We start from the raw sequence: 144179 nt of genomic DNA on the forward strand, positions 1-144179 counted from the left end.
TTTTCTCAGTGTAATAAAAAAATATTTAATCTTCTGATGCTGCTATCATCCAATACAAAACCCAATTAATTAATGTATCAAAAACAATGTTTATTCATACAATAGGCTTGTCGACAACAATCACGAACATTGTCACATTAAGCATCCCAAATAATTCCATTATACTCGTATCTGAATTTGGGGCTACGATATATTGGATTATCTGTGTAATGCACTTAGTCCTCCATGCCTTTATTTTTGACACATTTAATTCTTTACATAAAAGGGTATTAAGATCGTAGTTCATGAAAACAAATTGATAATTAATGCTTTAGTCAGTGTTGGTGTTTTTTTTTTTTTGTGGTGGATATTTATATGACACTAGCTGGCACGGGCCCGATCCGCTGCACCTTCTTTTACTTTATATGCAACAAAAGTTTCCTTGGAATATTTATTTTCGAAAATTAAAGAGCTTTTAGTGAAATACCATGCTACGAAAATAGTACATCGCTTGACTAAAAGTTTAACAATATAAGTGCTTTTATCTGAATCCCATATGATCTTTATTGGTCTACGAATTTAAGTTTGGATGTAAAGTGTACTTCATTCATAAAATACTTAATTTCAGCCGGATATTGTCATGATATCTGATTTAGGAGTGTTTTCGGGAGAGATACTTGTCCATGAGAAAATATCAGCATTGTGCTCTTCTCTCAAATACCATTTATTTAACCCCATATTGCCATTGGTTTAGAGGGGAGTTTACAGTATGAGGCGTCCCCCAAACACATGGCCCCAAAATAGGTTATCAAATTCGTTTTCTAATCTCTAATACCTTTCATTTGAGCCACATATTGGCATGGTCGAAACATTTTTTTCCTTTGGGGGGTATTTTGGGAAAGAGGTGATGCCCTAAATACATGGTCCTAAATTTGGATATGAAATTCGTATTCTACTCCCAAATACCTTTATTTGAGCTCCATATTGCGATAGTCACTGTTTGGGGGGTATTGTGGGAAAGGGGTAGACCACCAGAAAATTGGGCCCGAAAATGGGTATCAATTCTTGCTCTACCTCCCAATACCTTTCATTTAACCTGCATATATATCTGTATATCATTTATTTCAACCCCATATTGCCATTGCCCTCAAAATTGGATATCAAATTTGTTTTCTAATCCCATTTTAACTCCTTATTGCAAAAGTCAGCAAAATATGTCCGGTTTGGGGTATTGATCCTAAAAACTATGAATATTTATTTCCACTCTCTTTAAGACTCAAATTGTCTTGGTGAGCAAATACGTCCTATTTGGGGGTTGTTATGGTGGTGGGACGTCTGCTAGACAGTTGGCCCCTAATGTTGATATCAGATACAATTTCTACACCCACATACCTTTAATTTTGGCCCCATATTTCCATAGTCGTCAAACATGACCGGCTTGGGAGATGGGCGGCCACTCAGTGAGTTGGCCTTGCAAATATATATCGGATTCGTGTTCCAATTTAAAATGCCTCTTATTTGAGCCTCATTTTGCAATAGTCAGAAAATACCTAGTATTTGGGTGGTATTGTGAGGATGGGGTGGCCCCATAGACACTTTTCCCGAATATTGATATCAACTTCGTGCTTTACTCCTAAAGACATTTCATTTGAGCCCCATATTGCTATGGTCGTAAATTTGTCCCCTTTGGGTGATGTTTTTGGTGAGAGACGGCTCCCAAACACTTGGTCCCATATTTTCATATCAGATTCGTATTCTACATTCAAGTGCCTTTTATTTAAGCCGCATATTCCCATGGTCAGTAAATAAGTCCTGTTTGGGGGGTTTTTTGGGAAAAGGGTGGATCCCCAGAAACGTGGTCCCACATTTGAGTCCCATATTGCCATGGTCGGTAAATATGTCCGATTCAGGGGTGTTTTGGGGGTTGGGGTGGTCCCCCTAATACTTGGTCCGACAATTGGATCTCAGAGAAGTTTTCTAATCTTAATTACCTTTCATTTGAGTCCCATATTGTCGTGATTGTTATAAATATATGTTTGGTGGGTTTTAGGGTGGGGCAGCCCCCCTAGGTACCCCATCCGAAATTTGGATACCAAATTTTTATTTTTAGGATACTATATGATAGCACACAAAATTTCGCTTTAATCGCACCACCCATCTCCGAGACTGGCTTTTCTGAAAATTAGGGTAAGGGGGAGGGTCCGCCCCCCTTCAGAAATTAAAAAATGTAGTACCCTATTTTCATCACGGGGTCCAAGACGATCGTATATTCCCGTCTATCCGTCCATCCTTCTGTTGAAATCACGCAAAAAATTAATATATGTCCATGAACATTTGATATGGGTTCATTTGGTATGGGCGGATTTTTGCGAAAAGTGGTTAATATATAAATCCTAATAAAAAACGAATGGAGATATCTTAGTAATTCTTTTTAAATAGTGCAAATAAAAGTGTCTTTAAAAAAACTAAAAATGAATTCTGCCCGATTTTTTTTTTTTTTTTAAACCCCAAAATACCCTTTTCAAGCAAAGGTGGTTTCAAAATCGGCATTTGATAGTCAATTTGCTGTGGAGGCTAAAAATATTGTTAGGTGGAAAAAATCTTTTGCATGGGTTAAGGGTACATAAGGAGTAGAAAAAACATGTGGCTAATTGGTGGATCTGGGCTTTTGAAATTTTAAACTCGAGGCATTTTTCTAATTATACCCTACACCACTACTGTGGTACAGGGTATTACAACCTAGTGCACTTGTTTGTAACTCCCAAGGAAGAGAGATCTACCCATTGATCAACTCTGAATCACTTCTTTGATTCGATTTAGCTATGTCCGTCTGTCCATGTTAATTTGTGTGCAAACTACAGGTCGCAGTTTTCATCCGGTCTTAAAATTTTGTGCAGGCATGTTTTTCGACCTAAAGACAAATCCTATTGAAATCGGAAAAATACGTTCAGATTTGGATATAGCTCTCATATATATGTTCGTCCAATCGGGAGATCGGTATATGTGGCAGCTATATCCAAATCTAAACCGATATGGCCCATTCGCAGTCCAACGACCTCCATCAACAGAAAGTATGTGTGCAAAATTTAAAGCGGCTAGCTTTGCGTGATCGACCGCTATCGTAATTTCGACAAACGGACGGGCGGATATGGCTATAACGACTCAGAACGTCGAGACGACCAACAATACACATTCTTACACTCTGGCATATAGACCGATCGCTCGAGTTAAGGTCTTGGACCCATAAAAGGCGCATTTGTTGTCCAATGTCGCCGAAATTTGGAACAGTGAGTTGTGCCTAGGGCCTTCGACATCCTTCTTTTTAGAAAAAAAGTGTAAAAAAGTATATTTGATTAAAGTTCATTCTAAGTTTAATTAAAAATGCATTTACTTTCTTTTAAAAAAATCCGCAATTACTTTTTGGGCAACCCAATAGCTATCAAAAAGACCAATATTTTGTTCTACAAATTTAAAGAATGACTTGCACTTATTAGACCTTTCAATGTCCGTGCCGAATTCAGTCAATATCGGACCATGTTTCGATATAGCAGCTATAGGGACATAAATTATGAATTCTTAACCGGATTATGACAAAAGATAGTTTACATATATACGCGATGTGCTGGGTATCCAAAGTTCCAAAGGCCCGGCCGAACTTATCGCCTTTTTACTTGTTTAAATGAAATTCATTTAAACACTTATTGCTTTGCAGTAATACTTATTAAGTTATTTCATTATAAGGAATATTATGTCGGTAGACTAGAGGATGCGTGCAAGACTACCAAACATGAAATCATTAGTTTAAAGCACGGCGGCAGCAAAATTGTTTCTAGGTTATTAGAAGAGTGACAGAAAATTGCCGAGAGCAATTAGTTATCGTACGAAGCTCGAGCCGAACAAAGAAAATAAATTATTATTAGAAAAGATTATAAGAAGAAAATAAATTATTTTCTATTGTTTCAAATTTAAGCAATTTTTAGCTTCAACGACTAAAACCGCATACCCAATGTGGTGTAGGGTATCTAAAGGTCGGCTTCGCCTTACTTTTTATACCCTCCACCATAAGATGGGGGGTATACTAATTTCGTCATTCTGATTGTAACTACTCGAAATATTCGTCTGAGACCCCAAAAAGTATATATATTCTTGATCGTCGTGAAATTTTATGTCGATATAGCCATGTCCGTCCATCTATCCGTCCGTCCGTCCGTCCGTCTGTCTGTCGAAAGCATGCTATCTTCCGAAGGAGTAAAGCTAGCCGCTTGAAATTTTGCACAAATACTTTTTATTAGTGTAGGTCGGTTGGTATTGTAAATGGGCCATATCGGTCCATGTTTTGATATAGCTGCCATATAAACCGATCTTGGGTCTTGACTTCTTGAGCCTCTAGAGTGCGCAGTTCTTATCCGATTGGGTTGAAATTTTGCACGACGGTTTTGTTATGACATACAACAACTGTGCCAAGTATGGTTCAAATCGGTCCATAACCTGATATAGCTGCCATATAAACCGATTTTGGGTCTTGACTTCTTGAGCCTCTAGAGTGCGCAATTCTTATCCGATTGAAATGAAATTTTGCACGACGTGTTTTGTTACGATATCCAACAACTGTGCAAAGTATGGTTCAAATCGGTTTATAACCTTATATAGCTGTCATATAAACCGATCTTGGGTCTTGACTTCTTGAGCCTCTAGAGGACGCAATTCTTATCCAATTTGAATGAATTTTGGTACGTAGTACTTTGTTATGATATCCAACAACTGTGTCAAATATGGTTCAAATCGGTTCATTACCTGATATAGCTGCCATATAAACCGATCTTGATCTTGACTTCTTGAGCCTCTAGAGGTCGCAATTATTATCCGATTTGCCTGAAATTTTGTACGACGGACTCTCTCATGACCATTAACATACGTGTTTATTATGGTCTGAATCGGTATATAGCCCGATACAGCTCCCATATAAATCGATCTCTCTATTTTACTTCTTGAGCCCACAAAGGGCCCAATTCTTATTCGAATTGACTGACATTTTACACAGGTCTCCAACATATAATTTAATTGTGGTCCAAACCGGACCATATCTTGATATCGCTCTAATAGCAGAGCAAATCTTTTCTTATATCCTTTTTTTTTGCCTAAGAAGAGATGCCGGGAAAAGAACTCGACAAATGCGATCCATGGTGGAGGGTATATAAGATTCGGCCCGGCCGAACTTAGCGCGCTTTTACTTGTTATATATGTTATTCTTCATTTATATCTGAAAAAGGTTCTGTTGCTTCCATTGGTAACACTGCTAATACTTGCTAAACTACTTCAATAATTATGTGTGGTGGCTCTTACCCAACTCCCAACTGCTATTAGTTAATTTAACTTACACTTGACTTAATGTCAATTTCCTAGACATTTAAACACTCTCGGAAACGCATATCGTAAATCTTTTTGTTCTTCCGCCGTAACTTAGTTACTTAGCCATCCAAGGCTTTATTTGAATGGTATTCAACAAAGAGAAGAATAGTGAACACAATACGACTGAACGGAGAATAACCGAGAATCTCTTATATCATAAAACCACACATTTTTATATGGGTTGTAGGCAGATCACAAGCCAAAAGCGGCTAAGTCAGTTTAAACAAAAGCTGTTCACCAATCTCAACCCATCACACGAACCTATCAACAGCGAATTTTGACAAACATTTTATGAAAATAACCCTTCTAGAAAATATTTTTGTGAAAAACCAATCAGACATTGTCTATCAATTGCCTACTATTTAATAACGTACATCTACGCTATAAGTGGAAATAGTGCAGTACCACAATATAAATGCCAAAACACAATTTTTAGCAGGTTTTGATGGATTTGGCAGAGATTTTTAGACGGGTAACGAAAAAATTCATGCGAAATTTCGAGCAGAACTACGCAAAACTGTAGTAACTACTGCTCTATAAGTTCAAATCTATCATGGCATATACAATATGTACGAAAAAAAACAGTGGCTAGACAGACAAATAAAGAATTCAAAATCTCGAAAATAAGCGCTAGATCGATACGTTATGGCAATTTATTATTGCCATAACGTATCGGGACGCATGGGATGTATGTGCTGACCATTATAATATGGGGCTCAAACAAAAGATATTTTAGAGTAGAACACGAATCTGATATATATTTTCAAGTCACTGGGTGGAATAGATACCCACTTTCGGGAACAGGTTTCCGGGAGTCTACACTACCATCTAAATCCACCAACTATCACCCTGGAGGCCTTCCCACTCCCAAAATTTCCATGAGAATATCAGGCTCAAATAAAGTCTTTTAAGAATGGAGTATATCTTACATCCAACTTAAATAACCCTAAACCCTCCGAGCAAATTTATAGATCGATTAAGATCTTACGGTATTTAAATAAATGTATTTATATTGCTATACTGTTAGTCAAGGGACACATATACCATTTTTGTGGCTTGGTATTTCACTAAAATCTCCGATTTTCTTGAAATTTTCACAGATGGCGCATAATGATCCCGTGGTGAAAATATGGTACACGCGGCGGATCCTCCCCCTTAACCTAACCTTTCAGAAACGCCAGATCTCGGAGACGGGGGGTGGGCATGGGGGTCCGCCCCATCCCCAAAACCAACCAAATATATTTATAGACCAATCGCAACAATATGGGACTCAAATGAAAGGTATTTAAGATCAGAAAACGTATCTGATATCCAATTGTCGGACCAAGTGTTTGGGGGACCACCCCAACCCCCAAAACACCCCTAAATAGGACATATTTACCGATCATGTCAATATGGGACTCAAATGAAAGGTATTTGCGAATAAAATAGGAATCTGATATTCAAATATGGGAAAAAATTTCTAGGGGTCCACCCCTTCCCCAAAACGCGCCCCAAAAGGACTTATTTACTGGTCATGGCAATATGGGGCTTAAATAAAAGGTATATGAGTGTAGAATATGAATCTGATATCCAGATGTGGGACCAAGTGTTTGGGGGGCCGTCCATCCCCGAGAACATACCCCAAAGAAGACAAATAGCAATATGGGACTCAAATGAAAGGCATTTGGAAGTAAAGCACGAATCTGATATCAATGTTCGGGAAAAGTGTTTATGAGGCCAGCCCACCCCCATAACACCATCCAAATAGAAAGTATTAGCTGACCATTGCAATATTGGGCTCAAAGAGGAGGTGTTTTAGAGTAGAACACGAATCTGATATATATTTTCAAAGCCAAGTCACTGAGTGGCCGCCCCATCCCCCAAAACACCCCCCAAACCGGTTATATTTGCCGACTATAGAAAAATGGAGCTTAAATGAAAAGTATTTGGGATTAGACCATTAAGCTGACATCAGCATTCGGGACTAACTGTCTAGGGGACGTCCCACCACCTTAACAACTCCCAAATAGGACGCATTTGCTCACCAAGACAATTTTGGTCTTAAAGACAGGGTAGCTCGATATTAATAGTTTTTAGGGCCTCTACCCCAAACCGGACATATTTGCTGGCATTTTCAATAAGGGGTTAAAGTAAATGGTATTTGAGATTAGAAAACGAATTTGATATCCAATTTTGAGGGCATTGGCAATATGGGTTTCAAATATATTAGAATAGAGCACGTTGCTGATATATTTTCAGGGCTTAGTGTTTGGGGGACCACCCCACTCCCCAAAACACCCTTAAATCGGTCATATTCACCCCTAAATACGGGACCAATTTCTGGGGGTCTACTCCTTTCCCAAAATACCCCACAAAAAGCAATTTTTTAGTGACCATTGCAATATGGGGCTCAAATAAAGGCATTTGAGAGTAGAATACGAATTTCATATCCAAATGTAGGACCATGTATTTTAGGCATCACCCCTTCCCTAAAACACTCCCCAAAGGGTAAAAATTTTTCGACCATGCCAATATGTGGCTCAAATGAAAGGTATTTGAGATTAGAAAACGAATTTGGTAACCAAACTTAGAGCCATGTGTTTGGGGGACGCCTCATCCTGTAAACTCCCCTAAACCAATAGCAATATGGGGTTTAAAGAAATGTCATTTGAGAGAAGAGCACGATGCTGATATTTTTCAAGGCCAAGTGTCTGGGAGACCACCCCCGAAAACACCCCTAAATCAGACATCATGAGAATATCGAATCTATGGTGGTGAGTATTTGTTATTTTTCCCCTAAAACATACCTACGATTGCATTGGTGCCTACGTTGCTCTGTTTTGCAGGCCACACGTCCTCATAGGAATAGTTTTGCTTTCATTTATGTAAGTCTGCTACATTTAACTAATTCTGCAATAATTCGGTGATTTGTGAACCAATAATCCTCACGAAGTTTGGCAAGAAGATTTCTCTTGGAAATCTTCGGATTACTGGTGAATTTCATATTAATCGGTTCAGATGTACAGAGCTCCATAATAGTTCCCATATATATGTATCTCCCGATTTTTCACTTTTAGTGTGTTTGCAAGTGCATTTATCAATCGAATTTCTAAAAATTTTACCTAGAGATTTCGTCTATGGCCCCCACATGTACGGATGTTGGTAGAAACTATTCATTCTACATTTTAATTTCGATGACTTAGCCTGCATACCCGTGTAGTGTAGGGTATCAAAAGGTAGGCTTTGCCCGACTTTATCCCGTCCTAACTTGTTCTAAATAAAACTCCAATCTTGACAAAAATATTAACGAAACTACAGTGTTCTCTACACTGGACTAACTAATTGTGGGCATATAAAGTACGTCGTTAATGACGGTCGTGGCGGACTAGAAATCGCTACCCATAATGGTCTACATTAAGAATCGAGAACATGCAATTTGAACCGCAATTTTCATCCGATTTGGCTGAAATTTTGTATATGGTGTACTGTACATCGTGTACTCCCAACAACTGCTCCAAGTATGGTCCAATTCGGTTTATAGCTAGATATAGCTCCAATATTTTAGCAGAAGCCATGGTGGTGGGTTCTCAAGATTCGGCCCGGTCGCTTTAACTTGTGATTGACTAAGGTCATTTAAGCTCTCAATATTTCATTTGTGCTTTCACCACACAATGTGGAGCTTCGCTAGTAGGGGACTTGTGTACTGGTATTTCTTTGCCTGCCTGTCGCTATTGTTGAAAACAACATTAAAGTGTGATACTTCAAGTTGTTGTTAATTCTTTTGTTTCTACTATGTGTTAAAACATTGTTTAAACCTATCCCAGACTTAGCAGCTATCAAAGCTGTCTACTATACCGTAAGCATAGGAAGGCTACCGGTGTCATGGTTTTCATACTATAGTACAGGCCCCTTATGATAGTGGGTAAACTAAAGAACTAGTTTAACAATACACTGGTACAAATGACATCTATGTAATCAAAACTACATTTAGTTATCTAGACATACAGTTATGTGCAAAAAAATAGGGACAGCGGATGGACAGACAAATAAAAGATTCTAAAATGCGTAAAATGAAAGCTAAATTTATTGGTTGTAGCAATTTTTTATTGCATATATACTGCAAAAATAATTGTCGTTACTGTCTTTTGCGAAATATCAGAATATGTTCGACTTTTTGAACATATTCTGATATTTCGCAAAAGAGTAAAATTTTAAGTTGTGCGAAATAAAAGGGACAGTAAGACAATTCGTTTTGAACATGTGGAGAATTCATAAAAAACTGTACTTAAAGTGTATAAAAAGCAGCTTTTTGTTTGTATAAATGTTAAAACAAGAGTTTAGGTCAAACATTTCATTTCGAATGAAGTTTTTCTACTTTAAACCCAGGCCAATACAGGCAGAATGTGGTAGACGTTTGACCACTATTATGTCGAAGATCGTTATCTGCAACCAGTGGAGACTTACTTCAATTGGTGTCGTGAATGTTTGCGGGGTGGTGACGTTCTACTTCAGTTATCTTTAAAACTCTTATACAAATTTTTTCTTCTCCCATTTCTTTTGAAATGTATCTAAATGAATACATTCCCAAATGTAGGTGTTTGGCGATGAAACTCTATCAAAGCTGTCGTTTAAGTCAAGCTTAAAATGGATCAGTGGTAGTTGCGGCAGACTACCAACCGGGGGGGCCCAGGTTTTCCACCAATTTTTTCTGTTTTTTTTTATACCCTCCACCATAGAATGGGGATATACTAATTTCCTCATTCTGTTTGTAACACCTCGAAATATGCGTCTGAGACCCCACAAAGTTTATATATTCTTGATCGCCATGTCCGTCCATCCGTTTGTCTATCGAAAGCACGCTAACTTTCGAAGGAGTAAAACTAGCCGCTTGAAATTTTGCACAAATACATTTTATTAGTGTAGGTCGGTTGGTATTGTAAATGGGCCAAATCGGTCCATGGGGTTTTGCGCCACAACCCATCATGGGGGGCAACTCACTCCATCTGCCACTTGAGCAAAAATTTTAATGACGCACTCTTCTCAAAACTATCTATCATTTGATCCCCCAATGTTTTAATTGGTCATATAATTTTTGGAGGCGATTTTGGGGGGGTGGGTCGACCCGCAAATACTTAGACGTAATTTTTTATGTCATATTCCTAATCTTCTCGCGAATACCTTTCATTTGAGCCCCATATTGGTATATATGTCCAAATTTGAAAGAAATCGGTTCATCCGTTTTTAAGTCTATACGGAACAAACATATTTACAAACCCACAAACAAACACAAATTCATTTTTATACCCTCCACCATAGGATGGGGGGTATACTAATTTCGTCATTCTGTTTGTAACTACTCGAAATATTCGTCTGAGACCCCATAAAGTATATATATTCTTGATCGTCGTGACATTTTATGTCGATCTAGCCATGTCCGTCCGCCCGTCCGTCTGCCTGTCGAAAGCACGCAAACTTTCGAAGGAGTAAAGCTAGCCGCTTGAAATTTTGCACAAAAACTTCTTATTACTGTAGGTCGGCTGGGATTGTAAATGGGATATATCGGTTCACGTTTTGATATAGCTGCCATATAAACCGATCTGGGGTCTTGACTTCTTCAACGGGAAATCCGAACATATTGTAGAACCGGCCTTAACAGTTTAACTCAAACTTAAATATTCGCACTCTACTTAATAAATTTTTATCTATGGCAAAGGTAGCTACTTAAACTACCTGATACACCTATTGTTAAGGCCCGTCTTAGGGTGGGAAATTCAAAAAATAATACAGCAAACAACCGCAGCGAAATGCCTGTACATCATTTTTCGTTATTTTACGGACCGATGCTGCGTGAGAAATTTTAACCACTTTGCCCTCTCTCTGTTCGTGGTTGCGTCACCATTCAGTTGATCCATTTGCAAACAGAATAAATGGCGCTTATTTAAATGTTAGTGCTGCCATCGAAAAGGTTTAGACTTTAATACCCAAAATGTTAATAAAATAACTTAAAAGTTCTCCGTTCATTGTCGCCGAATTGACATTTCTCCCATCTGTAAGAGCTTTTTTGAACATATTGTTATGAGTCTATAGATTTCCTTTGTCTATGCTGTTACTCGCTTGGAGCGCCTTAGCTCCTATTACATTGGCCATCATGTGTTAGTTGTCTATAACTGACTATATGGCTACCTGTTGAATAGTCATAACTTAGTGTTTTTTTAAATCAAATCAAATTGCCATATTAAACGATTCTCATTGGTAAAGAACTAATTTGCCAGTCTTTATATTAGGTGCGGTGGCGACAGTTCTAAGTAATTAAACCGTGTACAACTTTTGAACATAAAAGTGTTGCCCAGCAGCACGTTGTTTTTGAACTGTCTGGGAAAAGAAGGCTCCTTTTCGATGAGCTAAAAATGGCTTTAACGTCAAGGTGGCTTTTCACACTGAATGTCAAAACTTTGGGGGTATGACGGCAGTGTCCTGTTAGGTGATATTGATCAACTGTTTTGGGATGAGGTGGTCCGCTAGATATATGAGCAAAATAAAGATATCATATTCGCAGTCCACAAGCTTATATTTACTTTGAATTTAACCCCATATTGTCATAATTGGTGTATACAGGCGTTTGCTGGGGGGCGACTCACTCCACCTGCCACTTGAGCACAAATTTGAATGACGCGCTCTAAAATAATTATCACTTGATTTGATGCTTCAAAAAAACTATTGGAGGCGACTTTAGGAGGTAAAGCACCACCTAGATTCTTGGGCACAAAGCTTAATGTCATATTCGTAATCTGCTACCAAATACCTTTAATTTGAGGCTCATCTAACTAGGATCGAATTATATTCCCATTTAAGGTTGGGGAAACCCCCAATTATTTTCATAGTCTAGTCCCGAATGCCTTTCATTTGAGTGCGATATTTAAATTTACGTCCAATATGTTTGTTTGGGGTAATTTTTGGAGTTGAACGACCTCTCGTTAAATGTCGAAAATGGAGCAAAAGTCGAAAATGAACCAATTTTAATATTGGTTGATATTGATATCAACAAACTAAGAAGCCTTTTCCTCCTTGCTGACCATATTCGTAATATACTCCCGAAAACCTTTCATTCGAGCCCCATATTGTCTTTCTCGTCCAATAATCCAATTTTAAGGTGTTTTGGGGTCATGGCGGCTCCCCAGTTACTTGGATCCAATTTTTAATATGAAATTCGTAGTCTACTCCAGAATAACTTTGATTTGAATCCCATATTGTCCCGATCGGTTCACTTTTATTTTGGGGTCGTATTTTAGGGTCAGGGGGAGGGTCCGCCCCTACCGATGTCAATAAATTTTATAGCCTATTGCTCCTTCCGGACCATTCCCCACAATCTGTGAAAACTTGAAGGAAATCGGTTCAGCCGTTTTTGAGTCTTTACGGAACAAACAAATTTACAAACCCACAAACAAACAAACACATTCATTTTGATATATTGGGTTGCCCAAAAAGTAATTGCGGATTTTTTAAAAGCAAGTAAATGCATTTTTAATAAAACTTAGAATGAACTTTAATCAAATATACTTTTTTTACACTTTTTTTCTAAAGCAAGCTAAAAGTAACAGCTGATAACTGACAGAAGAAAGAAGGCAATTACAGAGTCACAAGCTGTGAAAAAATTTGTCAACGCCGACTGTATGAAAAATCTGCAATTACTTTTTGGGCAACCCAATATATAGGTATAGATTATCTTAAGCGATTAATACGGTAGCCTGTCCAATGACTTTCTAGCACACCATATTTTGCCTTTATTTTTGAAAAGGGGGTTTTTATTAACCTCTCCATTCTTCGTTAGGTTGAAAAGAGGTTGCGGATATTTTCGCCCCATGCCACTATGAACATACACCCTAGCCAGTAATCAGTTTGTTGTGCACTCTTAATACTAACAAGTAAAAGCGTGCTAAGTTCGGCCGGGCCGAATCTTATATACCCTCCACCATGGATCCCATTTGTTGACTTCTTTTCCGGTGTCTCGTTTTAGGCTAACAAATGAAAGGAAAGGATAAAAAAAGAATTGCTATGCTATTGGCGGTATTTCAAGTTATGGTCCAATTCGGACCATAATGGAATCAATGTTGCACACTACAGTAGAAGTCATTTTGTAAAATTTCAGCAAAATCGAATGAGGATTTCAGCCAAATCGAATAGGGAGATCGTTTTATATTAGAGCTGTATTACGTTATAGACCGATTCAGACCGTTTTTGACACGTATGTTGAAGGTCATGGGAGAAGCCGTTGTACAAAATTTCACCCAAATCAGATAATAATTGCTCCCTATAGTGGCTCAAAAAGTCAAGATACCAGATCGGTTTATATGCCAGCTATATCACGTTATGGACCGATTTGTTGTTGAAAGTCATAACGAAACACTTCGTGCAAAATTTTAGCAAAATCGAATAGGTTTTGCACCCTCTAAAGGCTCAAGAAGTCAAGACACAAGATCGATTTATTTGACAGCTATATCTGGTTATGCATCGATTTCACTCGTACTTGGCACAGTTGTCGGAAGTTATGACGAAACACCTCGTGAAAAATTTCAGCCAAGTCGGATAGGAATTGCTCCCTATAGTGGCTCAAGAAATCAAGATCCAAGATCGGTTGATATGGCAGCTATATCAAAACATGAACCGATATGGTCCATTTACAATCCCAACCGACCTATATCTATAAGAAGTATTTGTGCAAAATTTCAAGCGGCTAGCTTTACTCCTCCGAATGTTAGCGTGCCTTCGACAGACAGACAGACGGACCCACGGACATGGCTAGATCGATATAAAATGTCATGACCATCATGAATATGTATACTTTATGGGGTATGAGACGAATATTTTAAGGAGTTACAAACAGAATGACAAAATTAGTATACCCCCATCCTATGGTGGAGGGTATAAAAAGTAACCTCGAAGTAGAAAATCTAAGTTAGGAATTCCGTGCTACTTACAAAATCCTTAATTGTTTTCCATACCACGTCCTTAAGGTGGTTCATGTCTGGTATTGTGTCCCCACCTAACTACCGGTGTCTGTTGTCCGCGAAAGCCGAGCAATGATATAGGAAATGCTCCAACGTCTCATCATCTTCTCCACATGCCCTACATATGCTATCAAAATAGGAGCAAAATCAATGTCTAAAGGTTTCAGGTGGGCTAAGAAATCGAACAACAAAATGAAACAACAAACTTTTTAAAAAACAGCTTTTATTTTGCTCTCTATTCTAAATAGAACCAAAATCAAAGTCCATTGGTTTTAGCTGGACAAATTAAGACAAAATATCATTAAAGTCTGTTTTAAAGACAAAATTTTAATTAATTTTTTTTTTAAACATTTTTAAAATTATTTTAAGACATTTAAAAAAAATTTTTTCTCAACATAAAATGTTAATAAAATTTCTTCTAAAGTCCAAAATTTTATCATTTTGCTCTAAAAACTAAATTTCTGTGACGAATTCTCTAACGAAAAAAATTTGTTCTGTTTTGGGCCTACCTCGAAATTATTTCTTAGTATACCCCTTAGTATTAATCCTTTATAGGTGGTCAATGCATTTTGCGACACTACACACTTTTACTGTTATGATATCGAAAGCTATACTGACCTCCTTCTTACTTCCTTTCAGTAAGAGCCTCGTCTTCTTACGATCTGGATCTCCCCATAGGATTTTCGCCGCCCTACTTAGTCGTCAGGCTTAGTCGTCGCCCACGCTCTTAACTCGGACGCGTCGACCCGAAAGGCTTCGGGTTAACCAAGTTTATTGACGGCAGTTCTTTCGCCTTCACTGTCAAATCGTCTGCTTTCTCATTCCCAGTTTCTGCGCTATGTCCCGGCACCCTAACGATGCGGACCGTGTCATCCTCAGAGAAGGCGTTAATCTTCTTCTTACATTCCAAGACTGTTCGTGATCTTACCACATTATCTCACGCCTTCCGTGATCGCCATGATCGTGAGGATCAGCTGACGAATCACCAAAATAAAATCCATAAAAGAAGACATTGAGCAACATTTAAAAAAAAATCCTCTACAGCTATGCCAGGAGTCATAAGGGAGTCGTTTGTGGCAAATTTCGTGAGAATGGGTTAATAAAAGCGCTTGCATAGGCTCTTAAAGTGGCAATCGGGCGAAACCTATAAATGGTAGCTGAATCTAAATTTGAATCGAAAAAAATTTTATTCACGCACGACATATTTTTGACGACTCACGTTATGGCACGATCACGAGACGAAAATTTTACCCACTCACGGCTCACGAAACAATCACGACTCATGAAAAACTCACGAGTCACAGTTAAACAAATATTTTTCTATGAAACGAATAATAATTTTTTTTTTTCATTCGTCTCAAGTCAAAGAGCATTCGAACGTAGGAAAATTAATGAATCAGCCCTGCATCTTTTCATTTGTCGACATCTGTAAACAGATTCGTGAGCTAAAATTTCGTATGACTGAGACCACGCAAAAAATTTAGTTTTTCGTTAGTGAGTGTCGCGTGAGTCGTCAGTGTCTCATGAATGTCTAGTGAGTCATGAGTAGTGTCATGAGCATGATTTCATTTACTCACGCACGAAGAATTTCAATTCAATCTCGGTCTTGCACAATCACACGATTGGATTTGGATCTCAATCACGTGACTCACAATTAATTCACGCGTGACACGAGAACTAACGACTCACGTGCATACCTCTAGCCAAAAGACTTAAGCAAAATTTCGGACAAAGGCCAATCGAATTAGATTTAATTCAAAGTCGATCGGTATTGTTATAAATGGGTTTAACCTCCTTCCTTCTGGGTATTAGTGGTGAAGGGTGTAATATATAAATAAAAGCGTACTAAGTTCGGCCGGGTAGAATCTTGGGAACCCACCACTATGGATGCTGCTACAAATTTATTCAAAACCAGTAAGGAAAGGCAAAAGTCGACTGTATAATACCATACACCTACCCAGTAATTGCAATTTGAACCAATTTTGATGGACCTCGCCGAATGTTTTCAGATGGGTTATTAAACAATCCGTATCACATTTTGAGCAAATATGTTCAAACTGTATTAACTACGGTCGACAAATGGCAACATTATTGCAAATTGCCCAAAATCTAACGAACATATATATGGGAGCTATATCTATATCTGAACCGATTTTGAGCAATCTTCTCAGATGTTTAGTGGAAAAGCACCGAGGAAAGCGTTGTGGAAAATTTTGGCAAGATTGGTCACAAAATGCGCTGCCGATTTCTATGAAATTTACCAGTAATATCAAAAGTCATAAAAATATCTCTCCTGCTAAATTTTGAGAGAATCGGTAGATAAATGAGCATTTTATAGCAATACTAGCTGACCCGGACCCGCTCCGCTGCGCCTTCTTTTACTTTATATGGAACAAAAGTTTCCTTGGAATATTTATTTTCGAAGACCTTTAATTAATGAAATACCATGCTAACTTGACTAAGAGTTTAACAATATAAGTGCCTTTATCTGAATCCCATATGATCTTTATTGGTATACGAATTCAATTTTGGATGTAAGTTGTACTCCATTCTTAAAATACTTAATTTCAGCCCAATATTCTCATGATGTCTGATTTAGTGGTGTTTTCGGGGGGGAGGTGGTTCCCCAGATACTTGGCCCTAAACAAATATTAACACCGTGCTCATCTCTCAAATACAATTTATTTAAACCCCATATTACCATTAGCTTAAGATGAGTTTACAGGATTAGGCGTCTCCCAAACACATGGCCCCAATATAGGTTATCAAATTCGTTCTCTAATCTCAAACACATTTCATTTGAGCCACATATTGGCATGGTCGAAAAATTGTTACCCTTTGGAGGGTGTTTTGGGAAAGGGGGTGATACCCCAGATACATGGTCCTACATTTGGATCAAATTTGTATTCATATCCGAAATACCTTTATTTGACATGGTCGGTAAATATGCCCGATTAAGATTAACACTAAGCCCGAAAAATATATCAGCAACGTGCTCTATTCTCATGTATCTATATATCACTTATTTGAACCTCATATTGCCATTGGCCTCAAAATTGGATATAAAATTCGTTTCCTAATCTCATTGAAACTCCTTATTGCAACAGTCAGCAAATATGTCCGGTTTGGGGTATTGGCCCTAAAAACTATGAATATTTAGTTCCACTCTCTTTAAGACCCAAATTGTCTTGGTGAGCAAATAAGTCCTATTTGGGGGTTGTTATGGTGGTGGGACGTCCACTAGATATTTGGCCCCTAATGTTGATATCAGATACGTGGTCTACTCCCACATACCTTTAATTTGAGCCCCATATTTCCATAGTCGGCAAACATGACCGGCTTGGGGGTGTTTTGGGGGATCGGCGGCCGCTCAGTGAGTTGGCCTTGAAAATATATATCGGATTCGTGTTCCACTTTAAAAACCCTCTTATTTGAGCCTCATATTGCAATAGTCAGAAAATACATATAATTTGGGTGGTGTTGTGGGAGTGGCGTGGCCTCATAGACACTTTTCCTGAATATTGATATCAAAGTCGTGCCTTACTCCTAAAGACCTTCCATTTGAGCCCCATATTGCTATGGTCTTAAATTTGTCCCTTGGGGAGATGTTTTTGGCGAGAGGTGGCCCCCCCAAACACTTGGCCCCATATTTGGATATCCGATTCGTATTCTACTCGCAAATACCTTACATTTGAGTCCCATATTGCCACGGTCGGTAAATATGTCCGATTTAAGGGTGTTTTGGGGCTGGGGTGGTCCCCCTAACACTTGGTCCGACAATTGGATATCAGATACGTTTTCTGATCCTAAGTACCTTGCATTTGAGTCCCATATTGTCGTGATTGGTCTAAATATATGTTTGGTAGGTTTTAGGGTGGGGCAGCACCCCTAGGTACCCCATCCGAAATTTGGATACCAAATTTTTATTTTAGGGTACTAGAAACAAAGAGAAACAAACAAACAAATAAACATAAATTGATTTTTACATATAAGATTACTCTAAATCGGACATATATATACGCCCAAACTTCTTAGATTTTGTGTAAGTCGTCAAAGAAAGCTTTGTTCACAATTTTGGCAAGATTGGTCAATAAATGAGCTTGCAGTGGCTCTAGGAGTGAAAAACTGGCGATATGTATACATGGGAGCTATATTTAAATATGAACCGATTTGTATAAAATTCACCAGTAATGTCGAAAGCCAAGAGAAACCCCTTCTTGCCAAAACTCGACTGAATGGAAGCAATATCCGACCGACCTTAAATTAAATTTAGTTAAATGGCATCATTTTATTCCCCATACCAAACATTAAACCAGCAAAAATTATAGCTTCTAAGAACCGAACAAGGATAATCGAGAGACCGGTTTATATGGGAGCTACATCAGGTTATATTGTAGAACGATCTGGACCGTATTTGGCACCGTTGTTGGAAGTCATAAAAGATCATATCGAACAAATATTGCGACTTGTAAAGGCTCAAGAAGTTAAATCGGAAGATCGGTTTATATGGGAGCTATATCAAGTTGTAGACCGATTTAGACCACATTTGGCATAGTTGTTTGAAGTCATAACAATAAGATATGCAAAGTTTTAGCCAAATCGGATATAAATTGGGGCTTCTAGGTGCTTAAGAAGTCAAATCGAAAGATCGGTTATATATCCAAATCTGAACCAATATGGCGCATTTGCAATCTCCAACGACTTATATCGATGGTAGGTATTTGTGCAAAATTTCAATCAGCTAGCTTTACGCATTCGACCGCTATCGTGAATTCGACAGACGGACGGACATGGCTAGATCGACTTAGAATGTTGAGACGATCAAGAATATATATATATTTTTTATAGGGTCTTAGATCAATATTTCGAGGTGTTACAAACGGAATGATTAGATTAGTATAGACCCATCCTATGGATTTTTCATTTGGAAACATTAAAAATCAATTTTTATACCCACCACCACAGGATGGGGTATACCAATATAGTCATTCCGTTTGTTACATCTCGAAATATTGATCTGCGACCTCATAAAGTATACATATTCTGGATCGGCACGATCTAGCCATGTCCGTCCGTTCGTCTGTCCGTCTGTTCAAATCACGATAGCTGTCGAACGAGTTAAACTAGCCCCCAGAAACTTTTCACAGATACTTCTTATTGATGTAGGTCGCTGGGGCATATCCTAAATGGGCAATAAAGGTTCAGATTTGGATAAAGCTCCCACACAGTCCCGATTTGACTTCTTGAGGCACTGGAAGCTGGAACTTTCGGCCGATTTGGCTGAAATTTTGCAGATATGGTTCTATTTTGACTTACAACAACTGTGTCAAGTACCGTCTAAATCGATCTGTAACCTATAGCACCCAAATAAACCGATCACCCGATTTGACTTCTTGAACCGATACAAGCCGCAATTTTTGTCGGATTTGGCTGAAATTTTGCATGCGAAGTTGTTCGGTCCAAATCACCCTTTGACCTTATATAGCTCTTATTTAAACCAAACAAACTACAGACATACAAACTAAATTTATGTGAAGCGTGTAATTTTATTCCACATACCAAAATTCTGTCAAACTATCAAAAATTAAAGCTTCTAGGAACCGAACAAGGATAATCGGGAGACCTTGTTCGGTTCCTAGAAGCTTTAATTTTTGATAGTTTGACAGAAGTTTGGTATGTGGAATAAAATTACACGCTTTAAATAAATTTAGTTTGTAAAATTTTTTACCAGAGTCCATGTTGGTGGATTCCCAAGATTCGGCCCGGCTGAACTTAGAACTTGTTTCTCTTAATCAACTCGACTCCCCTTAAGAACAGATAACATTAAAGCAGTAGAATGAGCGAAAAACACTAATCAGAGCAACATGCCTACACTGTTAATTGCCTTTTTTCACCGTACATTGTTCATTTTTTTATGCATATATTATTTAAGATATGTGAGTGTAATAGCGAATACTTACATATTATTTTAATGCGATAATTGAATGTGATATTTATAAAAAAAATTTACAATTTATTTAACGCTTTAAATTGATATTTAAATAACTTGTTTATGAGAAAGTTCGAATATATTCTATTTTTAAATTAATTTTAAGTGTATTTTTGTATGCTTCCATATAATCAGACTAGAGAAAATTAAAGCAGTAGTTATATTGATAACTAGGTAATTTATTGGTCATTGATTTCCTTTATTTAACTTTCCTATAATAAATAATAATTAATTATGCGATAACACATAACATTGAGGATATCTATATATATAAACAAAGGGCTTAATTTTAATATACATGTTGCGGTTTGTGAAATAAGGAAATTACTTTAGTTTCAGTATGTGAATGACAAAAATCACTTTTACATAAGAAATAATTAAGTTTGTACAATGTACATTCGTATGACTATTAATTTATTTACTAAGTGTTTTATTTAATCATCTGTTTCATTTCTTTTGCCTTTCATTTACAAAATTTCCGCCAAATCGGATGGGAATTGCGCCCTCTAGCGGCTCAAGAAGTCAAGATACAAGATCGGTTTATATGGCTGCTATACCAGGTTATGAACAGATTTGAACCATACTTGGCACAGTTGTTGGCAGTGATAGCAAAACACTACGTGCAAAATTACAGCCAACTCAGATAAGAATTGCGCCCTCTAAAAGCTGAAGAAATCAAGACACAAGATCGGTTTATTGACAGCTTTATTAGGTTATGGACCGATTTAAACCATACTTCGCATAGTTGTTGGAAGTGATACCAAAACACCATTTGCGAAATATGAGTCAAATCGGAATAGAATTGCGCACTCCAGAGGCTAAAGAAGTCTAGACCCAAAATCGGTTTATATGGCAGCTATATCAAAACGTACACCGATTTCACCCACTTACAATCCCAACCGACCTACACGAATAAAAAGTATTTGTGCAAAATTCCAAAAGAATAGTTTTACTCCTTCGAAAGTTAGCGTGCTTTCGACAAACAGGCGGACGGACATGGCTAGATCGACTTCAAATGTCATGACGATCAAGAATATATATACTTTATGGGGTCTTAGATGCATATTTCGAGGTGTTACAAACAGTAAGGCGAAATTAGTATGCCCCCATCCTATGGTGGAGGGCATAAAAATAATCTATAATAAGAACAAAAAATAAAATCACCGAAATCGGACATAACTTGTGGCTTCCGGGGGCTCAAGAAGTCAAATCAGGAGATCGGTTTATATGGGAGCTACATCAGGTTATGCACTGATTTAGACCGTATTTAGCACAGTTTTTGGAAGCCATAATAGAACACTACATGCAAAATTTCAGCCAAATCGCTTGAAAGGGCTCAAGTAGTCAAATCGTGAGATCGGTTTATATGGGAGCTACCAGCCGAACCGGGCCCGCTCCGCTGCGCCTTCTATAAGTATCTAATATCTTTTCAGGGTGGGGACACTTCGCCCTGAATGCGGATACCGAATGCGGCGAGAACATCGGACAAAGCGGTGTTTATCCTTTCTTAATGTTGGAGACATTTGCGAGGAACAATGCCACGCATGGTCATTTCCCCTAAAATTTTTCCCAAAGAGGTGTCGCACTGCGGGACGCCGTTCGGACTTGGCTATAAAAAAGGTCCTTTATCATTGTGTTTAAACTTGAATCGGAAAGCACTCATTGGTGTGTGAGAATTTGCCCCTTCTCGGTTCCTGGTGGTAATGTTCTTCCTAGGGTAATGTTCTCATAAGGGGATGGATGGCACCTCAGATACTTCGACTCAAATATGGATATCAAATTCGAATTTAAACGGTCAGTGCATAGCCAAATCAAAGGAATTTGGAAGTGCCCGTTAAATTGAGCCCCATTTTGCCATGGCCGGTAAATATGAACCGTTTTGAGGGTGATTTGGGTCTGAAAATAGAAATCAAATTCCTTCTTTATTCCCAACGGAAATTAAGCTCAGTTTTGTGGAGTGCTTAGGGCGTACCCTAAAACATTGGCTCCAAAATTGGGTATAAAATTCGTTTTCTACTCTAAAATACCTTTCATTTGAGTCCCATATTGTCATAATGGGTCAAATAAACCATTTGACGTATATTTAGGAGGAAAACCGCCACCTAGACTGAACGCAAATTTTAATGTCATATTTGTAATCTTCTCCACTTTTTTTTTTTTTTTTGGTTAGTACTTTTTGGGTAAGGGGGAGGGTCCGCCCCCAACCGATATCAAAAAATTATATAGCCTATGCTTCCTTCCAGACCAACCTACACAATATGTGAAAATTTCAAGGTAATCGGTTCAGCCGTTTTTGAGTCTATACGGAACAAGCTAACAAACCGACAGACAAACAAACAAAAAACAACCACAAATTGAATTTTTTATATATTAACTAGCTGACCCGGGCCCGCTCCGCTGCGCCTTCTTTTACTTTATATGGAACAAAAGTTTCCTTGGAATTTTCGACAATTAAAGATCTTTTAGTGAAATACCATGCAAACTTGACTAACAGTTTAACAATATAAGTGCCTTTATCTGAATCCCATATGATCTTTATTGGTCTACGAATTTAAGTTCGGATTCTTAAAATACTTCATTTTAGCCCGATATTCTCATGACGTCTGATTTTGTGGTGTTTTCGGGGGAGAGGTGGTCCCTCCCTGAAAAATATCAGCCCTGAAAAAATATCAGCATCGTGCTCTTCTCTCAAATACCATTTATTTAAACCCCACATTGCCATTGGCTTAAGAGGAGTTTATAGGATGTGGGGTCCTTTGGGGGTGTTTTGGGAAAGGGGTAGTGACCTAAATATATGGTCCTAAATTTGGATGCCAAATATGTATTCTACTCCCAAATACCTTTATTTGAGCCCCATATTGCGATGGTCACTAAAAACTTGCTTTTTGTGGGGTATTTTGGGAAAGGGGTGTACCCCCAGAAACGTGGTCCCACATTTGGATATCAGATTCGTATTTTACTCGCAAATACCTTTCATTTGAGTCCCATATTGCCATGGTCGGTAAATATGTCCGATTTAGGGGTGTTTTGGGGCTTGGGGTGGTCTCCCTATCACTTTGTTGTACTTCCGAAAATTGGATACCAAATTTTTATTTTTAGGGTACTATATGAAAGCACACAAAATTTCGCTTAAATCGCACCACCCATCTCAGAGATCTGGCGTTTCTGAAAATAAGGAAAAGGGGGAGGGTCCGCTCCCCCCCCCCCCCCCCCCCCCTTTCAGATATCAAAAAATTGTGTACCCTATTTTCACCACGGGGTCATTATGGACTATCTGCGAAAATTTCTAATTTCGTCATTCTGATTGTAACTACTCGAAATATTCGTCTGAGACCCCATAAAGTATATATATTCTTGATCGTCGTGAAATTTTATGTCGATCTAGCCATGTCCGTCCGTCTGTCCGTCCGTCCGTCTGTCTGTCGAAAGCACGCTAACTTCCGAAGGAGTAAAGCTAGCCGCTTGCACAAATACTTCTTATTAGTGTAGGTCGGTTGGTATTGTAAATGGGCCATATCGGTCCATGTTTTGTTATAGCTGCCATATAAACCGATCTTGGGTCTTGACTTCTTGAGCCTCTAGAGTGCGCAATTCTTATCCGATTGAAATGAAATTTTGCACGACGTGTTTTGTTATAACATCCAACAAATGTGCCACGTATGGTTTAAATCGGTCCATAACCTGATATAGCTGCCATATAAATTGATCTTGGGTCTTGACTTCTTGAGCCTCTAGAGGGCGCAATTCTTATCCGAATGGAATGGAATTTCGCACGACGTGATTCGTTATTGTATCCAACAACTGTGCCCAGTATGGTTTAAATCGGTTCATAACCTGATATAGCTGCCATATAAACCGATCTGGGGTCTTGACTTCTTGAGCCTCTAGAGTGCGCAATTCTTATCCGATTGGAATGAAATTTTGCACAACGTGTTTTGTTACGATATCCAACAACTGTGCAAAGTATGGTTCAAATCGGTCCATAACCTTATATAGCTGTCATATAAACCGATCTTGGGTCTTGACTTCTTGAGCCTCTAGAGTGCGCAATTCTTATCCAATTTGAATGAATTTTGCCACGTAGGATTTTGTTATGATATCCAACAACTGTGCCAAGTATGGTTCAAATCGGTATATAACCTGATATAGCTGCCATATAAACCGATCTGGGATCTTGACTTCTTGAGCCTCTAGAGGTCGCAATTATTATCCGATTTGCCTGAAATTTTGTACGACGAATTCTTTCATGACCATCAACATACGTGTTTATTATGGTCTGAATCGGTCCATAGCCCGATACAGCTCCCATATAAATCGATCTCTCTATTTTACTTTTTGAGCTCACAAAGAGCGCAATTCTTATTCGAATTGGCTGACATTTTACACAGGTCTCCAGGTCTCGCTCTAATAGCAGAGCAAATCTTTTCTTATATCCTTTTTTTTGCATAAGAAGAGATGCCGGGAAAAGAACTCGACAAATGCGATCCATGGTGGAGGGTATATAAGATTCGGCCCTTCCGAACTTAGCACGCTTTTACTTGTTATATATAAGAAGATGACTGACTACCCTGGATAGAAAGATGTTACGAGCTGTTGTTGAAACATTTCAAAATTATTTGCTTTTAGACAGTAAAAAATAGTGCCCTGTATTGAATATATTGACGCTTTGATAAAGATAATAAATGGAAAACTTCTAGCAGTGGTAGTTCGAAATGTTAGCGAAAATGTAGTCATAAATTACAATTGAAGCTAAATATATTACTAGCTAAGGATAGATAAATCATTATTCTTTTTATTTTACTATTTTCCTAGCTATCAGTAGTTGGTTATAAATGTTAAAATTCTTAACTTGCAAATTATTTTAAAACTGCTATAATTTTATTTTAAAATCTTTTAATGCTGTATTTTTGCTCTTTTTATATTCTTATATCTGCTTATAACCTACAAACTAGTCTAATGTAAAGAAATCCGAAAATACAGACTCTTTTGTATCAATATTCGTTTTGCAGCATACTTTGGTTCTGGCCACCATTTTTATTACCATATTTACTGCTTCAATTCCGTTACATACAACAGGGATGCTATTCTTCCCAACTCTTTTTCTAGAGTATATCTCAAGGCGTTTTGCAAATTGGTTTGTCTACACATTGGTTTGAGTTTGTGTTTTTTCCATCTCGTTCCCAGGCTGATGATTTACGGCCAAAGTGATTTTTTCACCCTCCTTTGTTGCGGCGGTACACACAATATCACCATTGACTTCCCTTTTCGATTTATTGTTGCTATTGGACGATTTGTCAGTGGCTGTGGTGGCGGTTGAGGCCGAGGTTCCCGATGATGAACCCCCTCCACTATTATGGACAATGGTTGGAGCTAGAAAGCAATTGTTTTGCGGTGTTGGCCCAGCCCTGGGTATGGACATTCGTCGCGAGCCCTTTCGCTTATTCAATGCACTTCCACTACGTTTGTGGGTGACAACACTATTTTCGTTGATCAACTGGGCCTCTACCTCATGGCTGGTAACACAGCTGAATGCCTTGGTAAATGATTTGCGGAAATTGTCACTCAGAAAAGCATAAAGTATGGGATTCATGGCCGAGTTGGAATAGGCTAAACAACCGAACAGCAATATTAGCAGAATTTCCAGACGAGTCAATTCCTTGTGACCCACAAAGGAGTTGATCAACGACACTTGTGACACCCAATGTGGCAACCAGCAGAGTATGTACACCGTGATGACCGTCAGCACCAAACGTGTCACTTTGCGGTGCGAACGTTTCTTCTCCTTGGACTTGTGCTTCTGCTGGACACTGTGCAGCTTGCGTATCACCAAATAGTAGAACACCAGAATGAAGCACAAAGGGGTGGCAAAGCCCAGCAGGAATGTGTAGAGTATAAAGGTGGTACCTGAGTGCTTCTTGTACACCTCCGGCCAGTCAATGTTACAGGAGTAGTTGATGCCATCTTCTTGGCGCACTGTGCTGGCAAAGAGAATCACCGGCATCATAAGCACGGCCGAGGTGACCCAGGCTATCACGGAGACCAACTTTGCAATGCGTATCGTTCGATACCGTGGCGATTCGATGGGATGACACACCGCCAGATATCTATCGGCGGCCATTATCAGCAGGAATATGGATGAAGTAAACTGAGTTATGGAGGTGCTTACCATGTAGGCCTTGCACACAAATTCACCAAATTTCCAACTGCATATACGCATGGTGTACAGCAGAAAGGGGATACCTATGAGGAAGCACTCATCAGCTATGGCCAAATTTAAGATATAAATATTTGTGACAGTTTGCATTTTGGAGAAACGAAAAACCACCCATATCACCAAGGTGTTGCCAAATAGACCCACCACACATACCACTGAATAGAGAGCCACTGTAAAGACATGAGCCAATGAGTTGCTACTTTGAAGACACTCCTCATGGAAAGTTATCTCCTCATAGTTCTCTGTATGATTAAAATCCCAAGCCATGGCAGTGGATTCACTGCCTACATGGCTAATTGCCGTTGCGGCTATGATAGTGGAGGCGAAGCTCTTTGTTGGGCCAGTGGTTGATGTTGCATAATCTCTATCCACCGTAGGGAGGTCATGTCCTGTTTCTGTGTGAGCTACAGCAACAACACCAGCACCCGTCCTGCTGGCTAAGCCATCCACTGCATTACGTGATGAGTTTAAGGCAACTTTAAATGCTTTGGTCTTTCCACTCTGCACAATACCATGGGTTTGGTTTATAGTTTCATTACTTCCGAAAATATATACACCCTGGAAATCTTTGGTAAGATCACCCACAAAGTTGCTGGTAACAGCTATAGCGGCTTTTGTTTTCTCATCTCCGGTTGTTGGGTTACCATTGACAGCTGCAAATAAACCATCTCGGTGTGGTGTCCTAGCCACACTTGGTGCCATATCTGAGTTGAGTGTTGTTGGTTTCTCGAAAGCTCCCGGAGTAGACCACGTGACTGCTGTACCTAAGGTTCTGGGTTGGATGGCATGTGTCCAGGAGCAACAAAATAATAAGTTGGTGCAAATGACAAGATACCAATAGCACCACCATGGAAGCGGTAATTGTTGAATGTAAACATGTTTCCTGTCTTGCACATTGCGTCCCATTGTGTGACTGTCTTTGGCAGGGGATGCGACTTCGATGTTTGTCTTTCTTGCATTGATGGTGCGACTAATGCACATGTCCTCCATTGCCATGCATATCCGCTTCCGACTTAGCTGTCTCACAGTGTTAGTGGAACGTGCCTCCGTTTTTGAAGTGTTTGCAAGAGTTGACATGGTGTGGGCCGCATTATCTGTAAATTAAGTAAGATTGACATTTTAATTAGTTTTTCCCATAAATGCAAGAATATATGCTAAACATTTTTGCTTGGAGTGAGAACCGCTTTTAACGATACATAAAAAAAGTTCAAGAGCCAGTTGTGTTAAATAATTGCGCTTGTGGTTTCTTTAATTACTTTATTTGATAAGGAAAATAAAACAAAACCACAATCCATCGAACATAACACAAACAATAGTAAAAAAACTATTCGTAATTATCAACTGAAAAACTGCAGAAAGGGAAAATGCACTTGTGAACAGTTTTTTGGGAAGTTTTTCTGGGATTCTGCAATTTTAGACAGTAATAATAATTATCTTTTAAAAATATTTGAGACACATTTATCATGGAATAAAAGTCGGGGACATGTTTAAAAAAAAAAAAGTTTATTGTTGGAGACACATTTTCTATAGAAAAAATGTCGGAGACACATTTTCTATAGAAAAAATGTCGGAGACACATTTTCTATAGAAAAAATGTCGGAGACACATTTTCTATAGAAAAAATGTCGGGGACACATTTTCTATAGAAAAAATGTCGGAGACACATTTTCTATAGAAAAAATGTCGGAGACACATTTTCTATAGAAAAAATGTCGGAGACACATTTTCTATAGAAAAAATGTCGGAGACACATTTTCTATAGAAAAAATGTCGGAGACACATTTTCTATAGAAAAAATGTCGGAGACACATTTTCTATAGAAAAAATGTCGGAGACACATTTTCTATAGAAAAAATGTCGGAGACACATTTTCTATAGAAAAAATGTCGGAGACACATTTTCTATAGAAAAAATGTCGGAGACACATTTTCTATAGAAAAAATGTCGGAGACACATTTTCTATAGAAAAAATGTCGGAGACACATTTTCTATAGAAAAAATGTCGGAGACACATTTTCTATAGAAAAAATGTCGGAGACACATTTTCTATAGAAAAAATGTCGGAGACACATTTTCTATAGAAAAAATGTCGGAGACACATTTTCTATAGAAAAAATGTCGGAGACACATTTTCTATAGAAAAAATGTCGGAGACACATTTTCTATAGAAAAAATGTCGGAGACACATTTTCTATAGAAAAAATGTTCGAGAAACATTTTCTATAGAAAAAATGTCGGAGACACATTTTCTATAGAAAAAATGTCGGAGACACATTTTCTATAGAAAAAATGTCGGAGACACATTTTCTATAGAAAAAATGTCGGAGACACATTTTCTATAGAAAAAATGTCGGAGACACATTTTCTATAGAAAAAATGTCGGAGACACATTTTCTATAGAAAAAATGTCGGAGACACATTTTCTATAGAAAAAATGTCGGAGACACATTTTCTATAGAAAAAATGTCGGAGACACATTTTCTATAGAAAAAATGTCGGAGACACATTTTCTATAGAAAAAATGTCGGAGACACATTTTCTATAGAAAAAATGTCGGAGACACATTTTCTATAGAAAAAATGTCGGAGACACATTTTCTATAGAAAAAATGTCGGAGACACATTTTCTATAGAAAAAATGTCGGAGACATATTTTCTATAGAAAAAATGTCGGAGACACATTTTCTATAGAAAAAATGTCGGAGACACATTTTCTATAGAAAAAATGTCGGAGACACATTTTCTATAGAAAAAATGTCGGAGACACATTTTCTATAGAAAAAATGTCGGAGACACATTTTCTATAGAAAAAATGTCGGAGACACATTTTCTATAGAAAAAATGTCGGAGACACATTTTCTATAGAAAAAATGTCGGAGACACATTTTCTATAGAAAAAATGTCGGAGACACATTTTCTATAGAAAAAATGTCGGAGACACATTTTCTATAGAAAAAATGTTCGAGAAACATTTTCTATAGAAAAAATGTCGGAGACACATTTTCTATAGAAAAAATGTCGGAGACACATTTTCTATAGAAAAAATGTCGGAGACACATTTTCTATAGAAAAAATGTCGGAGACACATTTTCTATAGAAAAAATGTTCGAGAAACATTTTCTATAGAAAAAATGTCGGAGACACATTTTCTATAGAAAAAATGTCGGAGACACATTTTCTATAGAAAAAATGTCGGAGACACATTTTCTATAGAAAAAATGTCGGAGACACATTTTCTATAGAAAAAATGTCGGAGACACATTTTCTATAGAAAAAATGTCGGAGACACATTTTCTATAGAAAAAATGTCGGAGACATATTTTCTATAGAAAAAATGTCGGAGACACATTTTCTATAGAAAAAATGTCGGAGACATATTTTCTATAGAAAAAATGTCGGAGACACATTTTCTATAGAAAAAATGTCGGAGACACATTTTCTATAGAAAAAATGTCGGAGACACATTTTCTATAGAAAAAATGTCGGAGACACATTTTCTATAGAAAAAATGTCGGAGACACATTTTCTATAGAAAAAATGTCGGAGACACATTTTCTATAGAAAAAATGTCGGAGACACATTTTCTATAGAAAAAATGTCGGAGACACATTTTCTATAGAAAAAATGTCGGAGACACATTTTCTATAGAAAAAATGTCGGAGACACATTTTCTATAGAAAAAATGTCGGAGACACATTTTCTATAGAAAAAATGTCGGAGACACATTTTCTATAGAAAAAATGTCGGAGACACATTTTCTATAGAAAAAATGTCGGAGACACATTTTCTATAGAAAAAATGTCGGAGACACATTTTCTATAGAAAAAATGTCGGAGACACATTTTCTATAGAAAAAATGTCGGAGACACATTTTCTATAGAAAAAATGTCGGAGACACATTTTCTATAGAAAAAATGTCGGAGACACATTTTCTATAGAAAAAAATGTCGGAGACACATTTTCTATAGAAAAAATGTCGGAGACACATTTTCTATAGAAAAAATGTCGGAGACACATTTTCTATAGAAAAAATGTCGGAGACACATTTTCTATAGAAAAAATGTCGGAGACACATTTTCTATAGAAAAAATGTCGGAGACACATTTTCTATAGAAAAAATGTCGGAGACACATTTTCTATAGAAAAAATGTCGGAGACACATTTTCTATAGAAAAAATGTCGGAGACACATTTTCTATAGAAAAAATGTCGGAGACACATTTTCTATAGAAAAAATGTCGGAGACACATTTTCTATAGAAAAAATGTCGGAGACACATTTTCTATAGAAAAAAATGTCGGAGACACATTTTCTATAGAAGAAATGTCGGAGACACATTTTCTATAGAAGAAATGTCAGAGACACATTTTCTAAAGAAAAAATGTCGGAGACACATTTTCTATAGGAAACTCTTCAACGAATGGTTATGCCTCATTAGACATTATCCGTACATACTCTGACTTCTTAATATACCCCACCGTAATAGGTTTCGAGTGCAGATTTTTCCTTAGTCTAGAGGCCTCAGATGTATCCTCCACGGAGCTGCAAAATTCCACCCAGGATTTGTTCGGAGGTTTTCTCAGCTCGCCAATATATTTTTTTTAGCTCAGCCTTACAGACGTCCCAATCGTGTGGTGCTCTTGTGGCTTTCACCCTGTGGAAGAGTTTTCTACAGTCCTTCCTTACACCTACCAGCTCTGGGATCCACCATGGCGGTCGCTGTTTGGCCCTTCGCTTAGCACTAGTACATGCACTTGGCTTGGCACTAAGACAAGCGAGTCATTCAGGGCCTTCGTGATCCGCTGGACCATTATGTCTGTATCCTCCGCAGTTTCCACTTCCACTTTTCTGGTCTAGAAATGATAGTCGTGCAGAATGTGTTCTGTCCCACAACCCACCTTTCCTCTGTTTAGCCAAGAGACCAATTTCGCAGTATTTTCGACAAGGCTGAAACTAATATAATGATGATCAGAGAAGCTGAGGTCATCCAACACAAAGGTCACATCTAGTACCTCCTGCCTGTTCCTGGTAATAAAGGTCGGTTTATTCCCTTTATTAGAAATCGGCAGATTGCAACTTATAATATATTCGATGAGCTATTCAGCCCCTTCGTTGATATCTGAACTTTCCCATATCTGGTGATGTGCATTAGCATCACTTCCTACAATGATGCTCTTCTAGCTTGCAGAAGCGGCTGCATACAACAACTTAAGGTTTGGAGGCGGCATCTCTGAATCCCGTGCCATATATAGGGAAGCCAGCTAGAAATGAGAGTTATTTATTTGAAGGTTGGCTACTTCAGAATCTTCAGTGCTTAGCGACGGAAGAAGAAAAACATTTGGACTACTCTTTGAAGAATACAGGCTCTGTGGCACCCATTCCCCGTACCCTTGAGTAGTTTAAATCCCGGAATTCCCCTGTCGTCAGAAAGACCTTTAGTACCACCGAAGCGGCCTTACAATGGTGAGGATTTATCTGCAGAAACCGGACCATAGTCAGCTTTCACAACTTCCACCACTGTTGCGTTAGCCTCGTCTTTTGATTCCACCAGGAGTTCATCCTCACAAGATACGTTAGATCTTGTCATGATGAGCTTCCGTACGCATCCAGGGGTAGGTAAGAAAGCATTGGAACCACTCTTCCTCAAGATACTGGACACTTGCGGTTCTTAGATGCTTCACTAGCTGCTGTTGTCGAAGAACTTTTTAAGTTCCGTGAGTTCCCGCTGGCGCTCACCTTGAGCCCAGTCCATTTGGATGACTCATTCAGAAAAGGCTTGCCGGGTCCCGTTTCGATACCCTCCCCTACTGTCTCGATCATGGCAGGGGAATTTTCCGTCTCATGCAATCCGCCAGACTCTAGCGATATGGTCGATAGTTCCTCAGGCAAGTGTTCATCAACAACTGCTGAGTCGTTTTTGATTCCCCAACCCCATTGCTTCTATAGACCTTCAGTCTGAATCCGTAGGATACAACTCCTTCAGACTTGTTGAGGTCTGCGACACAGCCGAATACTGCTGTCCCCGAAGACAATTAGTCTGTATCAGCCCCGATACCAGCCTGCAAACTAGAGGAGACCCAGGAAATTCCGCAAAAACATCGGAGTATACTGATGACAGTTCATTGACTATCCCACTCCAATTATTCCAAGGAGCCAGAACTACTCTGCTTTGCCAAGTGACGTCAATTTCTTCAAGTGCAATGGGAGGTGGTTGTTCTACAAGGACTACATTCACCCGACAGCTATTTACCGCATCTGATACCGTCTTTGTATGAATGTTGTCTAGACCCACTTGATATGCCGCTTGATCTAGAGATTCTCTCTTATAGCGCTGAACCTCACGCTCTAGATCATGTAGATCTACTTTAAGACTTCTGGGCGTTGGATATCTATCCACAAGATGTAGATTTAGATGGTCTCTGCGATAACAGTCCAAAAGGTTTTGTTTAGACAGCATGTAGTTACGTCGTCGCACTGGTAGGATCTTTGTCTCCTGATAGAGATGGTCCACATGAGAACTGAGGAGACAGTCCGTCGCAGTTCGGAGGGCGGCATTCAGACAGATCTGAATATCATTCCACTGCGTGTCACAGAGTTGACGGGACCACACTGGCGCTAATTAGTGAGTGGTGTAATGTAATGTTTTTGGGGCAAAGCAGACTGATGATGGAGCTTGGTTAACTTCGAAATCGCGATCGCTGTAGCCCAATGCATTAATCGCAACCATATATTGTGTAAATTTTTTTTAAAAAAGAGTATTTATTTTGCTTTCTATTCTAAATAGAAACAAAGCCAAACTCTGTATTGGTTTCAGCAAACAAAGCCAACATCTGTATTGGCTTCAGCAGTACAAATCCAACAACAAAATGAAAAAACCAAAATAAAGTAGCGCAAAAAGAGATTAAAATTAATTGAATTAAAATTAATTTTAACTTTTATTTTTTATAGATTTTTTCCCAGACAGTTTTTAGTTATTTTATGTTAATTTCTTAAATCATTAAAAATTCATACATACATCATATCGCTTTGTAAAATCTCTTTGTACGCTAGATATTCTGTCGTACACTGGTAATTCCACATCTTTCTTTTTAAAATCTCTTAAATCCCATAGTCATGAGTTTTATCCTATTAAGAAAACAGAAAACTATTCATTGATTTGAATCCCAAGCTCTAATTAATCTCATAGCGAAATCTTTTCCTAACTCATACATTTATCATATTTTCCAACTAGCACCAACATAAGACATTCTTTAAGCTTACAAAATCAATCTTATCGATAGTTTTTCAATTGAAATAAAGTTTTAATCAAAACATAACAAAGTTGTGTTTCGCATTGGATTTCAAATTCAATTGGTGTTCTAATTTTCCCATTGCATTCTGGTTCGCAAATCATCAAGATTCATATTCAATATGATCCAGCTTGAAAGTATTTTAAAAGTTTCATATTGGACCAGTTTGAGAACAAGGAGGAAGGATAACAAATTAAAGTTTTGCCCATGGACCAAAAAATTTAAATGGTTCTATGTTTCGCTTTATGAATACAGATATGAAGCTCTAGAAGTATATTTAAAGAATTCATCTGCCACTCTCCCTTTCGCCTTACATTGCATATTGCCATATATAGTGCTCTGTGTAATTTCCCTGAAATCCCATTAAGAAATATTTATTCATAAGTGGTTTATAATTCTCTTGGTAATGTTTGGCAATTACATACTTTTTAATTTGTGCTGTTGGGGGCATTTAAACACATAATTTACCCATTTCAATGGTAATTCCATAAATGAAGTCAATTAAAGGATTATCGCTAGAAATTTAAGACACACCCATGATTGAGGAGTGAAGAGTTGAAGAGACAGGCGGAATCAATTGCATAATAACAAAATGGTTTTTTTTTATACCCTCACCATAGGATGGGGGGTATACTAATTTCGTCATTCTGTTTGTAACTACTCAAAATATTCGTCTGAGACCCCATAAAGTATATATACTCTTGATCGTCGCGACATTTTATGTCGATCTAGCCATGTCAGTCCGTCTATGCGTCCATTCGTCCGATCATATATTTCTTAGTTTTACCTGTATGCCAAATTTCAGACCTCTAGCTCCATCTATGAAGAATGTACCAAATGGTACCAATTTTGGTACTAACGTGCGAATAGTGAATAGACCATATAGCCACCCATCATATATTTCATAGTTATACTTTTGTGCCAACGAAAAGTACCAAATGGTACCAAAATATACGAATTTTTAATAGAAAATTTGGTCACCCATCATACATTTTAAATTCATCATTTAGTCATCCATAATTTATTTCTTAGTTGTACCTGCATGCAAAATTTGTGACTCAAGCTTCATTTGTAAAGAAAGTGCCAAATCATACCAATTTTTTTTTTACCAAATTGTACGAATTTTGAATAGATCATTTAATCACCCACCATATATTTCCTAGTTGTACCTACATGCCAAATTTCTGACCTCTAGCTCAATTTGTAAAGAAAGTACCATATGGTACAATTGCGGTCATAAATGTACGTTTTCTCATGCTACCAGTACTTTTATTCTATTTTTTCTTTTCACCCTCAACCTCTCGCACCAAATGTGTTTTAAGTCAAAATTCAAAATTCTACCTCTATTCATCCAACCTGCACAAAGTTCAACCATTTCGTAATTTTTGGCACTTTTTTAGTACCTTAATGTAAAAATTTTTAAAAATTCTTAATGTCACCCAATTATGTTTGCCATTGTGTAATTAAGTTCAAAAACTTAGAGCTATAGATCAATTTACAAAGAAAGTACCAAGTACCAATTGTGGTACTAAATGTACAATATCTCCCAAACCTTAATTTTTACGAGACTCTTTTTAATTTGAGCCCAAGAAAATAATTTTAGCCATTTCCTTTCGCGCTGGGCAAGTATGCACCATTTCGTACTTTTTGGTACCTTTTAGTACCTAAACCTACGAATAACACCAAATCCGGCCTTATCTCGTACCGGTGACACAAGATAAAATTCGTGCAAAATTTCATGATTCTAGCTTTAGCTTTCTGTCTGTCGATATATCGGTTCACATTTAGATATAGCTAACATATTGGGTTGCCCAAAAAGTAATTTCGGTAATATAGTAGTAATATAGTCGGCGTTGACAAATTTTTTCAACGGCTTGTGACTCTGTAATTGCATTCTTTCTTCTGTCAGTTATCAGCTGTTACTTTTAGCTTGCTTTAGAAAAAAAGTGCGCGAAATTTTGTTTACATTTGTTTGTTTGGCGTCTGCCGGTTTGACTTCTTAAGCCCCTGGATGCCGTTATGTTTGTACGATTTGGCCGACATTTTGCGCATAGTTTTCTAATTGCGGCCTAATTTAGTCTATAACCTGATATCGCTCCCATATAAACCGATCTCCTGATTTGACTTCTTGAGCCCCTAGAAGCCGCAATTTTTGTCTGCTTTGGCTGAAATTTTGCATAAAGTAATTTGTAATTATCCAACAACTGTGCCCAGTATGGTCTAAATCGGTATATTACCCGATATAACTCCCATATACACCGATCTCAAGATTTGACTTATTGAGCCCTTACAAGCCGCAATTTTGGTCCCATTTGTCTGAAATTTTACATGTGGTGTTGTGTTATGACTTTCAACAACTGTGCTAAATTCAGTCCTCATATAGCTCCCATATAAACCGAACTTGATTTCTTGAGCCCTTACTAGCCGCAATTTTTGTCCGATTGGGCTGAAATTTTGTATGTGGTATTCCTTAATGGCTTCTAACAACTGAGTCAAGTACGGTCCAAATCAGTCTTTAACCTAATATTGCTTCCGCGTTAACCGGTCTCTCGATCATCCTTGTTCATTTCCTAGTAGCTTTAGTTTTTGCAGGTTTGACAGAGGTTTGGTACGTAGAATAAAATTATACCCTTTATTTTATTTTGAATAACTTTGCACAGATTTTTTTTTTTGTCCATAGGCAGGTTAAGTTTGAAAATGGGCTATATCGGACTATATCTTGATGATGTCTCCATATAAACCGATCTGCCGATTTTTGGCCTTATGCCCATTAAAGCTTCATTTATTATCCGATTTCGCAAAAATATGAAACAGTGAGTTGTGTTAAACCTTTCGACGTCTTTATTTAATACGACCCTGATCGGTCCAGATTTGGATATAGCTGCCATATAAACCAATCTCTCGATATAAGGTCTTGGGCCAATTAAAGCAGCATTTACTATCCGATTTCACAGAATTTTGCTCTAGCGAGTTGTTCAATACGGCCCAAATCGGTACAGATTTGGATATAGCTGCCTTATATACCGAGATCCAGATTTAAAGTTCAAGACCCCAATTAGGCACAATGAGTTGCATTGGGCCCCTTGATATTCGTACCGAATGTTGTTAAGATCGGTCTATATATCCATATAATTGCTGATCTCTCAATTTGTGGACTTGGGCGTATTTATTGTCCGATTTGGAATAGCGAATTGTGTTAGACTCCCCGATATCCATGTTCAACAGGTCTCAGATAGGTTTAGATTTGGATGTAGCTGTCATATAATACCAACCTTAAGTAAGAAAATGTATTAAACAAATAAAAGCGTGCTAAGTTCGGACGGGCCGAATCTTACATACCCTCCACCATGGATCGCATTTGTCGAGTTCTTTTCCCGGCATCTCTTTTTAGGCAAAAAAGGATAACAGAAAGGATTTGCTCTGGTATTAGAACGATATAAAGATATGGTCCGGTTAGGACCACAATTAAACTATATGTTGGAGACCTGTGTAAAATATCAGCCAATTCGAATAAGAATTGCGCCCTTTGGGGGCTTAAGACGTAAAAAAGAGAGATCGATTTATATGGGAGCTGTATCAAGCTATAGACCGATTCAGACCATAATAAACACGTATGTTGATGGTCATGAAAGAATCCGTCGTACAAATTTCAGGCAAATCGGATAATAATTGCGACCTCTAGAGGCTCAAGAAATCAAGATCCCAGATCGGTTTATATGGCAGCTATATCAGGTTATGAACCGATTTATACCTTATTGGGCGCAGTTGTTGGATATCACGTCGGGCCAAAATTCATTCAAATCGGATAAGAATTGCGCCCTCTAGAGGCTCAAGAAGTCAAGACCAAAGATCGGTTTATATGATAGCTATATCAGGTTATAGACCGATTTGAACCATACTTGGCACAGTTGTTGGAATCATAACAAAATACTTCGTGCAAATATTCATTCAAATCGGATAAGAATTGCGCACTCTAGAGGCTCAAGAAGTCAAGACCCAAGATCGGTTTATATGGCAGCTATATCAGGTTATGAACCGATTTGAACCATACTTGGCACAGTTGTTGGATATCGTAACAAAATACTTCGTGCAAAAATTCATTCAAATCGAATAAGAATTGCGCTCTCTAGAGGCTCAAATAGTCAAGACCCAAGATCGGTTTATATGGCAGCTATATCAGGTTATGGACCGATTTGAACCATACATGCCACAGTTGTTGGATATCATAACAAAATATTTCGTGCAAAAATTCATTTAAATCGGATAAGAATTGCGCCCTCTAGAGGCTCAAGATATCAAGACCCAAGATCGGTTTATATGGCAGCTATATCAGGTTATGAACCGATTTAAACCATACTTGGCACAGTTGTTGGATATCGTAACAAAATACTTCGTGCAAAAATTCATTCCAATCGGATAAGAATTGCGTACTCTAGAGGCTCAAGAAGTCAAAACCCAAGATCGGTTTATATGACAGCTATATCAAAACATGGACCGATATGACCCATTTACAATATCAACCGACCTACACTAATAAAAAGTATTTGTGCAAAATTTCAAGCAGCTAGCTTTACTCCTTCGGAAGTTAGCGTACTTTCCACAGACAGACGGACGGACAGACGGACGGACATGGCTAGATGGACATAAAATGTCGCGACGATCAGGAATATATATACTTTATGGGGTCTCAGATGAATTTTTCGAGTAGTTACAAACAGAATGACGAAATTAGTATACCCCCCATCCTATGGTGGATGGTATAACAAGTAAAAACGTGCTAAGTTTGGCCGGCCCGAATCTTATATACCCTCCACCATATATCGCATTTGTCGAGTTCTTTTCCCAATATCTCTTTTTAGGCAAACAAAGGATAAAAGAAAATAATTGCTATAGTATTGGAACTATATCAAGTTGTTGTCCTATTCGGGCCATAATTGATGTGATTGTTGGAAACCATAGTAGAAGTCATTGCGCCCTTAAAGGGCTCAAAAAGCAAAATAGAAAGACCGGTTTATATGGGACCTGTATCGGGTTATAGACCGGTTCGGACAATATTTAACACGTTTGGTCATGGGAGAAGCCGTTGCACAAAATTTCAGCCAAATCGGATAATAATTGCGTCCTCTAGCGGCTCAAGAAGTCAAGACCCACAGATAGATTTATATGACAGCTATATCAGGTTATGGACTGATTTGAACTATCCTTACCACAGTTTTTGGAAGTCATACCAAAACACGTCGTGAAAAATTTCAGCCAAATAGGATAGAAATCGCTCCCTCTAGATGCTCAAGAAGTCAAGATCCCCAGATAGGTTTATATGACAGCCATATTCGGTTATGGAACGATTTCAAACATAATCAGCACAGTTTTTGGAAGTCATAGTAAAATACCTCATGCAAAATTTCAGCCAAATAGGATAAGAATTGTGCCCTCTAGCGGCTCAAGAAGTCAAGATCCAAGATCGCTTTATATGACAGCTATATCAAAACATGGACCGATATAACCCATTTACAATCCCAACCGACCTATACTAATAAGAAGTATTTGTGCAAAATTTCAAGCGGCTAGCTTTACTCCTTCGAAAGTTTGCGTGCTTTCGACAGACAGACGGACGGACATGGCTAGATCGACTTAAAATGACATGACGATGAAGAATATATATACTTTATGGGGGTTTAAGACGAATATTTCAAGGAGTTACAAAAAGATTGACGAAATTAGTATACTCCCATTCTATGGTGGAGGGTATAAAAAGAGTTTAATCCCTAAACATTTGGTTCATTGCGAACCGGATAAAATCGTGTGTTTTTTTAAAAAATTAAAAAACAAAATCCCAAAAATGAGTGGTTAATTTTTTGTCAAAAAAATATGTTAATTACATTTCGAAAAGACCCAGTGACTGAACATTCAGTGATTTCCAACAACAATTGTGCAGTGATCCACCAGTTTAAAGCAAAAGAAATATGAGAAAAGTGTAAAGAAAAGAATTGGCCACATACAACCGTACATACATACACAGACGGATGGCCAACATACAAAAGAAATATGAGAAAAGTGTAAAGAAAAGGATCCCTCCAAACATTTGGAAGTGACTTTCTCACTCCCTCCCAGAATAGTCACTTTTTAGATCCTTTTGTATGATAGTTTGTAGAGATTTCAAGATTTACAACAACAAAATACATTACTGTTGGAATTCTATCATTTATGTTTCGCTAATTAGTTTCTCATAATCAACTGTTATTGCTACAAATTTAAAAATAGATTTTTTGTTGTTGTTTTAGACGCTAACTCAAAAAACCCCAAACAAGAGAATGTATGTTAACTTAGCCTTCTGTAATGAAGAAAGGCCGGTAGCACAGAGCGATAGCATAAGCCTCACAATCGTAAGGTTGGCTGTTCAAATCCCAGTCAGGGAAAATCATTGCAAATAAAATCTTCGATTATTAATCCTGATTTGGAAAAGAAATAAATTAGAAAGAGAAATAAAAATAAGCCTCACTCTAGAAGGTAAAAAAAAAACATTAGCAAATAAAAATTTATTTTTATTAATGACGTTGATAATCGAATTTTGCACTTTTTTTAGTCCCTATTTAGTCACTCATGGGTATATATCGCCAAGTGGAACGTTTTCTCCCGTACCGAGACACTTATTAGAGTAAAAAATGATATCGCCTGAGATTGTTTTCAACTTCCGTGAGTGCAGATTTAGTGACTCGCACGATAGAAAATGTTTGGAGGGATTGGCCACATACAACCGTACATACACAGACGGACGGCCAACATAAAAATATCCAAAATTTATTAAAAACCAAGAATACACAATAAATATACTTTATAAAGTCGGAAATGGATATTTCGATGTGTTGCAAACGGAATGACAAAAAGAATATACCCCTATCCTTCGGTTATCGTTATAATTAATTGGTGTGGATCTTAACGAGACCCGTCGCCCTGAATATCTTGATCGTCACGTTCAAAATGCTGGACATTATGGGTCCGACGGGGTACACCCCCTAAACTCCCTTCAAATCGGTCACGTTTGCCTACTATTTCAATAAGGGGCTCAAATAATAGGTATTTGATAGTAGAAAACGAATTTGATATCCAATTTTGAGGCCAATTGTTTGGGGTATTCGCACCATATAAACTCCCCCTAAACCTATTGCAATTGCGGTTCAAATAAAAGGTAAAGCACGATGCTGATATTTTTCAGGGCTAAGTTCTTGGTTGGCTGCCTAACATTATATAACCCTCAAACTGGACATATTTGTGGATTATGGCAAAAAGGGGCTTAATTCTGATATCTGTTTTACGTCCAAGTGTTTCACATATATACCGACTATAGCAATATGTAGCTCAAAAGTGATGTTTGGGAGTACAGTATGAATCTGATATCCACTTTCGAGCCAAATGCTTCGACTACTCCAATCCATCACCAAAACCAAGAGAATTTATTAGATTTAACATCCAAACTTTAATAGGTGGATCCCCTTACCCTTTTTTTCAAAAACGCCAGATTTCGGAGATGGGTGGGGCAATTTACGCGAAGTTTAGTTTGTTTATAATAACTCAAAAACAGAAATTTGGTATTATTATTTAAGGTGGGATGTCTAGGGTTGCCGCCCCACCTCCAAACGGAGATTTAAAGCAATAATGACAATGTTAGGCTCAAATGAAAGGTATTTGAAACTAGAGCACGAACCTGATATATAGTTGTCCACCCCACCCCTAAAAACACCCCCATTCCGGAAGTATTTACCCATCATGGCAGTATAAGGCTCAAATGGAAGGAATTTGGGAGTAGAGCACCTATATGATATCCACATTGGGACGAAATATCTGAAAGGGCGTATCAGCACCCACAAACAGTGCTTAGTTCCTGGACGTATTAGTAGAGAGCTCAGATAAAATAAGAGAGTGAGAGGAGGCGCAGCGGAGTGAGCTCTGTCCAGCTAGTCTATTTATAGAAAATTAAATAGTTGCGTTTTGTTTGTTTATTTGTTAGTTTGTTTGGCTGTTCTGTATAGACTCAAAAAAGGCTAAACCGATGTCCACAGATGGTAAAGCTTAACCCTCCGGTGAAAATGAGGTACTAAATTTTTAGATATTCGAAGGGGGGCGGACCCTCCTCTTTACCCCAATTTTCAGAAACGCCCGATCTCGGAGATTTGTGCACCGATTTAAGGGAAATTTTGCATATCATCTTATGGTACCCAAGAACACAAAATTGGTATAACATCTCAAAACCCAACCGAACAGACATGTTTACCGACTGGGACAATTTGGATATCAAATGAAAGATATTTAAGAGTAGAGTACGAATTTGGTATAAAAATTACACCTTAAGTGTCGGGGGATTCCCTACCACCCTACGGCACACTTACTGCTTTGGGCAATATGGGTATAACATGAAAGGTATTTAAGAGTAAAGTACGTACTTGGCATAAAATTGTCCCCCTAAGTGTCGGTGGGATCACCCACCGCCACCCAAACACCACCCAACTGGACACTTTAAACACTTTGGGCAATATGGGGATCAAATGGCAGGTATTCAGAAGATGAGTAAAAATCTGACATTCCTGACAATTCCTTGATGTCTGAGGGCCCTTCCTACTCCCAAAACCCAATAGCAGGACATATTTACCGATTGGGATAATATGGATATCAAATGAAAGGTATTCAAAACTTGAGTAAAAAGTTGACATACAAATTTATCCCGGTTCGAATCCAATGTTCATATAGGGATTCAAGTATCTGGATCACGTGCTACCATCGTGCCGTTCAGCAGTACATATTTGATCCTAGCGTCGGGGAGACCGGCCCTCACCTCCCAAAAAAGGAACACCAAACTCTCATGTAGGACGACCGAGAATATATTGTTCTGAAAAAAAGGACGTCTCAGAGGGCAATTCCCATTCCCTCATCCTACCAAAAAGAGGAATTAAAAATAATATATGAAGCCCGATCACCATAGAATAGGACAGCAATAGAAGGTATTTGGTAGTAGAGTACACTTTTAACCTTGAAATTGGGATAGACACAGGAGGACCTGGGGATCTTTAAAAATGTGCTATTCCAAGTGGTAGCTACATAATATGATTTTTGAATATAGATAACCAATAAAAAAAATAGTGTGGATCAGAACGAGACCCGTAGCCCTGAATATCTTCATCACCACCTTCAAAATGATTGACATAAAATCGTGCTCTAGCACGATGCCGATATTATTTTAGGGTCCGCGCCCCAAACTCCTCCATTCAAACCGGCCATGTTTGCCTAATATGGCAACAAATAATAGGTATTTGATAGTGGATATCAGATTATGAATCTGATATCCACTTTCGGAGCAAACCAAAACCAAGAAAATGAAATAGATCTAACATACAAACTTTAGCGGGTGAACCCTCCCCTTAGACTATTTTCAAAAACGCCAGAACTTGGAGATGGGTGGAGCTATTTAAGCGAAATGTAGTTTGTTTTTATAACTCAAAAACAGAAATTTGGTATCCTTATTTAAGTTGGGATATCTAGGGGGGCCGCCCCACCTCCAAAGCAGGCCAAATGGCAATATAAACCAATAATGACAATATGATGCTTAAATTAAAGGTATTTCAGACTACCACGAATATGATATATCGGGGTCCACCTCACCCCCAAAAATATCCCCATGCTGGACATATTTACCGACCATAGCAATATTACGCTCTAATAAAATGTATTTGGGAGGAGAAGAGCACCAATATGATATCCACATTGGGGCGAAATATCAGAAAGGCCGTACCAGCACCCCTAAATAGGACCTGAACATGCAAGTAAAGAGCTCAGATAAAATAAGAGAGTGAAAGAGGCGCAGCGGAGCAGGCCCTGTCCATTTTATTTCGAGTAAAAATGTCTCAAATGTTTTATTTTTTTGCATCATATATCATTCATCCAATGCTTTTCTTACTCAAATTGTTTGTAGATATAATGTCAAAGGAAACATCATGACACCACCTGACCTGTTATATTAAGGATTCGTCTGCAACTTTAAGCTTTACCCAGTCAAAACTCTAGTATTAACTTGTTTAATTGTCATAAATTTTGCTACTCGCTTTACTACATATTACAATAAGTATAGAAATAGTATTAAACTCATATTGTTATTTTTGTTTGTTTTTTTTTCTGTCAGCCAACACGCAGGGGATGTCCCCTATGAATGTAGGGCATTGCGTTTGCGAGAGGAAATTAGGAATTGGAGGGGGCGAAAAGGATGTAGTGCTTATTGACATTTGTCTTAAATCTTTGGATGTCAAAGTGGGTGGGAAAAACATTAGCCGGAAAACGATTTCACATACGAACGGTTCGGAATCTCTCGAAGACTCGGCCTATGGTCGAATGAGTATGAATGACATAGATTATTGTCATCCGCATTATTATTAGCGATACCAAATTGCTAGCCAATTTTTGCTCTCAACTCTGTATTCAAAAATTCTCTGCTGATTATGGCATATTTACGAGTAAATAATGTTATCAGTCAATAATTATTTGAATTTTTGCATAATGCTGCATCGTTCATGGTCATTCAATGGCGTTGTAACATAACGTAAGTCAAGATACACATACTTACATGCAAACTAAAGGGTGATATTTTAGCTATTATCATTTTGGCAGCACTCGTTTAAAGAGCTCACGCACGTTTCATGTTTTGTTTCACTGTCGAGCATCTTCAGTTTGGTCTATAACTTAGCAATGAATTGTCTTATAAACGAAAAACGCTTGCAAATTATTGCATTTTATTATCAAAAAAATTTATGTTCTGTTACGAAAGTTCATCGCGCGCTTCTTCCATTCAGCGATGAAACTCATTTTTGGCTCAATGGGTACGTAAATAAGCAGCATTGTCGATTTTGGAGTGAATATCAGCCAGAAGCATTGCAAGAGCTACCGATACACCCAGAAAAAGTCACAGTTTGGTACGGTTAATGGGCTGGTGGCATCATTGGACCGTACTTCTTCAAAGATGATGCGAATCGTATCGTAACTGTGAATGGTGCGCGCTACCATTAGATGATGGCCAAGTGTTTTTGGTCCAAAATGCAAGAGCTTGCCTTGCATGACATGTGGTTTCAACAAGACGAATTTTATGTCTTTTTTTTAACTTTCATATAACTCTTAAAAAATCACCCTTTATTATCGAAGTCCTAGTTTGTGAGCCCATCGAGCCATCGCCACTATCTATCTCACTCACTCACTCCCACAAAGAACAAAAAAATTCAAGTGGTGAATAATGTACGTGGCTAGAAACAGACCATAGTGTGACGTTTGTGATTACTAATGCTTGCTGTGGCCACATAATTGTGGTATGCTAGTTTATGGCAGACACAAAACAATTGTTATTATCAACCAAAGAGCCAGTCAGCCAACAACTAAATGTAAGACCAAGCGAATCATCGTCGAAACACCACCACATGTGGTGGCCGACGAAACGTCATATTAGCACATAAACTAGCTCTCACTGGAATCTGTATACACACAGCCGAGTGTTGAGAACAACGACCACAATGGCACTTACTGCAAAGGCTTATGACCCCAAAATAAACAAACCAAACGTAAAACAGAAACCAATACACAAATGCCACTATTCACAGCAAAACATTGACAAACAGACTGGCAAGCAAATACAATAACAGAGCATACGCACTAACTGGCAAAGACACATGCAGCCACATACGCAAAAATTGCTAATAAATTAGATTAAGGACTTTTAGATAAACAATGCAATGCAATAAGCAAACACTCAACCAAAGAGAGTGTCGTGAAGTAGTATAGGAGAGAGAGAGAGAGAGAGCGAGGGGAAAAGTAAGTTCCAAAACCAAATTAACATAGTACAAGTGACTGAGAACCAAGTAAACTATTTAATATGTAAATGTAAACCCTACATACTATTGTATATTCCACAAAATGTTCCATATTTACTTCGCCGCTAAAAGTTTTCCAATTAATTAATGACTTTATTGCCATAGAGAAAGGGTAATTGGTTCAAAGAGCATTGAATGTTGTCATCGATAATACAAACATGGCTCATCGTTGGCAAGTCGCGCAAATTGAAATGGTAGTCATTTTCCACCAATGTGTTCTTTAAAAGTCCTATTTGTTACCTATTTATATAGCTGCTATATAGCGAGTTTCTGATGTGTTTTCTTGAACTCATAGTTTACATAAATTTTACCCGATTAGTTCGTTTAAATTCTTTGGCAAATTTTTCCACACTGAAAAAATGTTTCTCCTTTCTTTAAAGATATGAGCCGAATATAACGAACTCTATTAATGAATTTGTAACTTAAATGGTAGCTTAATTCTAAACTTTGCGCCTCACTAGTAATGACTAAATGTTGGATTTTTCAAAAATGAAGTGAAGTCATGTAATATGAGAATCAGCGATCGCAATTATAGTCGGAAGGTTGTGTCTCTAAGTACAGTTAAACCTCGATTATCCGGGCATCTATTAACTGGTTACCCCTGTTAACAGGCATACTGTGCTTTTGATTTTTAACCTTTATTAACCGTGCCTTACCTGTATTATCCGTGCGTCAATTGTGCTCCCTCTCTTATCCTTTCACCACACACATGATTGTTTGATGTAAAAATCTACGGTTTTTTATTATGGGGGGTATACTAATTTCGTCATTCTGTTTGTAACTACTCGAAATATTCGTCTGAGACTCCATAAAGTATATATATTCTTGATCGTCGCGACATTTTATGTCGATCTAGCCATGTCCGTCCGTCTGTCCGTCCGTCCCTCTGTCTGTCGAAAGCACGCTAACTAGCTAGAAATTTTGCACAAATACTTTTTATTAGTGTAGGTCGGTTGGTATTGTAAATGGGCCATATCGGTTCATGTTTTGATATAGCTGCCATATAAACCGATCTTGGGTCTTGATTTCTTGAGCCTCTAGAGTGCGCAATTCTTATCCGATTGGAATGAAATTTTGCATGACGTGTTTTGTTATGATATCCAATAACTGTGCCAAGTATGGTTCAAATCGGTTCATAACCTGATATAGCTGTCATATAAACTGATCTTGAGTCTTGACTTCTTGAGCCTCTAGAGTGCGCAATTCTTACCCGATTTGAATGCATTTTTGCACGAAGTGTTTTGTTATGATATCCAACAACTGTGCCAAGTGTGGTTCAAATCGGTTCATAACCTGATATAGCTGTCATATAAACAGATCTGGGGACTTGACTTCTTGAGCTTCTACAGGGCGCAATTCCTATCCGATTTGGTTGAAAATTTTCATGAAGTATTTTATTCTTACTTTCAACAACTGTGTCAAAGAAGGTTCAAATCGGTTCATAACCTGATATAGCTGCCATATAAACCGATCTGGGATCTTGAATTCTTGAGCCTCTAGAGGTCGCAATTATTATCCGATTTGCCTGAAATTTTGTACTACGGATCCTCTCATAACCATCAACAAACGTGTTTATTATGATCTGAATCGGTTTATAGCCCGATACAGCTCCTATATACATCGATCTCTCTATTTTACTTCTTGAGACCCCAAAGGGCGCAATTCTTATTCCAATTGGCTGACATTTTACACAGGACTCCAACATATAATTTAATTGTGGTGCTAACCGCACCATATCTTGATATCGCTCTAACAGCAGAGCAAATCTTTTTTTATATCCTTTTTTTGCCTAAAAAGAGATGCCGAGAAAAGAACTTGACAAATGCGATCCATGGTGGAGGGTATATAAGATCCGGCCCGGCCGCTTTTACTTGTTTATTATACCCCACACCACTACTGTGGTACAGGGTATAATAACTTTGTGCATTTGTTTGCAACGCTTAGAAGGAGAAGAGATAGATCCATTGGTAAATATTCCGTTCGGCTTAGAATCACTTCCTGTCTGTCTGTCGTTCCATGTATTCTTGTGATCAAGTTACCGGTCGCATTTATTGTACAATTATCATGATATTTTGCAGTCCCTTTTTTGGCCCAAGGACGAACGCTATTGAGTTTGAACAAAATCACTTCAGATATAGATATAGCTCCTATATATATTTCATCCGATATGGTCATTTAAGGCTGTAGAAGCCACAATTTTGGTCACATTTCTACAACATAGGGCGTGAAATGTTCTATTTGACGTCCCAGTGTGTGTCATCAATATTGGCACACGTTTAGATATAATTCTTTTATCCGAAATGGCCTTTTAAGGATGTGGAAATCCAAATTTGTAGTCCTATCGTAGGAAATCTTACAAGGTTCTATTTGATATTTCAATAGGTATCCAAATTAAAGTCGGGCTAGATTTCGAGATAAGTCGGCTCCGCCCGACTTTTGCCTTTCCTTACTGGTTTTTAGTTTGAGGTGAATATTAAATTACATTCAGTCTCTAATTGAAAATTGACCGGTCAACAACAAAGAAGAAAAAGAGCATGAAAAGTTCTTTCAATTCAGGAAAAATTAAAGCTGATTTGGATCACGGTAAAAACTGGTCCATTGGCTTCTTATCAAAAATATATGGTGTTGGCAAACAAACTGCTCGCGATTTAATAAAAAAGAAGAAACAAATTTTAAAATGTTCCTTAAGAAGTGAATCTATAGATGGTTTGAAAAAAAAGACACCAACTAAAAAAATTTAAAACCACAAAAATTGATTTTGGAACATTCAAAGGGTTTCGTCAAGAAAGATTCAAGGGAACCCCAATTTCACGTGAGTTGACTCAAATTTAACAATTTTATGGCCTGACATAAAATTTTATTGCGAATTTTAGGCGAAATAATAACTGGAAAGGCCAAAAATATTCATGAAGAACTAAATATAAATTCGGAATGCAAGTACTCAAAAGGTTGACTAGAAAAATTCAAAAAACGACAAGAATTCGCAGGCTTTAAGCGATAAGGAAAAAAGAACGTGCTGATTATGAATCAGCCACTCTGTTTGTTGAAGACTTTCGCGAATATATTCAAAGTGAAAATCTGTCAACTGAACAAATTTATAACGCCTACGAAACAAGCCTAAGTATTTGCCTGGGACTATGCTGGTCACTGGTAAATAATTATCCATTGATGACTACAAAACATCCAAAGAGAGAATAACAGCCTTGCTTTGTGGTAATGCAGCTGGGACATATGAAAATTGATGGTAATAGGAAAAGGTACCAATCCAAGAGCATTAAAAAGTTTTTGATGCTTATAGGTGTCAATCCAAGAGCATTAAAAAATGTTTGTGGTTCAACAACAATTTTGTGCCAGAATTAAGATAAAATCTACAGTCACTTCGATAAGAAGTGCAAAGTGCTTTTGCTTCTAGTAAATTGTCCAGCACACCCGGATGTCAATGTTCTGATATCTGAAAGCGTTGCAGTAACATCTCTTCCACCGAATTCCATATGCTTAATTCAGCCTATGGATCAATGGGTAATTCGAAACACTCACAAAAACAAACAACACTGTATAAGTACTTTAAATAATTGCATATAATATACATATTTATTTATTTTAAAACGCTATCAATATCCCAATGTAGGCACATAAAATCATAGAATCTGTATGGTATTGAAAGAAATCAATAAATATGCGTAATTAATGATATATTACTAAAACCTCTATTTACCTACCGTGTTTTCGATTTTCCGTGCTTGCTCGAAAATCGAGGTTCAACTGTATAAAGCGACTTGCATTAGAAGAATGCACTACTATTAAAGAGATTCGGTTCTTTGGTTCTCAATCATAACCAAAATCCTTCGATCAGGAAAAAAATCTCTACTCTTATTTAGTGGATAAATTAGGGTGATCACACTAACGCATTTCCTAAAAATTGCAAAATTTTATTTAATTTAAATCTATATTTTAAAGTTTTGCTTCTTTGGCTCGTTTTCATTGCTAAAATCGTACGAATAAATACAAATCTAAAATTTTCGTCCATTTTTTTTTTTCAGTGTGCCAATATTCGCCTTTTTCTTACCAATGGTTCATTTCCAACCATTTATTGTCGTTGTAGCAGTGTGTTGTGATTCATCTTTCGTCTGCTTGGTTCTGTTGACTATCCAGATGCAGGAACTCTGCGACTAAAATGGGGTGCGTCAAGAGGGATCTGGGTATGAGTCGAGTGAGTCTAGCTGGGCAGCTCATGTGGTTCCAGGACACAATCGGGACACACATCCTGCACGTTGGCATCAATCATTGCCCTGTAGCAGTTGAGGCGGTTGCATCTACCATATCTCAATTGAGCTAGAACTACTCTGGTTTGCCTGGTGTGGTTAATTTCTTCAGGTGCGATGGGTGGCAGTCGCTCTTCAAGGACAACATTCACCCGTTAGCTATTCAGCGCATCTGGTACCGTGTCTGCATGAATGTTGTCCAGAACTGCTTGATCTAGAGCAGGCATGGGCACTGCTTTTTGGCTATGTGTGCTGTCATATAAACCTATCTGGGGTCTTGAATCCGTGTGCCTTTAGAGGGCGCAATTTCTATCCGATTTGCCTAAAATTTTGCGCGACGTATTTTGTTATGACTTCCAACAACTGTGCTAAGTATGGTTTAAAGCGGTTTATAACTTGATATAGCTGCATTATAATCCGATCTTGAATCTTGACTTATTGAGCCACTACATAGCGCTATTCTTATCAGATTCGACAAAAAGTTTGGATGACGTGTTTTGTTATGACTTCCAAGAACTGTGCTAAATATGATTCAAATCGGTTCATAACTTGATATAGCTGCCATATAAACTGATGTTGGATTTTGACTTCCTCTAGAGGGCGCAATTATTATCCGATATGGCTACAATTTTAACAACCTTCAATATACGAGTCAAGTATGAAACAGTCTGCAGCCTGATACATCTCCCATATAAACCGATCTCCATATTTTACTTCTTGAGACCCTAAAGGGCGCAATTCTTATTCGAATTGGCTGAAATTTTTCAAAATTGCTTCTACTATGGTCTCCAACATTCAATACAATTATGGTCGAATCGGACCATAACTGGATTAAGCTCTAGTAGCATTTCAATTATTTCCTGTTTGTCCTTTGTTTGCCTAAAAAAAGAGATACCGGGAAAGAACTAGACAAATGCGATCCATGGCGGAGGGAATATATGATTCGGCCCTGCTGAAATAAACACAATTTTACATTTTCTTTAAATGCTTATCTACATTCAAAATTATATTTCAAAGCTACGACTTGGAATACCACAGTTTTAAAGATCCACAAATCCTGCTGTGTCTATTCAAATTTGAGGGTAAAAAGTGTACTCTATTATCAAAGACCTTTTATTGCAGTGCTATTCTGTTCTGATCGGCCTTCATATATTTATTTTAATTCCTTTTTCTTTGGGAAGGAAAGGGGGAGGGTTTATTGCCCTCTGACAAATCCTTTCATTTGAGTACATTATATTCTCCGTTGTCCTACATGACAGTTTGGTGTTGTTTTTATTGGGAGGGGTCGGTTCCCCCGACGACAAGATCCAAAAGACAATTTACTTGAGTCCTTTATTGTCGCGATCTACATGTCCAGCTTAACGGAAGACCGTGACCCATATACTTAAATGCTTATATCATCATTAGATCCGAACTCTATTGTCACAGACCTTTCTTTTATTGCTCATATTATCCCGATAGATCTACAGGTCCTATTGAAGGGTTTTTAGTGGAATGGCTTTTTACAGACTCTGTACCGCCAAAACGGGCATGAATGTCCAACGTGACGTTGACCCATTTTGTGAAGTTGGACATTCATGCCCGTTTAGGGGGGTTTGTGGGGTTGGGGAGTCCCCATAGACACCATGGAGCGTATTCTTATAACAGATGTGTAGTCAGCTTTCAAATACCTTTCAGAAAGGAGAAAATTTGTATGTCAGATTTGTACTATACTTTTAAATTACTTTCATGTGATACCTATATTGCGGGGAAAGTGTCCTGTTGGGAGGTTTTTTGGGGGTGGGGTACCGTCATGATACTAAGCGTGAAGTTTGTATGCCAAGTTCGTGATCTACTCTTAAATACCTTTCATTTGATACCCAAGCGGTAGATATGTCCGTTCGGGTAAGCTTTGGGATGGGGCGTCCCCCCAGGTTATTTTATCTCCAATTTCGAGTTTTTATGGTACCATACGGTGTCACACAAAATTTCGCTTAAATCGGTGGACCCACCTCCGAGATCTGGCGTTTTTTAAAATTATGGTAAGCTAAATTTAAGCGAGATCGGATAAGAATTGAGCCCTCTAGTGGCTCAAGAAGTCAAGATCCATGATCGGTTTATATGGCAGCTATATCAAAACATGCACCGCTTTATCAAGAGCTATATCAGGTTATAGACTGATTTGGACCGTATTAGGCTAAGTTGTTGGAAGTAGTAACAGAACACCGCATGCAAAATTTCAGCCAAATCGGACAAAATTTCGACTTATGAGGACTCAAAAAGTCTAATCGGGAGGTCGGTTTATATGAGAGGATTGCGGATTGTAAGGGCTCAAAATGTAAATTCGGGAGATCGGTTTATATAGAAGATATATCAGGTTGTAGACTGATTTGGATCGTACATGCCACAGTTCTTGGAAGTCATAACGGAACACAGCATGCAAAATTTCAGCCAAATCGGACAAAAATTGCGGCTTGTAAGGACTCAAGAAATCAAATCTCGAGATCGGTTTATATGGGAGCTATATCTAACTCTGAACCGATGTATCCCATTTGGAATCCTCAACGACCTACATCAATATAAAGAATCTGGGTAAAATTTCAACCTGCTAGATTTAAGCGTTCGACCGCTATTGTGATTTCGACAGATTTCGAATCAAATGTAGAGACAATCCAGCATATATATACTTTATGGGTGGTGGTTATAAAAAATTCAGGATTCGACACGAGCTCAATGATCGGATATTGCAAATGGAAAAGAAAACCAGAGATAGCAGCACACACCAACTACTATAGGACACATTTCGTTTTTGGTTAGAAAACTTTTCAACCATATTAGATGTGATGGCCTCAAGGGCCGGATGTTGGTATGTTGTATTTGAATTGTATTAATAGCGAAAACGCCTCTATGATAAAATTACCACATTAACCACGCTCGATAATCCTGTCTATTAGCTGTACTTCTTCCCAATTCATGTGTTTTTGTTTAATGACAGCCTTTTTTCTGTGACAATTACACTACTTCCGTGGTACACATGATTCTATGCATCTGTTAGAAGTTGTATTGATGGCGTCGAACGCTAGACAATGGCAACGAATCCCGGCCGGGCTCTGCCGAATTTTTCATTTTTCAAATTTTTGCCTGTTAGGGCAAAGATCATTTAATTTTAAAATTTTTGTTTTTTTCTCTTTCAAGAGAATGATTTTTTATACCCACCAACGAAGGATGGGGGTATATTCATTTTGTAATTCCGTTTGAAGCACATGGTAATATCCATATCCGACCCCATAGAGTATACATATTCTTGATCGTCGTAAAAATCTAAGACGATCCAGCCCTTACCGTCCGTCTGCCTGCTGAAATCACTCTACAGTCTTTAGTAATGGAGACGTTGAGGTGAAACCATGCAGACATTCGTTTTTTGTCCATATGCAGATTAAGTTCGAAGACGGGCTATATCGGACTATATCTTGATATAGCTCCCATATAGACCGATCCGCCGATTTAAGATGTGGGCACATAAAAGGATAAACCCACTGATGACACTATCTGTAATTAGATTTTTTCATATATTCTTACTACCATCTGTTGTAACATATTGACACCACATGTTCAATATTGTTGCATGTATACAGCTATAAATATAGCTATAATTCTCTAATTGCCCGTACATCCTTTCGTTTTCTTTGTTGTCGCCCTTTTTGCCCATTTGGTTGGCAACATAAGATTTACATTCCTCTCTTGGCTCGTTTGCAAAATTTCCATTTCAATGGCTGCTTCAATGTTTGTTTTCTCTGTCTGGAGCTATGAACTCTGTGGCCCTCCCGCTCGCACTTGTAACCAAATACGCTCAGGATGGTCTCTGTGAGCAAACATTACATCAATTAGTTATGTTTAACAATTTGGCATTGTATTTCAATTGGATGGATTCCTCCTGGCTGAATGGCTAGCAACGAGGAATGTTAAGAATTGCAGCAATGGCTAAACTGAATGAGGTAAAGAAGTATTTCCTCGTAATCATTTGAGGAAAACTTAGCTCTACTTCTTTTTTAACTTGTGTATGTGAGTGTGTGTGTGTGTGTGTGTTTGTGTGTGTGTCTGTGGGTGCTAGTGTCATGATTCCCATTCACATCTTTGAAGCAGCATCATCAATTGTGACTAGAATTACAGCGTGTGACTGTGATTAATGATCAAATTAAAAGTAAAAGTGTACTGAATGAAATACTAAAAAAAACGCTTCCAAGGACCTCTATCATTAGCGCTCTACTTGACTGAAGTGGCCAAGAAGAGTGATGAGAGGCATCTCTATTATCATTAGCAGTAACTTTTCTGCGCTTGCCATTATTACTTGGATTTCAGCTTTTTATATTATTAATTAAATTTCTTTTTGTTCGTGGTGTTCTTGTTCTTCTATTCGTAGAGCAAACGATGTCAAGCGAATATCGAGTGTCATCGAGAGTAAGAGTGAGAGTACAGCGGATCCTATTAATACACCATTATTTTAGGCCAAGCGTTTTCTGCAGAATTCAGCCCTTGTTGTATGCAAAGAATTGTAGTTGGTGCGTTTAATGATGGTGACTAAATGAGAACGATATTTGCGGAGATCGCATTAACTGGTTGCCTGCCTTTGCTTGGAAAAATGTGTCATATCTTCTTTTACAAATAATTCTAGCATTTGTTCTAAAGATAGTTCTAAAGAACATTAATATGTATTATTATACAAGTTCTAACAAGGCATATCGGACGTATGGAGATATTGGTTGCATTAGATGTATCACTTATTGAGACTCATGAAGTCCAACAAACAAAAAATTACTTAAATGTATTTACTTATATTAAACACGTAAAATCGTTCTAAGTTCGGCCTGGTCAAATCTTGGATTGTGCTACAAATTTACCCTTATTAACTGAGTTTGTATTTGAATTATTTTAGTCTCAAGAAGTCATATCGGGATATCGGTACTTAGGGGGCTTATATCACCATATTGACCGATTTGGATAAAACTTGACACAGATGTTGTAAGTCATAAGATAGGTTTTTGGGCCACATTTCAGCCAAGTCAGGTGAACATTAAGGCTTCTAAAGGCTCAAGAAGCCAAATCCGGAGATCGGTTTATATGGGGGCTATATCTGTTTATGGACCGATTCGGAGCATACTTGGAAAGTCATAACACAAGTATTTGTTTCAAATTTCAGCAAAATCGGCGGAAAATTGAGTCTTCTAAGGGCTCAAGATGTCATATACGGGGATCTGTTTCTGTGGGGCTATATCTGTTTATATTTATCCAAGCATCCATTTGTCATATTAAATTGTTCGTACGTATCACACGATGTGTACAACTTTCATAGCTCTTTTTATACCCTCCACCATAAGATGGGGGGTATACTAATTTCGTCATTCTGTTTGTAACTACTCGAAATATTCGTCTGAGACCCCATAAAGTATATATATTCTTGATCGTCGTGACATTTTATGTCGATCTAGCCATGTCCGTCCGTATGTCCGTCCGTCCGTCCGTCCGTCTGTCTGTCGAAAGCACGCTAACTTCCGAAGGAGTAAAGCTAACCGCTTGAAATTTTGCACAAATACTTCTTATTAGTGTAGGTCGGTTGGTATTGTAAATGGGCTATATCGGTCCATGTTTTGATATAGCTGTCATATAAACCGATCTTGGGTCTTGACTTCTTGAGCCTCTAGAGGGCGCAATTCTTATCCGATTTGAATGAATTTTGGCACTACGTATTTTGTTATGATATCCAACAACTGTGCAAGGTATGGTTCAAATCGGTTCATAACCTGATATAGCTGCCATATAAACCGATCTTGGGTCTTGACTCCTTGAGCCGCTAGAGTGCGCAATTCTTATCCGATTGGAATGAAATTTCGCACGACGTGTTTTGCCATGAAATCCAACAACTGTGTCAAAAATGGTTCAAATCGGTCTATAACCTGATATAGCTGTCATATAAACCGATCTTGGGTCTTGACTTCTTGAGCCTCTAGACGGCGCAATTCTTATCCGATTTAAATGAATTTTGGCACGACGTGTTTTGTTATGATATCCAACAAATGTGCCAAGTATGGTTCAAATCGGTTCATAACCTGATATAGCTGTCATATAAACCGATCTGGGATCTTGACTTCTTGAGCCCCTAGAGGTCGCAATTATTATCCGATTTGCCTGAAATTTTGTACGACGGATTCTCTCATGACCATCAACATACGTGTTTATTATGGTCTGAATCGGTCTATAGCCCGATACAGCTCCCATATAAATCGATCTCTCTATTTTACTTCTTGAGCCCCCAAAGGGCGCAATTCTTATTCGAATTGGCTGACATTTTACACAGGCCTCCAACATATAATTTAATTGTGGTCCAAACCGGACCATATCTTGATATCGCTCTAATAGCAGAGCAAATCTTTTCTTATATCCCGTTTTGCCTAAGAAGAGATGCAGGGAAAAAAACTCGACAAATGCGATCCATGGTGGAGGGTATATAAGATTCGGCCCGGCCGAACTTAGCACGCTTTTACTTGTTTTTAATTACATATGACAAGTCTTATCATGTAATAGCAGCTTAACCAGCGTTATTATTTGATATTCCTCAATCTCCAATCAACAATCGAAATTATTCCAGATGCTGTACGCCTGGGTACGAATCCTGACAAGAACATCAGAAAAAAATGTAAGCGGTGGTTATCTCCTCCTTGTGAGGTATTATGCCATGTAAAAAGTTCTCCTCAAGGAATGTTTTATTACACAGAAAAAACAAATAATAAGGCGTAAAGTTCGGCCGGGCCGAACCACTGTGTCAAAGCCACTGTGTCAAATTTCAGTTAAATCGGATTATAAATTCGTCTTTTTTGGGGCCAAGACTTTAAATCGAGATATCGGTCTATATAGCAGCTATATGCAAATCTTGATCTATCTAGACCAAATTACAGAAATATGTAGAGGGGCTTAACTTAACTCTCTGTCCCAAATTTCGGCAACATCGGACAATAAATTCGCCTTTTATAGCCCCAAAACCTAAATCGGATGATCGGTCTATATCGCAGATATATACAAATCTGAACCGATCTGGGCCAAATTGTCGAAACATGTCGAAAGGCCTAACACAACTCACTGTCCCAAATTTCAGCAAAATCGGATAATAAATGTGGCTTTTATGGGCCTAAGACCCTAAATCGGAGGATCGGTCTATATGGCAGCTATATCCAAATCGGGCCGATCTGGGTCAAATTGACGACGGATGTCGAAGGGCCTAAGACAACTCACTGTCCCAAATTTTAGCAAAATCGGATAATAAATGTGGCTTTTATTGGCCTAAGACCATAAATCGGCGGACCGGTCTATATGGGGGCTATATGAAGATATAGTCCGATATAGCCCATCATCGAACTTAACCTGCTTATGGACAAAGAAAGAATCTGTGCAAAGTTTTAGCTCAATATCTCTATTTTTAAAGACTGTAGCGTGTTTTCAACAGACAGACGGACGGACATGTCTAGATGTTGCAAACCGAATAACAAAATGAATATACCCCCATCCTTCGGTGGTGGGTATAATAATAGCCTATTTTTGACCGATTAAACATGGTATTGATTAATATATTAAAATAGGATGATATTGATATACATATTATCAATATCATCCTATTTTAATATTTTAGAATGCATATATAGATTATATTGACTTGGGCGCTGAGGATGGAAGATAACACATGTGCATCTAGATTTCGTGGTATTCCAAGCAAAATGATGAGATTGGTATTTATTACGATTAATTTAAACATGTACATATATAAATTATTTTGTTTTCAGACGGCGTCTTTACAGACGGTGTCGCCGAAAGCCTTCATCGGCAAAGGCTACCGCCTCAGTGTACAACACACTGTTACAACAACATCTATCTTCTAAATCCCTGTGCGAATACTTAGGCAGATGCGTAAATCTAAAAGTATAAAATTAATTTCCGATTATCAGAATTAAAAAAATCAGTAAGGAAAGGCAAAAGTCGGGCGGTGCCGACTTTATAATACCCTACACCTACCCTAAAGGTTCAAAGTGGGAGCTATGTATAATTCTGAAACAATTTTGATAGACCTCGTTGGTGTTTTCAGATAGGTTGTTAAACAATCCGTATCAAATTTCGAGCAAATATATTCAAACTATAAGAACTACGGTTCACAAATGACAAAATTATTGCAAATTACTTAAAATTTGACGAACATTTATATGAGAGCTATATCTAATTCTAAAACGATTTCGAACAAAATTCTCAGATAATGTGATCCTCGTCGAGAAAAGCGTTGTGCAAAGTTTTGGCAAGATTGGTCAAAAAATGCGATTGCAATGGCTCTAGAAGTGAAAATCGGGCGATATACATATATGAGGCCACCGTAGCTCAGAGGTTAGTTGTCCGCCTATGACGCTGAACGCCTGGGTTCGAATCCTGGCGAGACCATCGGAAAAAATTTTCGGCCGTGGTTTTCCCCTCCTAATGCTGGCAACATTTGTGAGGTACTCTGCCACGTAAAACTTCTCTCCAAAGAGGTGTTGCACTGCGGCACGCCGTTCGGACTCGGCTATAAAAAAGGAGGCCCCTTATCATTGAGCTTAAACTTGAATCGGACTGCACTCATTGATATGTGAGAAGTTTGCCCCTGTTCCTTAGTGTTCATGGGCAAAATTTGCATTTGCATACATATATGACATCTATATCTAATTATGAACCAATTCCACACCAGTAATGTCGAGAGTCAAGAGAAAATCCTTCCTAACAAATTTCAAGAGAATCGGTTAACAAATGACCATTTTATTGCATTATTACTGCAAATCGGACGAACATATATATAGGAGCTATATCCAAATCTGAACGGATTTTTATGAAATTTACCTGTAATATCGGGAGTCATAAGAAAATCCTTCCTGCCAGATTTCGAGAGAATCGGTTAACAAATGATTATTTTATTGCTGTATTACTGCAAATCGGAAAACCATATATAGCTATATCCAAATCTGAACCGATTTTTTTTCCAATTTCAACAGTCTTCGCCTCTAGGCCGAAAAACATGCCTGTACCAAATTTGAAGACGATCGGATGAAAATTGCGACTTGTAGTTTGTACACAAATTAATATGGACAGACGGACAGATAGACGGACAAACAGACGGACATAGCTAAATCGAATCTGAAAGTGATTCTGAGCCAATCGGTATACTTATCAATGGGTCTATCTCTCTTCCTTTTAGGTGTTACAAAGTAAAACAATCCCAGCAGAAAATATTGAACCCCTGGATGCAATAGTGTAAGTTAAAACTATTGTGACATTAGCATACACAGTTGCTTCCGGCATGAATGATTTTTGTAGGCGATGTTCCACTTAAATGCGATTGTTTAAAAATCCAAAATGCGCTTCTTGTTTAACATCAAAAATGAAACTCTATCAGCACAAATTTAATTTGCCTTTTTCATGCAAGTAAAGTTTTCAATGAAAACACCGTTTTCTGCGATTAATGCCCCATAAAATAAATGATTTTTTTTTATTATTTTGTTTTTATTTAAAATAAATTTTCGTTAACATACAAAACTCAGTCTCAGGTGGCGTTTTATAGTAATTAATTAAAAAAATAAATGAAATGAAATATAAGTATTTAAATTTGAATTCAGTCTCAAAATCTTTTAAGAATACTGCCTTAAAAAGTATAAAACAACGACAAAAGATAAAACACAACACGATAATCTTTTTGTAGAAGAAGATCAATAATTCAAAAAGAAAATTTTAGAATATACAAAGTATTTCATTGTGTCCAACACTACGGTCAAAACCTACAGAACTAATGAATTTCTACTAAAGGGTGATATTTTATGAGTCATAGGAAAGTTTTTCAGAAAACTTCATAAAATCCATCAGTTTAGTCCAATTTTGACGTACTCTTCCCAACATTTCTGCCCGTATCTTACGAATAAATGCTTCATTGGTGTCTTCGAATGCGTCAATTTAAGCGGCCTTGTCTGTATAGACATGAGCTTTAGCATAGTTTCACAAAAAAATAGTCTAAAGGCGATAAATCGCACGATATAGGCGGCCACTTGACCGGTCCTGGAAGTGAAATAAAAGGTTCACCGAACTCGCCTCTCAATAAGTCCATTGTTAAGCGTGCTATGTGGCATGTGACACCGTCTTGTTGAAAACACATTTCATCCAAGCCAAGCTCATGCAATTTGGGCAAAAAAAAAATTGGATATCATATCACGGTAGCGCTCTTCACTTACAACTGCGTTATGATTTGCATCATCTTTGACGGTCGGTCCAATGATGCCACCAGCCCATAAACCGCACCAAACTGTGACTCTTTCTGGATGCATTGGTAGCTCTTGCTATGCTTCTGGATGATTTGTACTCCAAAATCGACAATTCTGCTTATTTACGTACCCATTGAGCCAGGAATGAGCTTCGTCGCTGAACACTAGCAATCGCGCGATTAACTTTCTTAACAGAGCACACATTTTGATGAAAAAATTTAATAATTTGCAAGCGTTGGTCGGTTGTAAGACCATTCACAGTTAAATTATAGACTAAAAAGAAGATGAAGATGTTTGACGGTGAGACAAAATACTAAACGTGCTATGAGCTCCGTATCAATTGCCTTAAATACTGAATTGTGAATTATGAAATTCCAAGGATAAAACAAAATGGTTTCATTATAAGTAATTATTTTAATTGATCTGGGAGATTCGGTTTTTAAAATAAATGTCATTAACCTATTGAATACGAATGGGTTGAAGAATACCCAAGAATAGAGTTGTCTTAGAAATATTCCAGTTACCTCTAGGTAACAGGTAACCTAATGAAATTTGGATTGGATGACTAAAACTCGTTAAAAACAAATTTCCCTTGATATAATGTCATTTGCTAAATGAATATAAAATATAAAAAAATATTTTTTTTTTTTATTGTAAATACATTGTGGAAATAAAAAAAAATATTTTTTATTTTTTCAAAAATTCTTACGTTTTTTTTTTTATTGTTTAAAAAATTTTTTTATGATGAACATATGAAATTGTATCCAAATTGGACAAGGGAATAGAGGGTCAAGCTTAATGGGTTAAAATTTTTTCTTTAAAAATATTTACTGAAAATTGTAAATGGAAAGAATTTTAGGAAAATATTTTCATTTGAAAAGATGTTGTTGAAATTTTTCTTTTAGAAAAAAAAAAATTCGAGGAAGCCGGGCTTGAGCATCATTTTGCCTTCAGCAAATATTTCAATGATTTTTTTTTATGACTAGCTGACCCGGGCCCGCTCCGCTGCGCCTTCTTTTACTTTATATGGAACAAAAGCTTCCTTGGAATATTTATTTTCGGCAATCAAAGATCTTTTAGTGAAATACCATACTAATTTGTCTAATAGTTTACCAATATAAGTGCCTTTATCTGAATCCCATATGATCTTTATTGGTCTATTGATGTACTCCATTCTTGAAATACTTCATTTCAGCCCGATATTCTCATGATGTCTGATTTAGTGGTGTTTTCGGGGGAGAGATGATCCTTTAGATACTTGGCCCTGAAAAAATATCAGCATCGTGTTCTTCTCTCAAATACCATTTATTTAATCCCCATATTGCCATTGGCTTAAGAGGAGTTTACAGGATCAGGTGTCCCCCAGGCCCCAAAATAGGTTATCAAATTCGTTTTCTAATCTCAAATACCTCTCATTTGAGCCAAATATTGGCATGGTTGAACATTTTTTCCCCTTTGGGGGTGTTTTGGGAAAGGGGTGATGCTCTAAATACATGGTCCTACATTTGGATATCAAATTCGTGTTCTACTCTCAAATACCTTTATTTGAGCCCCATATTGCGACGGTCACTAAAAAATTGCAGTTTTTGGGGTATTTTGGGAAAGGGGATACCCCCAGAAAATTGGTCCCGTATCAATTCTTGCTCTACCCCCCAATACCACTCCTTTAAGCCCCACTTTTTCATGGTCGGTAAATATGCCCGATTAGGGGTGTTTTGGGGAGTGGGGTGGTCCCCCAAATTCTAAGCCCTGAAAATATATCAGCAACGTGCTCTATTCTCATAAATCTATATATCATTTATTTAAACCCCATATTGCCATTGGCCTCAAAATTGGATATCAAATTCGTTTTCTAATCTCATTTAAACTCCTTAATGCAAAAGTCAGGAAATACGTCCGGTTTGGAGTATTGGCCCTAAAAACTATGAATATTTAGTTCCACTCTCTTTAAGACCCAAATTGTCTTGGTGAGCAAATACGTCCTATTTGGGGGTTGTTATGGTGGTGGGACGTCCCTAGACAGTTGGGGGGTGTTTTGGGGAAGGGGTGGACCTCCAGAAACGTGGACCCACATTTGGATACCAGATTCGTATTCTACTCGCAAATACCTTTCATTTGAGTCCCATATTGCCATGGTCCGTAAATATGTCCGATTTAGGGGTGTTTTGGGGCTTGGGGTGGTACCCCTAGCACTTGGTATGACAATTGGATTTCAGATACGCTAACTTATCCTAAATACCTTTCATTTAAGTCCCATATTCTCATTATTAGTCTGAATATATGTTTGGTAGGTTTCAGGGTGGGGCAGCCCTCCTAGGTACCCCATCCGAAATTTGTATACCAAATTTTTATTTTTAGGGTACTTTATGAGAGCACACAAAATTTCGCTTTAATCGCACCACAAATCTCCGAGATCTGCCGTTTCTTAAAATTATGGTAAGGGGGAGGGCCCCCCCCCCTTTTTGATAGTTTTTCACCGGAATATAGTCTTTAAACAAAAATCATTAAATTGCTCTCTTTAGAAAAATTTGTTTTGAAAAAAAATAAATTCGAGAGGAGTCCGGCCCAGGACTAAAAAGATGTTATGCTGAATCATTAATTTTGGTCTTTAGGAAAAATTGTGATGAAGTTTGGACTTTAAAAATATTAGGCTGAAAATTTGAAATTAAAAATAAAAATTTTGTAATTAAGATAAATAATTTTAAGGTGGTCCAGGTCTCATTGAAATTTTGTCTCTAAAGAATATTTTAAATGTGAAAATTTGTCATTTTAAAAATTTTACTAAAATTTTGTGTTTAGAATTAATTTATTTTTTTTTCCATAGACAAAATCATTTTGTGGGGGCTCGGGCCTGAGGGTTCCCTGGCTACGTCCCTGATGGGAGCTATACCGATTTATAGACCGATTTGTACAGTACCGACACAGTTGTTGGAAGTCATAACGGAACACTACGTGCAAAATTTAATATCGGACAAAACTTGCGGCTCCCAGGTGCTCAAGAAGTCAAACTGGGAGATCGGTTTATATGGGAGCTTTAAATAGTAAATTTGAATGTAAAGGAGCGGGAGTGGAACGGATTCAAAAAGAATTGCCGGAGTGGAGACCAACAATTTTTGCCGGAGTGGAACGCAAAGAAGGTACCCGCTCCGGATCCCTGGTTCAAACTAAGACTTAGCTCCCACTCATAGGTCGGCACCGCCCTACTTTTGCCTTTCCTCATTGGTTTTAAAATAAAACATTTTCAAATGATCGCATCATACAATGCATTATTCAGAAAATAGAATAGAATATTACTGACTTTTGTGTTGAGATGTTTGTTTATTCAAAGAAATTCTCATTTTCCCACACATAAGTACTCGTGCGTCAATTGAAATGCAAGATTTCTTTGTAGTTACCACCCATACTGTGCAGCTCTTGGAATTTACTATCTGCTTACAGCAATAAACTTTCATGCAATTTGTATGAGCACAAGAATGTCATAAAGTTGAATTTATACTTAAATAACAAATATTCAAGTGTGAATGGAATAAACGCATCGATCAACGGTTGGCTGTTCGAAAAAATTAATTTTCTTGTACAAATAAATAAATTTCGAGAATTGACATGTGTATGGAAGACTCCACCAGACAGCAGTACTCTTTAATTATCTGTTATGATGGATTCATTTATAAATCATGATACAATCACACTGTTAAGATTGTAGGCTGTCAAACCTTTAAAAAATCTTTTGAAACGACAAAATGACGCAACTAGAATTCAAATTGTTCGAGTACGTAATAACGGTTCAACAAACATGTACATGGTGGCTTTGATGAGGGCCTCCAAAAACTTATCTTTAAAAAAATGTCCTAAAACATGTTTTGCACAACACTCAAGTCAAGTTAAATCAAACTTTCTAAGAATAACTAATTTTTATAAGATTTTCTCCAAAAATCAAATTTAAACGATTCTACCATGAAGTCTTCAAGGTTATTATTACTGACCACATTCCCATTTAAAATTTCCCCTTTACTCGACACAAAACATTTGTGGGACTTTAAAATGGCCTAACAACAATTATAGCAACAATCTGTGCAGTTGCTCGGATACCATCTTCATTTCTCCATTTGAAGTGTAGGCAATTTCCCGTCCTATTCTTTGCTATTGAGATACATTACTTTCTTTAAGTCATACATAAAAAATGCAAAAAGAAATATCAAATCCCATTTCCTTTATTTCATTTGTTCTACTTCCCTTGCAGGACTATAGGATACTATTTGATGATCATATTGTATCGCTTGAATATTCATATATGTGTGTGTGCGTTACATTTCATTTCCATTTCAAGACATGTCAATATCTTGTCGTCGCCGTTCATAGTTGCATGTATCCATTTCTCCATTGTGTTCTAGCAATTTCCCTTGTTTGGGGGGTTGTACAGGGCCACAGCAGCCTCCACGTAGTGTTCGTCAATTTCCGCTTCAAGTACTTTGTCAGCCAACAAACACATTGAAAGATATGGCAGCAGACAAAGGCCTGTTTTTCTGTGACTGCTTGTATTCATACCAAATGAAATTATGGGATATTCCCCCATCAACTAAGTGAGTGCACAAAGGCGCTAGCGTATGTGCAACATCCGAGTATATGTGTATAGTATTGGGTTGCCCAAAATGTAATTGTCGGTAATATAGTAGTAATATAGTCGGCGTTGACAAATTTTTTCAACGTCTTGTGACTCTGTAATTGCATTCTTTCTTCTGTCAGTTATCAGCTGTTACTTTTAGCTTGCTTTAGAAAAAAAGTGCGCGAAATTCTTGTTTACATTTGTTTGTTTGGCGTCAGTTTTAATATGGGTACCACATGTATTGAAAGAAATTCATTTAACAAACCTAATCAACGCTTGTGATATGCACCTTAAACGCAATGAATTCGATCCGTTTTTAAAACGAATCATAGCTGGAGATGAAAAATGGATTGTTTACAACAACGTTAGTCGAAAACGATCATGGTCCAAGCATGGTGAACCAGCTCAAACCACCAAATAGCCCTGACCTTGCACCATCAGACTACCATTTATTTCGATCTTTGCAGAACTCCCTAAATGGTAAAACTTTCGGCAATGATGAGGCTATAAAATCGCACTTGGTTCAGTTTTTTGCAGATAAAGGCCAGAAGTTCTATGAGCGTGGAATACTAAATTTGCCAGGAAGATGGCAAAAGGTTATCGAACAAAATGGCAATTAAAGGGTGATTTTTTGAGGTTAGGATTTTCATGCATTAGTATTTGACAGATCACGTGGAATTTCAGACATGGTGTCAAAGAGAAAGATGCTCAGTATGCTTTGACATTTCATCATGAATAGACTTACTAACGAGCAACGCTTGCAAATCATTGAATTTTATTACCAAAATCAGTGTTCGGTTCGAAATGTGTTCAAATTTTGACAAATTTTGTTCAGCGATGAGGCTCATTTCTGGTTGAATGGCTACGTAAATAAGCAAAATTGCCGCATTTGGAGTGAAGAGCAACCAGAAGCCGTTCAAGAACTGCCCATGCATCCCGAAAAATGCACTGTTTGGTGTGGTTTGTATGCTGGTGGAATCATTGGACCGTATTTTTTCAAAGATGCTGTTGGACGCAACGTTACGGTGAATGAACACATTTCGAACCGAACACTGATTTTGGTAATAAAATTCAATGATTTGCAAGCGTTGCTCGTTAGTAAGTCTATTCATAATGAAATGTCAAAGCATACTGAGCATCTTTCTCTTTGACACCATGTCTGAAATCCCAAGTAATCTGTCAAATACTAATGCATGAAAATCCTAACCTCAAAAAAATCACCCTTTGATATTTGATTAAAGTTCATTTTATTAAAGTTTTATTAAAAATGCATTTACTTTTTTTTTAAAAATCCGCAATTTCTTTTTAGGCAACCCAATAGAAAGAAGGGATGTGAGTAATAAAATAACTATTAGTACCCAGAAGAACACAAATAGTAAAGCGTAAATGCCATCCGGATGTCGTTGCTGCTGAATTTCAAACTTGTCGTCGACCAAAATGAAGCAAATTTTAAACTGTAACTGCATTTTGAAGATTTTGGGGTGAAATTCTAAACTGTGTCGTTTTCCCCTATGGATTTGGTTTACCTTACCACTAACCTGGCAAACGGTATACGGGGAGATGAAAGGCCATGAGTATGCGTTGGAAAGACTTATTGTTTATATATACATATCCCATATATAGTTCCACTTTTCATGGTACACAGAAAAAAAGCTCTTAAAAAAACCAACTACCAAATTTGTATGTGAAACTTAAAATTCTCAATGAATTTTAGTTTTGAATCAAAGACATTATTTGTTGAAGTACGTAAGTAAGACTCTACAAAAGACTTGACAAACAAAATTATTGAAATTTTGTGGACTTTCAACAAACTCTTTAGTTGAGGTAGTTGTTAAATATTTTGTTAAAATATGTGTACTTCCATGTAGAGCACAAAACTCCCATGCCATTCATGACATGCAAACCCAGGTTTGAGTCCTTCCGTCGGCCAAAAAAAATAATATTTTTTTTTTTAATTTATTTTACAAAATACAGCATAAAAATAAATGAATTTCGTATTCAGAAAACAAGTACAAAGGCGTTAAGTTCGGACGGGCCGAACTTTGGATACCCACCACCTCGGGTATATATATAAACCACCTTTCGTCAAAATCCGGTGAAAAATGCATACCTTATGCCCCATAGCAGCTATATCGAAATATGTTCCGATTTGGATCAAATACTTATAATTACAAGTTATTGTTTCTTTATATGGTCGGAAATGGATATTTCGATAAGTTGTAAACGGAATGACAAAATGAATATACCCCCATCCTTGGGTGGTGGGTATAAAAATAGAGTGGTATTTACCCTTTTTTTTAACAAAAATAATTGACTTATTACTGTGCAGCAGTACTTATTAATTTATCTCATTATAAATAAGATGATGTCGGTAGGCTAGTGGATGCGTGCAAGACTACCAAATATGATATCTTGAGTTTCAATACTTTACGGCACCAAAACTATTAAAATTTGTTATTTGTGAAGTGTAACAGTAGAGAGTGACAGAGAAAAACCCGAGAGCAGCAGTAAAACGAACGAGACAAAGCAGCGCTAGCCAAACATAGAAAACAAAACACCACCATCCGAAGCAAAGCGCATGCGTTAGTTGGTTAGATGGTTTTTTTGCCTTGCTTATGATATATTTTTGTTGTTGTTATATGTTGACTTGCAAAGACTGACTTTCAACAACAAATTTGTACTTTGGGTCGTTGAGATTCAAAATAAATTGTTGCAGGAAAATTAACAACTTTCGTAGTAGTTTTTTCGACCAATATAGTTGTTTTTCAAACAAAGCGATTTAAAGTTCTTAAGAACGAAGTATAAAAAGGGGATTTTGGACTTAATTAAAACGCCATTAAATGGTCTTATTTACGGTAGGAAGATACTTTCAGATTAAAGACGTGCACAATTACAACTGAATGCACCCGTTTGGTTGTTTTTATACCCTCCACCATAAGATGGGGGGTATACTAATTTCGTCATTCTGATTGTAACTACTCGAAATATTCGTCTGAGACCCCATAAAGTATATATATTCTTGATCGTCGTGAAATTTTATGTCGATCTAGCCATGTCCGTCCGTCTGTCCGTCCGTCCGTCCGTCCGTCCGTCCGTCCGTCTGTCTGTCGAAAGCACGCTAACTTCCGAAGGAGTAAAGCTAGCCGCTTGAAATTTTGCACAAATACTTCTTATTAGTGTAGGTCGGTTGGTATTGTAAATGGGCCATATCGGTTCATGTTTTGTTATAGCTGCCATATAAACCGATCTTGGGTCTTGACTTCTTGAGCCTCTAGAGTGCGCAATTCTTATCCGATTGAAATGAAATTTTGCACGACGTGTTTTGTTATAATATCCAACAACTGTGCCAAGTATGGGTATAATCGGTCCATAACCTGATATAGCTGCCATATAAATTGATCTTGGGTCTTGACTTCTTGAGCCTCTAGAGGGCGCAATTCTTATCCGAATGGAATGGAATTTCGCACGACGTGATTCGTTATTGTATCCAACAACTGTGCCAAGTATGGTTCAAATCGGTTCATAACCTGATATAGCTGCCATATAAACCGATCTGGGTTCTTGACTTCTTGAGCCTCTAGAGTGCGCAATTCTTATCCGATTGGAATGAAATTTTGCACAACGTGTTATGTTTCGATATCCAAGAACTGTGCCAAGTATGGTTCAAATCGGTCCATAACCTTATATAGCTGTCATATAAACCGATCTTGGGTCTTGACTTCTTGAGCCTCTAGAGTGCGCAATTCTTATCCAATTTGAATGAATTTTGGTACGTAGTATTTTGTTATGATATCCAACAACTGCGTTAAGTATGGTTCAAATCGGTCCATAACCTGATATAGCTGCCATATAAACCGATCTGGGATCTTGACTTCTTGAGCCTCTAGAGTGCGCAATTCTTATCCGATTGGAATGAAATTTTGCACAACGTGTTATGTTTCGATATCCAAGAACTGTGTCAAGTATGGTTCAAATCGGTCCATAACCTTATAAAGCTGTCATATAAACCGATCTTGGGTCTTGACTTCTTGAGCCTCTAGAGTGCGCAATTCTTATCCAATTTGAATGAATTTTGCCACGTAGTATTTTGTTATGATATCCAACAACTGTGCCAAGTATGGTTCAAATCGGTCCATAACCTGATATAGCTGCCATATAAACCGATCTGGGATCTTGACTTCTTGAGCCTCTAGAGGTCGCAATTATTATCAGATTTGCCTGAAATTTTGTACGACGGATTCTTTCATGACCATCAACATACGAGTTTATTATGGTCTGAATCGGTCCATAGCCCGAAACAGCTCCCATATAAATCGATCTCCATATTTTATTTTTGAGCTCACAAAGAGCGCAATTCTTATTCGAATTGGCTGACATTTTACACAGGTCTCCAGGTCTCGCTCTAATAGCAGAGCAAATCTTTTCTTATATCCTTTTTTTTGCATAAGAAGAGATGCCGGGAAAAGGACTCGACAAATGCGATCCATGGTGGAGGGTATATAAGATTCGGCCCGGCCGAACTTAGCACGCTTTTACTTGTTTAACATTCTGTGCGTACCCTGCAAACATTTTTCATAATTTTGGAAAAGCGTTTGTCTCCGCGATCTTATGGAAGATTTTATATTACAAAACACTTATTTGTTAGTCGTCCAAGCGAATCTTCCAAACCCTCATGTTTTTTTAGATCTTATAAGACTTTTCTGACTAACTAGCAACTAAGCTTGCCAATGGTCGGGATTATCCCGACTTTCTGTGACAATCCCGACTACCGACTATAAGGAAAAAATAACGCAACTCCTTCAACTCTCATATCAAATACACATAAAGCTGCGTATTTTCCTCGACGCAATCAATCAAATGTTTTTGTACAAGTTAAGTCGTTTAGATTCGTCTGCCCAAGTGAACTCTGCTTATAATCAGAAAATATGACAAAATAGTACTCGTTTCTACCACAACTTTCAGAAATCTGACATGTTTTATGGCGACTACGGGAGTCTCCGAGCTGTTTATGAAACATTACCTAAAGACCTGCTAAGCGACAAAATATGGTCATATATCTTCAAAATGCGGTAAAGCAATCGCAAAAATTATTTAAAATGATATTTTTCATACCCACCACCGAAGGATGGGAGTATACTCATTTTGTCATTCTGTTTGCAACACATCGAAATATCCATTTCCGACCTTATAAAATATATATATATATATATTCTTGATCAGCGTAAAAATCTACGACCATCTAGACATGTCCGTCCGTCTGTCTGTTGAAATCACGCTACAGTCTGGGCTATATCGGACTATATCTTCATATAGCCCCCATATAGACCGATCTGTCGAGTTAGCCACATTTATTATCCGATTTGGCTGAAATTCGGGACAGTGAGTTGTCTTAGGCTCTTCGACATCCTTCGTTAATTTGGCTCAGATCGGTCTAGATTTGGATATAGCTGCCATATAGAAACCATAGAACATATCGTGGACACCATGATAAAGAGTATGACATCCAGCGAACTGTTGAAATACAAACAGCATGCCTATGTCAAGGGAAAGTCGGTGGAGACTGCCCTGCACGAGGTTGTGCATAAAATAGAAGAATCCTTCGATGCCAAAACGTACACACTGGCGGTATGCATTGACATCGAGGGAGTTTTTAACAATGTGCGGAACGACACACTGATCCAATCCTTAGACCAGTACCGGGTGGACCCGGTTCTTAGAGACTGGATAAATCATATGCTGAGGAACAGGTGGATTAATTATGTGTCTCATGGCATAAATATAAGGGAGAAAGTGGCACAGGGCACGCCAAGGGGGACATTTTATCGCCACTCCTATGGGTGACCACTTAAATGACCTATTACGGATGTTGACTGTGGAGGGATTTGAACCCGTCTGCTACGCAGACGATGTTACAGTACTTCTACTGGGTGCTGTAAGGATCCGAAAGGGTCGAAGGGCCGAAAGGGTCTTGCATATGGCATATGACTGGGCTAGACCCAGAGGTCTCAATGTTAACCCAGAGAAGACTGAAATATGCCTGTTCACGAGGAAGACGAAGGTGGGCCAATTTAACGCACCACGTTTCCTCAATAAGACGATTTCGATATCTGACAAGATCAAATACTTAGGTGTGATCTAGCACAGGAAACTGAATTGGAAGTCTCACATTCAGGAGCGTACTGAGAAGGCTCACAGATGTTGGCCACTATGTAGACGGGCCGTTATCTCGAAATGGGGCCTGAATCCGAGGATAGTCCACTGGCTCTACGGGAGCGTGATTAGACCAATACCTACTTATGCCTCAGTAGTTTGGTGGACTGCTTTGGAGAAAAATTGCAACATAAGGATCATACAACAGGTTCAGAGAACATGTTGTCTTGACATAGGCGGAGTGATGAGGACCACGCCCACTAGGGCACTGGAGACTATTCTAGATATCCGACCTATTGGCATACAGATTAAGTGTGAGGCAACCACTGCGGCTATGGGACTTAAGGCGATGGGAGAATGGATTGAGGATGGGAGCAGCTCATGCCATCGCGATATAATCGAGGTGACAATAGGAAACCTGGAAGGAATGGAAGAGGTTTCCGATCGGATACCTGAGATGAACCTTGAAGTCGAGTGCGAGGCACTGCTGCCATCGGCACAGTCTTGGATTGACGGAACCCTATTATTGCCATCTGGAAGATCATGTTACACGGATGGATCAGATCTAGAGGACAGAGTGGACCTGGGGGTTTACATTGAGAACCCTGGGACTGAGATTTGTTTTAGACTGCCTGGCCATAATACAGTCCTGCAGGCGGACATCCGGGCGATCACGGAATGTATTGAAGTGGTGTGGTGCTAACGCGAGGACGTCGAGTGTGAACATCTTTACCGACAGTAAAATTGCCATAAGGGCAATAACAAGCAGGACGGTAAGGTCACGAACAGTCTTGCAGTGTAAGAAGGAGATTAACCGCTTCTCTGAGGATGGGAAAATCCGCATGGTTTGGGTGCCGGGCCATAACGGAGTAAGGGGAAAGTAAAGGGCAGACGATTTGGTGGTGAATCCCAGAGGACTGCCGTCAATAAACTTGGTTAACCCAAAGCCTTTCGGGTCAACGCAGTCCGTGTTAAGGGAGTGGGCGATGAATACGCATGCAACATTGTGGAAGAGCGAAACGGTCGGTAGGACGGCAAAAATCCTATGGGGGGATCCAGATCGTGAGAAGACGAGTCTATTACTGAAAGGAAGTAAGAAGAAGGCTGGTATAGCTATTGGTATCATAACGGGACACATAGGACTACGTGCTCACTTATGTAAAATCGATGCGGCAAGTAATAGTATGTGTAGGCATGCGGGGAAGATGATGAGACGTTGGAGCATTTCCTTTGCCATTACCCGGCTTTCGCGCCTAACAGATACCGGCACTTAGGTGGAGACACAATACCAGAAATGAACCAACTTAGGGGAGTGTTATTGAAAATAATGAAGGATTTTGTAAGTAGCACGGAATTCCTAACTTAAAATTTTCTTTTTAGAGTTTACTTTATGGTATTTAGAGCGCACAACAAGCCGATTGCTGGCTTAGGTGTATGTCCATAGTGGCATGGGGCGGATTAATATTTGCACCTTTTTTTCAACCTAACCTAACCTATACCCTCCACCATAGGAAGAAGGTATACTAATTTCGTCATTCCGTTTGTAACTCATTGAAATATTGATTTGAAGCCCAATGAAAAATGTATGCTTGATCGTCTTCGCATTCTAAATCGATTTATCTATGTTCGTCCGTCCATCTGTCTAATTCACGCTAACTTTCGCTAAAAGCTAGGCGCTTGAAATTTTGCAAAATTACTTCCTATCTGCATGAGTTGGTTGGGATTGTAATTGGACCGTATTAGTCTATGTTTTGATGTAGCTGTCATATAAATCTATGTTGGATCTTGACTTCTTGACCCTATAGACGGCGCAATTCTTATTATATTTGGCCGAAGCTTTGTGTATGGTGTTTTGTTTTGACTTCTTGATCCTCTACAGCGTGCAATTATTATCCGATTTGGATGCAATTTCGCATAAGATATTTTGTTTTGACTTCCAACATCTATGCCTAGTATGGTCTTAATCACTTCATAACCTCATATATTTCCCATATAAACTAATGTTCCGATTTCATTTCTCGATCCCATAAAGGGTGTAATTCTAATCCGTTTTTCCAAACCAAGTATAATCCGAATCCATAGAGACCGATCTTCAGCTTTAGGGTCTAAAGACCATAAAAGGCGTATTTATTCTCCGATCTTGCTGACATTTAAAACAGTGAACTACTTTAATTTCCTGTTCTTGATCGACCAGCCGATAGCTGTCATATAGATCGATCATCCGAATTAGGGATTAATCGCATAAATGGCGCATTTTTTACCCGATTTCGCTGAAATTTTAAACTGTTGCTCATCTGGGGCTTGTCGGCACCGGAACTAAATATGATTAAGATCGGCCTATATTTGGATATTAATATATTGTAGATATAGTAGTGCTATAATAAATTTAGATAATACATATATCAAAAATTCGGCACGGCCGAACTTAATGCGTTTCTACTTGTTATACCCACCGCCATAGGATACGGGGTATATTCATTTACTCATTCCATTTGCAAATCATCGAAATATTCAATTCTGACCCTACAATGTATATATATTTCGGATCGTCGTAAAATTCTAAGACGATTTAATGATGTCCCTGTATCTGTCCGTCCGTCTGTTGCAAGCGCTCTACAGCCTTCAAAAATTGAGAAATTGAGCAGAAATTTGGCACAAATGCGTCTTTTTACATTTGAACGGGCAAAATTGAACCATATTTGGATATAGCTGCCATATAGACCGATCTGACTGTCAATGGTCTTAGGCCCATAACAACTGCATTTATTTCCTGATTTTGCTGCAATTCGAAAAAATGAGTTGTTTTAGCACTGCCGTATATGGTTCAAATTGGACTATATTTAGATATGGCTGTCATATAGACTGTTATTCCGATGAAGGCCATAAAAGCTTTACTTATTACCAGATTTCGCTGAAATTAAATCAATGAGTTGATTCAAGGCTCCCGCCACCTGACCCAGAAATTGTGAAGATCAGACGATATTTAGATATAGATGTCATATGGACCGATATGGCGATTAATGGTCTGACGCCCATAAAAGTTTTATTAATTACTCGATTTCGTTGAAATTTTAAATAGTGAGTTGTTTTAAGCCTCTTGACATCCGACCCAAATATGAATCAGATCAGACTATATAGAAATAGCTGTCGTATAGATTGAACCTCCAATTTAGGCTCTTCATCCCATAAAAAGCGGATTTATTGTCAGAATTCGCTGAAACTGTTACTTGTATATGAGTACTCGGGACATGTGTGTTTATAAAGAAATTGGCTATTTTAAATTGTGCTTTAACACATAATTCATTCCTTGAATAGCCCAATACCTGACCTTCTGACCAATGACCTTCCTGGTCATCTTTTAACATGCAAATTATGTTTGCAAAGTGAATCAACTTTGATACAATATCTCTGGAGCTTCCTGCAATTCGCAGTTGCATTTTTATGTCATTAGAATAAACTTGTTAGGCGTCACTCCCACCTTCAAATCTCATCTCTTTGAAATAGACAAAATATATAATTGTATGTACTTTTATGGTATGCGAAGTCCTTTTGACCCAGAACGAATGCAGTGGAGTGATGGTGACCATATAAGTCAATACACTAACAAAAATTAAATTTTAGGTGAAATTAAATTTAAGTTTTTAAGAAATTTCAACTTATTTATTAATTAAAAAAAAAAAAAAATAAATAAATAAAAACAAGTAAAAAGGCATTAAATTCGGCCGGGCCCAACTTTGGATATTCACCACCTCGGTTATATATGTAAACCCCCTTTCGTCACAGTCCGATGAAAATTGTATAACTTATGCACCCTAATTCGGCACGGACATTGAGTGGTCTTGTATATATAAGTCACTGTTGAATTTGGTATTTCAAATTTCAACAAAATCAATATAATAAATAAAGCTTTTATGAGCTTCAGACCCTTAACCGGCATATCAATCTATATAGCAACTATATCTAAATACAGTCATATTTTTACCATATTTGGGTCGGATGGCGGGTTTCAAATTTCAGTGAAATTGGATAAAAAATTATGCTTTTATGGTCTTCAGAACCTCTACTGGGAGATCGGTCTATATGGCAGCTATATGTAAATATAGTCCAATCCAAACCATATTTGGGGCGGATGTCGGGAGACCTAAAACTATCCACTGTTTCAAATTTCAGCGAAATCAGGTAATTAATAGGGCTTTTATGGACTTCAGACCCTTTATCGGCAGATCGGTCTATATGGCAGTTATATCTAAATATAGTCCGATCTGAACCATATTTGGGTCAGATATTGGTAGTCCTAAAACTACTCGCTGTTTTAAATTTCAGGGAAACCGGATAAAAAATAAAGCTTTTATGGGCTTTGGACCCTTTATCGGCAGATAGGTCTATATGGCAGCTATATCTTAATAAAGTCCGATTTGAATCATATTTGGGTCACATTTTGGTAGGCCTAAAACCACTCACTGTTTCCAAATTCAGCAAAATTGGGCAATAAATAAAGCTTTTATATGCTTCAGACCCTTTATTGGTAGAACGGTCTATATGGCAGCTATATTTGAATATAGTCCGATCTAAACCATATTTGGGTCAGATGTCGGGAGGCCTTAAACTACACAGTGTTTAAAAATCGTCAGCAAAATCGGATGAAAAATGAAGTTTTTATGAGCATTAGACCCTTTATCGGAAAATCGGTCTATATAGCAGCTATATCCAAATATGGTCCGATTTTGCCCGTTCAAGAACTTAACCAGCGGGCATCCAAAAGACGTATCTGTGTTAAATTTCAGCTCAATATCTCAATTCTTGAAGCCTGCAGAGTGATTACCACAAACGGATAGGCGTACAGACGGACGGACACATAGCCATCGTTAAATCGTCTTAGAATTTTACGACGATCCGAAATATATATACTTTGTAGGGTCGGAAATTGATATTTCGGTGCGTTGCAAACGGAATGATTACATGAATATATCCCCTATCCTACAGTGGTGGGTATAAAAAGAACTATTATAATAAGAAAATTCTTTTTAAGTACGTTTTTTGACTACGATCATCGTAATGAAAATTGCAAAATTGGCAGATTTCTAAAGAACCTGAAAGCATTATAGATGTTGTCGGAACTGTGGATCTGTGCTATGCCTGCACTGTTTATTTAAAAAGTTATCATGGTATTTTCAGTAATTCGCCCTATCTTAGAACATCCCAATTTTCACCTTTGCCCTCACAAAAGGCGGTTCAAGCCACAAATAAAGCCGACCCAAAATGTCGTAGATTTATGAACTTATAATGTTTGTTTGGGGGTTTCGGACTATATAAGCGAATACATTCCGAATCGCATCAAATCAGTCTAGGATGCCGAAGGTACCAAGACTAGTTCCTATCCCGAATAGCGCTGGTATTGTGTATTAAATATGCCCTTTGTGGGGTCCAATCCTATAATTGGGATATCGGTCTAAATGCAAGCTACAATATATTCAAGTTTGCCATTCATAGCCTCAATTTTAAAATCGGAATATCGGGGCATATATATATATAGCTACATGATTCCATATTGCGCTAGGATGACGAGGGCTCCACAACAACTGCCTAGCAAATTTTAGCGGAATCAGCCGGTTGCAGCTGTATCCAGTATGGTTTGAACGTATAAAGTAAGAGGAACGGAGGCGATACTTAAACTCAGTGTCCAAATTTCTGCGAAACCCTGTAAAAAAGCCCGCCCTTTATAAGCTCAAGATCATAAAACGATAGATCTGTCATATTTATATTTCTAGTACAGCAAGAGGCCATCGTAGCGCAGAGGTTAGAATGTCCGCCTATGACGCTAAACGTCTGGGTTCGAATCAAAGTTCGGCCGGGCCAAATCTTATATACCCTCCATCATGGATCGCATTTGTCAAATTCTTTGCCCATTAACTCTTTATAGCCAAACAAAGGATAATGGATAAAAATTCCCATGTCAGGCTATGGACCGATTCAGACCATACCTGGTTTGGATGTTGGAGATTACAGTAGAAGACATGTGTAAAATGTCAATCAAATGAGATAAGATTTGCACCCTATAGGGGCTCAGATTCAGTTCGTCTTAAGCGCGCATGTCGAAGGTCAAAGGAGATGTCGTTGTACAAAACTAATTTGGATGAGAGTAGGCTCCAGAAGTGTATTCGAGAGATCGGTTTATAAGGAGCTATATTAGGTTTTGGACCGATTGCAACTATACTTGGTGCATCGGTTGGAGGTCATAGGAAATGTTATTGAGCACATTTTCGGCCAAATCTGATAAGAGTTGCGGCCTCCAGCGGCTCAAGAAGTATATTCGGAAGACCGGTATTGGATCGGAGATTGGAATCATACTTGGTGCACTGGTTGAAGATTACAGGGAAAGTTGTTGTGCATATCTTCAGCAAAACCGGATAAGAGTTGCGGCCTCTAGCGGCGCAAGAACTACATATTGGGGAGGTAGGTTTATATGGGAGCTATATCAGGTTTTAAACCAATTGGAACCAAACTTGGTGCATCGGTTGGACGTCACAGGAAATGTTATTTTGCAATTTTTCAGCCAAACTGATTACATCAAACTGAACTCACTACTCTCATCTGTACATTGGAATGAAATTTTCAGATCTAAAGATATCAATGAAATGATTTCAACTTTTTATACTGTGCTACTTGACTTTATTTCTCAATCTGTCCCTAAAACTACTTTTCACAACGCATCTGGTCCTCCATGGAATACAACCAATCTTTCTAGGCTGAAGAACAAGAAGAATAAATTATATAAAAGGTCCAAACGCTCATGGTCAACGTCTGACTTTTCGATATATTCATTTACAAGATGCGAATGTAATAAAGAAAACAAATTGGCGTATGGTAGTTATTTGAATAAAATTAGAAATCAATTGAAATCAAATCCTTAATCCTTCTACAAATTTGTGGATTCAAATCGCCGTTGTAGTAGTTTACCGAACTTTCTTAGATATAAAGCTAAAGTAGCTGATAACGATTCAGGCATTGCCGACATCTTTTGCTGACTTTTTTAGCCTACCTACACAGATAATTATTATGTTTTATGTGGAACATATCCATACGCAATCAGCAATGCAGCTTATATAGACGTGTCTGGGATTGGCGAAAACGCAGTACTTGAAAATTTAAGGTCACTGAAGATAACTTTTAATCCCGGTCCAGATGGCATTCCATCGAACATTTTAAAGCATTGCGCTCTCGAACTTTCGTATCCCCTTTGTACACTTTTCAACAGTTCATTAGAGCATGGATATCTGCCGGAATTGTGGAAGCAATCTTATATAAGACCGCTATTTAAAGCCGGAAATCGCACTGAGGTTTCTAATTATAGGGGCATTTCAATTTTGAATGCTATTCTGAAGCTATTAGAGAAAATTCTGACTGACCCCATTTCACATCAAGTCTCTTCTATATTGTCTCCCTACCAACATGGTTTCCGGAAATCGAAATCGACGATAACAAATATTTTAGAATTTACTTGTTTGGTCAACGATGGCTTAAGGGAACGCTACCAAACGGATACTATATATAACGATTTTTGTAAAGCATTTAATAAAGTCAACCACAACCTTCTGTTAAGAAAAATTGATCTTATTGGTTTCAGTCCATCTTTACTAAAGTGGATCAGATCATATCTGACTGGACGTACTCAAAGCTTTAAATTTGGTACTGCAGTTTCCAAATCAATTGTTGTCTCTTCAGGTGTTCCACAGGGTAGTCATCTTGGCTCTGTGCTGTTTTGTTTGTTCTTCTAGATCAACGCTTAAACTTCCGTCAACACATCTCAATGGTTGTAAACAAAGAACATAGTGCTCTTGGCTTCATGAAACGCTGGAGTAAAGAACTTAATGATTTCTCTGTGACGAAAAACTTATATATGTCGCTAGTTAGAAGTAATCTCGAGTACGGTTCAGTGGTATGGGATCCATACTACAATATTCATTCTGATTTGATAGAATCGGTTCAAAAACAATTTCTACTATTTTGTCTCCGTCGAAATGGGTGGGACAGAAGCTCATTACCTTCGTATGAGTACCGATTAAATCTTATAAAGCTTCCTACATTATAAAGTCGTAGAACCATGCTAAACATTACGTTTTTGACAAAATTAATTCATGGTCAAATAGATTCCTGCTTTCTTTTGAATCGAATTTTCTTTAACGTTCCTATCAGACCTACGAGATGTTTTGATCTTTTGAAAATTTCTTATTATAAAACCAACTATGCTAATAATGATCCTTTTCGGCACCTATGTTATCAATTTAACCAACTGAAAGATTTAATAGATCTATCTGAGAATCGAGAAAGTTTAAAAAATAAAATTATATTATTTTTAAATTATTAGGATAATACATTTGTAAATATATTGTTATTAGTCTGTAAGGGTATTTATTATCTATAGACTTAAGTCTTTAGAAATATCTTTTTTGAAATTTCATCTTTAGAACGAATTTCATTAAAATTTAAGTACCAGAAAAATTTTATTGAAATACTGTCTTAAAAAAATGCATAGAAATTTTGTATTTAGAAAAAATATCATTAAAATAATGTCATTAGAAACATTTTTTTAAATTTTGTTTTCATAAAAAAATTGGCTGAAGTTTTGTCTTTAAAAAAAAGTAAAGTTAAAATTTTTATGAAGCATTTCATTGATCATTTGACCTTATAAAAAATTTTATTGAAATTGTTTCTTTAAAGAAAATTTGATCGAAATATTGTCCTTAGAAATAATTTTACTAAAAGTACGGAAGAAATGTAATTTGTCACAGTAAGAATGTATGTCATTACACAAAAATACATGCATTAGGAAAAGTACAGCTCATAGACAGGGTTTTCGAGTGTAATTAATGCGGTAATTGTATCATAGCTTGTCTCGAAAGAGAAACAAAAAAAAAGTTTTCATTTAGAAACATTTTGGAAATATTTCAAAAAAATTTTGGATTTAAAAACTTTTTTGAAATATTGCCTATAACGATGTTATTGAAATTCTGTGTTTAAATTTTTTAATTTTATCTTTAAAATGTATTTGATTGTAAAGTTCTATAAAAAAATTGCATTAAAACTTTTCCTTAAGATACACTTTATTGAACTTGTGTATCTAATTGGAAAACATTTCATTGCATTTTGTATCACAGAACAAAAATTGTTTAATTATTTTAGTGAAAATATCGCTTTGTAGTTTTTCCTATATATCCTGTAATAGAATTTTAAAATTTAAAAAAAATTTTTATAGGCTCAGTTTTCGAACATTTTGAAAGCCCAGTTTAGAAAAAGGATGGCGGGACCAGATCGACTCGGGATGTAGAGACAATCAAGAATTTACATACTTTATGGGGTCTTAGATCAATATTTCGAGGTGTTACAAACGGAATGCAATGGATATTTAATTATTGCTATTAAATATTCAATGCATTCCGTTGGTAACACCTCGAAATGTTGATCTCAGACCCCATAAAGTATGTAAATTCTTGATTATCTCGAAATCCCGAGTCGATATAGTCATGTCCGTCTGTCGAAATCACTATAGCCATATGGCTGCCATATAAACCGATCTTCCGATTTGACTTCTTAAGCCCCTGGAAGCCGCAACTTTCGTCTGATTTAGCTAAAATTTTGCAAATAGTATTCTGTTATGACTTTTAACAACTGTGAAAAGTACGTTTTAAATCGGTCGATATAGCTCCTATATAAACCGATCTGCCGATTTGATTTCTTGAGCCAATACAAGCCGCAATTTTTGTCCGATTTGGTAGTGTATGTAGTGTTCTGTTACGACTTCCAATAACTGTGCCAATTACAGTCGAAATCAGTCTATAACCTGATATAGCTCCCATGTAAACCAGTCTCTCGATCAGCCTTGTTCCTAATAGCTTTAATTTTTGCTGGTTTGTCAGAAGTTTGTTATGAAGAATAAAATATTGGGTTGCCCAAAAAGTAATTGCGGATTTTTCATATAGTCGACGTTGACAAATTTTTTCACAGCTTGTGACTCTGTAATTGCATTCTTTCTTCTGTCAGTTATCAGCTGTTACTTTTAGCTTGCTTTAGAAAAAAAAAAGTATATTTGATTAAACTTCATTCTAAGTTTTATTAAAAATGCATTTACCTTCATTTAAAAAATCCGCAATTACTTTTTGGGCAACCCAATAATGTCCTGCAACTCAATTTATTTTGTATACATTTTTAGCAGAATCCATGGTGATGGGTTCCCAAGATTCGGCCCGGCCAAACTTAACAAGCTTTTACTTGTTTTATTTATTGGGAAATTATTTAATTTAAATATTTGGGGAGTTATTTCATAATGAAATATCTCCTCAAATATGGGTATTAATTTCATCTTTCGGTGAAGGGAGTTGTTTCATGTGGAGTTGTTTCGTGTTTCGGTATTAAACAATCTGTATTAAATTTCGAGCAAATATGCTCAAACTATAATAACAAATGACAACATTATTGCAAATTACCCAAAAACTGACGAACATATATATGGGAGCTTTATCTAAATCTGAACGGATTTCAACCAAACTTCATAGATATTGTGGTATTCATCGACGAAAGTGTTAGACAAGATTGGTCAATAAATGCGCTTGCCGTGGCTCACGAAGTGAAATCGGGCGATATACATAAAAGACAGCTATATCTAAATCGGGCGATTTCTATGAAATTCGCCAGTAATATTGAGAGTCATAAGAAAATACTCCTTGCCAAATGAGCACTCTATTGCAATATATTTCAAAATCAGAAGAACATATATATGGGAGCTATATCTAAATCTGAACCGATTTCGAGCAAACTTCATAGATATTGTGGTGGTTATCGAGGGAATCGTTGTACAAAGTTTTGGGAAGATTGGTCAATATATGCGCTTGCAGTAGGCCTAGGAATGAAAATTGGGCGATATATACGTAAGAGAGCTATATCTAAATCTGGACCTATTTCTATAAAATTTACCAGTAATGTCGAGAGTCAGAAGAAAATCTGTTAACCGCAAGTCTGGTCCTGTTTGGTTTGGCTACTGCTGTTACCCAAAAATTGTATGGAAATTATTGTTATTGCATTGCAACATCTCAAATCTGCTACCTGCCTACCATCTAATTGCATGCATGTACTTTCACAAATACGCCTGCGGATTTCTGTCTGGTCGCTGTCTAGCAGCTGTCTGTGCTAATAGATTGGGGATGCACTTTTATGTATGTGTGAGTATATGTACATAAAACTTTTTTGTACATGAAACCTTTTTTTTTTATACACGAATGCAGTTGCATTTTTGGTTGAAGTTACATTTCTTGCTTTACATATAACATTAGTCTTTTTGGTTAGCAACAAGCAAGTCAATAAAGTTGTTCAATTCGGAACTTGAATTTTTTTGTGAAAGCTTGTTATGTTTTGTTTTCGGTTCGATTAGCCTGTAAAAAATATTACAGACTCAAACATTGGTGAACCCGACGTGATCTATTTGGTGATCACTAGAAAAATATCATCAATTCGGATAATATTTTATTTATTTTTGAAAGTTTTTGTGAATGAACGCTAAGTTGTTAAATTAAAAATAAAGGAAATATGCCAGACGCAGAGCATACTAACAACGCAAGTGATGGCGGAAACTCAAAAAAGTTTATTGTCCTTCATGACAAGAATTGCATCAATGCTGAAGCAGTTGGAGATGTTGAAAAAATCCCTAACGCCAACGCAGCTTGGTGAATATGATGATGCAGATTTGTCCGTCCGTCTCGACTATTTGGAGCAGATAAGCGCCTCATTCGAAGAGGCTCAGTCAGCGTTGGAGGAGATGGTAACGGCCGAAATGGAAAGTGAAGAACGGATGAAGTTTACCGCCATGCATCTGGATGTCAAGGCCAAATTGACTCGACAGATGAATTCCATCCGGAGATTGGAATCAAATCCACGTCCTTCGACTGTGCGCCAATTTTCTGTTGATGGCAGTCCCTTTTCCTAAACATCATCTTCGACACGCAAAACACGCCTACCAGAGATACAGTTGCCGAAGTTTGGCGGGGCTTATGCATATTGGCCAAATTTCTTTTAACTGTTCTCAACAATTGTCGACAGCAGCACGGATTTGAGTGACCTGGATAAATTCCATCATCTGCGTTCAAACTTAAATGGTGCCGCTTTGGACACAATTTTATCGTTGGAGGTAAACGAGACAAATTACATGGAAGTGGTAAAATTGTTGAAAAATCGTTTCGATAACAAATTGTTAAATTTTCGGTTCGATTAGCCTGTAAAAAATATTACAGACTCAAACAAAATACTTTCTGCCATTTTGATAAAATCGTTTAACAAATGAGCCCTTTGTATTAATATTAGTCATAATCGGACGAACATATATATGGGAGCTAAATTCAAATCTGATCCGATTTTCATACCCACCACCATAGGATGGGGGTATACTTATCAAGTCATTCCGTTTGTAACACCTCGAAATATTCGTCTAAGACCCCATAAAGCATATATATTCTTGATCGATCTAGCCATGTACGTCTGTCGAACTCACGATTGCGGTCGAACGCGTAAAGCTAGCTGCTTGAAATTTTGCACAAGTACTTAGGATTGATGCAGAATAGTGGAGTTTGCCCCATTGGTCAATGTGTTTTTGAGCCTTTGCTACGTACGTTCATATAAACCGATCTCCCGATTTGAATTCTTGAGCCCTTACAAGCAACAGTTTTAGTCCGATTTGAATGAAGTTTTGCACAAAGTGTTCTGTTATGACTTTAAACAATTGTGCCGAGTAAAGTCCAAATCGGTATATAACCTGATAGCTCCCATATAAACCGATCTCCCGATTTGAGTCCTTACAAGCCGCAATTTTTGTCCGATTTGGCTGAAATTTTATATGCGGTGTTCTGTTACGACTTTCAATAACTGCGAAAAATACGGTCTAAATCAGTCTATAACCTAATGTAGCTCCTATGTAGAACGGTCTCTCGATCATTCTTGCTCATTTCCTAGAAGCTTTAATTTATGCTGGTTTGACAGGAATTTTGTATCTAGAACAAAATTATGCCCTTCAACTAAATTTATTTGTACTTGCCAAACCGGGCCCGCTCCGCTGCGCCTTCTTTAACTCTTTAATATCTTTTTTGGGTGTGTCCCCATCGCCCTGTGTCCCCATCGCCCTGAATGCGGATATTAAATTCGTGCTATTGTAGCCTATGACGCTGAGCCTGTTCGAATCCTGGCCAGAACATCGGGCAAAGCGGTGGGAAAATGCCAAGCATGGTCATTTAAAAAATTTTCCCAAAAGAGGTGTCGCACTGCTGGACGCCGTTCGGACTCGGCTATAAAAAAGGTCCCTTATCATTGAGTTTAAACTTGAATCGGAAAGCACTCATTGATGTGTGAGAATTTGCCCCTTCTCCTTGTAGTAATTTTCTTCCTTAGGGCAATGCTTTCATTAGGGGAGGGGTGCCACCTCAGACGTTTCGACTCTAACATGGATATCAAATTCGTGCTGCACTTCCAAATCACTTTAATTTGAGCCCCATATTACCATGGCCGGTAAATATAAACCGTTTGTATGGTGTTTTGGGGCTAGAGCGGCCACCGGCACTTTGCATTGAAAATAGATATCAAATTAGTTCTTTATTCTCAACGGAAATGAAGTTCAATTAAAGGGGTGCTTTAGGGCGTACCCCAAAAACTTGGCTCCAAACTTGGATATCAAATTCGTTTTCTACTTTCAAATACCTTTCATTTGAGTCCCATATTGTCATAATGGGTCAAATAACCCATTTGACGTATCTTTAGGAGGAATAGCGCCACCTAGGCTTGAACGCAAATTTTAATGTCATATTCGTAACCTTTAATTTTAGTCCCATTTAGCCATGTAGCCGACCATGCTCATTTTCCGGTATTTGGGGGTGGATCCAAATTTTAATACCATATTTGTTTTCTGGTCTCCACTACCTTTCATTTGATACCCTTATTGTGCCCATCAGACCACTTTCAGATATGGGTGGCGTGGAGGGTCCGCCTTCACCGGATATCTAAAAATTATATAGCCTATGTTTCCATCCAGGCAAACGTACACAATTTATCAAAATGAAAAAAAAAACGATATTAGCCAAGTATCATATAGTCATGCACCCTTATACTTCGATCTGATTTTGTATGCCAGATTCGAAATCTACTCCCGAATACCTTTCATTTGAGCCCCATATTGAAATGAACGACCAATATGTCTGTTTGGGGGAGTTTTGTGGTTGGGGCGAGTTTTGTGGTTAATACCATATACGTATTCTACTCTCCAGTACCTTTGATACCTAATTGTCCCGATCGGTCCACTATTGATTTTGGGTTGTGTTTTTGGCATAAGGGGGAGGGTCCGTCTCCCTTTCGATACCGAAAAATCATATAGCTTATGTTTCCTTCCAGAACAACCTATATAATATGCGAAAGTTGCGAGAAAATCGGTTCTGCCGTTTTTCAGTCTATGCGGAACAAACAAACCGAGTCCCATATATCCGTGATTGGCTAATATGCCCATTTTGGTTGGTTTTTTTTGGGGAGGCGTGGGTTGGGGTGACCCCCTATACTTCGACATGAATTTGTATGCCAGATTCGTTATCTACTCCCGCATACTTTTCATTTGATACCCATGTTATCCTTATCGGTCCACTTTTGATTTTGGGTGGTGTTTTTGGGGTAACGGTGGAGGGTCCGCCCTCTTCCGTTATCAATAAATTATAAAGCCTATTCCTACTTCCTGACCATATTCGAAATCTACTCCCGAATACCTTCCATTTGAGTCCCATATTTTCATGATCTTCAAATAAATCTATTTTAGTTTGTATGTCAGATTCGTTATCTACTTTTCATTTGATACCCAATGCCCAATTTTAATTACGTAATTCGTACTCTACTCTTGAATACCTTTCATTTGAATCCCGTATTGTCCCAATCGGTCGACTTTTAATTTTGGATAGTACTTTTCGGGTAAGGGAGAGGATCCCTCCCGATATCAAAAAATTATATAGCTTATGTTTCCTTCCAAACCCATCTAAACAATCTGTAAAAATTTCAAGGAAATCGGTTCAGCCGTATTTGAGTTTATACAGAACAACCATATAAACAACCAAACACAAATTGAATTTTATAGATAAGAAGATTATAGACAACCACCTAGACAACCACCACATGATGATCCACTCCAAACGAGTGGCACTAACATTTAAATTTGCCCATCAATTGGATTCAGTTTATCCAATTGGATTCAGTTTATCCAATTGGATTATGTTGATCCAATTAAAAACAGATGGCGTTAATATGGAGAAGCCAATATGAATAGAGAGAGGCCAGAGTGGTCAAAATTATCTTTGTTATGACTACCTATCGGTCCTTGGAATGAAAAAAAAAAAAAATAAAAACAAGTAAAAGCGTGCTAAGTTCGGCCGGGCCGGATCTTATATACCCTCCACCATGGATCGCATTTGTCGAGTTCTTTTCCCGACATCTCTTCTTAGGCAAAAGAGAATATAAGAAAAGATTTGCTCTGCTATTAGAGCGATATCAAGATATGGTCCGGTATGGACCACAATTAAATTATATGTTTGAGAACTGTATAAAATGTCATCCAATTCGAATAAGAATTGCGCCCTTTGGGGGCTCAAGAAGTAAAATGGAGAGATCGATTTATATGGGAGCTGTATCGGGCTATAGACCGATTCAGACCATAATAAACACGTATGTTGACGGTCATGAGAGAATCCGTCGTACAAAATTTCAGGCAAATCGGATAATAATTGCGACCTCTACAGGCTCAAGAAGTGAAGATCCCAGATCGGTTTATATGACAGCTATATCAGGTTATAAACCGATTTAAACCATACTTGACACAGTTGTTGGATATCATAACAAAACACGTCGTGCCAAAATTCATTCAAATCGGATAAGAATTGCGCCCTCTAGAGGCTCAAGAAGTCAAGACCCAAGATCGGTTTATATGACAGCTATATCAGGTTATAGAACGATTTCAACCATTCTTGGCACAGATGTTGGATATCATGACAAAACACGTCGTGCGAAATTTCATTCCAATCGGATAAGAATTTCGCACTCTAGAGGCACAAGAAGTCAAGTCCCCAGATCTGTTTATATGACAGCTATATCAGGTTATGGACCGATTTGAATCATATTTGGCACAGTTGTTGGATATCATAACAAAATACTACGTGCCAAAATTCATTCAAATTGGATAAGAATTGCTCTCTCTAGAGGCTCAAGAAGTCAAGACCCAAAATCGGTTTATATGACAGCTATATAAGGTTATGGACCGATATGAACCATACCTGGCACAGTTGTTGAATATCATAACAAAACACGTCGTGCCGAAATTCATTCAAATCGGATAAGAATTGCGCCCTCTAGAGGCTCAAGAAATCAAGACCCAAGATCGGTTTATATGACAGCTATATCAAAACATGGACCGATATGGCCCATTTACAATACCAACCGACGTACACTAATAGGAAGTATTTGTGCAAAATTTCAAGCGGTTACCTTTACTCCTTCGGAAGTTAGCATGCTTTCGACAGACAGACGGACGGACGGACGGACAGATGGACAGACATGGCTAGATCGACATAAAATTTCACGACGATCAAGAATATATATACTTTATGGGGTCTCAGACGAATATTTCGAGTAGTTACAAATAGAATGACGAAATTAGTATACCCCCCATCTTATGGTGGAGGGTATAATAAAACAAGTAAAAGCGTGCTAAGTTCGGCCGGGCCGAATCTTATATACTCTCCACCATGGATCGCATTTGTGGAGTTCTTTTCCCGGCATCTCTTCTTAGGCAAAAAAAAGGATATAAGAAAAGATTTGCTCTGCTATTAGAGCGATATCAAGATATGGTCCGGTTTGGACCACAATTAAATTATATGTTGGAGACCAGTGTAAAATGTCAGCCAATTCGAATGAGAATTGCGCTCTTTGTGAGCTCAAAAAGTAAAATAGAGAGATCGATTTATATGGGAGCTGTATTGGGCTATGGACCGATTCAGACCATAATAAATACGTATGTTGATGGTCATGAAAGAATCCGCCGTACAAATTTCAGGCAAATCGGATAATAATTGCGACCTCTAGAGGTTCAAGAAGTCAAGATCCCAGATCGGTTTATATGGCAGCTATATCAGGTTATGGAAAGTTGTGCAAAAGTTCAGCCAAATCGGATAGGAATTGCGCCCTCTAGAAGCACAAGAAGTCAAGTCCCCAGATCTGTTTATATGACAGCTATATCAGGTTATGGACCGATTTGAATCATATTTGGCACAGTTGTTGGATATCATAACAAAATACTACGTGCCAAAATTCATTCAAATTGGATAAGAATTGCTCTCTCTAGAGGCTCAAGAAGTCAAGACCCAAAATCGGTTTATATGACAGCTATATAAGGTTATGGACCGATTTGAACCATACTTGGCACAGTTGTTGGATATCGTAGCAAAACACGTCGTGCAAAATGTTATTCCAATCGGATAAGAATTGCGCACTCTAGAGGCTCAAGAAGTCAAGACCCCAGATCGGTTTATATGGCAGCTATATCAGGTTATGGACCGATTTGAACCATACTTGGCACAGTTGTTGGATATCATAACAAAATTTCATCCCAATCGGATAAGAATTGCGCACTCTAGAGGCTCAAGAAGTCAAGACCCAAGATCGGTTTATATGGCAGCTATATCAAAACATGGACCGATATGGTCCATTTACAATACCATCCGACCTACACTAATAAGAAGTATTTGTGCAAAATTTCAAGCGGCTAGCTTTACTCCTTCGGAAGTTAGCGTGCTTTCGATAGACAGACGGACGGACGGACAGACGGACGGACATGGCTAGATCGACATAAAATTTCACGACGATCAAGAATATATATACTTTATGGGGTCTCAGACGAATATTTCGAGTAGTTACAATCAGAATGACGAAATTAGTATACCCCCCATCTTATGGGGGTAAAAGCGTGCTAGCCGAATCCGAGCCGAATCTTATATACCCTCTTTTTAGGTAAACAAAGGATAAAAGAAAAAATTGCTATGTTATTGGGACAATATCAAGTTATGGTTCATTTCGGACCATAATTGAACTGAATATTGGAGACCATAGTAGAAGTCATTGTGTAAAATTTCAGCCAAATCTAGTAAGAATTGCCACTTTAGGGGCTGAAGAAGTAAAATAGGGAGATCGTTTTATAGGGGAGCTGCATTAGGCTATAAACCGATTCATACAATTTTCGACACGTATGTTAAAGGTCATAATAGAAGCCGTTGTACAAGCTTAATCGGATAATAATTGCGCCCTCTAGTGGCTCAAGAAGTCAAGAGCCCAGAACGGTTTATATGGAAGCTATATCATGCTATGAACCCATTTAAACTATTCTTAGCACATTTGTTGAAAGTCATAACAAAACACCTCATGCAAAATTTCAACCAAATCGGATAATAATTGCGTCCTCTAGATGCTCAAGAAGTCAAAACCCCAGATCGGTTTACATGGTAGTTACATCAGGTTATAGACCGAATTAAACCATTCTTATTACATTTGTTGGGAGTCATAACAAAACACGCCATGCAATATTTCAGCCAAAATCGGATAGGAATTGCTCCCTTTAGAGGCTCAAGAAGTCAAGACCCCAGATTGGTTTATGGCAGCTATATCAAAACGTGGACCGATATAGCCCATTTACAATCCCAACCGACCTACACTAATAAGAAGTATATGCGCAAAATTTCAAGCGGCTAGCTTTATTCCTTCGAAAGTTAGCATGCTTCGACAGACAGACGGACGGACATGGCTAGTTCGACTTAAAATGTCATGACGATTAAGAATATATATACTTAATGGGGTCTTAGACGAATATTTCGAGGAGTTACAAACAGAATGACAAAATTAGTATACCCCCATCCTATGGTGGAGGGTATACAATTAAAAATGTTTAGGCAAAATATAGTGTCGCAAAATGCATTGAATAGGCACAAAAAAATTTTATTGAAATTTTAGCTTTATAAAATAATTTCGAGGTAGGCTGGGCAAAAGTTTATCGTTAGAAAAACTTTCACTAAAATGTAGCAAATAATCTTAAAAATTTAGTCTTTAAAAAAATTTTTATTGAAATATTGTCTTTAGGGAAAATAGTAATACATTTTTTTTTAAGAAAATAATTTCGATGGGTGCCAGGCCCAGGCTGAAGAGAATGTTACGCTAAATTATTAAAGATTTGTTTTTAGGAAACATTGTGATGAAGTTTTGCCTTTACAAATATTACGCTGAAGTTTTATCTTGTGCATGTACCTATATTTATTTGGTTGCCCAAAAAGTAATTGCGGATTTTTCATATAGTCGGCGTTGACAAATTGTTTCACAGCTTGTGACTTTGTAATTGCATTCTTTTTTCTGTCAGTTATCAGCTGTTACTTTTAGTTTGCTTTAGAAAAAAAGTGTAAAAACAGTATATTTGATTAAAGTTCATTCTAAAGTTTATTAACAATGCATTTACTTTCTTTTAAAAAATCCGCAATTACTTTTTGGGTAACCCAATATAACAACTTTATATTCAATTTTAATTAAACTATTTTGCAAAATATAAGTCATGCTAAGATTTTCTTTTTCACATACGAGTACACAGTATGCAAATTTGCTACAGTTGCTAATTTCCTACTTAAGTGGTCACTTTGAACCAAACCCCACATCATGCTTCAAAAGGATTCTAGTGAAAATCTAAAAACTTTTTAAATAAACGCTTATAGCTGTAAGGCTCATAAAGACGAACAACAAGACTTTCTCTTACATCTCCTGCCGTTGTTAGAGCATTATGTTTCAGGTGAATAATAAATGAACATGTTTAAAGTTTCAACGGCTTAATTAGCTGCGTTTAGCATGCATCGAGGTCATTGCTTATTCGTGTATTCCTTCAAGCTAAGAAATTTTGTAAATACAAAATTTTCCAGTTTTTTTGTTAAGCAGATATTTATCCCAGCTTTGTGCGTGTGGATGGTAAACACACAAAGTTTTATTTTCCATTGAACAGTAAACACGGTGAAAACATTTTTCCGATGCCCACCAACCGACGATGAAACATAATAAGTTTTGCCACCACAAATGGAATGTTATCGGGAAACACATTTTCAATTTCCCTTCAACAACATTACCAATAACCCAAAACGAAGCCAGCAACGCGTTAATGTATTTTATATAGACCACATTGTCATAAAGTATTGCAATAAATATACCCTTCATCGCGATATGGTAGTCATTTAATTTACTTGTTCAGTCTACCAGTCACCCTTCCAGACAATTTTATCGCAAACAAGTAAAAGCGTGCAAAGTTCGGCCGGGCCGAATCTTGGGAACCCACCACCATGGATTCTTTTAAAAATTTTTACAAAATAAGTTTAGTTTAAGGGCATAATTTTATTCTACATACCAAACATCCGTCAAACCAGAACAAGTTAAAGCTTCTAAAAACCGAACAAGGATGATCGAGACCGGTTTATGTAAGAGCTATATCAGGTTATAGACTCATTTAGGCAGTCATTTGCAAAGCTGTTGGAAGTTGTAACCGCATCGAAAATTTCAGCCAAATCCAGCAATTGTAGCCAAATCGGAAAAAAATTGCGGCTTGTAAGGGCCCAAGAAGTCAAATCGGGAGATCGGTTTATATGGGAGCTATATAAGGTTTTTGGTCGATTTCAACCCTACTTTTTGGAAGTCCTCACAGATCACTACACGCAAAATTTCGGCCAAATCGGACAAAAATTGCGGCTTCCAGCGGCTCAAGAAATCTAATTGGGAGATCGGTTTATATGGGAGCTATATCTAAATCTGAACCGATATGACCCATTTACAATCCCTAACAACGTACATCAAAAGTTAGTATTTGTGCATTGCAAGCGGGAAGCTGTACGCTTTATGGGGCCTTAGACGCATATTTCAACGTGTTACAAACGGACTGACTAGATGAGTATACACCCATCCTATGGTGGTGTTTATAAAAATTTAGTTCAATTTGAATAGTTTGAATTGCAATTAACTATAACTATGTGCTATACGCAACCTCATTTGAAGGGTGCTATAAAAAAGGAATAATATAGAGATTATTTTGCAGACAAGTTATATTATTTACTTCAATAGACATAAAAAATATTTATTGTTGAAAAGGTTTGACATTGAATATTGCTGTGATTTAGAAGTCAGATTTGGCCGTTCAAGAACTTAACCTGCATATGGAAGAAATATGGGACTGTGCAAAACTTCAACTTAATATGTATCTCAATTCTTGAAGACTCTAGAGCAGTGTTGGGCACATGTGCTAGTGTGCGTAATATTTTCGCGTACACAAATATGTGTGAAATAGTGTATGTGCATTTGCCCGCAACTGCCATAGAGTGATTAAAACAGACGGACACACAGCCATCGTTAAGTCGTCATTGAATTTTACGGCGACCAGAAAGAAATCTATATACTTTGTGGGGTCAGAAATGAATGTTTCGATGTGTTGTAAACGGATGGAATAAATGATTAGATGGTTTACTCATTATATGGTGGTGGGTATAAAAAGGAATACAGTTATGAACGAGTCATTCAAAGTAATTGACAATTTTGTAATTTATTAATTTACACCCGCACAACAAGAATATAAAATTCTTATAATTTAAGTGGGAGTAATATCTCCAACAATTGTACATAGTAAACACTTCAAACTAAGAATCTATAGCTATACAATTTAGAAAATGTCATGGGCAAATTTCATATAGAAAAAGGACGCTCTTCCATACATCCAACCCAAAAACACGAAATTGGCAGCAAATTTTGGGGTCCAATAACAAGCATAAAAATTCATTGGTGTCTGAGAGGCCTTTCCACCCCCAAAACCCCCTAGGCATGAGATATTTACCCTGGAAAAATATGGATATCAAATGAAAGGCATTTAAAACTATAATAAAAAGCTGATACAACAAGGCGTTAAGTTCGGATACCCACCACCTCGGGCATACCCCTTTGGATACCCACCACCTCGGGCATATATGTAAAACCACCTTTCGTCGAAATCCGGTGAAATGCATGAAATGCCCAATAGCAGCTATATCGAGTCATTGTTCAATAAACAGATCTGAACCATATACGACACGGATGTTGGAAAGTCTAACATAAGTCACAGTGTCCAATTTCATTGAAATCGGAATATAAATGTGTCTTTTATGTGGCCAAAATTTTAAATCGAAATATAGGTCTATATGGCAGCCATATCCCAATCAGCACCGCTTTGGGCCAAATTGCAGAAATATATCGAAAAGCTTAACACAACTCACTGTCCTAAATTTCGGTGAAATCGGATTATAAATGCGCTTTTTATGGCCACAAAACCTTAAATCGAGAAATCGGTCTATATCCAAATCAAGACAGATCTAAGCCAAATTTTGTCCCAAATTTTGGCGACGTCGGACAATCAATGCGCCTTTTATTGGACCAAAACCTTAAATCTAGAGATCGGTCTATATGGCAGCTATATCCAAATCTGAACCAATCTGAGCCAAATTGAAGACGGATGTCGAAGGGCCTAATACAACTCACTGTCCCAAATGTTGACAAAATCGGACAACAAATGCGCCTTTTATGGGCGCAAAACCTTAAATCGAGAGATCGGTCTATATAGCAGCTATATCCAAATCTAGACCGATTTGGGCCAAATTGAAGAGGAATGTTGAGTGGCCTAACACAACTCACTGACCCAAATTTCACCAAAATCGGATGATAAATGTGTATTTTATGGGCCTCAGACCCTAAATCAGCGGATCGGTCTATATGGCAGTTATATCCAAATCTGGACCGATCTGGGCCAAATTGAGAAAGGATGTCAAAGGTCCTAACACAACTCACTGTCCCAAATGTTGACAAAATCGGACAACAAATGCGCCTTTATCTGTGCAAAATTTCAGCACAATATTTCTATTTTAAAGACTGTAGAGTGATTTTAACAGACAGACTTAGATTTTTACGCTGATCAAGAATATATATACATTGTAGGGTCGGAAATATGTTTTTCGATGTGTTGCAAACGGAATGACAAAATGAATATACCCCCATCCTTCGATGATGGGTATAATGAAAGATCTTACAGAGTTTAATACGAATCTAATACACACATTTGGGACAGAGTCTGGAACCGGCCCACCCACTTAATACGATTCAAAAAAGAAGTGAATTTCGATCGGGATAATATGGAAATTAATCGAGAAACATAACAACACAAAACTGTGATGTAGGACTACTGAAAGAACGTGTCAGAGGGCCATCCCCCTCGTGCTTTCCTACGCAAAAAAGGAGTTAAAAATAAAATATGAATGCCGATCAGGATAGAATAGGACAGAAGTTAAAGGTCTTTGGTAGTAGAGTACAATGCTTACCCTCATATTGGGATGAACACAGAAGGGCGTCGTCTCACCCCTTAAACTCCCCCTATCCCTATGGCAATTGGGGTTTAATTAAAATAAATTTGGGAGTAGAGCACAATGCTGATGTTTGGGGCAAAGAGTTTGGCTACTCCAATCCATCACCAAAAATCAAGAGAATGAAGTAGATCTAACATCCTAACTTTAATGGGCGGAACCTCCCCTTACCTATTTTCAAAAACGCCAGATCTCGAAGATGGGTGGGACGATTTTCTGTGTGCGATTCGTCAGCCAAATCGGACGAAAATTGCGGATTTCATTGGCTCAAGAAATTCAAACGGGGAATCGGTTTAGGAATAGCTATATCTAAGTTTGAACCGATATGGCCCATTTGCAATCCCCACCAACCTACATCAATAATAATAGTATCTGTGCAAAATTTCAAGCGACTAGCTTTACGCGTTTGACCGCTATCGTGATTTCGACATATGGACGGACATGGATAGATCGAATCAGAATGTCGAGACGATCTAGAATATATATACTTTATAGGGTCGCAGATTAATATTTGGAGGTGTTACAAACGGAATGACTAGGTTAGTATACCCTCATCCTATGGTCAAAAGATATATATTCCTGAAAAAATTTCATTTATTGACACAGATAAATTAACGCGGAGAAAAAACCAACAAACCAAATTTGTATGTGAAATTTTAAATTCTAAACCAATATTAGCAATGAATTGTAGAGCATATGTTGAAGTAGATTTGCAGAGACTTGACAGACAAAAAAATTGAAATTTGGTGGATTTTCAATAAATTCTTTTGTTGAGTAAGTTGTTAAAATACGCGTGCTACCATGTAGCACACAAGACTCCCATGTCATTAAGTATGTCGGTAGGCTAGAGTGCGTGCAAAACTACCGAAAATGAAATCATGAGTTCAAATCACGCGGCGGCAAAATTAACAAAATCGAATTTTAGGGTATTAGTAGAGAGAAGGAGAGAGAGAGAGTGGCAGAAAAAAAAATTGAGAGCAAAGGAGTAAATGAACAAGTCAAGCAGCGCGAAAGAAAATAAAACACCAACACACCGAAGCTGTGCATCTGTCTTGCTTTTGGACATATTGTTGGTGTTATATGTTGGCTTGCAAAGGGTGCCTTTCAAAACCAAATTGGTATTTTTGGGTTGTTTACATTTAAAATAAATTTTTGCAGGAAAATTAACAAATTCCGTCGTCGCTTTTTCGACAAAAGTTGTTGTTTTCCAAATTATTTTTATCTGTGTGTATTCGTAAAGAGTACAGACTAAAACCATGGATTTTGAGGAGCCAAATAGTGATACATGGCGTCTCACTGCTTTAAATTTTAGAAAAAAGGGCGTAAGTTCTGATATTGACAGTAACTGGTACGAGTGTTAAGGGATCTCTTCCAAATTTCGTAAATTCTGGGCAAGAAATCCGGTTTTTGTGCGCTTAAAATTCATCTGCTTTATAATTTTTGCGCAATTTCACACAATGCACATATAATTAATTATTTGTCGTGATATGTATATATGGTTTAAGGCAAATTATAAAGCATCAAAAGAAATTCAGATCTTGAATTGAAGAATGCCAACAATTTAGAGGTAATGGTGGCATAATAACTGTGTGTCGAAATAGTTTATAACTTTTTATACCCCCCACTATAGGATGGGGGTATTCAAATTGCGTCATTCTGTTTGTAACATCTCAAAATATGCGTCTAAGATCCCATAAAGTACATATATTCTTGATCGTCGTGACATTTTAAGTCAAAAGAGCCATGTCCGTTCGTCTGTCTGTCGAAAACACCCTAACTTTTGAAAGATTAAAGCTAGACGCTTGAAATTTTGCACACATACTTCTTATAAGTGTAGGTCAGTTGGGATTGTAAATGGGCCAAATCGGTACATAACCTGATATAGCTTCCATATAAACCGATCAGTGATCTTGACTTCTTGAGCCTCTAGAGACAGTAATTCTCATCCGATGTGGCACAAATTTTGTACAACGGCTTCTCCCATGGCCTTCAACATACGTGTGTAATATGGTCTGAATCGATCTATAGCTTAATACATCTCCAATATAAACCGATTTTGCTTCTTGAGCCACGAATCGAACTCTAACTTGATATAGCTCCTCCTCCTCCGTCCTTATTAATTATTCTTTGTTTGAATTCGACAGATGCGGTCCATGGTGGAGGGTTTATAAGATTCGGCCCGGCCGAACTTAGCACGCTCTTACTTGTTTTTTGTATCTGCCAGTTTGAAATGTTTTTTCTATAACTTGAAATGATTTTTTTTTTTTTGAAATAAAAACTTTTACTGAAGTTCTCTTTTAATGTTTTCACATTTTTTTCCTTTTTTTGCTATTTGCTATTCGACAGTTACTGGTATTTCCACTCAACTCCATTTATTTTGTATTAGGAATGCATGCAACACATAACATGCCACAACATCGACGTACATGGCAAGGGTAGAAGACATTTAATGGGGGGGAGGGGGTGTAACATGACAAAACCAAACGTATGCAGCCAACAAATAAAATGGTGTCAGAGCCCAGCATATAGAGGCAGCAACTGTCATGCAGCTAGTCAGCCAACTAACCACCAGATGACAAAAGACCTCGTCCCAGAACAAAACTATCCGACAGAACATTAAAAAGAAATGTTACGTGCCTGCTTTTAGGAGGGAAAAAGGGACACCACATAAAGGGTGTTGAATAAAACTTACACTCTTTAACACTTGACGGATAATGGAGTTTGGTAATACAGCTACCACCACCACGAATAAACTTTGTTTTCACTTCCGCTTGCTCCTTGATTTTCCTTTTGCTATACCTTGAGGCTTCAGTTTTAATCCATTTTTCTATTCTTTTTTATAGCCAAACATGATTTCTTTGAATTTAAGAAATAATTTATATAAAAAGGAATTAACCCCTTTGGTTGACGTATTAACTTTGGTTCTTGGAAACTTTTGTTAATTATTTCACCGATAAAGATTTTTAAATGATTTTATTTTATCAAATATTTTCCACAATCATAATTTATTTAGACCAAGTATATTCGATTCATAACAATAACATTTTTAATTGGGAGCTTCGATTTGTTTTTCCATTTTTGTGTAAACACTTCACTTTTGTTACAAATGTTTGGTTGTTTTCTTTTTAATTTTTTACAGATTTTTTGCTATCATGCCGCCTTTTTATTTTGTTGTTTATTTTTTTTTTTTTTTTTTGTAGCTTTACGGATGATGATATTGATGCCTCCTTCATGGCATGTCTATGCTGTGCACGTTTCACGTTCAACGTTTTTTTGCCAACTATTGCATGTTTTGCCGGCGAAAATGCGTTTTGTTGTGTTCGAGTCGGCGTGTGTCTGGGTTCCTTTTGCATTTGCAAGTTGCATGAACTTTTGATTTTTCCTTCCATTCAGAAAAGTGCACAACGCCAGCAGCACCAATTGGGATAACATGTTGCTTTTTCCTCGCAACAACAACTCGTCCACATCACAGCACCATTCCAATACTGTTAACCAATTTAACAGAACTCTGTTAAACGCATAGACCAAAGCTAAACAACTCTTTTTTCGTCCACGACAAAAGCTTCATCATACCAAGTCTCCCACCTACCTAACTAGCAACACACCATATATCTTAGTAATGGAGGACGAAGCAATCAGGAGTAGCTCTTATGGAATGGTTATTCATAAATTCTTTACATCATCGTTAGCCAGGAATTTCTCCATCTATATGGTAAGTCGTATGTATTTATAGGCTAGAAAAATGTAATGCATACCAAATTACTTTATGTGGCGAGAAAAAAGAAACAGTGATGATTTCTTGGCATAGATCAAACAGAAGTACATATAACGAATTTAGACATAACAAAACCTCTAAAATTTCGTTAGTCAAAAGTGTATAAGGAAAACTAAAGAAATTTTATCTAATATATCAACGAAGCAATTTCTGTAGAAAAAATGTCGGCGACACATTTTCTATAGAAAAAATGTCGGCGACACATTTTCTATAGAAAAAATGTCGGCGACACATTTTCTATAGAAAAAATGTCGGCGACACATTTTCTATAGAAAAAATGTCGGCGACACATTTTCTATAGAAAAAATGTCGGCGACACATTTTCTATAGAAAAAATGTCGGCGACACATTTTCTATAGAAAAAATGTCGGCGACACATTTTCTATAGAAAAAATGTCGGCGACACATTTTCTATAGAAAAAATGTCGGCGACACATTTTCTATAGAAAAAATGTCGGCGACACATTTTCTATAGAAAAAATGTCGGCGACACATTTTCTATAGAAAAAATGTCGGCGACACATTTTCTATAGAAAAAATGTCGGCGACACATTTTCTATAGAAAAAATGTCGGCGACACATTTTCTATAGAAAAAATGTCGGCGACACATTTTCTATAGAAAAAATGTCGGCGACACATTTTCTATAGAAAAAATGTCGGCGACACATTTTCTATAGAAAAAATGTCGGCGACACATTTTCTATAGAAAAAATGTCGGCGACACATTTTCTATAGAAAAAATGTCGGCGACACATTTTCTATAGAAAAAATGTCGGCGACACATTTTCTATAGAAAAAATGTCGGCGATACATTTTCTATAGAAAAAATGTCGGCGATACATTTTCTATAGAAAAAATGTCGGCGACACATTTTCTATAGAAAAAATGTCGGCGACACATTTTCTATAGAAAAAATGTCGGCGACACATTTTCTATAGAAAAAATGTCGGCGACACATTTTCTATAGAAAAAATGTCGGCGCCACATTTTCTATAGAAAAAATGTCGGCGACACATTTTCTATAGAAAAAATGTCGGCGACACATTTTCTATAGAAAAAATGTTTCTTTGATATCCAGTTTTGGAGTCAAGTGTTTTGGGGTAAGCCCTAAAACACCCCCTTAACTGAGCATCATTTCCGTTGGGAATAAAGAAGGAATTTGATATTTATTAACAATGCAAATTGCCGATGGCCGCCCTAGCCCCAAAACACCCACCAAACGGTCCGTATTTACCGGCCATGGCAATGTGGGTCTCATAATTTGATATCCACAAGGTACCATCCCTCCCCTAATGAGAACATTACCCTAAGGAAGAACATTACCACCAATAACCGAGAAGGGGCAAATTCTCACACATCAATAAGTGCTTTCCAATTCAAGTTTAAACTCAATGATAATGGCCCTTTTTGTATAGCCGAGTCCGAACATCATCCCGCAGTGCGACACCTCTTTGGGCAACATATTTTAAATGACCATGCATGGCATTGTACCTCGAAAACGTCGTCAACATTAAGAGGGGATTCGAACGCGTTCAGCGTCATAGGCTACAATGGCGCAAATTCGATATCTTAGAGAAGTAAAGAAGGCGCAGCGGAGCGGGCTCGGTTCGGCTAGTTATTTATATAAAATTGTTTACATATCCTTTTTGACCTCATAGTTTTTCTTTTTTTATACCCACCACCGTACCCACGTATCTTACCCCCTGTATATTCATTTAGTTATTCCGTTTGCATCAACACATCGAAATATCAAATTCCGACCCTACAAAGTATATATATTTCGGATCGTCGTTAAATTCTAAGACGTGTGTCTGTCCGTCCGTCTGTTGTAATCACTCTATAGCCTTCAAAATTTGAGATATTGAGCTGAAATTTGGCACAGATACGTCTTTTTGATGTACGATAGTTAAGTCTAATGCCCATAAATGCTTTTTTTATCCGATTTCGCTGAAATTTGAAATAGTGAGTAGTTTAGACCATCCGACATCTGGCTCAAATATGGTGCATATCGGACTATATTTATATATAGCTGCCTTATGTACCGATCCGTCGATAAAGGGTCTGAAGCCCAAAAAAGCTTTATTTATTGGTCGATTTCGCTGAAATTTGAAACAGAGGGTTATCTTTAGCCTCCTAATATCTGACCTAAAGATATCATTGATGTGTGAGAGTATCGCGCTGAAATGAAGTATTTTAAGAATGGAGTACACCTTACATCCAAACTTAAATTCGTGGACCAATAAAGATCATATGGGATTCAGATAAAGACACTTATATTGTTAAACTGTTAGTCAAGTTAGCATGGTATTTCACTAAAAGATCTTAAATTGTCGAAAATAAACATTCCAAGGTAACTTTTGTTCCATATAAAGTAAAAGAAGGCGCAGCAAAGCGGGCCCGGGTCAGCTTGTACAAAATATAAGCCAACTCAGATGAAAAATGTGGCTTCCAGGGGCTCAAGAAGTCAAATCGGGAGATCGGTTTATATGGGAGCTACATCGGGTTATATACCGATTTGGACCGTACATGGCTAGATCGATTCAGAATGACGAGGCGATCAAGAATATATATACTTTGTGGGGTCCTAGGTCAATATTTCGAGGTGTTGCAAACGGAATGACTAGGTTAGTATAGCCAATCAGTATTAGCCAAAATTGCGGCTTCCAGGTGCTCAAGAAGTCAAGTCAGGAGATCGGTTTATATGGGAGCTATATCCAAATCTGAACCGATATGACCCATTTGAAATCCCCGACGAGCTACATTAATAATAAGTATCTGTGCAAAATTTCAATAGCATAGCTTTAGGCGTTCGACCGTTATCGTGATTTCGACAAACGGACGGACGGACATGGACAGATCGAATCAGAATATCGAGATCCAGAATATATATACCTTATGGGGTCGCAGATCAATATTTCGAGGTGCTACAAATGGAATGACTAGATTAGTATACCCCCATTCTATGGTGGTGGGTATAAAAACCGAACACTTCGTCCTAAATTTCAATCAAATCGGGTTAAAATTGGGACTTTTAGAAGCTCAAAAATTCAAAATCCGAGGACGGTTTAAATGACACCTACATAAAAGACACGGACCGAGTAGCCCATTTAGAATCCCAACTGACCTCACTAATATGAAGTATTTGTGCAAAATTTCAAGTGCCTAGCTAGACTTCTTCGAATGTTAGCGTACTTTCGAGAGACAGACTAATAGACGGACATAAATCGACATAAAATGCCAGGACGACTAAGAATGTTTATTCTCTATTAGATCACAGTTCAATATTTCATGGAAGTATAAACGGAATGGCGAAAGTAGTGAATCCCATTTTATGATGGAAAGTATAAAAATATGTACTCGTATATAAAAGTGTGTTTTCTTGTTGTCGGAGCGGAGTGGTTTTTGATAATGGTAACCGCTCCGGCAAAATTAGGCCTGTTCCGCTCCGAATCGCTGCCTGGTACTACTTCAAAAGACTTCTTTGCTGGAGCTGCTTCATCCATTCTGACAACATGACCTAGCCAACGCAGCTATTATATTTTGATACGTTGTTGTAGCCACATTTTCAAGTGGTGAGCAAGTTCGTTCCGGTCCAAAGGACCGATCTCCACGGGAACAGTGTGGCCATTGGTTATTTAAACGCGCCAATAACTCGCCTTGTCATATCGAGTATCATAGGCACTCAGTATTTAGGCAAGAGCCGGTGCCACCCGACCTCTCACTGAGACTCTCCGCTCGATAATGCTGATTGTCCGCGACTGCCGCTACAGTTACTTCGTATGGAGCAATTCACTATCCGCAACTTGTGGACGCGCCCAGTAGCTCGCAGCTAAGCTTCTCGTGGCAGCAATGAACACCACACAGATCGGACCTCTATGTTCCAGCCTGAGTGATACTCACAGCTTTCCCGTGCCGTGATTTTGAGACGTGTAACTATGCTAACGTCGTCATATAGCTCATGGTCCATATGACGCCTATATTCTCCGTCAACGCAAACTGGTCCATATATTTAACGAAGAATCTTTCTCTCAAATACTTCAAGCACTGCCTCGTCTGCTTTCACAAGTACCCATGCATAAGATCTATATAACAACACGGGTAGTATCAGTGTCTTGTATGGTGTAATCTTCGTCTGTCGAGAGGTGGCCTTGTTTCTAAACTGCTTACTTAGTCCAAAGTAGCATCTGTTAGCCAGTATTATTTATCGCTTTATCTCAAAACTGGTGTCATTCGTTTCGGTTACGGCGGTGCCGAGGTAGATAAAGTTGCTGACTATCTGAAAGTTGTAGGTCCCAACTTTCTCCATTTTCTTTATCTGCTCGGTTGTACAAGGCATTTTGGGAGTTGAAACCATCCATTTCGTCTTATCTCCATTTACTGCCAGCCCCATTTTCACTGACTCTCTTTCGATTCTATAAAAGGCTGCAGTTACTACTTCCGGTGACCGACCTATGATGTCGATGTCGTCGGCATAGGTGAGTAGCATGTGTTCTCTTGTGATTAGTGTGCCATATCTATTCACATCTGCATCTCGTATTATCTTCTCCAGCAGGATATTAAAGAGATCACACGATAGGCTATCTTCTTGTCTGAAACCTCGTTTGGTATTAAATGGTTCCGAGAGATTCTTCCGATTCTTGCTGAGGAACGCGTATCAGCAAGTGTCATCCTGCAGATTCTTATTAATTTTGCTGGGCTTGCTTAAAATACCTTCGAAGTTTAGTTGTATCGAAAGCGGTTTTGCAGTCAACAAAAAGATGGTACGTGTTCATTTGTCCTCTCCAGGTCTTTTCCAGGATTTGGCGCAGTGTGAATTTCTGGTCTGTAGTGGATTTACCAGGTCTGAAGGCACATTGATAGGGCCCAATTATCTTAGTGACTTTAGGTTTTAATCTTTCACACAGTACGCTCGAGAGTATCAGTATGCGATGGTGAGGAGACTTATTCCTCTGTAGTTGGCACATTCCGTCTTGTCTCCTTTCTTGTGTACAAGACATAGTATGCTGAGGTTGCAAACATCGGGTATGCGTTCTTCTAGCCAGTTTGCGCACACAAGCTGATGCATACGCCTTATCAGCATTCTTCCGATTCTTGCTGAGGAACGCGTATCAGCAAGTGTCATCCTGCAGATTCTTATTAATTTTGCTGGGCTTGCTTAAAATACCTTCGAAGTTTAGTTGTATCGAAAGCGGTTTTGCAGTCAACAAAAAGATGGTACGTGTTCATTTGTCCTCTCCAGGTCTTTTCCAGGATTTGGCGCAGTGTGAATTTCTGGTCTGTAGTGGATTTACCAGGTCTGAAGGCACATTGATAGGGCCCAATTATCTTAGTGACTTTAGGTTTTAATCTTTCACACAGTACGCTCGAGAGTATCAGTATGCGATGGTGAGGAGACTTATTCCTCTGTAGTTGGCACATTCCGTCTTGTCTCCTTTCTTGTGTACAAGACATAGTATGCTGAGGTTGCAAACATCGGGTATGCGTTCTTCTAGCCAGTTTGCGCACACAAGCTGATGCATACGCCTTATCAGCATGTGCCTCCGTCGGCTCCTGGCGCCTTGTTGTTCTTTAGTCGGGTCACTGCTACTTGGACCTCATTCTGACTTCCAGGTGAACATTCTATACCATCATCAGGGATTGGTTCTGCGGTATCCTCTTCGACGCTATTGTCGAACTTTTGCAGTTGGTTAAAATGCATTTTCCATATCCTCAGCACGCTATTTGTGTCAAGTACCAGATTTCCTTCTTTGTCTCTGCAGGAGGATGTGCCTGCACCAAAGCCATGATAATTCTTTGGTAGAATTTGCGGATTTCATGCTGCCTCCTGTACATCTCAATTCGCTCACACTCACGTCTTTCCATTTCCTTTTTGTTTCTGCGGAATAGACGTTTCTCCTCTCTCCTTTTTTCCCGATACCTCTCCTTCATCTGCAGGGTTGCTCTATATGCCGCATTCTTGACTTCAGTAGCATCTCGACACTCTTGGTCGTACCATGGGTTTCATGAAGGAGGCTTCCGCTACCCAAGCACGGATTCACGGCATTTTCCATGGAGTGGGCAATGGTTTGCCACTGCGTCATTATATCATCAGAACTAGGAGTGTTTTCATCAAGCAGTTTGGTCAGTCTGTTGTGTTTGCAGCTTTTCAATGTCCAGCTTCGTGCAGTGTCAGATCGTACTTTCCTCGCCATGTTCAAACGGGTGCGAACCTTTGCTGCAACAAGGTAATGATCCAAATCTATATTCGCCTCACATATCGATCGTACATCTTACACGCTGGATGAATGCCTTCCATCGATCACAACGTGATGAATTTGGTTTCATCTATTCTATCTATTATCCTCAACCCATTACCGGACGTTATCACGTGTAGGCTAAACTTTCCGACTGTTGGACCAAAGATGGCTTCCTCTCCCAGAAAGATTTTAATATCATGGGCGGGGCAGCGATCATATTCTCTCTCTTAGCGCTCGTAGAAAATATCCTTGGTCTGCTCGTCTTTGTCTTCCGGCATGGGCACAAATAAGACTGATGCTGAAGAATTTGGCTTTTATGCGGATTGTGGCTAGCCCCTCCTCCACCGAAGTAAAGTTTAAGACAAAGTGTTTCAGTCTCCGACTAACCACAAATCCACAGCCAAATGCATGCCTCGTATTATGACAGCTATAGTATAGTTCATTACCTTTTGGTGTTGTTGTGACGCCATTCCCAGTCCATCTCACTTCCTGTAAGGCGGTAATATCTACCTTGTACTTCTCTAATACATCCGCCAGCGCGTATACTACACCTTCTCTATAAAGAGGGCGGACATTTCATGTGCAGATCCGCAAATTATGGTCCTCTTTTCGTTTGCGTGGGTCGTCAACGATAGGTTGGTCCGTTTGTACTATTCCCTTGTTTCTCATTGTGATTCGAATAGTTTCCGAAGACGGATTACTTGCCCAGCGCCCGAACCACATGGGTTTTGTGGGATCGCACATGTATCCCTCGTTGTTGACTGCCACTTGCTCCATGATTGGACTCTCCCCTCCAGCCGCCCCTAACCTGGGAACCGACGCTGATGTTGACCATAGGTTATTTGAAGGCTACAATAATTAAGAGCCAGTGCCACCTGACTCTTTACTGAGACTCTCCTTTCGCTGACTGCCTGCGGCCGAATTTACAGCTACGCCGCATAAAACGGAGCTTTTCACCATCCGCAACCTGTGGACGCGCCCGTTAGCATTCAGCTAAGCTTACCATGATAAAGATGGAGGAGTTGGAGGTCAAATTCCAGCCTGTGTGGTGCTCACATCGTCTTTTATTGTATTATTTTACATTTTTTTCTTGTGGCAATGGCAATCGATACTCTGCAGATATCCACACAAAATGTGAAGGGGTTAATCCACTCAAACTACCTATTAAGTGAACGTCAATCAAAATTCTCAAACACAAAATGTTTTACTTTTTGCCGAACGTCTCGCCACAAAAACAGACAAACAAACAAACATGTTGACAAGAGGTTAATGACACTCCACGATAATGGGTTCAACAAATGTAAAATCCACTGGACTTTATCCCTTCCAATAAAAGAAGAGAACCCCCCTCTCAATATTGTCAAGGTGATGATGGATTGTATATTTAGCAGGATTTAATGTTTTGTAAAAATCTTAGCACTTTAGAATGTGGCAGTACGCGAATGACGTTTTTAGTTTGTTGTCAGTTTTGCAATTTTGCAATAGCTAAAAAGAGACGAAAGCTTTTTATACCCAACACCATAGAATACTCATCTAGTTATTCCGTGGTATACTCATCTAGTTATTCCGTTTGTAACACCTCGAAATATTTGTCTAAGACCCCATAAAGTATATATATTCTTGATCGTCTCGACGTCCTGAGTCGATGATAGCGGCTTCTTGAGCACTTGGAAGCCTCCAAGTACGGTCCAAATCGGTTTATAACCTGATATAGCTCCAGATTTGACCTCTTTTGCCCTTACAAGCCGCAATTTTTTTTTCGATTTGGCTAAAAATTTGCATGTAGTGTTTTATTATGACTCCCAACAAGTTTGCCAGGCACGCTTCAAATTGGCCTTTAACCTGATATAGCTCTCATATAAACCAATCTATTGATTTAACTTCATGAGCACTTACAAGCCACAATTTTTTATCGATTTGGCTGAAATTTTGCATGTAGTGTTCCGTTATATCTTCCAACAAGTGTGCAGATACGGTCTAAATCGGCCAATACTCTGATATACCTCCCATCCGTTCTCCCAATTTGACTTCTTAAGGCCTTAGAAGCCGCAATTTTTGTGTGATTTAGCTGAAATTTTGCTTGTGTGTGTTCTGTTAAGAATGCCAACAACTGTTCCAAGTACGGTCCAATCGGTCTATAATCTAATATAGCTCCTATAAACACCGTTCTCCCTATTTAATACCTTGAGTCCTTACAAGCCGTAATTTTTAACGATTTGACTGAAATTTGCAGGTAGTGTTTTGCAATGACTTCCAACAACTACGCCAAGTACGGTCTAAATCGCAGATATAGCTCTCTCGATTTGACTTCTTGAGCCCTAAAAAGACGCAATTTTAGTCCGATTTAGTTGAAATTTTGCACATAGTGTTCTGATACGACTTCCAACAACTGTGTCAAGTACGGTTCTAATCGGTCTTTATTCTGACTTAACTCCCATATAAACCGATCACGCGATTTAAATTATTGAGCCCCTAGAAGTCACAATTTTTTTCCGATTTGGCTGAAATTTTTTTTTTCACAAGGTGTAATGCTATGACTTCCAACAACTGTGCTAAGTACGATCTAAATCAGTCAAGAACCTGATACAGCTCAAATATAAACCTCGATTTAACTTCTTGAGCCCTTCTAAGCCGCGATATTTGGCTTAAATTTTGCATATAGTGTTCTGTTATGACTGAACAACTGTGCTTAGTATGGTCCAAATCAGTCTATAACAAGATTTACTTGTTCAATTCAAGAATAATAGTGTAGAGCACTAGCTTCTTTTTATACCCTCCACCATAGGATGGGGGGTATTATAATTTCGTCATTCTGTTTGTAACTACTCGAAATATTCGTCTGAGACCCCATAAATCATATATATTCTTGATCGTCGCGAAATTTTATGTCGATCTGGCCATGTCCGTCCGTCTGTCCGTCTGTCTGTAGAAAGCACGCTAACTTCCGTAGAAGTAGAGCTAGTCGCTTGAAATTTTCCACAAATACTTCTTATTAGTGTAGGTCGGTTGGTATTGTAAATGGGCCATATCGGTCCATGTTTTGATATAGCTGCCATATAAACCGATCTTAGGTCTTGACTTCTTGAACCTCTAGAAGGCGCAATTCTTATCCGCTTGGAATGAAATTTTGCACGACGTATTTTGCTATGATATCCAATTGTGCCAAGTATGGTTTAAATCGGTTCATAACCTGATATAGCTGCCATATAAACCGACCTTAGGTCTTGACTTCTTGAGCCTCTAGACGGCGCAATTCTTATCCGATTGGAATGAAATTTCGCACGACGTGTTTTGTTATGATATCCAACAACTGTGCCAAGTATGGTTCAAATCGGTCCATAACCTGATATAGCTGCCATTTAAACCGATCTTGGGTCTTGACTTCCTGAGCCTCTAGAGTGTGCAATTCTTATCCGATTGGAATGAAATTTTGCATGACGTGTTTTGTTATGATATCCAACATTTGTGCCAAGTATGGTTCAAATGGATCCATAACCTGATATAGCTGCCATATAAACCGATCTTGGGTCATGACTTCTTGACTTCTTGAGCCCCTAGAGTGCGCAATTCTTATCCGATTGGAATGAAATTTTGCACGACGTGTTTTGTTATGATATCCAACAACTGTGCCAAGTATGGTTCCAATTGGTCATTAACCTGATATAGCTGCCATATAAACCGATCTTGGGTCTTGACTTCTTGAGCCTCTAGAAGGCGCAATTCTTATCCGATTTGAATGAATTTTTGCACGTAGTATTTTGTTATGATACCCAACAACTGTGCCAAGTATAGTTCAAATCGGTTAATAACCTGATATAGCTGTCATATAAACCAATCTGATATTTTGCCTTCTTGAGCCTCTAGAGGCCGCAATTATTATCCGATTTGCCTGAAATTTTGTACGACGGATTCTCTCATGACCATCAACATACGTGTTTATTATGGTCTGAATCGGTCTATAGACCGATACAGCTCCCATATAAATCGATATCTCTATTTTACTTCTTGAGCCCCCAAAGGGCGCAATTCTTATTCGAATTGGCTGACATTTTACACAGGTCTCCAACATATAATTTAATTGTGGTCCAAACCGGACCATATCTTGATATCGCTTTAATAGCAGAGCAAATCTTTTCTTATATCCTGTTTTGCCTAAGAAGAGATGCCGGGAGAAGAACTCAACAAATGCGATCCATGGTGGAGGCTATACAAGATTCGGCCCGGCCGAACATAGCACGCTTTTACTTGTTCTTTTTTTGAACGGCTAAACTTACTGCAGACCACTTACATTTTTTTCGTTTTGCCACTCGATTCGTTCCCAATTTAATGATTTAAGACTGTATCGTGATTTTAACAAACAGGCGGACAGACTGACGGACATGGCTAGATCTTCTTAGATTTTTATGCTGATCAAGAATATATATACTTTATAGGATTGGAAATGGATATATCGATGTGTTGCAAACGGAATTACAAAATGAATATACCCGCATCCTTCGGTGTTGGGTATAAAAACGCGCTTAGTTCGACCGCGTCGAATCTTTGGAACCCACCACCATGGATTCTGCTAAAATACGGGAGCTATATCTAGTTATAGACTGAACTAGACCGTACTTGGCGCAGTTGCTGAGAGTCATAACATACACTATATGCAAAATGTCAGCCAAATCGGATAAAAATCGGGGCTTGTGAGGGCTCAAGAAATCAAATCGGGAGATCGGTTTATGTGGGAGCTATATAAGGTTATACACCGATTATAACCGTACTTGGAACATATGTTGGGAGTCATAACAGAACACTATAAGCAAAATTTCAGCCCAATCGGACAAAAATTGCGGCTTCGAGGGGATCAGGAAGTCAAACCGGGTGATCGGTTTATATGGGAGCTATATTGGGTTATAGACCGATTTAGACCGTACTTGGCACAGTTGTTGATCATTACAGTATATTCAGCCAAATCGGATGAAAATTCGGACCCCCCCCCATCCCCCCAACAAATATTTTGTCTAAAGAAAATATTTTAACTAAATTCATTCTAAACTATAATTTTATCATCATTTTTATACCTACCACCGAAGGATAGGGGGTAAATTCATTTAGTCATTCCATTTGCAACACATCGAAATATCAATTTCCGACCCTACAAAGTATATATATTTCGGATCGTCGTAAAATTCTAAGACGATTTAACAGTGTCCGTGTGTCTGTCCGTCCGTCTGTTGTAATCACTCTACAGGCTTCAAAAATTGAGATATTGAGCTGAAATTTGGCAAAGGTACGTCTTTTTGATGCACGCTGGTTAAATTCTTGAAAGGACCATATTTGGATATAGCTGATATATAGACCGATTTTCCGATAAAGGTTCTAATGCCCATAAAACTTCATTTTTCATTCAATTTTGCCAAAATTTTAAACAGCGAGTTGTTTTAGGCCTCCCTACATCGATTGCGCTGAAATTTTCAGTTTTAGGCCTCCTAAAATAGAACCCAAATATGGTTCGAATCGGATTATATTTAGATACAGCTGCCATATAGACCGATCTGCCGATAAAGGGTCTGAAGCCCATAGAAGCTTTCTTTTTTATCCGATTTTGTGGAAATTTAAAATAGTAAGTAGTTTTAGGCCTACCAACAGCTGACCCAAATATGGTTCAGATCCGACTATATTTAGGTAAAGCTGCCCTATAGACCGATCAGCCGATAAAGGGTCTGAAGCCCATAAAAGCCCCATTTATTATACGATTTCGTTGAAATTTGAAACAGTTGGTAGTTTTAGGTCTCCCGACATCCGTCCCAAATATGGGTTGGATCGGACTATATTTAGATACAGCTGCCATATAGACCGATCTGCTTTAATTTTTATCCGATTTTTTTGGAAATTTAAAATAGTGAGTAGTTTTAGGCCTACCAACAGCTGCCCTAAATATTGTTCAGATCCGACTGTATTTAGATACAGCTGCCCTAAAGACCGATCTCCCGATAAAGGGTCGGAAGCCCATAAAAGCGTTATTTTTTATCCAATTTCACTGAAATTTGAAACAGTGAGTTGTTTTAGGCCACCCTCCATCTGACCCCAATATGATAAAAATAGGACCATATTAAGATATAGCTGTCATTTACACCGATATGCCGGTTAAGGGTCTAAAGCTCATAAAAGCTTTATTTATTACTTGATTTTGTTGAAATTTGAAATACAAACTTTAACAGTGACTTATATTTATTAGACCACTCAATGTCCGTGCCGAATTTGGGTGCATAAGTTATTAAATTTTCATCGTATTGTGACGAAAGGGGGTTTACATATATACCCGAGGTGGTGGGTATCCAAAGTTCGGCCCGGCCGAACTTAATGCCTTTTTACTTGTTTATTATGACAATATTTCATATTAATAATAATCTACAAAGACAACATTTTGCTGAGGCCAGGGCCGCCTTAAAATTATTTTTCACCGAAAAACTCTCTAGGATCACCCAACCTCGAGATAATTTTTTTAAACCAAAATTAAAATTCTGCATAAACATATTTAAAGTTTTTTTATTGTTCTTATCTGACCCATATAACATTGTGATTTTTTACCAGCGCGAACGGATGGGCCTAGAATTATGATTTTTCGAAAAAATAAGAATTGGTGACAAAAAGTTCCCAAAATAGTAACGAAGTGGGAAAATGGTACGTTTAGAACCGCAATTGGTACTACTTGGTACCTTGTTTGTTAATTGAGCTAGAGCTTTGAATTTTGAAAGTTAGGTACACTATGGCAACCTAAATTGGGATGCCAAAAGAGTTTTTGGACATTAAAATATAAAAAGTACCAAAAAGGTACGAAATAGATGAACTTTGCATAGTGCGAACGGGTAGAGCTAGAACTTCGAAATTTGGCTTAAATGATTTTTGTTTCGAAATAAAGGGGGTAGATAGATCAATATTAAGTATCTGTGCAAAATGTAGAGCATCTAGCTCTACGCGTTCGACCGCTATCGGGATTTCGACAGACGGACATGGCTAGTTCGAATCAGATTTTCGAGATGATCAAGAATATACATACTTTATGGGGTCCTGGATCAATGTTTCGACGTGTTACAAACGAAATGACTAGATTAGTAAATATACCCCCATCCTATGGTGGTGGATATAAAAAGAAAATTTTAGGTTTGGAATCACCTGCTACTTACAAATTCCTTAATTGTTTTCCATACAATTCATAAGATGCTGCCTACTTTTATAATTTGGGAAACAATACCTACGTTTCATTTTTAGACGAAACCCCGGAGGTCTTTTGATTCTAAGGAGTGATCATGGACCCAAACATTAACCTAAAATTCGAGTTCCTTCGGAAGTTAGCGTGCTTTCGACAGACAGACGGACGGATGGACAGACGGACGGACATGGCTAGATCGACATAAAATTTTACGATGATCAAGAATATATATACTTTATGGGGTCTCAGACGAATATTTCGAGTAGTTACAATCAGAATGACGAAATTAGTTTACCCCCCATCTTATAGTGGAGGGTATAAAAAACAATAAAGAGCGTGCTGAGTTCGGCCGGGCCGAATCTTATATACCCTCCACCATGAATCGCATTTATCGAGTTCTATGCGTGGTATCTCTTTTTAGGAATAGTATATTGAATAAGAACTGTTATGCTATTGGAGCTATATCGTCCGATTCGGACGAAAAATGAATGCTGCACATTGTAGAAGTCATTGTGTAATATTTCAGTTCATTCGAATAAGAATTGCGCTTGTAGGGGCTCAAGAAGCAAAATCGGGAGATAGGTTTATATGGGAGCTGTATCAAGCTATTGATTGATTCAGATCATATTAGACACGTATGTTCAAGGTCATGAGAAAAGCCGTGTACAAAATTTCTGCCAAATCGGATGAGTATTGCGCCCTCTAGAGGATCAAGAAGTCAAAATGCCAGATCGGTTTATATGACATCTATATCAGGTTATGTTCCGATATGCGCCATACTTAACTCGGTTATTGGAAAACACAACAAAACACTACGTGCAAAATTTCAGCCAAATCGGATGAGAATTGCGCGCTCTATTGACTCAAGAAATCAAGATCCCAGAATCCCAGATCGGTTTACATGACAACTACATCAAAACATTGACCGATTTGAACCATACGTAGCGCAGATATTGGAAGTAATATCAAAACACCACGTGCTAAATTTCAGTCAAATCGGATAAAAATTGCACCCTTTAGAGGCTCAAGAAGTCAAGACCCAAGATCGGTTTATATGGCAGCTATATCAAGACATGGACCGATTTGGCCCATTTACAACCTCAACCGACCTACACTAATAAAAAGTATTGGTTCATGATTTTTTTATTGTTTATAATCACACTCGAGCCGATTTGTTAATGGAACATGTGCAATTTTGTATTTAAACTTTTTTGACTCTGCTTCCCAATTTCTTTGGCACTTTACGTATGACAGACAGCCGTCCAACATTTCATCCATAAATGTAATTTTAGTAGGTAATTATTGTTAAAGCAGCGGGGTGGATTGAGATGAAAAGCAATTCGCATTAATCACAAGTGATGTGTAGCCATCAACATCTCTTTGCTTCTGTCTGCTTTTCCCCTCAATCCGTTCAGTCTATGGACATTTATAGAAAATATACCAAATTCCTCTTTCTCGTTTTGTGTGTCATAAAAATGCATTTGCCATGATGTACGCAGATCACTAAGGCGACGTTTTCTGCACAGTGGTGTGAATGGTAGAAAGTTTTAAGGTTTAAGTTTATTTCAAAAACATCCCACTAAGATTTTACCTTGAAACGTAAATTCATACATTTGTACCATTCCCTATCTTTTTTGAACATTTTACCATATGTTTTCTTTATTTTGTTCATGCCACGTTGCGTTCCGTCCTTTCCTCTCCAACTAAATTTTAACGCACGAGTGTACTTTAATCTTTTACGACAGTTTCATTTTTTTAATGTTGACTTAAAGTGAGGAAGATATTCCGCTCTTCATGTTCTTCGTATTTTTTGTTCTTTAGCATTTTACAGCAATTAACCTAATTCTTGCTGACGAGCCAAGAGAAGTTGATGGCAAGCAAAAAGTAATTTCTTTGATAATTGCATACACTTATAGGCGGAACACTACGGAGTCTTAACTCATTAGGATTACTTCTGCTCGCTCCTACACATGTAATGATGGCACATTATTGACTTATCTTGGAAAAAATAATGAAATAATAACTACGAGAGGGTTTAGATGTATGTAAAGATAATGTTGTCACTTAAAGCGATTTTTGTTGTTGCAAGCAGAAGCTAGAGAAATAGAAAACCAAATTCTAATAAAATATATATTATATAACGTTTTGCTCCAAAAGGAAATCTATAAAAATGTCAATATCGCGTTATTTTCTGTTAAAACAATGTTCTGAAAATTAATTTTTTTTTTGTACAATGTTGACTGTTTTTAATACCCACCACCGAAGGATGGGGGTATATTCATTTTGTCATTCCGTTTGCAACACATCGAAATAACCATTTCCGACCCTATAAAGTATATATATTCTTGATCAGCGTAAGAATCTAAGACGATCTAGACATGTCCGTCCGTCTATCCGTCTGTCTGTTAAAATCACGCTACAGTCTTTAAAAATAGAGATAATGAGCAGATTCTTTTTTTGTCCATAAGCAGGTTAAGTTCGAAGATGGGCTATATCTTGATATAGCCCCCATATAGACCGATCGGCCAATTTAGGGTCTTAGGCCCATAAAAACCACATTTATTATCCGATTTTGCTGAAATTTGGGACAGAGAGTTATATTAGGCCCCCGAACGCCTTTCGTTAATTTTGCCCAGATCAGTCCAGATTTGGATATAGCTGCCATATAGACCGATCCTCAGATTTAGGGTCTTAGACCCATAAAAGCCACATTTATTATTCGATTTTGCTGGAATTTAAGACAGTGAGTTTTGTTAGGCCTTTTGACATCCTTAGTCAATTTGGCCGAGATCGGTTCAGATTTGGATAAAGCTGCCATATAGACTGATCCTCCGATTTAGAGTCTTAGGCCCATAAAAGCCACATTTATTATCCGATTTCGCCAAAATTTGGGGCAGTAAGTTGTGTTAGGCCCTACGAAATTTTTCGTCAATTTGGCTTAGATCGGTTCAGATTTGGATATAGCTGCCATATAGACCGATCCTCCGATTAAGGGTCTTAGGCCCAAAAAAGACCGATCATTTATTATCCGATTTTGCTGAAATTTGGGACAGTGAGTTGTGTTAGGCCCTTGGACATCCTTCGTCGATTTGGCTCAGATCGGTTCAGATTTGGATATAGCTGCCATATAGACCGATCCTCCGATTTAGAGTCTTAGGCCCATAAAAGGCGCATCTATTGTCCCATTTTGCCAAAATTTGGGACAGTGAGTTAAGTTAAGCTCCTTGGCATACTTCTTAATTATGGCACAGATCGGTCCAGATGTGAATTAGCTGCCATATAGACCGATCTTTCGATTTCAGTTTTTGTACCATAAACGACGCATTTATTGTCCGATTTCGCGGAAATTTAGGACAGTGAGTTTTGCTAGGAAGTTCGACTTCATTCTTTAATTTGACTCAGATCGGTCCAGATTTGAATATTGCTGCCATATAGACCGATCTCTCGATTTAAAGCCTTGGGCCCATAAAAGGCGCAATTATTGTCCTATGTCGCCGAAATTTGGGACAGTGAGTTTGGTTAAGCCCCTCGACATACTTCTGCAATTTGGCTCAGATCGATCAAGATTTGCATATAGCTGCCATATAGACCGATCTCTCGATCTAAGATTTTGGGGCCATAAAAGGCGCATTTATTGTCCGATTTCGCCGAAATTTGGGACAGTGAGTTGTGTTAGGCTCTCCGAAATTTTTCTGCAACTTGGTCCAAATCAGTCCAGATTTGGATATAGCTGCCATATACACCAATATCTGGATTTAAAGTCTTGGCCCCATAAAAGGCGCATTTATAACCCGATTTCACTGAAATTTGACACAGTGACTTATGTTAGGCTTTTCTACATCTATGTTGTATATGGTTCAGATCGGTTTATTTTTAGATATAGCCACTGAAAAGATCAAAATTTTGTTGTACACAATTGAACAATGACATGTACTTATTAGTATTTGGTCCAAATCGGAACATATTTCGTTATAACTACTATGGGACATAAGGTATGCAATTTTTATCGGATTTTGATGAACGTTGATTTACATATATACCCGAGGTAGTGGGAATCCAAAGTTCGGCCCGTCCGAACTTAATGCCTTTTTACACTTTTATTATATTGGTTGCCCAAAAAGAAATTGCGGATTTTTCATATAGTCGGCGTTGACAAATTTTTTCACAGCTTGTGACTCTGTAATTGCATTCTTCTGTCAGTTATCAGCTGTTACTTTTAGCTTGCTTTAGAAAAAAAAGTGTAAAAAAAGTATATTAGATTAAAGTTCATTCTAAGTTTTATTAAAAATGCATTTAATTTCTTTTAAAAAATCCGCAATTACTTTTTGGGCAACCCAATAGAATTTACATACCATCCACAATGGATAGCATTTGGAAAGTTCTCTTCATATTAAGCCTCTTAATATGTCTCTTCATATTAGAATTTAGAAATCTACATTTAAAATTTCTTTATATTCTGGAGATCGATTTAAGAAATCGCTTTCGTCCTGAAATTAAATCAAATACAGATTTAGTATTTGTTCTCTTTATTTTTTTGTTCTTATATAAATTTTACATGCTTGATTTCTGTTTTATTCCCCAAAGTAGAGTTAATTAAATCATTCCAATGGCTTTATTTTGCCTTGATCTGACTAATCCAAAAACGAATGTATTTCATCTTGGTTTCATTTTATCAATATTCATTTCCTGTTACGCTGCTGATTGGCAATTAGTTGTGTAAAACGGGCAGGTCCTTCTCACGTTGTGCTGCGATAGTAAATATCAAAAGCTAAGTGAGAGGGTTTTAACGTTGCCATTAACACATCGTTGTTGACCCAACATTGGTCTACAAATTTAGACAATGTTCTAGCACTACTTTGCCTTCCGTTTCTCTTCAAGCAATTCAAGCAATTTTTGAGTCAAGTTATTCAACCATAACTAATGGCCAGCAATAAATATGCTACGCATGCACCAAGTTTGAGCTTGGAGGCACGCAACTAAAATGCCAAATGTGTTTAGCTTTAATTAATTGTTACCCTTTTCCCTCCAGTTTCCACACAGAAGGATTGTGTGAGCAGGAAAAGTGCAAATAAAAATGTTATTGCCCCAGTATGATGGTCAGTAAAATGTTAATCGCTAAATGACGTGCTGAGTAATATACAGTTCAAGATTTCATTATTGATTAAACTGGGGTAACAGACCATTTTTGCAGTTTGATATTAAATTTTAAACAAGTAAAAGCGTGTTAAGTTCTGCCGGGCCGAATCTTATATACCCTCCACCATGGATCGCATTTGTCGACATCTCTATATTGGGAAACAAATGACAATGAATAAGAATTGCTATGCTGTTAGAGCTTTACCAAGTAATAAACCGACTGGGGTCATAACTGGTATGGCTGTTGGATACCAAAGTCATTGCTCAAAATTTCAGCAAAATCGGATAAGAACTGCGCTCTCTATAGGGTCAAGAAGTCAAAATCCCAGATCGGTTTATACTACAGCTATAACAGGTTATTGACCATTTTGGACTATACTTAGCACAGTTGTTGAACGTTAAACCAAAAAATTTCAGCCAAATAAGATAATAACTGCGCCCTCTAGCCGCTCATGAAATCATGAAATCCGAAATCGGTTTATATGGCATTTGACATTTTTGTGCGATTATTTTTTACAACTTTCGACAATAGTGCATCGATGAACTTAATTAAATTTTTGGCGAGGACCAGTGTCTATCGATGGTATGGTGAATTCAAGCGGGTCCGTAGTTCACTCCAAGACGAATTTCGTGAAGGTCGTCTAAAATCAGTTGTTGTTCCAAAAACCTTTGGTGCTGTGCGCCTGATATTGCTGATACTGCAAGATCGTCATGGGACCTGTCGTGATATTGAGACAACCTTAGGCATAAGTGGGACCAGCATACATTTAATATTGCATGAACATTTGACCATCAACAAAAAAATTGTTCGCGTTGGATCCCACACAATTTGTCAATCGTTCAAAACAAGGCTCGTATCGATTGCTCGAAAGAAATGCTCCAAAAATACGATCGCGGTGCTTCGAAACACATTTATGACATCGTGAGAGGTGATGACTTGTAGATTTACGCATATAAGCCCGAAAGTAAACAGCAGTCGACTGTATGTGTGTTTCAAGATCACCCGTCCGAGCAAATGATCGCCTGTTTTTTTCGGAAAAACTGGACATGTCGCAATCGTACCGCAAGAACAACACAGAACAATCAATTCTGAGTGGTACACAACCATTTGTCCACCGCCGAAGACGGATCACTCTTCACCCCTACAATGCGAGCTCTCACACATCGGCTCAAACAACTGCATTTTTGAGCACTCAAAACAAAGTCCATATAGTCCTGACTTGGCACCGAATGACTTCTTTTTACTCCCGTACGTAAAATAAAATTAAAGGTCTACGTTTTTCGACACCTAAGAAGCGGTTGAAGCATTCAGTATGCATGTTTTGGAGATTAAATCAGAGTGGCAAAAGTGCTTCTACAATTAGTTCAAACGCATGCAAAAGTGTACAGATCTTGATGGGGAATATTTTAAACAAGTAAAAAGGCGTTAAGTTCGGCCATGCCGAACTTTGGATACCGACCACCTCCGGTATATATGTAAAGCATCTTTCGTCATAATTCGGTGGAAAATGCGTAATTTATGCCCCCATAGCAGCTATATCGAAATTTGGGCCAAATTCTGCACTGACATTGAGTGGTCTTATAATTACAAGTCATTGTTCAATTGTGTAGAGCAAAATATTGGTCTTTTTGGGAGGTATATTTAAATAAAGACCGACCTGAACCATATACTCATTGTCGAAAACCGAACATAAGTCACTGTGTCATATTTTAGAGAGATCGGATTATAAATGCGCCTTTTATAGCGCCATGACTTTAAATCATGAGATCGATCTATATGGCAGCTATATTCAAATCTGAACCAATCTGGGTCAAATTGATGAGGGATGTCGATGGGCCTAACATAACTCACTGTCCTAAATTTCAGGGAAATCGGTTAACAAATGTGGCTGTTATGGGCCTTAGACCTTAAATTGGCGGATCGGTCTATATGGGGCTATATCAAGATATAGTCCGATAAAGCCAATCTTCGAACTTAACCTGCCTATGGATAAACAAGTAAAAAGGCGTTAAGTTCGGCCGGGCCGAACTTTGAATACCCACCACCTCGGGTACACCCACCACCTCGGGTATATTTTGTCAAAAACCAGTGAAAAATGCATACCTTATGCCCCATAGCAGCTCTATAGATATCATCCGATTTAGACCAAATGCTTATAAGTACAAGTCATTGTTCAACCGAGAGATCGGTCTATATGGCTGCTATATCCAAATCTGGACCGATCTGAGCCAAATTGAAGACAAATATCGAAGGGCCCAACACAAGTCATTGTCCCAAATTTCGGCGACATCGGACAATAAATGCGCTTTTTTATGTCCGTCTGTCTGTTGAGATCACGCTACAGTCTTCAAAAATAGACATATTGTGCTGAAACTTTGCACAGATTCTTTTTTTGTCCATAAGCAGGTTAAGTTCGAAGATGGGCTATATCGGACTATATCTTGATATAACCCCCATATAGACCGATCCGCCGATTTAGGGTCTAAGGCCAATAAAAGCCACATTTATTATCCGATTTTGCTGAAATTTGGGACAGTGAGTTGTCTTAGGCCCTTCGACATCCTCCGTCAATTTGGCTCAGATCTGTCCAGATTTGGATATAGCTGCCATATAGACCGATCCTCCGATTTAGGGTCTTAGGCCCATAAAAGCCACATTTATTATCCGATTTAGCTGAAATTTGGGACAGTGAGTTGTCTTAGGCCCTTCGACATCCTCCGTCAATTTGGCTCAGATCTGTCCAGATTTGGATATAGCTGCCATATAGACCGATCCTCCGATTTAGGGTCTTAGGCCCATAAAAGCCACATTTATTATCCGATTTAGCTGAAATTTGGGACAGTGAGTTGTCTTAGGCCGTTCAACATCCTCCGACAATTTGGCTCAGATCGGTTCAGATTTGGATATAGCTGCTATATAGATCGATCCTCCGATTTGGGGTCTTAGACCCATAAAAGCCACATTTATTATCCGATTTAGCTGAAATTTGGGACAGTGAGTTGTCTTAGGCCCTTCGACATCCTCCGTCAATTTGGCTCAGATCTGTCCAGATTTGGATATAGCTGCCATATAGACCGATCCTCCGATTTAGGGTCTTAGGCCCATAAAACACGCATTTATTGTCCGATGTCGCCGAAATTTGGGACAGTGAGTTAAGTTAAGCCCCTTGACATACTTCTGCATTATCGCACAGATAGGTCCAGATTTGGATATAACTGCCATATAGACCGATCTCTCGGTTTTAGATTTTGGGGCCATAAAAAGCGCATTTATTGTCCGATGTTGCCGAAATCGAGGACAAAAAGTTAAGTCAAGCCCCTCCACATATTTCTGCTATGGGACATAAGGTATGAGTTTTGCACCGGATTTTGACGAAAGGTAGTTTACATATATACCCGAGGTGGTGGGTATCCAAAGTTCGGCCCGGCCGAACTTAACGCCTTTTTACTTGTTGTTTAATATTGTATGTGTCTCCCGATTTTCAACCGATATTTTCAAAATTTTGCACAACCATTTCTTCTATGACTCCCATAATATGAGGGGATTTTGACCGAAATCTCCTTTGCAATTCTGGAAAATTTGAATTTCGACGTCTTAGCGTGATCATATCATATATAGGCTTTTTAAACAGGGTAGCTACAAAAGTAGACCGATGGGGACAGCAAACGATTTTATTATTATTTTGCAGTTTTTTTGACATTTCTCTTCGGTAAGGTTTGTCACTTCATGATGGAAAGATACACGAAATTCGGAGTCAGTGGCCTCAACGTTAAGAGCGCTACGATGAGGCTCATTTCTGGCTGAATGGCTTCGTCAATAAGCAAAATATGTATAATTGGTCAGACAGCAATTCACACGTACTCCATGAGTCATTATTGCATCCCGCCTCGGTTGTGCGATTTGATGCCGTTAGACTATATCCTGAGGGGCTACGTCAAGTCTATGCCAACAATTCTGCGACGGTTGATGAACTTGTAGCAGTATCGACCGATTGTTGAATAGTCCAGACGTGAATATTGGGTTCACGTCTGGACTTCTGCAAGCGTGCCCGTGGTGGCCATGCAAAAGAAATCAAGTTCCGTACAAATAAGATCGTACTTTCACAGAAATAAAGAATTTCGTTGATATCCAAAACCGTTTTTGCTTTATTAAAAACCAATTTTGTAGCGCTTTTATGGAAAGACCCTTTTATGTCATTTTGTTGTCTAAATCTCCTCAATCCCATTTATGTCATTCCATTAATCAATTACCATCTCAATGAAGGAAATACCCTTCCGTACACACAACTTGTTTCATTGTGATAAGAAGGTTGAACCTCTAAAAACTATTGATTGTTGGACCTGTATTTTATACGGCCGAGGGACAGATGTCACATACATTGTCCCTTTTCATACTTCTTAATTCCTTAGAAGTTTTCTTACACATTCCCATTGAAAAGGCATGTTTAGGGATATCCATCTGGATCACCATACATAATGTATGTTCTTAGAACAGATCAACAAATCTTGACATTCCTGTTTTTCTGAGTTTCCGTTTCACAACAAAAATTAAAGTTCAAAGTTTTTCTTCTTTGTCAGCATTAAGACAAATGATTTGTTCCGGTTATTTTTTAGGAAAGCTTATCCTACATATCTCCAGACATGACTTTCACAATAGCATACAAATGTGGCTATAGACATTTACTATTGCACAACCTTGATCTTAAATATTTTGTTCAAAATACAAAAAAAAAAAAAAACAAGTAAAAATGTGTTAAGTGTGGCCGTGCCGAACTTTGGATATCCACTACTATGGATAAATTAACCATCATCTTTCATAACAACTCCACTAAATTTTCATAGTAATATGCAAATGGGGGCTAGTCGATCATATTTGATTCAGGTTGATTTAAGATCAAGGTTGTGCAATTGTAAATGTCTATAGTGGGGAATGATCTGGAAGGAGCAATAGGTTATATAATTTATTGATAATTTATTGATACGACCCCAAATTAAAAATGAACCGATCGGGACAATATTGAAATTCAACTGAAAGGTATTCAGAAGTAGACTACGAATTTTATATTAAAAATTGGATCGAAATAACAGGGGGGCCGCCACGACCCCAAAACCCCCTAAAATAGGTTTATTGGACGATAATGACAATATGGAACTCGAATGAAAGGTATTCGGGAATAAATTACGAAAATGGTCAGGAAGGAGGAAAAGGCTTTTTAGTTTGTTGATATCGGAAGGGGGCAGACCCTCCGCCGTTACCCCAAAAACACCACCTAAAATCAAAAGTGGACTTATAGGGACAATATTGGTATCAAATGCTAGGTATTGGGGAGTAGAATACCAACATGGTATTCAAAATTGGAATCAAGAATGCGAGAGGTCGTCCAAGCCCCAAAGCTCCCCCAAAAAATCATATTGGACATAAATATCAAAATGGGACTCAAATGAAAGGTATTCGCGACTAGACTACCAATATGACATACAAAATGAGGTCCAAGTAATTGGGGGTCGCCCCACCCTCAAATGGGAATTCAATTCGATCCTAGCTAGATGACCCTCAAATTTGTGTCCAAGAATCTAGGTGGTGCTTTACCTTCTAAAGTAGTCTCCAATAGTTTATTTGACACATTAAAACAATGGGGGATCAAGTGATAAATATTTTAAAGCGGAGTGCGTCATTCAAATTTGTGCTCAAGCGGCAGATGGAGTGAGGAGCACAATCCTCCTATAGCCGCCCCCAACAAACTCTGTATACACCAATTATGACAATATGGGGTTAAATTAAAAGTGTTGTGTAAACGGGTTGTGGACTGCGAATTTGATACCTTTTTTTTCTGCTCATATATCTATCGGACCCCCTCAACTCAAAACAGTTGATCAATTATAATGAACAAACAGGACAATGCCGTCATACACCCAAAGTTATGACGTTGCAAACCTTAACGTCAAGTGGGCGCCATTTTTAGCTCATTGACAAGGAGTATTCTTTTCCTAGAAAAGTTCAAATAACGTGCTGCTGAGCACCAACTGTATTTTCAAAAGTTTTACATGGTTTAATTACTAAGAACTGTCGACACCGCACCTGATATAAAGACCGGCAAATTAGTTCTTCACCACTGAGAATCGTTTAATATGGCAGTTTGATCTGATTTAAAAAAGACTAAATTATGACTATTCAACAGGTAGCCATATAATCAGCTATAGACAACTAACCCATAAAGATCAATGTTATGGGCGTTAAGCCGCTCCAAGCAAGTATCGGACGGACGAACATAGATATGGGAGCTATACATAAATCTGAACAGATTTCGAGCAAACTCCTCAGATGCTGTGGCAGTCGTTTCTAGAAGTTAAAATTGGGCTAAGTATATCTACGTCAGAACCGATTTCCATGAATTTCACCAGTAATATTGGGAGTAAAGAGAAAATCCCTCCTGCCAAATTTCGATAAAATCGGTTAACAAAGGACAATTTAATTGCAATATTACTGCAAATCGGATGAACATATATATGGGAACTATATCTAAATCTGAACCGATTTTAACCAATCTCTATGTATATTGTGGTAGTCGTCGAGGAAAGCGTTGCGCAACATTTTGGCAATATTGGTCGATAAATCTGCTTGCAGGGTTTTAGGAGTGAAAACCGGGCGATATATATTTATGAGAGCTATATCTAAATCTGAACCGATATCCATGAAATTCATCAGTTTTGTCGATAGTCGTTAAAATTCCTTCCTGCCAAATTTTGAGAGAATCGGTTAACAAATGACCAATAACCTATAAGCATTATTACTGAAAATCGGACGAACATATATATGGGAGCTATATCCAGATCTGAACCGAATTTTTTTCAATTTCAAAAGGCTTCGTCTATAGGCCGAAAAACATGCCTGTATTAAATTTGAAGGTGATCGGATGAAAACTGCGACCTATACTTGTACACATATTAATATGGACAGACAGACGGACAGACGAACAGACAGACGGACATAGCTAAATCGAATCAGAAAGTGATTCTGAGTCAATCGGTATGCTTATCAATGGATCTATCTCTCTTCCTTTTGGGTGTTACAAACTAATTCACTAAGCTATAATACCCTGTACCACAGCAGTGGTGTAGGGTATAAAAAGCTCTAACAGATGGGAGAATTGTCAAATTCCCAGTCGTTTATATGTAATCGCATAAGCATCCAAAGCGACATGGAACGGAGAACTTTTAAGTTATTTTATTAACATTTTGTATATTAAAGTCAAAACCTTTCCCTTATCGATGACAGCATTAATATTTAAATAAGCGCCATCTATTCTGTTTGCAAATGGATCAACTGAATGGAGACGCTATCAGGAACAGAGAGAGGACAGAGTGGTAAAAATTGATAATTCAGCATTTATCTTTGTTATGGCAACCTATCGGTCGGTAAAATAAAGCAAAACAAGTAAGAGCATGCTAAGTTCGGCCGGGCCGAATCTTATATACCCTCCACCATTGATCGCATTTGTCGAGTTCCATGCGCGGTATCTCTTTTTTGACAAACACAGAATATTGAATAAGAACCGTTATGCTATTGAAGCTATATCAAGTTATAGTCCGATTCGGACCATAAATGAATGCTGAACATTGTAGAAGTCATTGTATAATATTTCAGTTCATTCGGATAAGAATTGCGCCTTGTAGGGGCTTACGAAGCTAAATCGGGAGATAGGTTTATATGGGAGCTGTCTCAAGATATTGATCGATTCAGACAATATTAGACACTTATGTTGAAGGTCATGAGAGAAGCCGTTGTACAAAATTTCAGCTAAATCGGATGAGAATTGCGCGCTCTATTGGCTCAATTTGAATCATACTTAGCACAGTTGTTGAAAGTAATACCAAAACACTACGTGTAAAATTTCATTTTAATCGGACGCGAATTGCGCCCTCTAGAGGCTCAAGAAGTCAAGACCCAAAATCGGTTTATATGGCATCGATATTAACATTTGGACCGATTAAAACTATACTTAGCGTAGTTGTTGGAAGTACTACCAACTACGTGCAAAATTTCAATAAAATTGGACATGAATTTCGCTTTCTAGAGTCTCAAGAAGTCAAGACCCAAGATCGGTTTATATGGCAGCTATATCAAAACATGGACCGACGTAAACCATACTTAGCATAATTGATGGATGTGATACCAAAACACTACGTGCAAAATTTCAATAAAATCGGATAAGAATTGCGCCCTATAGAGGCTATAGAATTTAGGACCCAAGATCGGTTTATATGGCAGATATATCAAAACATGAACCGATTTGGCCCATTTACAATACCAACCGACCTACACTAAAAAAATTATTTGTCAAAATTTCAAGCGGCTAGCTTTACTCCTCCGAAAGTTAGCGTGCTTTCGACACACAGACGGACGGACGGACATGGTTCGACTTGATATGATATGACGATCAAGAATATATATACTTTATGGGGTCTTAGATGCATATTTCGAGGTGTTAAAAAACAGAATAACGAAATTAGTATACCCCCATCCTATGGTGGATACCTCCATCCTATGGTGGATGTATAATAAATTATTGGAATTTCGTTGCGGTTGTTTGCTGTATTTTTTTTTTTTTTTTTTTTTAATTTCCCACCCTAAGACGGGCCTAAACAATAGGTGTTTCAGGTAGTTTAAGTGTCTATCTTTGCCATAGATAAACATTTATTTAGTAAGGTGCGAATATCTAAGATTGTGTTAAACTGTTGGAGGGGAAGGCTCAACTAACGTACACAGAATCAAAGCTATTGTAAAGTAGGATATGTTACAGAGGTGACATTTTTCTACGTATTGAAAGCTATAGCTCAGTGGAGAGGGTTTGATCGAAAATTTAGTTCGAAGATAAGAAGCCCTTTTAAAGCCGAGCCCAAGGGGTGTGCCGACAAGCACACATTTTTTTCGTTTCGGCACTCGATTCGTTCACCAAATCATTGAAAACAGCTGATTTTATAAAGGGAAAAATAGCTGGGCGAACGAATCGAGTGCCAACAAGTAAAAGCGTGAAAAGTTTGGCCGGGTCGAATCTAACATACCCTCTACCATAGATCTCACTTACAATTTTTTTACCCGATATCTCTTTATAGGCAAACAAAACATAATGGATAAAAATTGCATTGATATTGGAGCTATTTCAGGTTATCAACCGATTCGGACCATGCTTGGTTTGGCTGTTGGAGACCATAGTAGATATCATTGTGCAAAATGTTAGCCAAAATTGGATAAGAATTGAGCCCTATAGTGGCTTAAGAATTAAAATCGGGAGATCGGTTCATATGGGAGCTGTATCTGGTTATGGACCCATTCAGACCATATTTGGCAAGTATGTGCCAAAATTACAATGGGATGGTAATCAACAGTGAGCATCACCAACAACAAATTCAGTGCCATCTATTGAGAGATAGAAATTATTTGAATAGCCAAGCAAACCCGAACAAAGAAAAAGATAGCGAGAGGTACAGGAGAGTGTGTTCCAAGTTGATATGCTTTTCACTACTGTTTTGACATGTTTTCTGTCCTTCAAATAAATTAAATATAGGAACTAACCTTTAACTGTTTTCGGTATTATTTTTTTAACCCTCCTACCCTGGGATAAGCTTCCAAAATAGTCTAAAAGACAGACAACAAGTAAAAAGGCGTTAAGTTCGGCCGGGCCGAACTTTGGATACCCACCACCTCGGGAATATATGTAAACCACCTTTCATCAAAATCCGGTGAAAATTTCATACCTTATGTTGCATAGCAGTTATATAGAAATATGTTCAGATTCGTAACAAATACTAATAAGTACAAGACATTGTTCCATTGTGTTTAACAAAATATTGGTCTCTTTATTAACTATATCTAAAAATAAACCGATTTGAACCATATACGACACGGTTGTTGAAAAGCCTAACATAAGTTACTGTGTCTAATTTCAGTGAAATCGGATTATAAATGCGCATTTTGGCGAATTTTTCTGGACCGATTTAGGTCAAGTTTTAGAAAAATGTCGAAGAGCCTAACACAACGCACTGTCCCAAATTTCGGCGAAATCGGACAATAATAAATGCGCCTTTTATGGCCCCAAAACCTAAAACCGAGAGATCGGTCTATATGGCAGCTATATTCAAATCTGGACCAATCTGGGCCAAATTGAAAAAGGATGTCGAAGAGCCTAACACAACTCACTGTCTCAAATTTCAGCAAAATCGGATAATAAATGTAGCTTTTATCGGCCTAAGACCCTAAATCGGAGGATCGGTCTATATGGCAAGTATATTCAAATCTGGACCAATCTGGGCCAAATTGAAAAAGGATGTCGAAGAGCCTAACACAACTCACTGTCTCAAATTTCAGCAAAATCGGATAATAAATGTAGCTTTTATCGGCCTAAGACCCTAAATCGGAGGATCGGTCTATATGGCAGCTATATCCAAATCTGGACCGATCTGGACCATATTTACTTTAAATGTCGAAGGACCTAGCACAACTCACTGTCTCGAATTTCAGCAAAATCGGATAGTAAATGTGGCTTTCATGGGTCTAAGACCCTAAATCGGAGGATCGGCCTATATGGCAGCTATATCCAAATCTGAACCGATCTGAGCCAAATTGACAAAGGATGTCGAAGGACCTATCACAACTCACTGTCCCAAATTTCAGCAAAATCGGATAATAAATGTAGCTTTTATCGGCCTAAGACCCCAAATCGGAGGATCGGTCTATATGGCAGCTATATCCAAATCTGGACCGATCTGGGCCATATTGACTAGGGATGGCGAAGGGCCTAACACAACACACTGTCTTAATTTTTAGAAAAATCGGACAGTAAATGTGGCTTTTATGGGCCTAAGACCCTAAATCGGCCTATCGGTCTATATGGGGGCTATATCAAGATATAGTCCGATATAGCCCATCTTCGAACTTAACCTGCTTATGGACAAAAAAAGAATCTGTGCAAAATTTCAGCTCAATATCTCTATTTTTAAAGACTGTAGCGTGATTTCAACAGACAGACGGACGGACATGTCTAGATCGTCTTAGATTTTTACGCTGATCAAGAATATATATACTTTATAGGGTCGGAAATGGATATTTCGATGTGTTGCAAACGGAAGGACAAAATGAATATACCCCCATCCTTCGGTGGTGGGTATAAAAACATGGCGGCAAAATAAATACGTAACTTAGTGAATGCAAAGAAGAGTAATTGAAAAGAAAGTTATAATTCATATGGTGTAAAAGGAAGCGCGAAGCAGTAGATCACAAATATGGCATTAGGTCCAAGTAATGGAAGGTTGCCCACCCCCAAATACCGCCAAATGGGCATATTAGCCGACCATGACTATATGGGACTCAACTTAAAGTTATTAGGGAGTTGATTACGAATATGACATTAAAATTGGCGTTCAAGTCTAGATAGCGCTTTTTCTCTAAAAGATATGTAAAATAGGTTATGTGACCCATTATGACAATATGAAAGGTATTTGAGAGTAGAAAACGAATTTGATATCCAATTTTGGAGCCAAGTGTTTTAGGTACGCCCTAAAGAACCCCTTAACTGAACTTCATTTCCGTTGGGAACAAAGAAAACGTATGTAATATCCAAATGTAGGACCAAGTATTTGGAATCCACCCCAACACCCAAAACACCCCTAAATCGAATATATTTACCGATCGTGGCAATATGGGACTCAAATGAAAGGTATTTGCGAATAGAATACGAATCTGACTTATTTACTGACCATGACAATATGGGGCTTTAATAAAATGTAATTGAATGTAGAATGAGAATCTGATATCCAAGTGTGGGGCCAAGTGTTTGCGGTCCGCCTCTCCCGAAAACATCCCCCAAAGAGGATAAATTTTCGACCATAGCAACATGGGGCTGGAATGAGAGGTCTTTGAAAGTAAAGCACGAATTTGATATCAATAATCGGGAAAATATAATTGAACACGAATCTTATATATATTTTCAGGGCCATGTCACTGAACGGCCGCCCCATTCCTCAAGACACCCCCCAAACCGATCATGTTTGCCGACTATGGAAATATGGGGCTCAAATGAAAGGTATTTGGGAGTAGACCACGAATCTGACATCAAAATTCGAGATCATCCGCCTAGGGGACTCCCACCCCCATAAGAACCACAAAATAGGATGTATTTGCTCACCATGACAATTTGGGTGTGGATCTCGATATTGATAGTTTTTAGGACCCATAAATATTGGGTTGCCCAAAAAGTAATTGCGGATATTTCCTATAGTCGGCGTTGACAAATTTTTTTACAGCTTGTGACTCTGTAATTGCATTCTTTCTTCTGTCAGTTATCAGCTGTTACTTTTAGCTTGCTTTAGAAAAAAAGTGTAAAAAAAGTATATTTGATTAAAGTTCATTCTGAGTTTTATTAAAAAGGCATTTACTTTCTTTTAAAAAATCCGCAATTACTTTTTGGGCAACCCTATATTTGCTGACTTTTGCAAAAAGGGATTTAAATGAAAGGTATTTGACGAAAACGAAATTGATATTCAATTTTGAAACCAATCGTAATATGGGGTTCAAATCAATGATATTCGAGAGTAGAGCACGATGCTGATATATTTTCAGGGCTAAGTGTTTGGGGGACCACCCCAATCCCCAAAACAACCCTAAATCGATCATATTTACCGAACACGTTAATGTGGGGCTCAAATGTAATGTATTGGGGAAAAGAGTATAAAATTAATTCCCACTTTCGGGACCAATTTTCTAAGGGTCTACCCCTTCCCCAAGACACCCCACAAATAGCAATTATTTACTGGCCATAGCTATATATGGCTCAAATAAAGGTATTTGAAATAGAATACAAATTTGATAACTCAATGGGGGACCATGTATTTGGGGCACCGCCTCTTTCCTAAACCACCCCCAAAGAGTATACATTGTTCGAGGACGCTTCATCCCATTAACTCGCAATAGCAATATGATGTTTAAATAAACGGCCAAGACTCCGAGCGAATGTATAGACCAATAAAGATCATATGGGATTCAGATAAAGGCATTTATATTGTTATACTGTTAGTCAAGCGATATATATATACTATTTTCGTAGCATGGTATTTCACTAAAAGTTCTTTAATTGTCGAAAATAAATATTTAAAGAATAATTTTGTTCCATATAAAGTTAAAGAAGGCGCAGCGGAGCGGGCCCTGTCCAGCTAGCAGTATATATTGGGTTGCCCAAAAAGTAATTGCGGATTTTTCATATAGTTGGCGTTGACAAATTTTTTCATAGCTTGTGACTCTGTAATTGCATTCTTTCTTCTGTCAGTTATCAGCTGTTACTTTTAGCTTGCTTTAGAAAAAAAGTGTAAAAAGTATATTTGATTAAAGTTCATTCTAAGTTTTATTTGAAATGCATTTACTTTCTTTTAAAAAATCCGCAATTACTTTTTGGCAACCCAATATATTCTTGATCGTCATGACATTTTAAGTCGATCTAGCTATGCCCGTCTCTCGAAAGAAAGCTAGCTTTCAAATGATAAAGCTACCCGCTTAAAATTTTGCAAAAATACTTCTTATTTATGTAGGTCGGTTGAGATTGAAATGGGACAAATCGGTCCATGTCTTGATATAGGTGCCATAAGCCGATTTTGGGCCTTCACTTCTAGAGCTTCTAGAGGACGCAATTCTTATCCGATCTGAAATTTTTCACTTAGTGTTTTGGTATCACTACCAACAATTGTGCCAAATATGGTTTAAATCGGATGATAACTTGATATAGCTGCCAACAACTGTGCCAAGTACAGTCTAAATCACACCATAACCTGGTATAGCCGACATATAAACCGATCTCCCGAAGAGACTTCCTGGGCTTCTAGAGGTCGCAAATCGCATTCGCGTTTTGGTATGACTTCCAACAACTGTTCCAAGTATAGTCTAAATCGGTATATAACCTAATAAAGCTGCCATATAAATCGACTTACCAGTTTGACTTTTTGAGAGTCTGACTGGTGTTTTTTTAATTGAAAAAGTCATGAAAAGAACTTGACAAATGCGATCCATGGTGGAGGGTATATAAGATTCGGCCCGGCCGAACTTACCACGCTTTTACTTGTTTTGGTATTTAGACAATAAATTGGAAGATCGGTCTATATGGTAGCTACATGTAAATATAGTCTGATCTGTATTACATTTTGGTCGGATGAGGGAAGTTTATTAAAAGTCACTGTTTCAAATTAAAGCGAAATCGGATAGTAAATGCGACTTTTAAGGAATTTGCGCATTATGTCGGCAGATCGGTCTATATGGAAGCTATATCTTAGTATAGACCGATCTGACCCATGTTTGAGTCGGATATTGGGAAGCTTTAATCAACTCACTATTTCAAATTTTAGCCAAATCATTTTATAATTGCAGCGTTTATGGTCTCACGACCCTTAATCCGCAGATCGCTCTATATCTAAATATAGTCCGAACTGAACCATATTTAAGTCGGGTGTCGGAAGGCTTTAAACAGCTGACTATTTAAAATTTCAGCGAAATCGTATAATAATTGCGTTTTCTATGGAAATCAGCAGATCGGTCTATATGACAACTATATGTGAATATGGTCCGACATGGGTCATATTCGGTTTGAATATCCGTGTCCCTAGTGCAACTTCTTGATTTAAATTTCAGCTAAATGGGTTAAAAAATAAGGCTTTTACAGGCTTAAGATCCTAAATCGCCAGATCGGTCTATAAGGCAGCTATACCAAAAATTTGTCCGATTTGGCCAATTCAAGAACTTAACCTGCATATAGAAGAGATACATATCTGCAAACTGCCAACTCAATATCTCTACTTTTAAAAGCTGTGCCGTGATTACAATTGACGGACACACGGACGAGCAGACACACGGATATCGTTAAATCGTCTTATAATTTTACGACGATCCAAAATATTTTTTTATTTATTATATTTATTATTATTATTTATATTTTGCATATAGTCGGCGTTGACAAATTTTTTCAACGGCTTGTGACTGTGTAATTGCATTCTTTCTTCTGTCAGTTATCAGCTGTTACTTTTAGCTTGCTTTAGAAAAAAAGTGTAAAAAAAGTATATTTGATTAAAGTTCATTCTAAGTTTTATTAAAAATTCATTTACTTTCTTTTAAAAAATCCGCAATTACTTTTTGGGCAACCCATACATGCTTTGTAGGGTCGGAAATGGTTATTTCGATGTGTTGCAAACGGAATAATTAAATGAATATACAAAATAGGTATAGAAGAGTTTTGTCTCGCCGACAATTTTTCAATAGAATGTTTGATGTACGACGTGGACAAATAGCTTAAGCCGTTACAGAGATATGGGTTGCCGTCCCCCAATGTCGCCAAAAAGCCCAAAAATGCAGGTTTTCAACACTTTGAGGTCCCAGCAGCACGTGTTAACATCTTCCAATTGTGCTTAAAACAGGGGTGACCGCCAAAAAATATTGTAAAACCACCCTACCGTAAATTGTAAATTTGCAAATGTTGCACATGAACATTCCATTAAGGAACTATGCCAAATTTCTCACAAATCAATGAGTGCTGTCCGATTTAGTTTTAAGCTCAATAATAAGGGTCCTCCTTTCTATAGCCCAGTCCGAACGGCGTGCAGAGCTACACCTCCCTGGGGGAGAAGTTTTTACATGGCAAAGTACCTCACAGATGTTGGCAGCATTAGGACGGGATAACCACCGGCGAAAATTGTTCTGATGGTTGGTTGTACGTCTTAGGTGGACATGCTAACCTCTGCACTACGGCGGCCTCCATTCCGCTTGTAACAACTCGAAATATTCGCCTAAGACCACATAAAGTATATCTATTCTTGATCGTCTCGGCTTTCTCAGACGATCTAGCCATGTCCGTCTGTGCTGCCGGCTTTCGAAATCCCGATAGCGGTCGAACACGTAAAGCTATCCACTTGAAATTTTGTTTGATATTGCTATATATTGTTGGGGATTGCAAATGGGCCATATCGGTTCAGATTTAGATATATCTCCCATATAAGCCTATCTCCCGATTAGACTTCTTGAGTCCTTACAAGCCACAGATTTTGTTTGATTTTCCTGAAATTTTGCACGCAAAGTTACGTTACGACTTCCAACAACTGTGCCAACTACTGTTCGAATCGGTCCATAACCTGATATAGCTCCAATATAAACCGATCTCCCGATTTGATTCCTTGAGGCCTTACAAGTCGCAATGTTTGGCCGATTATGCTGAAATTTGCACGCAAAGTTATGTTGCGATTTCTATTATCTGCTATAGCTCCCATATAAACCCATCTCCCGATTTGACTTCTTGAGCCCTTACAAGCCTATTTTCAACATATACTTAAAAATGCGCTTGCAGCGGTGGTGTGACAAGATGGGATTTTTGCTTCGAATTTCATCACCATTCAGAGTTAAAGCCGAATAAGAACAAATAGTGATATGGGTATAATTTTTTTTTTATAATTTTAAAACTTAGCTTTTAAGGTAGCTATAAATTATTTGGCATAATTATACGCATGGCTTGTGAAATTAAAGCAAAATATTTGGCCATTTCTGCCAAGTGTTGCTAACGAAATGTAACGAAATGCAATGGAAATCGCACGAAAATCAACCTATGCATCGTTTGAATTTATTGAGATTTGCATTAGCCAACTTTTGTGGAAACCGCAACAGGCTCGTATATATTTCTTATGTATTTAAAACAAATTCGTTATACAGGTAACTCTTTCCTTCTCACCTGATTATGAAGAAATATTTTTACATTTAATGTCGCAATTCCTAGAAAAGTCAAACAGGCGTGAATTTGAGTATCTGCTTACGAAAAATAAATGGCGCACCCAAATACCTATGGCATGTGCTTCCATAACTCACAACGATGTCATACCCATGTTTTGCAGAATCACACCAAATTTTTTTTATCAATTTGCCTTTCATTTGCTACCCAAAGGAGAACAAGTCCTTTCCCTGATCATATGCCACATCGATTTGTTTGTACACAAATCCGGAGATATTTCGGAGAGGGAAATGAACACATTCATTCGCAAAGATTTAAGAGAAATATATACCAAGGTTTTGTCCTCGAATCAATTGCGCACAATAGAATTTTCATTTCATTTTGAAAGTGGAGTGAAAAACGTTTTGCATATCTATGTATTTCATTTTTTTTTACGGGGGAAGAGGGGACTGGATACTAAAGCAAATAAACGCAAAAAGCCCATTCGGAGACAAATATGCACGTGTATAAATGACCAAAATAATGATGTTTTCCCTAGCTGGGGTAAGGTGAATTTACTTTGCATTTGGTTTAGATAATTGTGTTCTCCGTCATAGCAGTCCAGGGAAAACTGGCTGACAACAAATATTCATAAGCAATTAAAGGCAAGACCAACTAAGATTTTAAAGCATGTATACAATTGATGGAGGCCACCGTAGCGCAGAGGTTAGCACGTCCGCCTATGACGCTGAACGCCTGGCGGACTGCACTCATTGGTATGTGAGAAGTTTGCCCCTGTTCATTAGTGGAATGTTCATGGGCAAAATTTGCGAAAAATATTATTGATGGATAAAAGCAGTTCAGTTTGAACCAGTAAGGAAAGGCAAAAATCGGACGGTGCAGACTTTTTAATACCCTACAACATTATTGTAAATTACCCAAAATCTGACGAACTACATCTTAATTCTCAAAATCTGACGAACGTATACATGGGAGCTATATCTAAATCTGAACCGATTTCGACTAAACTTTATAGATATTGTGGAAGTCGTCGAGGAATGCTTTGTACAAAATATATTAGAGCTATAACTAAATCTGAACCGATTTCTATGATTTCACCAGTACTTTTTTCAGATTTCAATATTTTTCATCTCTAGGCCGAAAAACTTGCCTATACCAAATTTGAAGAAGATCGGATGAAAATTGTGACCTCTAGTTTGTTCAAAAATTAACATGGACAGACAGATAAACAGGCAGACAGACGGATATAGCGAAATCGAATCATAAAGTGAGTCGTTCGGTATACTTATCAATGCGTCTATCTCTGTTCGTTTTGTGCGTTACGAACAAATGCAATAAGCTATAATACCGTGTACCACAGTAGTGGTGTAGGGTATAAAAAATGTATCTAACAATTTTATGTATATATATATATATATATATATATATATATATATATATATATATATATATATATATATATATATATATATATATATATATATATATATATATATATATATATATATATATATATATATATATATATTTCTGCTTAAAAATTTACACAAAATAACCCCCGAATGTTCTATTAGATCACCAGTTTTTAGATCTTGAACTCAGAAAGGTACCTAATCCAGCAAACATTTTTTATAAAATTGGAAAACTCAACTATTTGTGTGTATACTGTATGCACTACCATGAAGCGCTAAATTCAGCGCTAGGTTTAAGTAATTAGGTGGGGAAATATATGGTGGACCAATTTTAGTGCGCATTTTAGGTGCACTAACGCAAGCGGGTTCTTCCTTCTCCGCATACAAAATGTAATTCCTGTATGGAAACATTGTTTCTGTATTTTTGGTACGATCTTCAACAAACGATGACACGTTAAACAATTTTTAACGACCAGGGGATTAAGAATAAACAAGAAAAAGCTTGCTAAGTTCGGCCGGGCGCTATCTTTGCCAAACACCACCATGGATTCTGCTACATATGAATACAAAATAAATTTAGTTGAAGGAAATAATTGTATTCTACATACCAAACTTCTGCCAAACCAGCAAAAATTAAAGCTTCTAGGAACAAGGATGATCGAGAGACAGGTTTATATGGGAGCAATATCAGCAATATCAAGATTAGTATACCCCCTACAGTGGTGGGTATAAAAAATGGTAGCACAGATGGGTAAATGTATAGAATCATCCAAATTCAATTACAAATCTATGAGAGACGGACAAGTTAGGTTATATATTTAAACTGTGGAAAGTTATAGAAAGGTAGTAAAGTTGCTTGAGGATAGTAAAAAAAGTTGTCATACTTTCCAACTGAAAACAGATCGTGCATTTAGGGTTGTGATAAAAGGACAACATCATTCGACTTGTATATTAGATATCAAAGCAAATTTTCCATCTCTTGAGCAGCAAATACGTACGAAATGTAGTGAGCCGAACTACAAATAGCTCGCTGCCAATATTCACTGCTTATGTTGATGCAAGTCCTAATAACAAAGATTTCTTTAACGTCCTGTCTATTGATAACGCTATAATTAGTATTCAGCCTCAAAAGAAATATGATGACATTGTACAATGCTTTAAATGTCGGAAGTTTGGTCATACAAAATCATAATGTTGGAAATTACATCGATGTGTTAAATGCGGACTTGATCACTCGAAAACAGTTTGTAGCAGAGCACCCACAGGGCCACCTAAATTTGCTCATTGCCAAGAAAACCCCACTGCCAACTATATAGGATGTAGGTAGCATCAACATCTTATTGATAAAAGCACAAATACAAGAGGCCCGGAAGCTAATTATAAATAATTTAATGCCACCAATAACCACTACTTTCAGGGAAATTTACTTTATAATGAAAACCAAACATCATACCCAAAAGTTGTTAGTGGTGATGAAAATGCTTCACCAACATGAAGCAATTTAAAAAAAAACAAGTAAAAGCGTGCTAAGTTCGGCCGGGCCGAATCTTATATACCCTCCACCATGGATTGCATTTGTCGAGTTCTTTTCCCGGCATCTCTTCTTAGGCAAAAAAGGATATAAGAAAAGAGTTGCTCTGCTATTAAAACGATATCAAGATATGGTCCGGTTTGGACAATTAAATTATATGTTGGAGACCTGTGTAAAATTTCAGCCAATTCGTATAAGAATTGCGCCCATTGGGGCTCACGAAGTAAAATAGACAGAACGATTTATATGGGATCTGTATCGGGCTATAGAACGATTCAGACCATTATAAACACGTTTGTTGATGGTCATGAGAGGATCCGTCGTACAAAATTTCAGGCATATCGGATAATAATTGCGACCTCTAGGGGTCAAGAAGTCAAGATCCCAGATCGGTTTATATGGCAGCTATATCAGGTTATGAACCGATTTGAACCTTATTTGACACAGTTGTTGAAAGTAAAAATAAAATACGTCATGCAAAATTTCTGCCAAATCGGATAGGAATTGCGCCCTCTAAAAGCTCAAGAAGTCAAATCCCCAGATCTGTTTATATGACAGCTATATCAGGTTATGGGCCGATTTAAACCATACTTGGCACAGTTGTTGGATATCATAACGAAATACTTGGTGCAATAATTCATTCAAATCGGATAAGAATTGTGCCCTCTAGAGGCTCAAGAAGTCAAGACCCAAGATCGGTTTATATGGCAGCTATATCAGGTTATGGACCGATTTGAACCATACTTGGCACAGTTGTTGGGTATCATAATAAAACACGTCGTGCGAAATTCCATTCCATTCGGATAAGAATTGCGCCCTCTAGAGGCTCAAGAAGTCAAGACCCAAGATCGGTTTATATGGCAGCTATATCAGGTTATGAACCGATTTGAACCATACTTGGCACAGTTGTTGGATATCATAACAAAACACGTCGTACACAATTTCATTCTGATCGGATAAGAATTGTGCACGCTAGAGGCTCAAGAAGTCAAGACCCAAGATCGGTTTATATGGCAGCTATATCAGGTTATGGACCGATTTGAACCATACTTGGCACAGTTGTTGGATATCATAACAAAACACTTCGTGCAAAATTTCATTCCAATCGGATAAGAATTGCGCACTCTAGAGGCTCAAGAAGTCAAGACCCAAGATCGGTTTATATGGCAGCTATATCAAAACATGGACCGATATGGCCCATTTACAATACCAACCGACCTACACTAATAAGAAGTATTTGTGCAAAATTTCAAGCGGCTAGCTTTACTCCTTCGGAAGTTAGCGTGCTTTCGACAGACAGACGGACGGACGGACGGACATGGCTAGATCGACATAAAATTTCACGACGATCAAGAATATATATACTTTATGGGGTCTCAGACGAATATTTCGATTAGTTACAAACAGAATGACGAAATTAGTATACCCCCCATCTTATGGTGGAGGGTATAAAAACATATTGAATTAATCAACGCTCTTACAAACATGATGTCTATGTAGATGTCAAAAACATTCAATTAGATCCATTAATTGCAGAATGGAATGCAAACCGCCTCTCTAAAGATTTAAATGAGATAGAAGCATTTTTATACCCATTTTATGTATTCTTGATCGTCTCGACATTCTGAGTCAAACCAGCCAGGTCCGTCCGTCTATTGAAATCGCGATAGCGGAACGCGTACAGCTAGCCGCCATATCGATTAAGATATGGATATAGCTCCCATATAAACCGATCTACCAATTTGACTTCTTGAGCCTCTGGAAGCCTCAATTGTTCTCCGATTTGGTTGAAATTTTGAATGTGGTATTCTGTCTAACAACTGTGTCAATTACATTCCAAATTGGTCAAGAACCTGATATAGCCCCCGTATAAACTGATGGTAGCACTGCCATACCAAATTTTTATTTGTAGGGTACTATATGAGAGCACACAAAATTTCGCTTAAATCGCACCACACATCTCCGAGATCTGGCGTTTCTGAAAATAAGGGTAAGGGGGAGTGTCGCCCCCCCCCCATCAGATATCAAAAATGTAGTACCCTATTTTCACCACGGGGTCATTATGCACCATCTGTGAAAATTTCAAGAAAATCGGTTCAGCCGTTTCTGAGTCTATAAGGAACACGCAAACATACAAACAAACCTACAAACAAACACAAATTGATTTTTATACTCTCCACCATAAGATGGGGGTATACTAATTTCGTCATTCTGATTGTAACTACTCGAAATATTCGTCTGAGACCCATAAAGTATATATATTCTTGATCGTCGTGAAATTTTATGTCAATTTAGCCATGTCCGTCCGTCCGTCTGTCTGTCGAAAGCACGCTAACTTCCGATGGAGTAAAACTAGCCGCTTGAAATTTTGCACAAATACTTCTTATTAGTGTAGGTCGGTTGGTATTGTAAATGGGCCATATCGGTCCATGTTTTGATATAGCTGCCATATAAACAGATCTTGGGCCTTGACTTCTTGAGCCTCTAGAGCGATTTGTGCCAAGTATGGTTCAAATCGGTCCATAACCTGATATAGCTGCCATATAAACCGATCGTGGGTCTTGACTTCTTGAGCCTCTAGAGTGCGCAATTCTTATCCGATTGGAATGAAATTTTGCACGACGTGTTTCGTTATTATATTCAACAACTGTGCCAAGTATGGTTCAAATCGGTCCATAACCTGATATAGATGCCATATAAACTGATCTTGGGTCTTGACTTCTTGAGCCTCTAGAGGGCGCAATTCCTATCCGATTTGAATGAATTTTGGCACGTAGTATTTTGTTATGATATCCAACAACTGTGCCAAATATGGTTCAAATCGGTTCAAAACCTGATATAGCTGTCATATAAACAGATCTGGGAACTTGACTTCTTGAGCTTCTAGAGGGCGCAATTCCTATCCGATTTGGCTGAAATTTCGCAAGACGTTTTTTATTGTTACTTTCAACAACTATGTCAAATAAAGTACAAGTCGGTTCATAACCTGATATAGCTGCCATATAAACCGATCTGGGATCTTCACTTCTTGAGCCTCTAAGGGTCGCAATTATTATCCGATTTGCCTGAAATTTTGTACGACGGATTCTTTCATGACCATCAACATACGTGTTTATTATGGTCTGAATCGGTCCATAGCCCGATACAGCTCCCATATAAATCGATCTCTCTATTTTACTTTTTGAGCTCACAAAGAGCGCAATTCTTATTCGAATTGGCTGACATTTTACACAGGTCTCAAACATATAATTTAATTGTGGTCCAAACCGGACCATATCTTGATATCGCTCTAATAGCAGAGCAAATCTTTTCTTATATCCTTTTTTTTTTTTTGCCTAAGAAGAGATGCCGGGAAAAGATTTCGACAAATGCGATCAACGGTGGAGGGTATATAAGATTCGGCCCGGCCGAACTTAGCACGCTCTTACTTGTTATATATAAGAAGAAGATGTGAAAGTGGTTTCATCCCAATGAATACAATGCCATCTTTGCGTTTAAAATTATCCCTTATCGTCTTTCTCAAATGCCGCATCTTATTGTATTATAAGTCTATGTTGCCTATTTTTTCAAAATTGTTTGAAAAACTGTTCCAAAAGAGACTACTTCTGATATTAGATGATATGAATGTTATACCTGATCACCAATTTGGCTTCAGAGAGAGCACGGCACTCCTGAACAATGACATCGACTTGTAAAATACGTTAAAGAATTCGATAGAGTGTGGCATACTTATGACAAACTCCCCATTACTTATTGTTGAAATTGTACTTAAATCACCGAAACTTGTATGTAATTTGTGTTGTGTCTGAAATAGGAAATATATACAATATATATGCGTCTGACATTCCTGTCAATGCTGATGTCATTTTGGCTGAATATGCCGATGACATTGCTACTTTGGCTTCAAGTTCGGATCCATCAGAAGCAGCATGTAAAGTACAACAACAACTGGGCGGAGTTCAAGATTGATTTAACATGTAGAACATAAAAGTTGATCCCAAAAAATCTTCAAGTGTTACCTTTATATTAAGACGATAAGTTGAACCGACTTATTTGTGAATGGTGAGGTGATCCGAAAGTCTGGCTATATAAAATACGTTGGTCTGCGTATGGACAGGCGAATTGCTTGGAAAGAGCATATCAAGTCTAAAAGAACTGAAGTTGATAGAAAAACAAACAAAATGTTTTGTCTAATTGAACCCAAATCACAACTCAGTCTGGAAAATAAAATTATTCTTTATAAAACGATCCTTAAATCACTTATGGAATAGAATTATAGGGAACCGCAAGTAACTCCAACCTAGATATTCTGCAGAGATGGCAGTCCAAGACCCTTAGGTTGATTACCAATGCGCCTTGATTTGTAAATAACAACTGTTTCCACAACGATCTAGGTATAAGAAAAATTAAGGACGAAATAGTCAAAAAAGCAATAACTACCTAAAGAGACCCAGCAACCATAAGGATAGCAATGAAATTAGAAGACTGAAGAGAACACATATCTTAGCTCTCCCTTTTGTAGTTTAAAATTGTAAATTATTTATTAATTTAAGAATGTAAAATATATTTTTGCTAAGGTTCATGATTTTTAGCATATCTGTTATTTTGTATTGCAAATCAGTCATCCAATCTGCTTATTATTTTAAATGTATAAATAGATTGCAAATAAATAATTGAAAAAAAAAAGAGTTCGATCTTAATCATATTTGATTCAGTTGCCGAGAAGCTCTATACAAATAACAGCTCGAAATTTCAACGAAATCGGGTAATAAGTGTTCATATGATTAAGCCCTAATTCAGATGATCGATCTATATCACAGTTATATCTAAATGTGGTCCGATGTGTGATTTTGTGTGATTTTTAAAGCCCGATCTGGGCCGTACTCTGGACAGATGATGTGAGTCTTGATACTACTCACTGTTCCAAATTTCAGCGAAGTCGGTTAATAAATGTGCTTGTTATAAGCCTTAGAACCAAAATCGGCAGGTCGGTCTATATGGCAACCATATCCAGATATGTTCCGATCTAGAACATTTTTGGTTCGGATATCGATGGGTCTCATAAATCCTTCTTAATCGGCATATCGGTCTATATGGCAGCTATATGTAAATATGGCCCGATATACACAATATTCGGGTCGGATGTCGAGGCCCCAGATGCAACTCACTGTTTGAAATTTCATCAAAATCGAAGAATAAATGCGCCTTTGATGGTCTTTAGACCATCAAGCTGAGATCGGAATCTATGGCAGCTATACAGCCTTGATATAGCCCCATATAGACCGATCCACCGATTTAGGGTCTTACATCCATTTCCGACCCTATTGAGTATATATATTCTTGATAAGCGTTAAAATCTAAGACGATCTAGCCACTAAGCCACTGTGACACTAAGTTGTATTAGGCCCCTCGACATCTTTCTGAAATTTGGGGCAGATCGCTCCAGATTTGAATATAGTTGTCATATAGACCGATCACTCGATTTAAGGTTTTGGGCCCATAACAGGCGCATTTATTGTCCTATGTAGCCGAAATTTGGGACAGTGAGCTAAGCAAGGCCCCCTCGACGTTTTTCTTCAATATGGCACAGATCCTTCAAAATAGAGATATTGAGCTGAAACTTTGAACTTCTTTTTTTTCATAAGTCAGACGAGGGGCTATATCGGACTATATCTTGATATAGCCCCCATATAGACCGCTCCACTGATTTAGAGTCTTAGGCCAATAAAAGCCACATTTATTATCGGATTTTGCTGAAATTTGGGTACAATGAGTTGTGTTAGGCCCTTCGACATCCTTCGTCAATTTGGCCCAGATCGGTCCAGATTTGGATATAGCTGCCATATAGACCGATCCTCCGATTTAGGGTTTTAGGCCTACAAAAGCCACATTTATAATCCGATTTTACTGAAATTCGGGACAGTGAATTGTGTTAGGCCCATCGACATCCTTTGTCAATTTGGCCCAGATTGGTCCAGATTTGGATATAGCTGCCATACACACCGATCGCTCAACTTGGTCTTGTCAAGTCTTGGCCCTATAAAAAGCACATTTATAATCCGATTTCGCTCAAATTTGACACAGTGACTTATTTTAGGCTTTTCGACATCCGTGTCGTATATGGTTCATATCGGTCTATATTTGGCTATGGCTACCAAAAAGACCAATATTTTGTTCTGCAAAATTGAACAATGATTTGTATATATTAGACCACTCAATATCCGAGTACAATTTGGTCCAAAACGGACCATATTTCGATAAAGCTGCTGTATTTTCATAAATTGTGCATATAATAAAATAATAAAGAGCAAATAAAACTAAATTATCACCCGAAACCTAACGTGGTTTACACCATACCTGTAGCTAAGGTACTACATCGTATCATCGTTAACGGAACAGGCGTTGCCTCGGATGAAAAATAAAATGAAAGGCCTCAAAGCTAATTGGAAAGCAAATTGCGATAGGAACAGTCAAACTCTGTGGTAGAAAAAGTTGCGTTGACAACGCTACATCACAAAAAATCAATCGCAAGAATGGCAGGCACTCTGGCACCCTCTGTTCCTTGATTGAAGGAAAGCTTTCAACACCATTTGGATAGCATTGAGAAAAAGAGGAGCTTTCTAGAAATATATACAAATGATAAAAGAAATACAAGAGAAGGCAGCAATATGGGTAGCATTAGTAAAATATTTCACAGCAAATCCAATTTTCTCCTATAATATTTAAAATAATACTAGATGAGATCGTAGGACATTCTCCTGTAATCCTGTCTAACACGATACTAGAAACTCGACAGACAAGAAACGCATAAATAAATTGAAAGTACATCTAGACCACCGTGGCACAAAGGTTAGTATGTCCGCCTATGACGACAAACGCCTGGGTCAAATCCCGTCGTGAATATTAGAAGAACATTTTCAGCAGTGGTTATCCCCTTACAAATGTTTAAACTTCTCTGCCATGTGGTGTCGCTAAGCTGCACGCCATTCAGATTCGGCATAAAAAGAAGGCCCCATCATTGAGCTAAAACTTGAATAGGACTGAACTCTTTGATATGATAAATGTTTTTTGTCTTGCCTGTGGATATATTGTTGTTGTTGATTTATATTGGCTTGTAAAGTGCACATTTCAGCATCAAATTTGTACTTTCGGCCGCCATGATTCAAAATAAATTGTTGCAGGAAAATTAACAAATTTCGTCGTTGTTTTTTCGACAAAAACTGTCGTTTTTCAAAATTATTTTTATCTGTGTGGTATTGCAATGTAGCCGGTAATGTGAAATTTTTACGAATAATGGACGCGCTGTCGACTAAGAAACACTCGACAAAGCACAGTTATAGAAGAAGTAGAAGAAGAAGACATAAGAATCTTACATTGAAAGCATATGGTGTGAGATGGATTTATGCCTTGAATATTATTATGAAGAGCAACTAAAGAGAAGTACGGAACTACCATAGTTCAGAGTTTGCCATATCCGCCTTTGTCGCTGTACACCTGCCGCCTTGTAAGCTTATCTTCTAGGTGGTGTCGCTCTGAGGCAAGCTCAAACTTGTAAAAAACAGCACTCATTGATTT

General features: G+C 37.9%; 1 protein-coding gene across 2 annotated transcripts; it reads right to left on the reverse strand.

Annotated features, from left to right (window-relative positions):
• Positions 1-25246: 25246 nt before the first annotated feature.
• LOC106091773 (substance-P receptor) lies at positions 25247-98012 on the reverse strand. 2 transcript variants are annotated; one of them, XM_013258433.2, is made up of 2 exons: positions 97263-98012; positions 25247-27672 (listed from the first exon to the last, which is right to left on the reverse strand). In XM_013258433.2, the coding sequence occupies exon 2, from the start codon at positions 27653-27655 to the stop codon at positions 25505-25507; it is 2151 nt and encodes a 716-aa protein (XP_013113887.1). In that variant the 5' UTR covers positions 27656-27672; positions 97263-98012; the 3' UTR covers positions 25247-25504. The 2 variants fall into 2 exon arrangements, with proteins under 2 accessions (XP_013113887.1, XP_059216590.1); XM_059360607.1 differs by lacking the exon at positions 97263-98012 and adding an exon at positions 45417-45502.
• Positions 98013-144179: the final 46167 nt, after the last annotated feature.

The sequence above is a fragment of the Stomoxys calcitrans genome, chromosome 1 (assembly GCF_963082655.1).
Source record: "Stomoxys calcitrans chromosome 1, idStoCalc2.1, whole genome shotgun sequence".
NCBI classification, from domain to species: Eukaryota; Metazoa; Arthropoda; class Insecta; order Diptera; family Muscidae; genus Stomoxys; species Stomoxys calcitrans.

What these genes read in the sequence shown, in the direction of transcription:
- LOC106091773 (XM_013258433.2), bottom strand. Translation starts at nt 27,655, where the DNA reads ATGTCAACTCTTGCAAACACTTCAAAAACGGAGGCACGTTCCACTAAC.